This window comes from Symphodus melops (assembly GCF_947650265.1).
Source record: "Symphodus melops genome assembly, chromosome: 21".
NCBI classification, from domain to species: domain Eukaryota; kingdom Metazoa; phylum Chordata; class Actinopteri; order Labriformes; family Labridae; genus Symphodus; species Symphodus melops.
This window is the reverse complement of record NC_136711.1, coordinates 11204170-11346367: the sequence shown is the minus strand read 5'-3', so window position 1 is coordinate 11346367 and position 142198 is coordinate 11204170. Positions and strand designations below refer to the sequence as shown.

The following is a 142198-nucleotide window of genomic DNA, read 5'->3' as shown; positions in this document are numbered from 1 at the left end:
CGTGTCGGGATGCTGTCAACGACTGTGACATTTCTGAGACCTGCACAGGAGACTCCAGCCAGGTAAGAAAGAGGCCTCACACCTCTGTGCTCGTCCAGATGCTTGAAAACAGACGAGACATCAGAAATCCAACCCACACAAAATGACACATAATTACCTCTCTTTCAGTGTCCTCATAATGTGCACAAACTGGACGGCTACATGTGTGACGCTGGACAGGTGAGGTATCTTATTTGTTACATGTTTGTGACTGCTTTGCGTTGACCATGAATATTTTTATTTTTGATTGTCCCCTCTTCATCACTTCATCCCTCATCTTCTTCTTCCTCTTCCTCAGGGTCGCTGTTATGGAGGTCGCTGTAAGACCAGAGACAGTCAGTGCAGGACTCTGTGGGGCTACAGTAGGTTTATTTTTCACTGCAGCAGTCCATTTTATTGTCAACATAATCATGTAATGTCACTTTTCTGAAAAGAGCTTTGTAATATCTGGCAACGTGAAGTGAAATCAAACTTTGTTTTCAGACTCGGCTGACAGGTTTTGCTATGAGAAGCTGAACTCTGAGGGCACAGAAAAAGGAAACTGTGGTCCAGACTCCAGTGGTCAGGGATGGGTTCAGTGCAATAAGCAGTAAGTTGCATTTCTAATTAATCAATTAATTAATCTGTGTTTTTTAAATACAATCTCTTCTGCAGATTTTAACTTTCTTTTTTTTCCATTTTAATAATATTCCTCCTTTCTCCCTGGTCTACATCAGAGATGTTCTTTGTGGATTGCTGCTGTGCACCAACCTGACAGAGAGGCCGCGCTTCGGCGAACTGCAGGGGAAGCTCACCAGTCTGACCATCCACCACCAAAACAGATACATGGACTGCAGGTGAGGGAGCCTGCTGGGTATATACAACAGCCTGATATTTCACATGTCATTGCTATTTAGAAAGAAAAAGTGAATAGAACGTGCATGGAAGGGCGGTATAAAAGGAAAGGGTATGACATGCAGTAAGAGGTCACAGGCTGGGGTTGAGCCGGGGTAACTTCTTCAGATGGGACACAATCGTCTACACCAGCAGGGGACAGAAACAAACCAAGCAAGTTAAACAAAGATGAATTTAAAGCTCCTGTGAGGAGTTTTTAGCTTGTTAGGAAACAGACTGAAAACAATACTCATCTCTTTACATTGCCACCAACAAAAGCAAAAGAGGCCATCAGAAACCAGATTGAGTATTTTATTTTGTTATAAATACCTGGATGCTGCTGTGGGGTAGTTCTCAGGTAAAGTGATTAATCGCACACTGTTGAAATAGTTTTTCTTTCCCTTTTCCACAGCAAATATTCCTGATAAATGATTTGACTGTTAGTGGGATATTCATTGTATCATACTACTCAGTATGTACACATGCATCCAAATGCAAACAAAGCTCTGGCTTTGGAATATGCAAAATAAGGTGCATTTTGCATATTATTTTTTTATTTTTGTCCGGCATGCAAAAACATCCAACCAATCCTCAGTCCTTCCTGGATAGATCTGATCTTACCCGACTGATACCCGTCTTTCTTTCTTTTTTTTGCCACACGACCTCTTCTGTCGTTTATGATAAGAGGGACATAAAGTCATCATGACATTATTAAAGCTCCTGTGAGGAACTTTCAGTCTGAGTTAATTTTGATGCTCCCTGGACAAAGTGTTTGTCTCATCTCTCACTGCTTGAACTTCTTTTTACATGTATCATGCACGTTGAATCGTAGGTCTGCTTCTTCAGCGTGCTGAGAATCTTCTTCACCGACATCCAGCCCGCAGCAATGATTACTGACTATTAAAAATGACCATTTACAGATAATCAGTTTTCGTCTTGTTTACTTTTATCGCTCTTGAAGTGACATCAGTATTAATTAATCAGTATTAATTTTTTGTCTGTTGTGCAATCAGATAAAAAAGGAAATTATCTTTATTTGTGATCTGATGAAATAAGCAGGAAAAAAGTTAATAAGGTGTTCCAGTTATTTAAATAAAAAAAATAAAATATATACATATACATATAGGCCTCTCAACACATTCAACCTATATATATAGTGTGTGTGTTTATGTATATCAGATGTATGTTAGCTCATTGTGACTGTCTGACCTGCAGGGGTGGTCATGCTGTACTGGATGACGGCTTGGATCTGGGGTATGTGGAGGACGGGACGCCATGCGGGCCGAACATGATGTGTTTGGAGCGTCGCTGCCTCCCTCTCAACACATTCAACCTCAGCACCTGCCCGGGCTCGTCCACCTCACGCATCTGCTCCCACCATGGGGTGAGTGTGTCACGGCAGCCCGGTCCGACTTCATGATTTCAGTGTTGAGTAGTTTTTAAAAGATTAACGTTTGAGTTTCAGGAAGTTAACAAGATTTTCAAAAGTCGAGTAAGGTTCCTCATTTGTGTCTCTCAGACATGCAGTAATGAGGTGAAGTGTATCTGTGATCCAGACTACACCGGGAAGGACTGCAGCGTGTTCGACCCGATCCCTATCCCCACCCCACCAGAGGGTCCAGAGAAACACAAAGGTAACACACTGGGTTTGTCGCAACATACAGTACAAACACCCACAGAGCAGTTAAAGAGGCTTTTCCACTTCAGACAAGTGCTCGTTGTTTCAGAAACTAGGAACAAAAGTAAGTTATCTACAAACACTTCATATGCACACGCAGCTTCAAAGGCAGATGCAGAACTTCCTTATTATAATGACAAAATAAAGCAATCTCACAAAAGAGAGAGCGAACTGTAAATTTCATTTCATTACTCCTAAAAGATGACAAAAAAGAAGTAAATATACTGCTTTATGTTTCCCCCTCACTGCCTGACTCCTTGACTCCCACAGGTCCCAGTGGTACCAATATCATAATAGGTTCGGTTGCTGGTGCTATTCTGGTGGCAGCGATAGTCCTGGGGGGAACTGGCTGGGGATTTAAGTAAGAGCTGTGGCATGCCTCCATCTGTGTGTGCCTGCTGTGTCCCTCTGTCAGCTAACACACGCTTGTGGCTGCTCTGCTTGCTGTCTGATCCATTCTCACAACCGGAGACCGCGTGTGTTAATCAATAACACTGCTGGATCTGAAATAGATTTACAATGACCTGCTGGTCTGGCTAGAGAAAGAAAGCATGAGAAACTTCCATGATGGTATGAGAACTTTTAGTTTGAGTCAAATTGGCGCCCGCTGCAGTCGAAGCGGTACCTTGTCTATCTTAACCATTTTTTTTCTTATAAATTTATAACTTGCATCATTTTATTACGGTAGTTTGTCTAACACGTAGCCCACGGCAGCAGTTTTATGCTTAAAATGTACAATTTAGAAATGATTTCATCTTTATGCTGGTGGCCTTGTTTGCTTTTGTAGCACATTATGATCCATCAGTATAAATGTTAACTTTTAACTTAATTTTTTTTTACTTGAAATAATAATCACTCCATTGACAATAATGGATCAATTCAGACTGAAAAAATGCAACCGTATGTACCCTAATGTAAAGTGAGGCATCCTAATGAAGTCGGTACATAGATTTCGGTCGCACCCTCAAGATAAACAGATTAAGAAAACAAGGATGAATCTGAGTCCAGGTTTTCTTTGTTTAGTTTGTTGAACTCCCTCTACACTGCTGTCTCCACTCTCACTTGATTTGCTGTGGCATGCCTGCTGGATGTAGATGATCAAGAAACCTTGAACTTGAATATGCTTGCCTTAATCTCATGACTGCAGCTTGTTTGATTTGGTTTAACACTACAGATGCAAGCTCACTGCTAGCTCACTGCTATAAAGAAGATGCATCTGCAAGTTTTCAAGGCCTGTTTGCTGCATTGCATATGCTTTGGAAGCCTTGGATTTATTGCACGTTTCTTTTTTTCTTTTTTCTTTTTTGAAACAACAGTTCACAGAGTCAAAATATTTCTTCTACAGTTGTCTTCTTTCTCTCTCTTTCTTTGTATCTGCCTCCTTTGCCATGCTCCTGCGTCTACTCCCGATCCAGAAACATCCGAAGGGGAAGGTACGATCCAGCTTTTCAATCCTGATCCTGACATGAAGGCATAAACCAAGTCTTGAATCCCCATATATGATATCCCATAATGCCATGTGTTTTATAAAAAAAGAAGCTTCCTAACCCCCTAGTTAAGAGAAATTTGTCATCTCACACACATCTTCTACCTGTGACCAGTTTCATTACCCTTTTCGTCTTCGTAACGTGAACGTTTATTTACAGAGAGACTAATATTAAAGCATGAACCAACACCACATAACACAACATTTATACAAAGTATAGTTGTTTGTCGTGGCCTCGCATAGATGGGCCTAAGTACATTTTTGTTTTTGCATGTGCAACAGATCATAAACAATGTTTGAAAACCATTGATATTCTAGTTTGCCTCATCATTATTTGTACTGCATGTCCCTTCAATAACTTCCATTTCTACAACATAGCTGCAATTTCGACTTTGTTCTCTTCATTTCAAAAACTTCCACAATAAAAGCAGAACTACACTTTGGTCGTTTTGCAATTAATTTCTTTTTTGTTTAAGCACGATCATCGCATAGTTGATTTAAAGCTTTTTAATTACTGATTAACTGTCAGGAAAAACGTTAAGTTAAAAAGGGAACCACACACTACACTTGCTTAGTGTCACCATTTACGAGGAACACAACTTTTCTTCTACCCATTACTTCATGACATAATTGGATGAGCGAGTGCCACCGTTAAGAAGAAGTCCTTTCAAAATAATTAAAAAATATCAAAACAACATAAGAATTTTGAAAATGTCTCGTTTGGGTTTTAGGAAACGGTGACAGCCATGTTAACATCCTAAATTTTTAACTTGCATGTTTTATTTCGTCTGAGCTGCCCTGTTGCTTCTCTCAGATTCCTCATTTCTTTTTCTCTTCTCTTCTTATCCCCTCTTTATCATCTCCTCTCCTTTTTCTGCTTTCTTTCTCTTCCCTTTCCAGATCGGGGGGCTGAGTCGTATCTCTTTGCTGTCTTGTCTACCGTAATCTGTGTCCAGCCTGCTCTGAGGAGACAAAAAACAAGATGTCTTCCATTTATGAGTCCTCCTCAGACCTCTCCGCTCTTTTTCCCTCCTTTAACTTCATCTGTGCTCTCCTCCCTGATGGTCAAAGAATCTTTTTAACTGTGGAACTTAGAATACCAGATCTTACCCGCTGTCAGGGATCATCTGGACACAAATATCTAAGTCTTTGTTGGCGGTATTACTTTGTTGTTTTTTCCAGCTGTTCATCTGCCATATTGATTGCTGTTTGTGAACTTTGTACCCCTTAAAGTGATTTCCTAAAAGAAAAATAAGGGATGGAGCCTTCTGTCCGTACACAGTTAAAATATTTTACCTCATGAAGAACTCTTAACCTCTTTCAGTAGTATGACTTTAACTGCAATATCAGCCAGTAGGGATATATTGCAATGTTTGCACTCTGCGTAGATGAGGGTTATTTTTGTGTGCGATTACATTCCGCTGTTACCTCCATACTTCCTCTGTCAACGCTGCCTTCATTAAAAAACACTAGTCCATGTAAATCAATGCTTCCACATAATCTGCATTAATGTACATATAGTCCAAACCACTGACTGTTAATAAAGATGGACGATGCATCTGTACCTCCTCCCGTTGTACAAAGATGAAGCCAAAACACCCCTGTGACAGGCGCTAACATGTTAGTCTATCAAGTATCGTCTAGTCGCACAGGGTGTGTGCAAGTAGATGATGTCCCACTGCTTCTGCTGACAATTACACACTTATCAAAACTATAGATCCCTCGGGACACAGCAGAACAGATTTTTGTTGAGGCAGACGTTCACGGTTATGGAAAGTTTAGTGACTTATGAGTAAGCACTGGTTAAATTTTCCCTTTCTCTTCTAGTCGCCTAATACAATAGACATAGCGATGCATTTGTTAACAGAGCTGTCAATCATGCCATTATATCTTTTATAGCATCAAAGAAATTATAAAGAAACTTCTTGGAGGGAAAAAAGAGGACATGAAAACAAATCAATTTTGTAAAAAGAGCTATCATATCAAAAACTGTTTGAGGAAAATTTAATTTGACAAGAATTGTGATTTTGTGAATTTTCCTTCAATGGAGGGGGAAGAGTTTATGACCTATACTGCAGCCAGTCCGTAGAGGGAGCTGTAAATCTTTTGGCTTCACTTTGTGGGAGGTGTTGAGTTGTCCATCTTTTTATATTGCCTGGTTCAAACCTGCATGGAGGCTCGTCGTGTCTCTGTGCTGATGTACAGTTAGCAAAGCTGGATAGTGAGTTGCATACACACCAAATATTTCCCCCTGTAATATATTTAATCCATCCACTGCATCCACAGGACCAATATGCATACAGGTATGCTGAACACTGGTGCTGATGTACATATTGTAATATAAGGTTGAGTCATTTAGACCGTTAAGACTCACTGACGCTCTAAATGGAAGCACAAACTGCTCATGTTGAAGAAGCAAGACAGGATTTGAATCTTTGCTTGTTCAGGGAATTCTGAGATGCTACATGCCTGATCACTCGAGCCGCAGAGAAAACATGCTCCTATGTTAACCCTCAGAAAGGACATCTAGCTGCACAATTATTACAGATTATGAACATTGATAATCATATTTAACAGGATCTCCCTCAAATTCTGCGATTTGGCTTCTGAGTACTCAGACATGTTGATAAAGTAGCTGGAAAATGACTTGTAAGATTTGCTTAATCTCTTAATGGCTAAAAGTAGTTACATTCTGATGTAACACAGCAATAACATGTACATTTAAAACAGTTATTGATTGAGAATATGATTATGGTGCAAAAAAATATTTAAAAAAAGAATATATATAAATGCAGTTCTCCCAAAAAAAAGAAGATAAAAATAGAGAAATATCTGCAACTTTGATTTATCTTACATGTTTTATTCATAGGGATTTACAGGAACTTTAATCAGGTTATGAAGATGTTCTTCTGTGGATATGATAATATACAACAAATGCTTACGAAGATTTGTTTCAGTAGAAGCATGAACAACAGCGTAATAGCTCAGACTGTGCCAGAAGAGAAGATCCAAGATACACTGCCAGTCAACCTACAGAAGTGAAAGTCAGCATCAGGTTAATCATTGAAACATTCCTGAATAAAAGTTGCAAGTAATGTTAGAATAGTCTCAACATTTATTCAACACAGACTACAGTAAAATGTCAATGTAGATAACTAATATTGTATAATTTTCTAATATTTAAGGTTCCACTGTGAGAACCACTCTTGTCCACACTCACACATTGTAGTTGGACTTTGACATCATTGACACATGAAGGTTAACAAAAATCTTATGTTACAGGAAGGTTACCAATATTAGCTCTTTGTGTTATACTCGTATGGCTGTACATTTAAATAAATATTAAACATATCTGAATGACAGTGACTGTGTGTTTCATTCATCTACTTTTAAAAACTGAAGTGATGCAGATTGCTGTCTTATCTCTGACAGATAGTCACTTATAGTTTAGCTGTATTCACAGATGCACAAAAGTCCTTAATATTTCCCAGCATTTTCAGGATGAGCTGCATTTTTAGCCTGTAAAATTTTAACGGTAAGCTAGGGATGAGATAACATGTGAAAGCAGCAATTAGTCATCAAAATAAAAGTCATCAAAGTGTCAGACCAGACATCTTGTATATTTTGAAGCCAGATTTAAATATCTAAAAAAAACTAAACGTGACTCTTGTCTAAGGAAACATCCCACTGACCTAATGACTGGTCCATTGACTATTCTCAGTGCCAACACAGGTCAAAGATCTCCCTTTTGTCTTTAAGTATCTCAACATTTGGAAATAAAAAGGCAGACCGAGGCTAAACTCTGAACTTATTGGCTAATAACAAGGTTGTATAATTAACTCTTTTTCAACTACTTTATTGGAAATATTCCAACTAGCAACGTCTCCCCCCCCTCCTTATTTACATGAATGACTTGTCTGATTTACTTTAATGCAATCCTCAGTTTCTGTTCAGATATATGAATCCCCTGTGTCTCCTTTGCCCTTTGGTTGTTTCCAGTCAGCGTAGATGGACTCCTCGTAATCTCCCATCCCTTCAAACTCAAGGTCAGGAGACTCCGAGCTCAGAAGAGCAGCTTCTTCTGGTCCAAAAAACTCCTGAGAAAATCAACTTTATTAACAAAGATAACTTTTAACCATGTTGGATAACAGTCCTCCAATCAGGTGTTATTCAGGTTCCAAAAATTGACTGTATAAAATTACATCACTGGCAAAATATGTCAGCGATAGTCGCAGGGGTATTTTGGCTTCAATTTTGTACAACAAGGAGTTGAAGATGTATAGTTCATCTTTATATACATTCAATGAGTCCAAACTAAATTTGCAGTGTTAAAGATTATTTTTTCTAAAGTGTAAATCAGACATATACATTATTAAAATAACCATCATTCAAAATGTTTGTGGTCAAAATCTCACCTCATCGTCCATCTCTAAGTATGTCTGTGCAGATGTCAGCATCTGCTTTAGAGTGACAGTGTGGTTGTACAGTTTGACAGCCTCCTGTTCAAAGAGAGTTAAACTCATGAAGACATGGACAAAGTGTCAATCTAAAGACAGTCTGTTTAAAGAATATCTGTTTAAAGAATATCTTTACTTAATTCTGCTTAAATAATCCAAGTAGCCTGTCTAATTGGTGTTTTTCAGCAGCCATGCAATGATAGTAGCCATGTGAAATGAAAAATGAACAATTAGGATGAACAGCACATTTTCCTTGTAATTCAATACTTAGTAGCATGTTCATTCTTTAGCAGCATTACTTTCGTTGAGCCAATAAAACTCATTCTTAGCTTGTTTTTCTGGGGGATTGGTGTCAAATTGATGGAATATGAGCCAGTAATTTTCTCACCGTCCTGGGTAAGAAGTGTTCAGGCTGTAGGCCCCACTGTTCACTGTAGGCTTTATAATACTGCAGATTCTGCTTCATGACCTGCTCTTCAGGCTCGAACAAGATGTAGCTGTACGCACAGGGCACCGCACTGCTAGCATCGTTCACTGGTGAAGAAAACAATAAAGCACATCAGTGTTTCTGAGGAATAAAGACTAGAAATGCAAAGCTCTGTTTCTGCCGAGATGGCAGTAAACATACTTTTATAATAGGCGTATTGGAGGTAGTGGTAAATTGTGGCAACAAATTTCTCCACAAAGAAACCTCCGACGTTAGGCTTCAAGTTTCCTTCACACTTCAGCTGACACTGTAACACCTCAACAAAGACTTCTGTGGGAAACAAAGCAGAGCAAAGATAATTCCGTATCTCAAGGGGGAACATGTTTGGACTTCTTTATACAGTTTAATTGTTAGGTGAAGTCAGAATCAGAACCTGAGATATTTTATTAATCCTCAAGGCCAGGGGTTGTTGCTCTTAGCTAAGAAACTAGAGAGAAATGAAAATGTAACAGAAATAGGAATACAGGTAAATTAAGACCATATGAATGGATCATTAGATGAATATGAGACATGAAAAAGCAAAATTCTTTTTCACAGATTTAGGTGTAAAACTTAGCAATAGAAAAAAAGGTTTATAAGAATGTGGCTTTGAGTGGATCTACTAGGTTCAGAACCAAGGGTTGAATCTGTAATTAAATATTTTATGTCTATGAATATAAACCTAAAAGGATTTACAGTTCTGATTCAAATGTACATACTTACCTGCTATGACTATGTAGAGGTCACTGTCTGTGGAAAGTTGACGGATGCCTTCACACTCTGCCTGACAGAGTTGGAACTCTCGGAGGTAGAGCCGGAGAGCTTCCTCCATGTGTCCGACGCTGTTACTGTAGTCGCCTGAATTCACAAGTTTGACTCCTTTCAGAAAGGAGGCCTGGACAGAAAGTTATTGATGCTTAAAGTGGTATTATTTGAAATGACAGAAACATCTGACAATGAAAAAGTTGTGGTTTTGTATTTCCATTTGGTCTTCTCGAAGTTGGTTTAAAGGGCCATGTCTTTATGTTTTGTGTTTCTGCTTTTGAAGATGAAATCAAAATCTTTTTTTCTGTACTCATGTAAAAAAACGTAATTTAGTGAGCAGTTGGATGTGTTTTCATCAGACGGTGCAGCTGTAACACCATCATTAATTCATTAAAAAAAACAACAACACTTTGTTCGCTTTAAAAAACACACAACTAAAGGGAGGGGACACATTTTTAACTAAACTAAAAGAAGATAGACACATTTTAATCATGTGAATCAAGTGAACCATAAAAGCTGCCAAACTCAAGAAAGCTGCTTCAAAAACAATTAATAGCTTTCCTCAGATGGCAGCTTCTACAGTTCACTTGATTGACAGGATTCAAATGTGTCTATTTTCTTTAAATATTGTTAAAATGTGTCTTTGATTAGTATGGAAGCCCTAAGAGAACATACTGTATATCTGTATATGTGTTTTTTTTTATTGAATTAATGATAGTGTTACAGCTGCACCATCTGATGAAAAAAAACACATCTAACTCCTCACTAGGAAAGATGCTTTAAAAACATTTAATAGGAAATGCACTTTTCTTAAAATTCAACACCTTCAACGTATCTACATTAAGTGTTTAGTACTGATTGGCTGTCTATGTTAAGGGGTTTTCTACCCCGAGGCAGTTTGGTTCAATAGCTTTTCAAATGTTGTAACAAAAATACAGAATTGGACCCCTTGATATCCTTACCTCATATGGTTGTTCTTCGAGGTCTTTGAGGTATCCGCTCAGGTCATACTGGCTCTTGTACTCTTCCATCAGTCGATGCATCTCCTGGTCCCCTGGGTTCCTCTGGAGGTAGGTGTAGGCGCATGGCACAGCGCTCTGTAAGTCATCCAGCTGCATGGGGTAAAAAAAAGGAAAGAATTACCTTTTAATTGGAAACTCCTATTTTTTATTTAATGTCTGTTTTCTAATCCTTTCTGTAATGACCCAATGTCATTGTAAATAATGGTTGCCCCTCAATGGTCCAGTATAAATAAAAGTGGAATTAACATTTATCTTGTAACTTTCTTGGAGGTTTCAAGAATTAAGAATGATAAATGCTTTTTCCACCTTGGCGTGTGCAAAGTGCATGTATCTGTACGGAGATCTTCTGCTGAAATCCTGCAGGACTTCTCTGTCAGGAGGAGGCAGCTGTAACACGGGGAACTTAGCCCTGCACTTTTTCTGACACGTCGCTTTCATCAAAACATGCCAGTAAACGTTTAGATCCTTGTTCTGCGTAAAACCGGACTCTTCATGTTTGCTGCTGTTACAGTGCAGCATGCAGTACCTCGCGCTGTCTTTCAGAAGCCGGTGTAAACGCAAACTTAGCTCCAAATATTTGATAGATTCTGTCCAGTTCTCTGCTGCAAAATAATCCAAAGCCAATCCGTACGCAGTGGTGAGGGGCATAAGCTCCTCTTTGGGGAAGTTTGTCAAAGTGTAGGTTTCATACTGCTCGGCTGTCATACAAACAAAATGCAAAAAAAGCAAGGTCACCGACGTATCCCCTTTAGTGCCAAATGTAAACATGATAGGATCATATCCCACATATATACGTCTGCCTCTTCTGTTGCTATCTGTTCCAGTGTCTCTCTGTTTGGTGGTCTGCTGAAGTACTTAAGGGTCTAAGGGAATTCCGTGATTGGGCCTTTCAGAGGTTGCTGGCTCAGGTTTCTTAGTGCAGGCCGAGCACAGAACAGCTGTCACTTACTGCTGTCTTTCTTTATTTGGCACAAGAATAAGCTTAGATGTTAAAATGCCCACTTATAGCTCCTGTTGTGGTTTTCATTGTTTGCAAGTTTTTAGTAAATACATCTCACCTGTGTGTGCTGAGATGTATGGATTTGTGTCCCATAGTTTAAAAAAAAAAAAAAAGTTTTCTATTAGAGTGTGGGGTGGGGAAATATTTATTGATATATTTTATGACATACAGTATGAGTTAGTTGCTTCTAAATATTCAGCAATACCTCTTTTATCCACTAGATTGTGCTGAATGTTTCTTTGAGGAGGTCACCATAGGTCAGCGATACTTTGTACAAAGATGGAAACATAATTATGTTCTTTCTATTGTTATAGGGGCTACATATCTTTAATGTAGATATCATTCAATATACTTGTAATTGTTAACTTCTAGTTTACTAAATAACAGGTTAAGTTTAACAAGCCTTTGCTGCATGTAATGAGATAGACAGTTTAGGATTGTTTTTTTGGGGGGGTTTTGGGGGGTGGGGAGGGGGGGGTCACAAAAAGTCTCAGCATTTTGTCTTTTAACGATCAAATTGTATCACTCACCAAATCTTTGCTGTTGAACATGTAGGCTGTTTATGCAGTGCTCAGTGACTTTGTCTGATGTTTAACCTGCAGCAGCAGTTTTAGGCTGGAGATCTTTGGGTCCTGTTGAGTTAGAGGGCAGTTTGACCCATGTGCAGGGGCTGAGAGGTTTTTATCAGGTTTTATTGTGATTTTTTTTTAGAACAACTTAGTCTATTAGTTGCTACTTAAGAGCTTAACTCAAACATTTCACAGCATTAATGAAAAAGATGAACGTTTGGGGCTTCTATGCTACTTTACGGCTCTGAGGGGCAGAGGCGGGTCTTTGAAAAATACTCTGAAGTTGTCTACTTAACAGCGGAGTTAGAGTCAAGTTACTACACCACAGGCGGTTTACCTTTCAAAATAAAAGTAGAAATTGACCGATTATATTTAGGACAAAAATAGCTTACTCTCTTATTTCGTTTTTGTCTTTCCATAATTAAAATTTTCCTTAACCCAAATCCCATGTACTGGCTGCAGTCACTATAGTGTAAGAAGTTGCACGAAGAAATTTTCTCCAAATTCTCTGACTTGATTCTTTAATTCAGGCCGCCACAACTTCCGCTCTCCTAGTATTTCCTCTTATTTTTGTAAAGGAACTAATGGGCTTTTCGTCTCGTTGTTTCCTTAACCGCGGCGCTTTTCTCTCCCAGCTCAGACATCCTTCTGGTTAAAAGTCCTCACTGCAACCTGGAGATTGTCCACGTTTACAACCTTGAGACAAAACTCTCCTGCTCCACATCAGCAGCCTGGACCGTCTGCGTAAGGCACGCAGGACTCTGCAGGACGCTTCATTTATTTATGTGCTGTCTATAGCTTTTAGTAGTCTTATTATTTTTTATCCCTAAAATCTATTTGACGTGTCACTGCAAATATGTTTGCCCGTTGCATTCTCCTTTTCCTCTTCTTTTCGTGCTCTTCTGTGGAGTCTAATCCCAGCCCTGTGCTTGGAGATGTCGTCGTGGACAGATACTTCATACCCAAAGTCTGCGCGAGAGAATCCAAAAATGGAGATTATGTCCGCTATCACTACAACGCGTCGCTTGTGGACGGGAAAACATTTGATTCGAGGTAAAGTTGGTCCCAAATTCTTATTGCATTCATTGATCGACTTGCAGGATGTAACGGTGACGCAGAGGCCATAAAGTGCAAACTTTGAGTGGACTTTCAGTGTTTCGTTTTAGGAAGCCCCCTGAAATCCAACAATCGCATTAAACAGAGGATGCACGTCAGATTTTATCCGCCTTCCTTTCAGCTGACCCACTTCTATTATTTTCTTCGTCCCTGTAAACGTTTTGGTTTCCCTTCACAGCCATCAGAAAGGAGAGGCCAAGGTGGGCCTCATCGGGGAGGGTCGGCTCCTCGCGGGTGTGGATAAAGGTCTGCAAGGTATGTGTGTGAACGAGCGCAGGACCATCACCGTCCCTCCTCACCTGGCGTATGGCAGCACCGGTGCAGGTAAATTCTACAAGTGTCACACAGTGAGATGTTGTGATTTCACGTTGTTTATTCAGTGGTAATTAACTTATTATTATTATTGTAGGAGTTAATTTTTTATCCAAAACCCAAACAAAAAACACACTCATAACTCTACATTTCAGTAGAATTCACTGAATATTATCAAAGTTATTAAACGTACATATGGACGTATTAACATATAAGTTGTGGATGTAGATCTTTGGGGCTACAAATAAGCCAAAACATGTTTTTATATCATTTTATGCGGAGGCGCTCTTTGTCAACAGGCAAGGCAGGCAGACAAACTTTAAACCAAAGCATTGTCTCAAAATGTGCACATTTTGCAACAACAATCGGAAACCTGCCTAATCTGCCCTGTTAAGCATTGCAGCATTGTTCCTGTGAAAACCAAAATGTATCAATGAATGAAAATTAAGAGGAGTTATCCGTCTGGGAAACAATAATAAAAAACGCTAGTTGTGAGTTTTTGCCCAGGGTGCTGGCAGACCTCTAGAATCGCCCCTGCCCCCAAGCTCCTTTAGTTTTAGAGTTTAAATTGTCGTAAAATTCAATGTGGCAATAAATTCCGGCGGCGGTAGCTCAGTCCGTAGGGGGTCGGGTTGGGATCTGGAAGGTCCCAATGCAGACCAAAATATGGAAGTTGGTCCGGTAGCCGGAGAAGCGCCAGATCACTTCTCGAGCACTGCCGAGGTGCCCTTGAGCAAGGCACCAAACCCCCATCTAGCTCAGGGGGGGGGGGCGCTTCCAGCGTCTACAGCTTTAAACAAAAGTGAGCTGTGTTTAAACACGCCTCTCTCTAGAAGGGAATGTGGCTTGGGCTTTCTCCCACATGTCCTATTGCTTACAGTGCGTACTCAGATGGTAGTAAGCTACAAACACCTAGATGTGAGAGTGCCACCCATCTGGGGGAGGGTTATCTTTTGTAATTTTCTAAGAAAAAAACCCCATCTCCAAACGGCCTGTTTGAGCACAGAATGAAAGGACTTTCCTTGTGATTGCTCTTGTAGTGATACTAAACTCAAACCTTCTCATAATGGGAGGGGTTTATAGAGACACAAATTAGTCTTAAAAAGACATGGTTAAGTGTATTTTGCATAAGATGTGACTTATAAGGTAACCCTCTTTAGAAAATGTAATGGAATGAGGGATATTTATAGCAAATCATTTCATAGTAGAAAAAATGTCAGTTCCAACGCGTCAATTAGAGAGTGGAAAAACAGTTAGAGAAATCTCAAAATAAAAAAGGGTTACCAGTAGCTCAGTGGTTAGAGTGTGCACCCATGTGCCAATCCTCCAGGTGGGATACCCAGGTTCAAATCCTCCTTCATTTTCCAGCTGTGGTGGTCATTTCAAGAAAGTCAATAATTCGATGTGTTACTCATGAATGATGGTGTTTTTGTTTACTATGAAAGTTCCTTTGACCCTTTATTCAACGTTGTTTCCAGGCGAGGTGGTTCCTCCAGATGCCACCTTGGTGTTTGACATCCATCTGCTGGATGTGTGGAACAAAGCCGACCTGGTGGTGACAAAGACCATCACCACTCCCAAAGACTGCAAGCGCTCTGTGATGCGCACCGACTTTGTTCGTTACCACTTTAACGGCACTCTGCTCGATGGCACCGTCTTTGACTCCAGGTGAATTCTTGCTTGGACAAGAGTAGTTTGTGGGATTTCATCAAATTGACGAGCTTTAATGTGTTAATAAAGAAAGCTATACAATGATAAAACCAGAAGTCATAGCTAAATCACATTCTTGTCTGGAATTGAAGCCCCCTGTGTGACAGCTCTGTGTGTTTACACTGTGTTATCCAGGTTTGTTGTGTGTTTGACTTTGCGCTTGTATGAGCCCTACGTAGCTACACAAGGAAACAGACCCACGACTCCTTAGTGGGGGAGGGCTGGCTGGTCAAGGGCTTGGATGAAGGGCTGCTGGGCATGTGTGTGGGAGAGATCAGAAATATCGTCATCCCACCCTTCAAAGCCTACGGGGAGAAAGGATCAGGTCAGTACAAACTAACTGCAGCCTTTCAAATGTACCTTTTAAATTAAAGTAAAGTAGCTCTTTCTAAATGTTTCCTTCCAAGACCACATTTGGTGACTTGAAAATCATTATCAAGTGAATGGATCAAATACTCAAAATAATTGTTGAACTCTTCAACCAGGCACAGAGATCCCCGCTCAGGCCACCCTGGTGTTTGATGTCTTGTTGGTGGACGTTCATAACCCGAAGGACGGTCTGACCATTGAGAACCAGGTGGTGCCCGAGTCATGCACACGCAAGTCTGTGGTTGGTGATTATGTCCGTTACCACTACAACGGTACTTTCCTAAACGGGGTCACCTTCGACACAAGGTGCGAAACTGCTGATGATATTTGATTTCTTCACACAACCTTTTTTAAACTCAAGATTTGATATTAAAATCAAATCTAACCTTTTTTTTTTTTTTTATTAAAAATTTGTCTGCCAACAGCTACCAGAGGAATAGCACATACAACACATACATCGGGTTGGGATATGTGATTGCAGGCATGGACCAGGCTCTGATTGGAGTCTGTACTGGAGAGAGGAGGAGGGTCATCATCCCTCCACACCTGGCGTATGGAGAGCAGGGAGCGGGTACGTTACTGAGGCTTTTTCCTGCAGCCTGTTTAGATCGATTGTCAACCAATTTCACTTGAATAAATAAGTTTGTGATATTTAAAGTGTAGGTTCCTGAATGAACTGTCAGTCAAGATTTATCTAATTGAAAGAAGAATATTTGAATGAAATGAAATATGAATCCCTCCGTTTAGGTAACGTCATCCCCCCTTCTACCGTTCTGGTGTTTGACATTCACGTCATCGACTTCCACAACCCAAACGACACTGTGAACATCCAGATCACCTACAAACCCGAGTTGTGTAACGAGACGACGGGAGTGAACGACCACGTCCGCTACCACTACAACTGCACGCTGGTGGACGGCACGCCGCTCTTCTCCTCGTGAGTCATCCACACATATTCCTAACGTTGGTATTTCGGGGACATTTTTAGAGCAGTGCTAAACATGTGAGACACCTCCATCCTCAGACACGACTATGAGAACCTTCAGGATACGGTGTTGGGTGCAGACAAGGTTATTGACGGGCTGGATGAGGGCTTGAGAGGCATGTGTGTGGGAGAGAGGAGGCTGATAACGGTGCCGCCTCATCTCGGCCACGGAGAAAAAGGAGGTAAGAAATTTTAGCTTAGCTTCATAGAAACTTAGAGCTGGAGACACTGCCACAACATATCATGAAGAAACTGACAAGAGAATGCACAACCTGATTATGATACTCTTGCAGGGCAAACAATGTACACTTGTTAAACTGCTGAAGGGAACAGAAATGAATAATAAATATCAAAATATATTTCTGTTTCTAATATAATATTTTAATATAATATTTATTTTTTTAAAGCTACACTTTTGCATTGTATTTAAAAATTGTCCTTATTTATCTACTTCTTTGAGTCACTAGATCGATGGATAGATGGATAGATGGATAGATAGATAGATACTTTATTGATCCCGAGGGAAATTCAAGTTTTGCATGCGACTGAAATATTTGTTTTAATCCCTTATTAGCTGCCATATAGTAAAATAAATACATTAATTAAGAAGCAACACAGTATTCTTTATCATTTTCAGATGAACAAGCGTTTTATAACTGGTCTGTGAGAGCAAAGTAAAGTTTCTTATAAAATCTACACTTTTTTCAAAAACACTAGACACCATCTGACATTTCTAAAGAAAGTAATGAAGATACTGTCACAGGTACTAAAGGGTTAACCTTTTAATTTATTTATTTTTTGCTTCTTGTCCACCAGCCAGTGGCGTGCCAAGCAGTGCTGTGCTGATCTTCGACGTTGAAATGGTGAGCTTTGACAAGGGTGTGCCGCCAGGTTACCTGTTTGTGTGGCTCCAGGACAGCCCTGCTGATCTGTTCGAAGCTCTCGACAACAACAAGAACGAAGAGGTGGCCCAAGAAGAGGTTTGTCGATCTTAATTAATAAAGAAACTTACAATGAAGGATGTGTCCCATTTTTCTCAGATTTGCATGAATGAGTGCCTTCCCACTCTTTACTTTGATGTTTATCTTTTAACCTTAACCCTTTTTTTTTAGTTTGGAGAATTCATCAAGCTGCAGGTGGCAGAGGGCAAAGGTCGTATCAGGCCTGGGCTGATCATGGATCAAGTTATCACCGACATGTTCCAAAACCAGGATAGAAATAAAGACGGCGTGATCACAGCTGAAGAACTCAAACTGAAAGTCGACGAGGACAGGGAAAGGGAAGAAGGAAAGCATGACGAGCTGTGATGATGATGATGATGATGATGATAAATGCTTTCGTTCTCTCTCAGGAAAAATCCAAACAGCTTTAAAACAAGCAACTTTCCCACACAGTATCATTTTTAATACTTTCTGCACCACATTGAAATGTCTTTCGAATTTTTGTCGTATGTATTACCAAGAAAATAATGCAAAGAATTATTTTTATTGAGTTTTATATGGTATGTTTGTTTTTGATTGTTGTATTTTAGAAAACGAAACAAGCACCTTAATTTTTCCCTGAAAGATTGATTGATTAAAATGTTTGTTAGAAAAAAAGTCTTTTATTATTTTTTGTCTCGTAATTTTGGAAAGAAATTCCCCACGTTGTGTGATCATATTTAGTGAACATGCCAAAAATACATTTTCTAGTGACCATAACTGAACTCTTATAGAAACGTATCCCCACATTTTGAATATTTCCTGAAATTTAAGTTTGTGAAAAAAACTTCCTGGTGGTAAAAACCAATGTTGAAAATTATTGAAAGTCTTTAAAAAAAAGGTGTTGTGGTTAGCAGCAGTAAGCTTTGACTGGCAAACCTCATCCAAGTGTTACCTTACCTTGACATTTCAAACGAAAGTTCGATGACAATGTAAACGTTTGTCAGTGGAAGGCGGCTTACAAAAAAAGTAAATCAATACATTTCTATATGTATAAAAAAGTGTGCAGAACTTCCTGAAAGTTTCTTCAAATGTCCAACAAAAGTTTAAATTTCAAAAGAACAATTCCCAAACAACTTCAAACTCCGAAAAGTTTCAGGAAAGTCTGGACCATCTTAGTGAAAATACACGAGTCCCTACAATTTTCCACAAAATGTATTTCGTGTTGTGTACATTTTGTACATTGAATGTATTTTCAACCAACAAGGGTAAAATAAATTATTATACTAAACTCTACATTTCTCGTATTCAAAGTACCCTAAACTTTTTTCAGATGGACTATTGTACTTGAGTGAAAGTGCAGGTACTTATAATAAATAATCAACAGTGGCATCTTGTTGCACAAAACAAGAATATTTAAAAACCATCGGTGAGCCTCTTCTCATTTTCACAGCTCTTTTTTTCAATGGAGAAAACATTTGTTAACACTGACTGACACCACCACAGGTTTCACATCGTTGAACTGTGTATGGATGTAGTTTACAGAACATCACCTGGTTCTCATCCCAACATTTAGTTACAAGGGTCTGCTGCCAGAAGAGGGCGCTGTTACATTGACATTATAAATCAGTTAAATAACTTGCCACGCATGTTGCACCATAAGTCATCTTAAACTCCTTTGTATTGCCTAAATACTTTTTATAGTTACCTACATTTGACGAAGGGAGCAGACTGTGCTCTGCCTTTACTTTTGATATTGAGTCGTTATTGCATCCTGACCCAGACATAACGGTAAATCTAAAACAGCCCATTACCCAAAATAAATGTGTTACAAATATTGTTATCTCAACTGATGGTTTCCTGTAATTGCTTTAATTGTATGAGACATCCTTAGTTAATCAACAACAAAATATAAACTTAAAGGGAAAAAGAAACCAAGGAATTAGCAACCTAAATGTGTGTCGTGTTCATTAGTGTGCCCTTAATGTGAAACATGCTGTACCAGGGTGTCAGCAGGCCTCAGCTTGACTCGACTGACTTGTTCAGTCAAGCTGCAACTTTGTGGTTGGACCTCTCGCTCAGTTTATTCCAGCAGACTTTCAGATATTTCCTCTAAACAAGGGAGGACTAAAGCTAATCTATTTATCTATTTTTTTTTATCACTTGGGATCCAAATGAGAAGATTTTCGTCTGTGCACATTTATATATCTTGCTTAATGATGTTGGTTATTAAGAATATTAATAATACAAAACATAACATCAAAATAGATTGTGTTGTGTTATAGATTAAGATAATCCAGAAATAAAAGACATTTACTGTAAAGATAGCGTTTTTTTTACAGGTGATACAATGTAGCCATTTTGTTTTTTAGATGGTGATGTAACAGACTGAAACTAATACTGAGGCCTTTTTTAAAAAAAAAAAATTTTTATTTGTTTATTTGAGCAGTTGTAATTCTGCTCAAAAGGAGTGGGCCAAAGCAGAAGCTTATAAGTGCCCACCCCCAAAATCATTACAAAAAGAGTTTACATCAAAACGGTATAAAAGAACAAGGTTACAAAGTGCGACACACAGGAACACAGAGTGGGGAATAGAAAAAAATAAATAATAATAATAATAATAATAATACAAAATAATAAATAGAGCAGCATGCACACTTAAACAAAACGTACCTAATAATGATCATTTAAAGCAAACAAGATAATCACCAACATTATTGATTTGTTTCCAAAGTGTTTCGTTTTAAATGTGCTGCACACTGGTTAGTTAGTGATGCTGTCAAAACAAGCAGAGGTTCTTGACGGTCTCTAAAGGAAGCCCTGAGTCGAGGGTCCTGAGGGGGATGTGTGGCACTGCCAGCTTTACTCAGCTGGCGCAGTTTCAGCTAGCACAGTCTCCCTCCCTGGACACCCTGTCCTTCCTTTAATTACAGGCGTCATTGTCGGGAACAGCAGGTTGGGTGCGGTTATGGAAGGCCACATATGAGTGACTTTGGACTTACAGTACTGTAAGCAGGAGAACATAGAGGCAATTATTGTGCTGTGTTGCACCTCTGTTGACTCTCTTTACAGAAACATGTCCATAAAATCTGCTGCTGAAAAATGCACTACCATGTCAATGTCTTAACAAATGGGAATAAAGTGTTATATTATAAGCTGCACCCCGAGTCACAAGTCAAACATTAACTTTTGGTGAAGTTCATATTCGTGTAACGATTTTGTTGCGGAGTAGTCAAGCCAACAGTAAGCAGTGTGAAATGTTGATATTGATTTTCTGTAGCGTCTATATTTTAATCTAAGAGGACATTTTAACTTATTAGAGTGCACAGGTGAGATTCTCAACATGTCATTGACACCTGTTGTTTAACTTTTGGGACATGTTCTAATGTCTTGAATTAAAGAGACCTTACACATTTACCACCACTTTTACACCATGTACCAGTTTGGTATGATTAATCAAACCAGGATTATTCTTAACAAAGTTCTTACTTGTATACCATAAACACAAGGGAATCTGAGGAAGACAAGCAACAGATGTTGTGAACAGTAAAGCAATGGGTATCATGTAATTGGTGGTCTTAAATTAAATTGATGTCAAGGCATTGTTCATGTTGAGTAAGGATGTTTTTACTGCATATTGCTAACAACGATGTCTGGTATGATTATAATATGTTTTGAAATGTCAATGTATATAGTAATAGCAGCATAATTTTTTCCCTCATCCTTTTTTGAATAGGAAATAAACACATCTGCTAAATCAAACCTGGCCCTCATTGTTTGGGAAAATGTTAGCTTCAGCCAAATGAAGGGAGAGCAAGCAAATTTTAATTAGAAAATATGCAAAATAAGCACCATGTCTTCTTAAAGTCATAATTTAAGGGGGAAAAAAAGTTGAAACATTTACTGTAATCACTGCAGAGTCAATATCTTTAAAAAGATAATGGTATCCAAATTAAAATTCCATTGAAGAGAACTTGTTAAAATGTGCTATTTGATATGATCAAGAGCAAAACAATTTGATTTACACAACAAAACTTAAATCCCTAATAAAATACAAGTTTAAGAGTCTGACCTTAAAGCCTGGTGGGCCTTAAGCTTCTTCTAGAATGACAGTCAAACGAAACAAATTGTATTGTTAGTTTTTCATCTACAGTATACATGGCTTAGCACCTCTACACATTTCTGACCTCTTACAAGTTGACACCCCCTTGAGGTCTTTGAGGCCGGCTCATCAATCAAGGAGAGAGACAGAGTGGGGAATGACATGCGGGAAAGGAGCCACAGGTCGGATTCGGACCCAGGCCTCCTGCTATGAGGACTGCAGCCGCCTTACTTTGAGCACTAAACAACTATGCTACCTGCGCCCCACCATTACTGACTTTTAAATCCTTTCTTAAAAAGTATTATTATCCTTTGGCTTTTGACCTAGGCATGTCAGTTTTTCGGTCTTTTGTTTTCTTAATGCGTAACTGACTTTTGTTTATTTTGTGTTTTAAGTGTTTCACATTCTTTGCGTGCTTTTTTTTTTACACTACCGTTCAAAAGTTTGGGGTCACCCAGACAATTTTGTGTTTTTCATGAAAAGTCACACTTTTTTATCCAATGAGTTGCAAAATGAATACAAAATATAGTCAAGACATTGGCAATGCTAGAAATAATGATTATTATTTGAAATAATATTTTTTTCCCTCAAACTTTGCTTTCGTTGAAGAATGCTCCATTTGCAGCAATTACAGCATTGCCGACCTTTGGCATTCCGACTGTTAATTTGAGATGATCTGGAGAAATTTCACCCCATGCTTCCAGAAGCCCCTCCCACAAGTTGGATTGGCTTGTTGGGAACTTCTTGTGTAACATACGGTCAAGCAGCTCCCACAACAGCTCAATAGGATGGAGATCTGATGACTGCGCTGGGAACTCCATAATAAACAGAATATCAGCTGCCTGCTTCTTCCCTAAATAGTTCTTACATAATTTGAAGGTGTGCTTTGGGTCATTGTCATGTTGTAGGATGAAATTGGCTCCAATCAAGCTCTGTCCACTGGGTGTGGCATGGCGTTGTAAAATAGAGTGATAGCCTTCCTTATTGAAAATCCCTTTTACCTTGTACAAATCTCCCACTTCACCAGCACCAAAGCAACCCCAGACCATCACATGACCTCCACCATGCTTAACAGATGACGTCAGGGGCTCTTCCAGCATCTTTTCAGTTGTTCTGCGTCTCAATGTTCTTCTGTATGATCCAAACACCTCAAACTTAGATTCGTCTGTCACTTCTTTCAGATCTTCCTCTATCCAATGTCTGTGTGCTTTCGCCCATATTAATCATTTCCTTTCATCGGCCAGTCTCAGATATGGCTTTTTCTTTGCCACTCGGCCCTGAAGGCCAGCATCCCGGAGTCGCCGCTTCACTGTAAACATTGACACTGGTGTTTTGCGGGTACTATAATGAAGCCGCCAATTGAGGACCTGTGAGGTGTCTATTTCTCAAACTAGAGACTCTTATGTACTTGTCTTCTTGCTCAGTAGTGCAGTTGGGCCTCCCCCTTCTCTTTCTACTCTGCTTAGAGCCTGTTTGTGCTGTTCTCTGAAGGGAGTAGTACACGCCGTTGTACAAAATTTTCAGTTTCTCTGCAATTTCTTGCATGGAATAGCCTTTCATTTCTAAGAACAAGAATAGACTGTCGAGTTTCACATGAAAGTTCTCTTTTTCTGGCCATTTTGAGAGTTTAATCGAACCCATAAATGTGATGCTCCAGATACTCAACTAGCTCAAAGGAAGATCAGTTTTATTGCTTCTCTGACCAGCTAAACTGTTTTCAGCTGTGCTAACATAATTGCACAAGGATTTTCTAATAATCTATTAGCCTTCTAACGCAATTAGCAAACACAATGCACCATTAGATCACCAGAATGATGGTTGCTGGAAATGGGCCTCTATACATCTATGTAGATATTTCATTAAAAACCAGACATTTGCAGCCAGAATAGTCATTTAGCACATTAACAATGTATAGAGTGTATTTTTGATTAGTTTAATGTTATCTCCATTGAAAAAAACAGTGCTTTTCTTTCAAAAATAAGAACATTTCTCAGTGACCCCAAACTTTTGAACGGTAGTGTAGATAAGTATTCAAGTTAAAAAAAATGTATATATAATATATAATATGTATATATAAATGAAGTGGAATGGATTGGCTTTTAACTTACGTGGAAACAAGTGCTTATTTCTCAATACGGTGAAACGCCCTGTTTTTATCTATGAACCACTCTGTCATTTTTCCGCTGTTGCCCATGATGACGTTTTAAACACAAAACTGGGATCAAAGTCAACCTGGAAACTTGAAGATAAAATCCTTTTATAGCTGGTGATAGGACAATAGCGTCATTCTTGTTAAAATGGGAAAGAACTTTAATACATGACAACAGACCACATTTCTTGTGAGCAAAGTGTTCAACAGACTTCAATATATTTCACATTTTAACTTATCAAAGTCTTGTTAACTTCTTTTCCCCACATCTTTAACTTTTTGTTCTGAGATCCTTTTATCTAAAATATTGTGACATCTTGAATCAAAGGTCAGGCTGTCCTTGGCCCCAGTCAGTTTTTATTGGCCCCCTCATTTCCTGATAACATTTGTTGTTGAATGTAGGTGAAGTGAGGTGTTGCTGAATTTCCGAGACAATATTTTTACATCTTTCGGATCTATCGACTTTCAACTTCATGCATACAGCTTCTTCTGGGGTGTTGTGGGGGCCTGTTTTGATCTGTAAGGAAATCAGAGTATATAAGTTATCTGAAGGTTTGTGTCTTGTGTTGGAAGATGCAATAAATTCATAAACTGCAGGAAGAATGTTATCTCTGACCCTCCTGTTCCTCATTGTCCATATTAGTAACTTATGCAGCCTCATGCAGAGATGTACATTATAATCAGTGATTTTTATTCGAAAAAAAAACTGAACATTGGATGTGACACACATTTTTTCAACAACTTTTAAAGCTGCAGTTATTGTTTTTGTTTTGTTTTGGTACTTGTAGACTTCAGCAAACTGTAAAAAAAAAAAAATGTTTCCAGCTGTGGAGATAAAGTTCAACCAGGAAACATATTCGTGCCACTTGGTGCTTGTGTTTAGTGTGTTATATCACAATATGATGCCTCTGTCTGTTAATGATCTCCTTTGATTTGATGGAATATTTCCAACTTTTCAGGACACGAATCTCCACTTGAAGTGACGTTTGCTCTAAATGTGGTTTGATCCAGGCACATTGCAGATACAGGACATGACATATCGTGCCTACGTATTTACAGTATATACTCCTACCATTGTTTACTGGCAGAGGCCAAAGTTTCTTGTGATGTTTTTCATCACCTCGTGTGCTGTATAAATCAGAATATTCATGTAATTTTGTTAAGGCGTTGTGGTTTTCAAGTATCAGTAAGAATGGGGTCACAAGGAAACATTTTGCTCTTACATTGGTCCGACTAGTGCTCTAACTGGTTTCATAAGTATTAGCAATAACTGTGAACAATTATGACATAAATTAACAGCATAGTGCTGAACTATGTGTAAAATGACCTCAAGATGTATCATGTGAAAGAATAATTTGAATCTGCACATGTTTTGGTATACCTGCAATTGCAGGCATTGGAAATAACATTTAAGACACAGTCATCAATGTTTGCTTTTCTTGGTCATAAAGAGGTTTCATAACCTGTTTAAAAACATCTCATAGGAGCATTATGAGTCCTTTGTCAACATTATCTCGACACATATTTCATGGTCATATGTGTTTATGGTTATTTATTAAACAGACAGTGATTTTTACTGAAAATGCAAAAGATCCTCTTTAAATAAAAAGCCTGGTCATGGTCTCATTTTTTTCCGAGAAATATTCTTTGTTGAGATTGTCTGAGCATGTCTATATGAAATCTTGTTATCTGTGACAAGCTTTCCTGACATTAACACAAACAAAGTGATTTTACCATGTCTATGTCATGGAAGACTACTAAACCTATTCTTCTTTTCTGGGCCGGGATGTGTACTTTAGCACAGTGCCGCCCTCTGAGGAGTGGCTAATGATTAAAACATCCAGATGAGGACATCTCAGCTCTAAACAGCCAAGGTTTCAGCACGATTGCTGACACTCACTCTCCTGGCTTATTTTTTTTTTTTTACCCTTGTTTTGAGATTTCATCCTTAAATTTTATTCCAATGGCTCCAAACTTCAAACTCTTGGCACTCATTTGGCTAGTGGCAGCCTGTCTTGGTAAGTAAGCCCTTCAGATTTTAACTTTAAATTCTAAACTATTTCAAGTCTTTGTCAGATGCAATCTCTGAAAAGGATTGTACAGGTGATCAGAAGTTGGGGGGTTGTGTGACTTTTAAAATGAAATCTTTAAATCAAGATAACAAATAATTCTTGGAGTTAATTCCTGACAACTATTTTTACCTCACGGTTTTGTTTGGTGCATACATAACGTGACACATAATGTGAATATTTACCTTATTGCTGCAGATAATCTAAATTATCTTATGACCATTTTTGCTAACCTACCTATCTTTCTAAATCTATTGCAGTCAAGGAAGTCTCCCTCTCTTCCCCTGAACACTTCTTGTGTGGTTAATGCTTTACATGGCTAAAGTCCTAAATGAGCTCAGGGAGACTGTTAGGAAGGGACCTGTTTTTTGTTTCCAGGCTCATATGAGTATAGGCAAAAATCATGTAGTCTAGATACTTACAAAAGACATACAAATAGAAGTGTATTTTAGATTGATGAATTATTGGACAATTTTCTCAAACAATAATTCAACCTTAGTTTAGAAATGATTCATCTCCAACCCGTTTTGGCATGCACTATGAAACTGGATTGAGACTTGAACTTCAATGTCTCCCAAATCTTAATTTTTACCTCAGTACAAATATGTTTGGCTGTTATTGGGTTCAAAAAAAAAAAGATGTGTTAATTCTTTTAATTGTTTTAATTCATAGTCTCAACATTAATGAATGCAACACTGGATGGTCCCATTATCTCCTGTTGGTGCTAGAGGGCTGCAATGTATTAAAGGAGAAACTAGTGGATCTTTTATTCGGGCTATATGTACGAGTAAAACTTAAAATACCACAGCTTTAAACACAGAGAAGACTCTAGTTTTTGTCACATTTTTAATGTAAAATATGGTGGGATTTAGCCCCCCCTTGATCTGCTCTTTGTTGGGCTGTACAAATTAAACTGTAGCATAGCTTCTGTCAATAATTTGGGATGAGGCTAAGGGTTCTTTGTTTGTTTTCAAACTGATACATTTATATATATATATATATATATATATATATATATATATATATATGTATATATATATACATATATTTCTAATTATTACGAAAAAACAAACAAACATTTAAATATGTTATTTTAGTGGAGAAGTTTTTACCTTTCTGTTTAATTTTTCAGTATGTCAAATTCAGCAATGGATATAAAAATTATTGGCAGGTTATCTTTCCAGTGCTACAATGTGTTGCTATAACCAGCCTAACCTGATGTGTGTCCATCCACAGCACTTCAAGGAACAACAGCAGATACAACCACACCACCCACAGCCACGACACCAGCAGTTCCAACCACACCACCCAACGCCACGACACCAGCAGTTCCAACCACACCACCCAAAGCCACGACACTAGCAGTTCCAACCACACCACCCAACGCCACGACACCAGCAGTTCCAACCACACCACCCAAAGTCACGACACCAGCAGGTCCAACCACACCACCCAAAGTCACGACACCAGCAGGTCCAACCACACCACCCAAAGTCACGACAACAGCAGGTCCAACCACAACACCCAAAGTCACGACAACAGCAGGTCCAACCACGACACCCAAAGTCACGACAACAGCTCCACCAAAACCAGGTACTGAACATGTCTGTTTCCAACGTGTCATTATTTATGTTTTCATAGAATGGAGCAGACACTTATTGTTATCTGAATTTTTCCCCTTTCCCTTCAAGGCCCTTGTGACTCAAAGCCATGCGGCGGTGGCAGCACCTGTGCACCTCGTTTTGACACATTTCTATGCCTGTGTTTGCCTGGTAATTTCTACAATTATAACAGCAGCTTTTGTGAGGGTGGTAAGTTTTTCTGTTTTCTGCATAACATTTTTATAAGGTTGTTACGCTATGTAAAAGTTTTTAAAGAACACTAAATAGAAAACCAAAGTGTATTTATCTTTGGTATATTCCACATGTGGAGTAACAGGAGAAGTTATTTCTAATAGGTCCACTGTATTCAGTATTTGTAGGAAGCTTATTTATGTGAGCCTAGTAGTATCGGGGTGTTGAAGCAACTTCAGAGGTCTCATCAATATATGTAATACTGATGGTTGAGAAACAGTTTTGGCAGTATCAAAATGATAAATAAGGAAGATGTTAGTCACACATTTTCTAGTTAATCCCCCCAAAACCCAAGCTAAAAGACAGTTATCTTAGATTGGCTTTATTGTGACAGTTTAGGTGTGCTTAAAACTGTTCAGTAAGGAGAGACTTAATTTTCAGTGGACAATTATTAGTATGAGTTTTCGAGGCTGAGAGCTCGATAGGTTACTCCCTTGTTTGAGTCTAGATACTGGTGTTGGTGCTGGTGTTTTAAGACAGGAAAGGAAATCCATTAGCCTGCCTTCACTTAGAAAATTCCACATAATGCTAGGGTATCTTGTCATATATTAATTTTATAGACAATAAAATCAACCCTGATCAATTGTATTTACAAGTTATTGTACATCCTTTGAAAAATGAATTTGACTCTAATGTATATTGTTCTTCTGACTATATTTCCTTGTTTTAGCCAAAGTTTTTCCTGGACAACTGACCCTGGAAAAAGAGTACATTGATAAATATAACGATCCCACATCAGAAGAATTTAAGGATCTGTCTGGATTCATTGTTGAAGAGGTTAGCAATTATTTCACTCTTTTAATCCACTTTGTGTTTGCAAGTGCAACTACAATAACAGTGTTGTTTCATCTTACTTGTCTGTGCTATACATAGGTAGTAAACCTGATAATAAAATTATGCTGCATAACATCAATGAGAGCAAATTCTTTCAAGTGAACCTGAAGAAAATTGTTTTCTTTCCAAAACACAGCTGGCAATTGCTTTTAAGGATACTGTTGGCTACTCTTCGTCTACAGTGCTAAAACTGAAGTAAGTGTTTTTTTTAAATGATTATGGGTTTTTTTTTACCATCTGACTGTCTCTCCATCTAGAACCATACTTTCTGCAATGACATCAAACTTGACTGAATAATTACAGAATATGGTAATCATAACGTGTATTTTTCCATAAAGGTCCAGTAATACTGTCAGAGTTTGGTCCAGGGTGACAAACAAGGTCTTGGCCGAAGTAGAGAACATCTTTAAGAATGACGCTGTCATTGAAGCAACAAGCGTTACAGACGTATTAGAAAAAGCAATTCAAAACTCAGAAACTGGCTCTGTCCTAGATGGTGCCGATTTTAAAGGTAGGTTGTTGTTTTTTTTTTACTCATATCCAGTTAGTTAGTCGGAGTCTTTTGATTGATGTTAGGAGTTATCTATGAAAAATTCAAGGACATATATGCATATTGTTTGTTTTAACATTGTCAAGATATTTCCTCTGATCATAAAGCCATGTAAATGCATCAACATGTTTGTTTTTTGCCAATTGTATCTCTTATTCGTTTTAGATACTGTATGTTGAACTGCTTGTTTTTGTGTATTTACAGAGGAAAGCCTGTGTAGTAAAAATGCTTGTGATGTGAGCACCACTGACTGCAAGGATAACAAGGATGGAACTTTTGAATGTTCATGTAAGGAAGGCTACATAAAAACGGACTACAGCAACAGAATATGCACTGGTAAGGGCAATTGTGAGTGGAAGTGAGACAGAGAGAGAAATGATGTGTGTGTCAGTGAGGGTGTTTCGCAGACTGTAACAACATTTCTTGCACTAAACTACAAACTATCTCCACTTTTGTCTACTTTAACAGCTTGTCCCGGTGGGCAAAAACCTGGGCCCAGTGGTTGTGTCAAGTAAGTGCTTCAATGTCATAGCTTCTGTTCAAAATGTTACAGTTGTCGAGTAAGATTTTCACAAGTCTGATGCCAAGCATTGTAAGGAGGGAAAAGCCAAGAGTTATGTAAATGTGTTCTGTGGTTATAGAGAGTAAAATGGTCAAATGTCTTTTTTCCCCAGTTGTCCATTTGGTTATTCTGGCTTTAACTGCAGTGAATGTGAGTATACAGTACAGTATGTGTTTGAATATAAATGAAAGAAAATACAAAACACAAATGATATTAGAGCGAATCAGTTATGCGTTTTTAAAGGGACTAAATAACTAAATAAAACTATGTTTCTGTGAGAAACTTTTATTTTATATTGATTTTGGCGCCCCTTGTGGACAAAGTAGTACGTCTTATCTCTTTGTTGATATTGCCCTGTAAAATTGAGTGTGTCTATGGTATTCCAAAAAAAATAATTCTGGTTTCTTTCAACAGTCTGATGTCTCACTCATTGTGTATATTTGCTATAGATAATATAAAACAATACTGTTTCTTCAGCTGGCTATCAATTTCCCTGTCTGACTTACCCTGTGGCAGCATTTTCAGGCATTAAAAGTTTCAATATAACAAAAAATAAAACCTGCTACTCATTGTCTTGTTTGTTTTTGGAGCACATAAAGTGACATCAGTATTAATTTCAGTCTGTCTATACAAACCAGCTTTGCAATTACCTAAATGTTTCTTTCTCCTTTCTCATTCCCTCAAAAAAAATCATGCTCATAAGCAAAACCTGGCAAATGCAATATATGATCCAGCTGAAACATTTTAACAAATAGAATTTTAAAATGTAGAATTTTAATTGTAAAATTTTAACACATTAGAAGTGAAGATGAGATTTAAATAGCTGTTAAATACTTAACTTGAGGTCCTTTAGTATGACGATTCTGAACTGAATCTTTGAATAATGTATAGTGCATGTGAACTGTGTTTTAGTTTATGATCAGTATTTAAATGTGTGTTAGATGGTTTCTATGCGATGATGATTTAACTGAATAAATGGAATCATGGTAATTTATCTTCAAGTCATCTGTGTCATTTGAAGTGAACTCTCTTGAACTCTTTTGAGACCACTACAAATATTGAATGTGTAAAATCAGCAAAGCAGAATGTCATATAAAACTTGGATCTGCTTTTTTATTGGTTATTTTTTAAACAGGTAACTGACTATGATTCATTTTTTAATTTATTTTTTACCTACAGGAGCAAACCAGACCAATTTCTTGTTTAATGACTTTTGATGCTTGAAACCTGTGATGCCAGTCAGACAAAGTCATAACTACCAAAACAACCTTCATTTACATTTTACATAGCAAACTCTTGATGAGTGATACATTTGACTGTTTAAAGAGAGCAGGATGAGATTGTTAATGATCTCCTTGTTATTGTGTTATTTTAGCATGGAAACTTGTGCTGGTAATCGTCGGGTCTGTTATGGGAGCACTGCTGCTCAGCTCAGTCATTGTTATCGGTGTATTGGCATGCAGGTACGTTTTTCATCTACTCATTTATCCATTTCTCATTACTTTTTAGTCTCTGCAATATTCTCTCTTCTGTTAGTCATTAGCCGTTTAAATCTTGACAAGATGGCATTTATAACTAACTTGATGGAGAAATTTGAAAAGTAGAAAATGTAAACAATTGTATGCTATATTTTCTGAACTGAATATAGACGTTTCTGAAAGAATAAAATAGGTTTTGAACATATACCACAGAATCTGTACATTTCTCCAGCTTTCACATTTCTCTACCAAGACTACATGATGCACATTTGAACACAAACACATCTTGCAAATATTTCAACCAAATAAAAATGTATTTACAAATGAATCAGCTATCTAATAAACTTTTTTTATGTTAGACCTGCCAAGAAGAGTTCCAAGAAAAAAAAAGATGAAGAAACTGCCAAACCTTATCCAAGCAACTTTTCTACAAAAGCACAATTGGTCAACAAGAGTGCAGGAAACGGCCGAGCACCCTTGGTGAATGGATCAGACAATGGCCGACCACTCTCAGGTGGTCTGAATGGTGGCGCCGGGGTGCCTAGAATTCCCCGGGCCATGACCACAAGCAGCATGGACCACAGGACTAACTTGGAGATGACTCCAAGCAACAGTCGGCAAAATCTGGTCCCTACTGGGAGGAACGCGGTTAGTAAAACCTTTTTCACAACTTCACAAAACTCCTAAAAATGTCAAGGAAGTTTTTGGAGTGCGATGCGTTTGCGGATTTCAACAAAAGACCTCAGATTTGAAAACAACAGAATTCCACTTTAAATATAAGGAGGACTAAAAACCACTGCCTTTGAACAGCCATGTAAACGACCAAACCTTTCACCCTAACAGCATGTACATTTTTTTGCAAGGAGTTGGGGTGAAGTGCAAATAAATTCAGAGCATGTGAGAGATGACGTTTACATCATGTGGCCCTAGGCCGTTAAGTACATCTCAGCAATCCCCGCAGCCCAATGGGCTTTTAATAACTCTGTTTCCATGTTGGTATTTGACCCCATTACTTATCATCTTACAGTGCAGATTTCTACTCTCAGTTTCTGTTAAAAATTAAAATGATACTGAAGGTTTAATGAAATCCTGCACTGTGAAACCATGCACTGCAGGGAACAATAAGTAATGAGGAGTCAGAGTACCATGGACAGCACCTTGACCAAAATGTGACTTAATAGTTTGTACAGTGAACTCCACAAAATACTGTTGTGTACTATGTGTGAAAAGTTATTTTGCCTCTGTTTGTGTTGGATATTGGTTAGTTAATATTTGTTTTGCAATTTACTAATCAAAACACACTGTACTCCTTTCATTGTAGCGCCTCTATGACGACCCTGACGACATAAACCCATACACACAGGCTCGACCCCAGAGCAACCCGTACGCCCAGAATCGACCCCAGAACAACCCGTACTCCGCCAAGGAGGGCTACAGCAACCCTTACTACAGCAATGACAATGGAAGAAGGTTATATTAATAAGGAACAAAAAATGGACATTTACATTGTTCAAAAGCGAGACCTTTTGTTCAATCATCCTACATAACAAAAACTCTTTGATTCCACATTATGGCAAGAGTTATGTATTCAGAAGCATGAGTTATATGTAATCTTATCACCACCGCAAAAAAAAAAAGAATTGTGACCAATCATAAGCTTCCAACAGTAATTTCTGTTGTTTCCTTGACATGTACTGAACTTCTGAAACTTGGGGAGACTCAGGGACCAGTATATTTAAGATATAACTATTTTGTCCAGTTAAAGTCTAGCTCGTCAGTGAATTTAATAGTCATCACTTTATACGTCAAATGTTTACGCTGTGTCATTATGTGTCACTCATTAACTTATCTATCATTTGTGTAGAAAATTATAAAAAAAATAATAAAAATGTTTGTTGTTCTTTTTCGTATTAATGGGATATATTTGACAATTTTCATTGAATTGATGCTTAAGTATTATTCAACACTAATTAAATAAAGTTATAAGAAATATTTGACAACTTTCTGTGATGTCTACATGTTATACACTTCTTAAGGCACGTGATCACAAGATTTCAATTTAATGTATTTCATTAATAACTATTTCTTGTTTTATTAATGTGAAAGGACAAGTGAATATTTGAATAAATTACTATTCCCATTATTTAGCACCTTGTCTATCTCTCTCTCTCTTTCAATATGTATTATCTTTACTACTACGATTATTATTTTGTGTTGTAGTGTTTCTTAGGATTTTTTTTTTTTTTAAATGTTTAAATATGTTACCCTTCCCCATCTGTCTATTTGATTAAGAGTAAAAGGTGTCTTCTTTGTTGCTACCACTGGAGGGCGCTAACGTTTAACCCTGACAAACTGTAAATCAGTCTACAGGAATGAAAACAGCGTGACTTTATAAGTTTATAAGTCTACATAATGTAAGAGTCTGCAAACCCGATCCCTGTCATTTTATGAAAATATAAAAAAAGTGTTTTTAAATTCATAAATCATTATTTGTGTTTCTTTTTTAGACCACTGTACTTTTGAAAACAACAACAACAACAATCTCTTTCTATCAGTTTACATTCACAGTGTTCCAGTGAAAACGTGAAAATGAGTCCCATTGAGGTGATGGGTGACTTAATGCCTTTGAAGCTGCAGAGTAATACAGCAACCAACAACATGCTATAGTTTGAATGTAACATCTGAAATGCTCAACTTGTTGAATGTCTAACATTTTGTTTTAGGGATGAGGATAAAAATTACTGCAAACTATTTCCATCATGCCTTTTACTCTTTAAGCATTTGCCATGAACGAGCAAAGCAGTTTTCCTTTGGCATGGTCACACATGGTCTTAAATTCCATGAAGAGCTAAATAGAAACTACTTATAAGGATTCTCAATAAAATATCTCAGATACATGCTGGTTTGATACTAGCATACAGTATACTTTAAATTTATAAGAGCATTGATGTCCACTTTAAACACATATGTGTAGCAGTTGTGGATGACCTTTAAAACTAAAACAATGCATGTTGAGGCAAACCAAAGATGAATCCATGCGCTTCTTAAAATGCTTAAAGTGCAGTAATATTGTATTTGGTTGCAATTAATTTACTGTCAATTCAAGCTAAATGTTTGTAAAGCTTAAAACAATAACACATTTGGGTCGTAGGGTATCTAAATAGTCTTTAAAGGGCAGACTGGTGGAACATTTGCATGATTGCATTTCAGTGTAAGTATAAATATACTGTATATTCTCAGTGTAGTTTCTCTTCAGCTTATCAAACAAAAAATGCAGGATAGTTTTGTTGTAATGTGTCTGGAATCCAGACAAATAAAGAAAACAATATTGTCTTTGTAATTTCCGGTTTCAGAGAAAAGCAGTTTGATCTTCCAACACTGTTACACAGAAATGAGGAGTTACTTTTTCTTGCTGATGTGGACAACATAGCAAAAGGTGAAAGTTAATCTTAGATGAGTTTTATGTAAAGGAGCGAGCCATAAAAAGCTGTAATACTCTCTGTCACATTGTTGGTCTGCTGGTTTCTTAATGGTCATACATCTCAATCCCAAAGTCAGTGTGTGTCTGTCCGAGAGCTCATTTGGATTTGAAGCAGGCTCAGATTTAGCATGAGCGTACAAAATTTGTCAAACTAACACCCAAATTAATTATGGGCCTTAACGGTCTTCACCTTCTATGTCTTCTACTGCTATCTCACGGGATTCAACTTACTCAAGGTATGTGCTTTTTCTTTATTTTACATCAAAACATGATTTTTCCTTTACTTTAAACTTTATCGAACTACATATTGAGAGTGGAATAAAAGTAAAAAGACAAAAATAATGTGTTTTTGAGCCCTCATAGTGCTATTTCAAACTCTATATGGACTTTAAAGGTTTAAATAACAACCATATATATCTTATACAGAGATATAAAATAAGGGTTCATGCAAATGTGGCAATTAGTTTGACACTCTTTCTAAATAAATAATTCCAATGGTGTACATTTTAAAAGAATTAAGCAATCCCTGAAAATGGATCTATTTGATTTAAAAAAAAGTGTGCACAGCATGAAATGTAAATATTTATTGTGCCAAAAGTAAGTGCTTATTACCACTGTTTTAGAAACATTACATTTACAATACCTTCACTCAGTTTTTGAACATGTTAAGTCATAGTCTAAATGTAGTTATGGATGCAGAAAGATGATCCATAACTACAACGCAGATCCCTGTCTGCTGATTCAGGCATACATTGCCAGTGAAGGGTTGTATCCTCGAAGGTCATAAGAATGACTGTAATTTCAAGGTGAAGAAGACGTTTAATGGCCAAATCACATGTCTTAGGGGTCAAATGTTACGCAGAGAGTGTCACTCAGGTGTCATAAACAAAGTAACTCATTTGTCAAGGAAACCGTAAAATACACTTTATTTTCAATTACATGGACATCTAACATGTTTAAGTGCCCTCACCCCCACCTGGGAGTAATTTAAACCACTTTGGCCTCTTGGACTAAAACAATACATTTTGAACCAAATCAAAGTCCCTAAAAGATTAATGCTGATATAAATTATAATCTATCATTCCGTCTTTTGTTTTTGTTTTTGGCAGGAAGTTGTGGTAGTACAGAGTTTCAGTGCACAAGCGGACAATGCATCGACATAGCTTGGAGATGTGATGGGACTAAAGACTGCACAGATGACTCAGATGAGCTGAACTGTCGTGAGTATTACAACCAATCACAGGGCAGTCACCACAGTAGTTACATGGGGTTTGTGTAAGTCCGAAAATAGAGCCAAAAGCACTTTTGTAATGTGGAAACTCAATGTGTTTCTCTTTGTGGCAGCACCTCAACAATGCACCTCGCAAGAATTTAAGTGCGTGACGAGCGGTGAATGCATCTCTTCGGGATTTGTCTGCGATGGAGAGAACGACTGCGAAGATGGCTCAGATGAACAAAGAACCTGTGGTACGCAGACTAAAACATATGAAACAATTGTCTTCAGGGAAATGTTATACACTCAAACATCTTGACCTGTCCGTGAATAATTCAGATGATTTGTAAAATCTCAATTAATTTATCATGGAAATTCACTCAAAGTGTTTGGCATTTCATTATTTGTTTATCAGCTGCTCATTATTTATATTCAGAAAGAGAGTTAAACCACAAGATGGCCCCATAATCATTGTATAAAACGCATCATTTTTAAACGGAACAAGAAACTTGTTCCATTTAAAAATGCATCGCATTATCTATTCGAAATCATTAAAACCATTACACCAAACGTTAAGAAATTAATCTTTTCTTTTTTCTTTTCTGCAGAAAACAGATGAATTTTAATCCTATAGTTATAGTGTTATTTACAATTTCTTTCTGAATGTAAATGGGGGAAAAAAAATAAATGTAAAAGTCTAACACAGTATGATCAAAACATAACAAGAAGTCACTTAATCCTTTGCTGGTTTAAAATGATGCCCTTCTGGCACATTTCATATTACAAGGGGTATGCCCAATAAAGCCATATCACATTGAAACAAATCCCTCTAAAATGGCTCTTGGTTCAGGTGGACGGACCTGCAGCCCAGACCAGTTCACTTGTCAGGAGGGTCAGTGTATCACCGGCAAATACAGATGTGACCATGTGAAAGACTGCGTGGACAACTCTGATGAGAACAACTGCAGTAAGAGTTTTTCATTTACAAAGATTTGAAAGATTACTTAAAGATGTCAGTCTAATATATAAATCTGTACTTTACTTCTATTTTCTGTAATAATAGCAGGGTTTGATGATGATCATTTTATTTGCTTTGTCATCTGAAAATGTATTATAGGCCTACTTCTACTTGACAAAGTGAGCTTTGAATTTTTTGCAGATTATCCACAGTGCACTGAGAAGACGTGTGCCAATGGGGCCTGTTACAACAATTCCCAGCACTGTAATGGGCTACAGAACTGCAGAGATGGCTCTGATGAATTTAATTGCAGTAAGTTGACATGACCAGTATTTAATTTGAAAAACTGAAACCTGGTGTTTGGTTTGTCATTATAATTTCCTATGCAAAATAGTATTTTTTATATAGTGGGATCAGTAGTAAATGTTTGATTTTTTTGACTGATAGACCATTATATATAAAATTATGGTGAGATGCGCTCCATCAAATCCTTTGCTGCAACCTATATTACCATTTTAATCATCATAAACATATATATATGGATTATAATTATTTTTAGTGATTATGAATTATATTATTATAATTACTATCATTATTATACAATTGGTAGTAGTAGTATCAGCATTATTAGTATTACTGTAGGCCTATGATACTTAATGAGGCTTGACGATACTTATGACACTCTGCTCGCCATCTTTATGTGGTTTTATCTCAGCTAACGTCATAAAAAGCAGTTTTTGAGCAGTAGAATAAACATTTACGTTTTAAAAGAGACATTCACTAACATGTTAGACCTGTGATAGCGGAGCTGTTAGTAATATTAAGTGATATCCGCGGTGTATCCACGTCATTTGCTAAAGTTGGCCTTGTTTTAGCCTCAATGCTAGAGGCTAACACTGAAGTTGAACATATTTTACTCAATACGGCCCTGTTTTCTTTCCTGGCATTTGCAAACAAACTGCAAATTATGAATAGCCTACTGTCTTCAACTCAGCAATAGTATCGTTACGAATATAAAGTCTATTATAAACTATTTCCTGTTTTGCTACGTAAAATTTTAACTTATAATACTTGCTTTGTTCTGAGTCTAGGCTACCTAGAAACTGTTTTTGAACCAGTTGTTTTAAACACCAGTTACTTGTGTTGTATTTTCAGCCACACAGCATTGTCCCATTCACCAGTTTGAGTGCACCAATGGTTACTGTGTTCCACACTCCTTTGTGTGTGACCACTACGATGACTGTGGGGACAGCAGTGATGAACAAGGCTGTGGTAAGGAAGGCAACACTGACACGTTCATCCATGAGGCTGATTTATCTTGTGATTTTAGTACTTATATGTCCACCCTCTAACACATTAGGCTGACAGTGTTATCTTGTAAATAGAATTTCAGTATCACTAATGCAAAATGTATTTAATTGTTGATATTCAGTATTCACACTGTTTATTTTAAAGCCAGATAACAGTCTTTAAACTTTGGCAGTAGACTAGCATAAAAATAAACATAAACAATACATTTGCGTTTTCAGTAACAGTGGGTGGTTATTTCTGTTGAGTAGGATTAAGTTTAGATTTTGGTAATCTGGCAATGAACCAAAAACCATTAAATACTTTACATGTCAAATGTTGGGAATGTTGGAAGTGCAGTCATTCTTGTAGTCACATTTTGTAAAGGATCATTATTCTTGTTATACCTTATTTACCTGTGTTATCTTTTTAAATGATGTACGTTCTGCCATATGCTTTATTGTCATAAAACAATCATAGAGGATTGTCAAATTGTGTGCAGAAACCAAGATAAACATTGTTGTATGTTTGCATTTGTTAGTTTACCAAAGCTGCAGCGGCAGTGAGTTCACATGCTCCAGTGGTCGTTGTATTCCTCAGCGCTGGGTGTGCGACCAGTTTAATGACTGTGGGGACTACAGCGATGAGAGGGGATGTGGTAAGACAATCTATTTGTTGAAGAAGTAGAGAATAAACATATATTTATAAGATTTGACAACGGTTTTAGTTTTATATACTATCCATACAGTAGAGGGTTGTCATTCTAATATGTTAACATGAAGATATATATGGATTGGCTTGGGCACGATTTCGATGCAATGTCAAGGTGACATTTTTCACTGGGTTTTAAAATCCACTCCTCAGTAGTTCAGGTTAAAGTTCATTCTTTGTTTTTTAGATAGTGACTCACGAGGCTGTTACCCTGGGGAGTGGGGATGCCCTGGCTCCACATTATGTATACCCGTCAACAAAGTGTGCGATGGAAAACCTGACTGCCCCGGAGGAACAGATGAGACCAACTCCACTGCACAGCAAACATGCAGTAAGTGACAAATACGTTACCTGTAATTATCTACATTTTCAAGAGAAACCTATGCATATGAGCCCCAAATGAACCACTCAATACTAACAACGGTGGGTTCTTTTTTCTCGTTGTTACATTTATATTCAAAGCAGTTCAGCTTTCTCACAGGGAAATGCTGAACTTAATTCAAGTATAATGGATTGAATGTTTCCTCTGTGAGAGGGATCAGGTCACATGCAGAACACGGCTATAAATGTAGTTGCTAGAGTTTTATATTTTATAGTGTGTAAATGTTTCTCAGAAATCAGCTGTTGGGACAGATACGATCCTGTTAACCTTTTTTTTTTATCACTGCCTTCACACAAACCTAGTTTAAGATTAAGCTTGTTAAGGAGTTTCTGAGCACTGATGGCCTCCAGAAGGACTGAATCATTGCTGTAAAGCTTCTTAATTACTCGCATAGAGGATTTATCAGAAAACACTGTGAAGATGACAAAACCCAAATGTACCCTGCATGTTGATTTATATGTTTGTTTGTTTTTTACTCACAGGCCTGGATCGGTGCTCCAGCTTGAGCTGTGAGTACCTCTGCCATTCTTCCCCTCAGGGAGGTGCTTGCTACTGCCCAGATGGTTTCATCATAGCCAATGATAGTCGTACCTGTGTAGGTGAGTGACAATACATATTTGTTTCTGTAAAAATCCAACCTTACGTGTGGCAATGCTTTAAAAAAAAAAAAAAAAAAACAGCTGTTGAAAGCATAGAAAGTCCCTGATTGCTCCTTTAAATACAAACTGTAGAAAGCGATTTATCAGAAAGCAACTTTGTAAGAAAACTACTTGTTTTTCCAATGTTTCGGAAAGTCTTCAATCGCGAGTTATAGTTCATGGCACTCTGATTGAAAATTAAAACAATCGTACAGCCCCTTCGTTATTTGCTCTTAAATATAAACAGTGACTTCCTTTTCATCATCCAGACTTCGATGACTGTCAGATTTGGGGGATCTGTGACCAACTGTGTGAAGATCGTCCCGGGACACATCACTGTAGCTGTACTAATGGATACTTCCTGGAGCAGGGTCATGTCTGCAAAGCCAATGTGTCAGGTATAAAGAGTCACACAGTAGCTTCATGCAATATGGACATTATGCCCCATAATCTAAAAGGGTTATTCAAAGATGCCTATGACATAAATAAAGACTCACAACATTAAACTGAGTGTGAAGATTCTGGTATGTTGCTCTAAGGAAGAGATTATTAACCAAATTTATCAGAGAAACATTTTATAAATATTTATTTATTTTCACAATCACTTTTACACTGCATGGCACATTCACCTATTTACTCCACATTCATACACTGATAGTAGAGACTGCTACGTAAAGTCCCCATCAGTAAAACTAAACCATTAGCACATATTTCATACAACGCTGAAGTAGCTGTGGGAGTAATTCGGGGGTCAGTGTCTTGCCCAAGGAGAGTTCAACATGTGACTGTCCAATCCGGGATCTTCCGGTTGAGAGAAGACCGACTCTACTACTGAGCCACAGTGTTCTTTTTTTTTTTTTTTTCAAAGATTCATACTTTAGTCGTGCCACACTTTGAATTTTTACCATGTCATGTTACAGCTGCAAATTAGAACAAACTGGGCCAACACAACACACTCGTAGTCCAGTATTTGTGTTTTTTAATTAGAAGAAGAAAAAAGAAGCTTAGATTGAGAGCAAAGATCAGGTGCAACAGGTGTATGGTTTTAAGTCCCCTCGTGTTTGTTTTTCAGTGGTAAAGGGACTAAATGAGTCTTTATGGGTTTGAGTCTATAACACTGTAAAATACTAAAAACTCAAAGGGGGGAATATTCAATCAAGTTAATGTAACTTGAACTCTATGAAATTCAGCGTTCTGCTTTGTGTGTTTTTTTTCCAGGTGGATTGCCTCAGCTCATTTTCACAAATGGTGGAGATGTGATGATTGGTGACATTCACGGGCGTTTTGTCAGAACTCTAGTGCCGTCGCAGGGAAGAGGTTATTCTGTCGGGGTTGCGTACCTCCTGCACAGCGATATAGTCTTCTGGAGTGACACATATACAAAAAAGGTTAGTCAGGATCATTGATCATTGGACGATTGGAGTCATTTATGGGGACGGTTTGTTTCACTTTACCACCTAGAAGAAAAGCAAAGGTGTCTAATGTGCTTTTTTTCCCCAAAGATTTAAAAGTGTCAATTTAATCAGGAAGGAAGTCCGTTTTAAAACTCATTCTTTTTCCAGGTTTACTCTGCAAACTTCAACGGGGATAACATTAAGGAGGTACTGACTACTGCGGTGCACAATGTCCAGAACCTGGCAGTGGACTGGATAAACTTCAAACTGTATGTCCTCGAAGCCATGGTGGAGCGCATTGACATGTGCGATTTAGATGGAGGCAATCGGGTCACACTGGTGGCTGAAAACCTGCAGACTCCTCATGGGCTGGTCCTGGATCCAACAGTGGGGTGGGTTTGACTGTTTAAACGATGTGAACAGTTGTAAAGAATTAGCCATCCCTGTGTGGGACGCAGTTGATATTATCTGATTGAGATGACAACTGTCTGCATGTAACTTTGTCTGTATAAAGTATGTAAGAATATGTGCAGTTTCAACCAAATTCTGTAATATTTCAGATCTTAAAAATGGTAAAAACAAAAACTATGCGATATGTTGGCAGATGGAAATCTGGCCTAAAGTTAGATTTCATTTATGGTAACAAATAGTTAATTGGGATATTCACAGCAGCCCTGAAAGTCTAAGACAATTAAAATGGTAATCAAAAAATCAGAAGCAATGCATGCGAGAAGAATAACTAATTAACAACAGCTATGATAATAACAAACTCAGAGATTATATATAAACATAAACATTATGTAACTTTTACTTAAAAAAAAAATTATATTTTTATCTTTTCTGAAGATCAATTCTACCAAAAGTGTCGACCTGACCCAGCATCTTTTGACTTATTGTTTCTGTCTGTCTGTTTGCAGCTACATGTTTTTCACCGACATGGGCGTTGGGAGTGAGCAGATGAAGCTTGAACGGGCCTTCATGGACGGCAGCAATCGTCATGAGCTGGTAAAGAGCAGACTTGGCATTCCGACAGGAATCACTCTTGATATCGTCACACAGAGGGTCTACTGGTCTGACAGCCACTTCGACACAGTGGAGACTGTCACCTACAATGGTTTAGACAGGTAAGATGAAGATGTGGTCAGGCTTTGAATATTTCTTATTCATTATTATTCATTAAAACAACGATTGCAATCATATTACATCCTAACAGAGTGAGTAGCATACAGCTGTTTAATAAAAGTACATTTTTTAATGTATCAGACGGGAACTTGCTAAAGTGTATCAAAACATCTCCAAATCCTATCAGAAAACACAAGGCTTCCATGTTGTGCTGTTCTTGATACCTTTACTGAAGTGTTGATAATAAACAGGAAAATAGTTCTTAATGGTGGGACCCAGGCGCCACATCCTTTCGGAATTGCTGTGTTCGAAAACCATGTATTCTTCACTGACTGGACCAAGATGGGTGTGATTAGAGCCAACCGCTTTAATGGCAGCAACCCGGCGCTCCTCTATCGTACAGCCAAGCGACCGGGCCATGTTGTCATCTCACATCCAGTCCTACAACCTGTCGGTAAGGAGACTTCCAGAGGCGCCCGCTCAGAAAGATCATTTTTATTTTTTACAAGAAAGTGCAACAGTCTTGTCTTTTCTGTATCTCCTCTATCATGTCCCGTCAGTGATGAACCCTTGCGGCAGACACAACGGAGGTTGTCATCAGATTTGTGTCTTGACTCACCGCTCAGAAAACGATGGTTTGGGCTACCGATGCAAGTGTCGTCATGGTTACGACTTGCATTCTGATGATCGTAGCTGCTTTAGTGAGTTTTCATCGTTTGAGGGCTCACCTCATTTTCTTTATTTATATATTTATGTAACATTTTATTCATACAGTTTATTCCTTGATAATGTTGTATTTGACCCTATTTGGTTGTTTGACACATTAGTGATGGAGGGATTATGTGTTACCTTTCTGTCGGCTCATTTTCACATAAAATATTCAGTTAGGATATAAAACCTTCAGTTTGCATTGAGAGGAGTCTTTTTAGCGCACAGCACTGAACACCTTCCCCTGTGGTCACGGGGGGAGGGTGTTCAGGAAGTATTTTAACCACTACTGTTTGAACAGAGCTGAAGGACTACCTGCTGCTGGCGACCTCTCTGGGGGTTCGAGGAATTCCACTGAATATATCCTTCCAGGAGGACGTCACTCTGCCTCTCTCAGGGCTCGCGACGTCTTTCTCCGGCTCTGCTGTGGAGTTTGATGGCAACGAGGAAGCAATTTTCTACAACGACAGGTCCAGAGGCCTACTCTACAAGTCCAACCTCAACGGCACTGGTGAGTCTTCATCACGTTAGTAGTATAGCGCGATCATGTGCAGACGAAAAGATGCTGAAAAAATACATGTTTTTAGTACGTTTGTTGGTAAAAATGTTGAACTGAATGAAGTTGGCATGGCTTTATCTCTGTGTTACAAACCTTTCTATGCACTCTCAGTCCAACAGATTTTGTCAGGCTACAGAGTGGGAACGGTTGACGCCATGGCTTATGACTGGACCTCCAAAGTCTTGTTCTGGACCACAAGCACCTACAAGTCGGTGGTGGCCTTCCGAGTCACAGACAAGTCCAGACGGGACATAGTGACAGGACTGAGAAACCCGAAAGGAATTGCAGTGAGCCCCGGTGCTGGGTGAGTGCTCAGATTGAGCAGATTTAAATACCAGAGAGTAAAAACAGCAAATTCAACGGTTTCACAGTCCTATAATGTCCGTGCAGATGTGACATAAATTGATAGTTTTTAGTAATAGTTTTCAAACTGGTCTTAATAACTGGTATGTACAGACTGATACATTTGACCTACACTGAACAGATCTGTGCTTCTGTGTGTTTCATTCATTGTTGATCCACAGTTACTTGTTTTGGTCTGACTGGTACCGGCCTGCGGTCATCATGAGAGGATTCACCGATGGCAGCAATGCTGTTCCTCTGGTCAACACAACACTGGGGTGGCCTTATGGACTTGCTGTTGATTATGTGTAAGAACAAGAAGCAACAAACGTTGACAACTTCAACGTCATAAAAAAGACTAGAAACACGTATGTTCTTTCTTATCTTTGTCATTGGTCCTTATCAGGATGGACCGGCTGTACTGGGTAGACTCCCAGTTGGACCAGATTGGTCACATTGACTTTGAAGGATATGACAGAAAGACATTTTCTAACATTGGCCAGATCACCCAACCATACTCTCTGACAGTGTATTCAGGTGGGTTTCATGCTCTCTCATTTCACCTCTCATCTATACAATCACACTGTGCACTATTTACGTTCATGATCACCTTGAACACAATCACAAACACAGTTTCATATGAACCAAAGTGAGTGAAATAAAAGCTCTATGTAATAGACAGTGCTTTACAGTACAACAGGTCATTAAAGGGAGACCTGACCAAGTTAGTACACATTTACAAAGACAATTACTACACGACTTGTGGACTGCGATATTTCAAAAACAGGCAAGGTACCTGCCTTTGCATCCTCCAGTTTGTAATAACCCTGCTCGTGGTTCATGGCAAACGACTGAAGGAGTCAGAAGTTTACCAAAGAAAATAATTACATTTCCTTTAAACCGAGTTAACTAAATTGATGCACTTTCCTACATTATTTTTTTTTTGCTAAAAGAATCCAGCTGTGTGTAGTACCTTTGTTTCTTTGTTCTTGTTAACTCATGAAGAATATTTTAAAAGCCTGTGCACTTGAATTCCTTTACCTTGCATAGATTTTCTCACGTTTCTTTTTCTTGACCTTTTTTTCCTTGCGCACATTTAACTGTTGCACACCATACACATTGATCAGCTCCTTTTTCTGTTTTTCGGTCTAATATTGAGGCTGAACTGTCTCTGTCATGTTTTTAGACTTTCTGTATGTGGCTGACACAAGGATCAGAGGCATATTTGAGATGAGGAAGAGGGACGGAGGAGGAAACATCATGATCAGAAAAGGAATCAACGGCATTATGAATCTCAAGGCCTACACAGCTGACCTCCACAGCAGTAAGTCTACTCACAGGGAGGCTGCAAATAGATGTCGCCTATTACAACTTGCAGTGTCGGAGTGATAGCTAAGCATTTTTTAAACCAATAAATAACTCAGAAACACACTAACTGCTTCTTTTCTATCCTCCTGATAGCATTTACTAGCCGATGCAATGCTGTGCCCAATGGCCACTGCAGCCACTTCTGTTTTCCCACTCCATCTTTCAATCGAGTGTGTGGCTGTCCGTACGGCATGAAACTCGATTCCAATAACATGGACTGCATCAAAGATGACTCGGTTACCCCTCCACCTGGCAACATCTGTGGAGACTTTTCCTTCGAGTGTGACGAAGGCCGCTGCAGACCAAACTCCTACCGCTGTGATGGGATTGTTGATTGCGTGGATCAGACTGATGAGTCCAACTGCACCGATACAGGTGAACATGTGAACGAAATGTGTGTTTGACACGAGGTGGAAGGTGACTTTGTTGAGCAAATCCTTTTATTCCTCCCTCTCCCTTCCTCGTGTGCATTAACTAGGAGCGACCTGCTCTCCTCGGGCGTTCACCTGCGACAACAAACGCTGCATCCTGACCAGTTGGCGCTGCGACGGCATGGACGACTGCGGCGACGGGTCCGACGAAGTGAACTGCCCCACACGCCGCCCGCCTAACACCTGTGCCGCAAATTACTTCACCTGCGACAACTCCAGGTGCATCTCTACCACATGGCTGTGTGACGGGGACAACGACTGCGGCGACGGCTCTGACGAACACAACTGCAGTAAGTATGACGTGTGCGTCCCCTTTCAGCTCAGTCACCTCACTTAGATATACTCCAAAAATTCATGTTTTTTTTAAAAATGTGATTTACTGTCACTAATAAAAAGGGCTGGATCTGTGATTGACAGATTCAACCATCACTACGTGCCCTCCAAACTACTACCTGTGTCCCAACCACCGCTGCATCCACAGCTCCTACATCTGTGATGGAGACCAGGACTGCCTGGATGGATCAGATGAGGCAAACTGTGGTAGGAATCACTGGAACTTCACACTGAAATAACTAAAGAACAAAACTAGCCTATTTCTGTAATTTTTTATCCTTCATAAGACCTGTTTTTTCCCTGTTGTAATACAATACAGAGCTCATTTAATTTCTTGACATAAGAGATTGATCTTTTTTGCCTGCTGTATGGGCAGCTATTTAAAAAATTACAAACAGTTAAGACATCATTATTTGCTTGGTAATCTTGAGGTGAATATGGCTTACAATAAAACAATTACAATAATATTTTTTTTCTTTGCTAGAAATTGCACTAATAGCAAAGACTGTATATAAACGAATGTTGTCTCATGACTTCACCTGCTGATTTCTGAAGCAGACTTAGAGCCCATCCATAGCGGTCGACTTACTGTAAATGCTTTCTCAAGCTAACTTTAAGTCAGCCTAAAGTTACAGAGAGAAGGAACCTTGAGCCTTCTGCCATAGAGCTTTTTTTTCCCTCCATTTTTGAATAGACGTATCTTTGTATTTATTTTCAGGTTACCACTTCAAAGTTGACAAATTTCTGTTTAATATTAATTAAGATGAGAAAACCTCCTTATTGAGTCAAAAAGACAATTTTTGTACATGAAATACCTTAGTTGCAGTAGCATGCCGTTTCATTTGTTTCTGCGTGCATGTATTTTACCTCTAACTGATATTTTTTTCTTTTTTTTTTGCCACAAGAGTTTCACTGCGCCTCTTATGAGTTTGCCTGTGCCAGTGGCGACCAGTGTGTCAGTACTAGATACCAGTGTGACGGCGTGTTTGACTGCAGGGACCATTCTGATGAACGAGACTGTCGTAAGCACCAAACACAGCGTTCAAAAAAACATATATCATCTAATCATTATTTTATAGTCATCAATTAAAGATACAATGTCAATTTTGTCCGTACTGATGTAAAAATTCTATCCATCCATTCATCCATCCATCCATCCATCATGTCTGTGGCCCCTCCAGCCACTCGAGGTCCAGGCCTCTGCCACGACGACGAGTTCCAGTGCCAGACCGACGGCTTCTGCATACCAGACGAGTGGGAGTGTGACGGACATCCAGACTGTGAGGACGGGTCCGATGAACACAACTCCTGCGCTCCTGTAACCTGCAGGTCGAACTACTTCCAGTGCACCAACAAGATGTGCATCCCCACGAGCTGGGTATGTGACGGCGACAACGATTGCAGGGACAATAGTGATGAGCAGGACTGTCCCACCCCTCCATTCAGTTGTCCGTCTGGACAGTGGCTCTGCCCCACTGACCAGGTGTGCATCGACCTTGACAAAGTGTGTAACGGCCAGAGGGACTGCCCCAATGGAGCGGATGAGTCACCTCTCTGCAGTGAGTTTTAAAAATGTCCTGTATGTTTTATTGAAAAGGTTGAACCTAAAAAGCAAATCAAATGGAGTAAACTTACTGCAACACAATACACATAACAAGCACTCTTTCATTGTTGTAAAAGTCTCAAAAACCCCATAAAGGACTGCAGAAAGTATGCTGTAAGAGAATAATGACAAACTAAAAAGTTGAGTGCGATACAGCATGACAATATGAACAAGCTGTCATTAAATATCTTATAGACCAGGATGACTGTGTGCTGAACAACGGAGGCTGCAGTTTCGCCTGCATCCAAGGACCGTTCGGCGCTCAGTGCATCTGTCCGGCCGGATATCAGCTCCTCAACGACTCGAAGACCTGTGAAGACATCAACGAGTGTCTGATCCCGGGATTCTGCAGCCAGCAGTGCTTCAACGAGAGGGGAACCTTCCGGTGTTACTGCACGCATGGTTATGTCCTGGAGCCTGACAGGCGCACGTGCAAAGCTACAGGTAAGAATATGAATATGTAGAAATAGCTTTTTCCAAAATATTCTTGGTGTTCTTTATTGGATGTATGTAGTCATTTTACTTTGTGATACAAAAAGAAAGAAGAAAAGAATGACTTCTGTAGACAGATTTTGTAAGATTAAGTGTGATCACTCATTTTTATGGGGATGTAAGCCGGAAACAAGGTGTTTGTTTTTTTTTCTGCCCGTAGACCAACTAGCAGCTGTGCTCCTGGTTTCCAAGCGTAGCCAGATCATGGCCAACCGCATCAACACAAAACCACCACAAATTCGTCCGGTGATCAGCGGTTCAAGTATCGTGACCGTAGACTTTGATCGCATAACTTCCAGAATCTACTGGGCTGATTCGTCGCAGAAGAAGATATGGAGCTCCTTTCAGAATGGCACTGACAGACGAGAAGTAAGAGAACGACCGCGGATGCATTATAGCAAAAATATTTCAACCACTGTTCATAGAATGTGAAAGGTTACATTTGTAAAGGCTGTTCAGGTACACAAACAACAACATGAAGTAAACTGAGCTGTGTCTCCAGGTGTTCTCCTCTGGACTGATGGTACCAGAGAGTATAGCTGTGGACTGGGTGGGGCGGAACCTTTACTGGACCGACTCTGTCATGGAGAACATCGAGGTCTCAACGCTGGATGGTCGCTTTCGGAAAGTTCTCCTCTCCAAGAACGTAACCAGCCCACGTGGACTGGTGTTGGACCCTCGTAACTAGTGAGTTGAGATATTGATTAGGGTCTTCAAATCAGATATTACAATGGGTTTATTTGTTACGTCTTGCAACATTCTCTTTAAAACAAACCTGTTGACGATCTTCTCGTTCTTCCTCCAAGCACCAACCTGATGTTTTGGTCCGACTGGGGTCAGAACCCCCGGATTGAACGGGCAGACATGGACGGCAAAGTGAGAAAAGTCATCGTCAGCACTAAGGTCTACTGGCCAAACGGCCTGGCCCTGGACTACGCCACGCGCAGGGTCTACTTTGCTGATGCCTACCTCAAATATATAGACTACTGTGACTATGAGGGCAACAACCGCCATCAGGTCATGGCAAGTGACATGGTAGGTTTGGTTTGATGATTCGGTTATTTTTTTCAAAACAAAGAGGCGGTGATGAACACAAACTGGAAATGAAGAATACAGCAAAGGCTGATAGAAGTGTCACAGGATGTATCAGAATCATTACTCACATTTGCAGATTAAGGGAATTTTAACTCCTGTCCAAAGTCTTGTTTATGCTAAATTAGTTTCCCTGTCATGGATCTTAATGAAAAATACAAGATTTGAGAGATTGTTTAACTCCCCCTGCCTTGTAACAGGGATACTTGGTGAGTTAGAGGGAGTATATTGATAGCAATGGGTGTAAGTGTGTATATATAAGACATGAAAATGGACCTAAAATACACATCTTAGCTTAAGATATAACCTTTCTTTGGATTTTAAATTATAAAAAACCTAAACACGCTCACTTGAAAACCCCAGGTTCTCCAGCACCCACACGGTATGACCATCTTCGAGGACAGCATCTACTGGTCGGAGCGCTACACCAGCAAGGTGATGAAGACCAACAAGTTCCACGGAGGCAACATCACCACTCTGATGAACAATGTGTACCAGCCCATGGGCATCGTGATGGACCATCCCATCAAACAGCCAGCAGGTCCTTTCACGGCAAATGTTACTTGTACATGTGTGGTTTTCTGAAGATATCAGTGTTGTACGCTGATGGAATTTTAGTCAAGCAAATGCATGCATTGTGTGTAATCAGTGACAGTTTAAACTGAACATTTTAGAATTCACCATATGAATGACAAATGTTGTCTGAGATATTATAAAAAGATGGCTGCAGAAAATGGTCGCTATGCTAACACATTGTTTCATATCAAGTGTGATGAGGGTAACAAAACTGCACTTTGGTTTTGTGTTTAGCTATAAACCCCTGCAGGGAGCACCTGTGCACTCAGCTGTGCCTGCTGGCAGGTCTGAGGCCTCGGTATTACACCTGCCACTGTCAGTCTGGCTGGAAGCTGGATGCCGACAAGCGCACATGTATCAAAGGTCTGAATCTATTCTACACACCTGTATTCACAGAAGTCAAACATGTTAAAAGCTCGAGCACATAAAACTCAATGGAATTCTGGCAAATAAGTCAGTAACCTGTTTATGATCCTGTGAACCTTTATTCTAGATGAGACTCCTTTCATGATGGTGGTAAGGAACTCAGTGATTTTTGGCATTCCTCTGGACCCTGCTGACCCTTCCAACAATGCAATGGCCCCTGTGTCTGGCATCAGCCAGGGGAGGGATATTGACTTCGATGACCAAGAGCAGCTGGTGTATTGGGTGCAAAGCAGTGTGAGTGGAGGCCTGAAGTTAAACCTTCGAAGCAGTGTTTTATGATCATGTTCATTACGTTCATTGACGCTCGTTGTGACGCATGGTCTCTAATTTTGCTTGAACATCAGGGGTCTATATGGCAAGTGAAAACGAGTGGTACCAACAGGTCTGAGTTTGCTCCAGCTGCTTTCATGGGCTCCCCGTCTGGTCTGGCTTTTGATTGGATTAGCCGGATAATGTACTACACCAATCCAACTGGTAAATCCATAGAGGTAAGCACAGCTAAGGCTAGCCTCAGATGAATAGACTAAATACATACATAAAACTGAAGGTAAACTTTTGTGAATCTGAGTTCATATGAATTTTCTTTAAGTGTTAAATGTTGTTTTCTTTGTTTGTAATTCTTATTTCATCATAGATGTTCTTAAACTTTACCTGCATGTTTTTGTCAGTGCATTTTGTCAAATATATCATGTATTTTCTTTGGTTGTGTTGTCATCACGCATCTTCACTTAATCAAACATTACACTGGACCTAGGTTATCCGTGTGGACGGAAACCAGCACTACAGAAAGACCCTCATCACCTCCAACGGTAAACCAGAGGGGGCCGGAGAGCCTTTTGGAATAACTGTGGATCCCGCTCGAGGGTAAAGCATTTTCTCTTGGCTGAAAGAAAAAAAACAATGAAGTTTTATTGTTGTGCTACTTAAAATGAGTCACATGGGAAACCAATAAATAGCCTATTTCTGTGTACTGCTGTAAATATTGATCGAACGCTCATCCCGATCTCTGTTTTTAATTAGCAAACAGATATAAGTTGGTTGACAAAAACACCGTTGTTTAACTGTTTAAAGAACTACCATGTAATTGCAAATTATATAAGAACCCTACTAAAACTAATGAACAGTTTAATGCTACACAGGAAGATTTGTGTGCTCATAAATGATCCTTGTTTGGACAGAAGCATTTTTACCAATAAACAGTTTTACACCAATACAATTCATTTATGCAAATGATTCACTGTCCTTTCACAGCAAACTGTTTTGGACAGACAAGGGGTCCGACAATGGAGTTCCTCCGAAGGTTGGCAGCGCTGACATGGATGGAGGAAACCTGAGGAACCTGTACACCGGCAACCTGGCTAACATAGGCTACATCACTGCTGACATTTCTACCAGGAAACTGTACTGGGGCGTGGCGGGCTCAGGGCTGGTACGTACTGGATAAATATCAATAATCAATATATATTTGTTTGTCTTTGTCCTTTAAATACTTATCAAAGTAAAATAAACAATACGTTAAATCCACCTAAATAACTTTCTGATAGTTTTTTTTCTTCCAGGTTCTGATTGAACTCTTCCTCTCTCTTATTCCCCCAGATTGAAAGTGGCACCATGGATGGAGTAAGCCGGGTGACAGTTGTGAGTGGCCTGTCCCACCCATGGGGGCTGACAATCCACCAGAACCACCTCTACTATACTGATGTGGACTACGAGGTCATTGAGAGGGTGGACAAGGAAAACGGTGCCAATATGGTCTTGATGAGGAGCAGCATGTCTGGGCTGCGTGCCCTCAAAGTGCACGCCAGAGACAGTATGTGGAGTCTTTTTTCAGAGATTTTCTGTCCTTGAGCTTTGTTTTGTTTTCACTCAGACTTTTACATTATGCAGCAGGTAATTACTGCCAGTGAGTAAGCGAGTAGGTGTTCAAGGACAGCAAACGGCAGGACTAAGCACCACTTGTTTTTCATTATTTGAATTAAGCTTTTGTGGTGAATAGGCTGTCTTCCCTCCTTTTATCCTTTTTCAGAAAAGAAAAAAAAAATCATCTGCAACTTTTTGAAAATGTTCCCATGGTTACATCTCATCGATGCTAAAAAGCTAATTTCAACCATTGTTATGAAAAGAGGAATTAAAACCTTTGAATGCTCAGTGATGAACATCTTTGCATAACAGTGCAATTTTAAATATATAAAAAAAAGCATCCCAATGATAAAAATCTTGACATAAAACAAGAGAAATTAAGACAGAAATGTAGGTAATTTAAACGTTTTTTGTGTAGGTTTTCTAATGGTTCAGGAGATAAGACAAAAATGAAAGCTCTTGCCTCCTGGCATTGCTTCACTATTTCTTCCTAATTAAAGCAGACATTTTTTCCATTTAACATGCACAACAATAACACAAAGATCTTTTTCTTCAACCCTCAGAGAGTCAGTTAAAAATCTGAGGAAAAACTTTCCCACAGTCGGGACTGCATAACAAAAAATGTTTATCTGAGGCGCTAAGTGACAAGATTCAGCTAGAAAAATGTTGAGAAAAATGCTGCTACTTGTACATGTTAGTGGCTCAATAGGCTGGCACAGGATCTATTGAAAATGTATCATCATGGTGTGATGAGTCCTCGTGAAAAGAAAAGTTTTGCATTCATGCACCACAGAGATCAGCTGTACAACTATAAAGACAATTCAGTCTTTTAAAATACATTTATATAACATTACACAGAGACGGATCATAAAGTGTTGATATTTCAGTGTGTGTGCTTCCTTTGATTCACTCAGTCCAGTGTGATTTCAGGGAGAGCGAGGCTCATATCATCCAGTCTTGATCACCTCCATAACTCTGTTTCTGTCTTTCGTCAGACTCAGCAGGGACCACCAATGCCTGCAGCTCCAACAACGGGGGCTGTCCCCACCTCTGCCTGCCCAAACCCGACAATCAGAAGACGTGTGCTTGCACCACAGGTTTTCAACCTTCTCAAGACGGCACCCGCTGTGAACAGTTTGAGTCCTATGCAATCATCTCCACTCCCAAGTACATCCGCGGCTTCCACATAAACAGCTCAGACCACTCCGAGGCTATGGTGCCTGTCGGGGGATGTATGTAGGCTCCATACTATTCATGATCGTAATGTGAATGTTGAGCAGCCTTTCTCCACATTATTTACTGAAAATATCAACTTCTTCTTTGATCTCTTCCAGCTTCCACTTATAAGGGAAAATTGGACCTCCATATCCCATCAGGCTTTGTGTACTGGACTGACAACAGCACCTCCTCCTCGTACAAGGGCATCTTCAGGGCCAAAACAGATGGAGGGTACTACAGCCGTATCATCAACACAGGTGTTGGGAGAAGAGGCATTCAGGGCTTCGCTGTAGACTGGATTGCAGGTGTGGAGTCAATCTGTCAATCATTTTTTATCAGCATTGATTCAACATCTTACCTAAAAATGAGATCACAGGATAATGGCTTCCCTGAAATAATTAAAGATCCGCTTTCTTGTCTTTCACATCCTTTTATTCACTCCTTAGGTAACTTATACTTCACTAATGCCTTTGAGAGTGAGACCTTCCTGGAGGTTCTTGCCATCAACACCACCTACAGAATGATTCTCCTCAAGTCCACTGAGGACCAGCCCCGTGACGTGGCCGTCAGCCCCAAGCTTCGATATCTCTTCTGGACTGATGGTGGCCAAACGCCCAAGATTGAACGTGCCCTGCTGGATGGCACCAACCGCACTGTGTTGGCATCAGGAAGCCTTGCATCCCCTCGTGGCCTCACTATCGATTATACCAACGATTTTCTCTACTGGACCGATGATGTGCTGGATATGATCTCCAGGATGGCTCCAGACGGCACACAGAGGCAGATCATCCGGTATGGGAGCCGGTATCCGTCTCCTATGGGCATGGCTATATTTGGAAGATACATGCTGTGGGTGGATAACAAGCTCGGGAAGCTCTTCCAGGCCAGCAAGGACCCAAACAATTCTGACCAGCCTGAGGTGAGAGTCCTTTTCACAGTTGGAGCTCTCATGTGACACATCCATATAAATACAGGACTAAATGATTTCTGCAGGGTTTGTTACAAAGATTACAGGGTTTACATACATTTCATCGAACATGGTTCAACGACCTGTAAACAGTCATAGTTCCACAGTGTCTGTATTCAGAACATGTTGTAAATGATAAATATGCTGCCCAAATCCCACAAATATTTAATAAGCAAAGATATAAAACCCAGAAAAAAAACACAAAATACTCCCATTTATGAAGCTACACAAAAACAACGTTTGCCACTTTTGAAAGAAATATGCCTTCAATTAGTAATTGAGTAATGGCTTCAGCTTCACTGTCTCATCTGACCTTGGTTTAGTGCAATGACTCACTGACAATAAGCTTTTCAGTCCAATGAGAAAGTAATCTTTCTTTGGTCGAGAGTAGAGATGAAACATAAAGCCTCCATTAGAGAATGGAGAGAAACAGATGGCTGGAGGACGGTCACGAGCACTAAGCATCAATGCAATTTAGCAGGTGCAACATCAGTTAACAGTGGAAAATGGCAAATTATATTTAGGTGGAGAATTGCAGGCAGGGTTGGATTTTTTTTTCACATATTACCCCGATCAGATTTGTAGACTGCTGCTCAAAAAGAAAATAAATAATACAGATCATAAAATGGATACTTTTTGGAAATTTGATAAAACAGAAAACCCTAATTAGCTTTTTATTTGATAAAGGAAATAGGCCTTTTGTTGTAGCCTCAGTTTCTTGTACATTTCAGCTTGAAATCCATGATCCACTGGACACTCGAGCGAAGCGAACACAAACACAGCTCATGATGCGATATTTATGCCCCTGAAAATTCACGCTTTCAATATAAATGTGATGAAGATGTGATGATGAGACCAACCTGTCCCACCTCTGCGTCAACATGGTAGGTAGTAACATAGACCTGGTTGTAGTGAGTGCGTGTGTGTGTGTGTGTGTGTGTTTGTGTGTGTAAATATGGGAAGCCCCTGCTGTTTTGTACTCATCTTGTTATGCAGTGCCATAATGCAATGTGAAATCACAGACTGGGACGCCAATAAAATGAATATGAAGACACAAAAGTGTAATGATGCTGCTGTGGACTCCCTGCAGGGGCCCTGGTATTGTCGGGTCCAGACAAAAAGTATGTAAAAAGATTCACAAAGGAAAATACTCAATGAGTGATCCTGTTCTGTATGTGCTTCTTTTCTTTTCTTTGGTACCAGGTCATTCGAGACAATCTTGACGGGCTGATGGATGTCACAGTCTTTGACGCTCATGTCCAGCCTACGTCAGCCAATCAGGTGGGCTTTAACCCTTGTCAGGAGGATAACGGGCGCTGCCAGCAGTTCTGCTTCGCCATCGCAGGCCAGGAGCAACCAAAATGTGGCTGTGCGCACGGCTCTCTCCTCAGCAACGGGGTAACTTGTGGTTACGGCCAGGATGAGTTCCTCATTTTCACCACGGACTACCAGCTGGTCAGCATGAGACTCGACCCCACAGATCACAGCACCCCGCTGCCAGCTGTGACACTCGGCTACAACGTGGTGGCTTTGGATTACGACTTCAAAGACAGACGGATTTTCTTCACCCAGTACATGGGGATTGGTCGGAGCAAAATTGGCTACGTCAGCACGACATCCATCACAAGCCCGCCTGTCGTGATTGCCGCAAGTGAGATTAACCTCAATTGTTTCTTTTTGTTCTTTTGGCCCTCTTTCTTTTGTTATTTCTGCTCCTGTTTCCCCCTCTCCTCTTATTTAGGTGTATTTTTCTCATGTCCTTCCACTTCCCCCCCCTCCCTGTATTTATTTGATACCCTCTCTTCTCTATTACTCCACCCAGATTTGGATGACCCAGAGGGGTTGGCCTATGACTGGATCCACAAGCGTCTGTACTTCACTGACTACTATAAGCGCAATGTTCAGGCCATGGGAGTGAATGGGCAGAACCGCTCCATCATCGCCCATGCAAACCGTCCCAGAGGCATCATCGTTGACCCCTGCTATGGGTAAAAACAACAGAGCAAGCCTTCTCTCACCTATTATTTTCATCTAATGATATTAAATACAGAGAGATCATTACCTTACTACTCTATTTTCCCAGTTACCTGTACTGGACTGACTGGGGCTATCCAGCAAAGATCGAGAGGGCAACACTTGGTGGAAACTTCCGGACCCCCATCATTAACACCAGCCTCACGACGCCCAATGGCCTGTCTCTGGATTACCAAGAAAGGATGCTCTACTGGGCTGATGCCTCATTGTATGTTCATTTGTTTGTTGAAATGTTTCTGTATTGCAGCTGATTCCATCGCTCAAATGTTTTTATCCTTGTTTTCTGCAGAGATAAGATCGAGCGATCCACTCTGACCGGAGCGAACAGACAAGTCCTCGTGCAGGGGGTCATTTACCCGTACGCCCTCACCGTCTTCCAGCAGGACATCTTCTGGACAGACTGGACGGAGAGAGGCGTCTTTAGAGCCGGGAAGGACGACGGCTCGGGCTTCACAGTGCTGGCTCAAGACCTGCAGTATCGACCTAACGACATCCACGTTTATACGGCTTCCAAACAGGAGAGCTGCTCCAGCTCCTGTCAGCAGTTTAATGGAGGGTGCAGTCATATCTGTGTTTCCGGTAAGACGAGATTTGTCTTTATTGGTACCACTAATAAAGACACTAAATGGCCTCTCTACATCAACACAAAAAGCTAGCTTATACTGCAGACCTTGCCATCTAACACTGTGAATATCCCGACCTGTGGACAGACCACTCAGTAAATTTGGTGCCTGGAATTATTTACAGTGAATACAACAAAATAAAACATAAAACACTATAAGGCTGAGTGTTTTAGTCACTTGGACTTTCCCTCAGACTTCAGTGTAGAGGCATTACTAAAACACAAAAAGAAACCTAGCACTTCTTATTAAAATGGCAGGTTATCTCTGTGTTCCTCTTCATTCTTTAATGACCATCACCTCCCATAATCCTTTCTGCAGGGCCGTTGGGTCCTGAATGCCAGTGCCCTCATCAGGGAAGTTGGTACCTGGCTAACAATGGCAAGGACTGCATTCAAGACAAGGGGAAACGCTGCGAGCCCGAGCAGTTCACCTGTCTCAACGGGAACTGCATCTCAGCGCGCTGGAAGTGTGACGGCTACAACGACTGCCACGACAACTCTGACGAGCTGGAGAGAGTGTGCGGTGAGGCAGGACATTTGTGGTTTTGAGCCTTTTCATTGAGCAGGGGAAAAGAAAAGAAAGAAAGGAGGCGCGTTAAGAAATGTGTTGAAGGACAAGCAAAGAATGCTACTTGAAACTGAACTCTTCTACTCCCCTCCCGCAGCCTTCCACACCTGCGCGGCCATCGATTTCACCTGCGACAACGGGCGCTGCGTTCAAATCGGCTACACCTGCGACTACACAGACGACTGCGGGGACAACAGCGATGAGAGAGACTGCCCCTTTCCAACGTGTAACCCCGCAACAGAGTTCACCTGCGGAAACGGACGCTGCATCAACGCAGGCTTCGTTTGTGACGGCCACAATGACTGCCGGGACAACGCCACCTCTGACGAAATCAACTGCCGTGAGTGATGACTCTGCCGATCAAGGACCGTTTATTTTTTTTTCTTAACTTCCTCGATGAGGAAATCCCAGCTGTAATATCCATCTCCCAGTTACTATTCTGTGTTTTTACATGAAAAGGAATTCATGTGTGATTCTGTTCTTTATGTTTAATCTTTGCCCCCCCCCCCCCCCCCCCCCCTTCCTTCCCTCCAGCTGACCGGACGTGTCCTACAGGCCAGGTCAAGTGTGATAACACCAACATCTGCATCTACCCTGAAAGCCTCTGTGATGGATACAACAACTGTGGAGACAACAGTGATGAGAATCCTCTGTTCTGCGGTGAGATACACATTGAGCGTTTCAAAAATACTGTATCACCCAGAAAGGTTTTTTTTTTTAAATTTTTTTTAAATCTGCTAGTAGATCTTTAGCTGTATATACATCTGATCAAATGCAGATTGTCTTTCTTTTCTACAGCGGGTCGTACGTGCTCTTCGGATGAGTTCCGCTGTGATTCAGGGAAGTGTATCCCTGACTCTTGGGTGTGTGATGAAATCGTGGACTGTACTGATCGCACAGACGAGCCGCCCTCCTGCGGTGAGCACGTTTAACATGCTGCCTGTCGAGACAGCTGAAATTTCTATTCTATTCTAAACTGAACTGCTTGAGATAGATTGAGATCAGACTTACTATATTGTGTTTAGCAGCTACTTTTGTGTCCCTTGTATGCTTCTTAATGTATTGTGAGTTTAGCCTTTGCATTGAGATACGACATTTTAATATGGCTTCTTAGAATTTGTGTTGTAATTTTGTTGCTGAAATCTCACAGCAAGGGTGAGGAAAATATGTCAATTTAATTGTGCTGTTAAAACCAAGCTACCTCTATGTTTTACACTTGCTCAAACAAAGTTTATCATTTCAAATTTAGAATCTGCTCATTCTTAAAATCTTCCATTTAAAGTGTTACGATGTGACTTTTCGAAGGACAAACACAAATGCTCTCTTTGGACACACCTCCTCAATCCCTCATCTCTCCCTCGCTCTCTTGCTTCCTTATTTAGTCCCGCCCTTCCCGTCCCGTAGTGTCTGTAGCCCCTTTTTAAAGTGCAACTATTCTTTTTTTTTTTTTAACCCCCTGACACAGCATCCCTGGGTAGGCACGGCCTTTTCTCTTCTCTCATGTGGCAACAGGGCTAGAGAGGATAAAGGTTCATGGAAAAAAAGAAAATCATGTCTGAAACATTTTTGAGCCTCTGAAGGACACAAACAAACTGAAGGAAGTGTCATCCCATCATTGTGAACACAGAGCTGAAAACAACAACCCAAGAGTCTGACTTCCCTCTCTTTTTAGGATTACTCCACTATCTGTATTTACACAGGGTATATTTGATTTACTCTCTTGAGATTCTGTCTCACGTTAAGCTCTCAAATTTTACAATTGGATTCCAAGGTTTTATCAGCACAAAGCCAGATAGCCATTATGTACAGTTGTTGTTGTTATTTTAGTCTAAAGATGGAGCAGATGTCTTAATATCTCTTTTTTTTCCTGTATAGAGGATCAAATCAGAACATGCAATCCCAGCCAGTTTACTTGTACCAATGGAAACTGCGTCCCCCAGTCAATGGTCTGCGATGGCAACAATGACTGCTGGGACAACAGTGACGAGGCTCCCGAGCTGCAGTGTGGTGAGACATCAGCTCACATTTATAAACACACCGTGGGTCATAATAGGTCACAAACTTATCTTTTTTTTTGCTCATCTGATTTTTTTCGTCTCCTGCAGGTGAGCGTACCTGCAGCTCCAACCAGTTCACCTGCCCGACCTGGCACCCTGGTCATCCTCGCTGCGTGCCGTTGAGCTTCGTGTGTGACGGCGAGAAAGACTGTGTCAACGCCGCAGATGAGCTTAATAATTGTCCCAACCGTACCTGCCACATGAACGAGTTTGCCTGCTCCAACGGACTCTGCATCTTCATCCCATACCAGTAAGTAAGACAGGTGAGAAGTGTGTTTACTGTTTGGAAACTATGGAAACCGTCATCTGCTCCTCCGCAGCTGTGACCGCGTGAACGACTGCGGGGATGGCAGCGATGAGTTGGGTTGCACCTACGACACGTGCAGCAGCAGCCAGTTCACCTGCAGCAACGGAGCCTGCATCCACTCCTCCTTCACCTGCGACGGAGAGAGCGACTGTTTGGACGGCTCCGACGAGGCAGACAGCTTGTGCATCAAGCCGCAGCCCACCTGTTCTCCTCAGCATTACCTGTGCAAGTCGGGCGAGTGCATAGACTCTAATAAAGTGTGCAACGGACAGAAAGACTGCCAGGACAACAGCGACGAGAAAGGCTGCGGTAAGAGAGGATACAGTCAAGTTACATAATGTGACAATTAGAGCTCAGCCGATTAATCGGCCAGCTGATAATATCGCCAGCTATTAGCTTATCCAGTGACTTTCAGTATCAGCTCATTTGATCACAGATGTGCGCTAAATTACTCAGATTTATTTCATTATTCCTGCTCCTAACTCAAGTCTGAATTTGTGTTCATTCTGAAAAACTGAAAAACTAAAAAATTAATTATTTCTTTTACAACTCTCTGTATTTTAATGAGAGTTGCTTATTCTTATTATTTCCTTGTAAAAGTTTAAATTAAGTTCAAGTGGCAGCGCACGCGTCACCATGCTTAGCTCAATTCCGGCCTGTGGCCAATCTCCCGCATGTCCATCCCCTCTCTCTCCCCGACCATCCACCTTCCCTCCCTAGATCCAAACAAAGGCATAAAAGCCTAAAATATCTAATAACATATTAGATTAATCTATTGATTCTGATTGTTATATTCTGGGTTCAGTTAATTGACGTTTGTTCAGGGTCATCTTTATCTCTGACTTTGGTTTTCTCTCTTGAGAACCCTCTGGACTTTTGTATGTCCCTGTTCTTATGAGTCATTCTGAATCTCTTTTTCTTTTTTCTTAGGAGTCAACGAGTGCCGCAGTCCTTCAGTCCACAAGTGTGCCCAGCTCTGCACTGACACCCTCACTGGTTACTTCTGCTCTTGCTACCCCGGCTACAAACTCATGCCAGACGGCAAAGCCTGCGAGGACCTCAACGAGTGCACCAGCACGCCGTCTGTCTGCAGCCAGATCTGCGAGAACACCGTGGGCTCCTTCCACTGCAAATGTGCGCCCGGATACATACGAGAACCAGACGGACGCACCTGTCGTCAGAACAGCGGCATCGCGCCGTACCTGTTGTACACCAACCGCTACTACATCCGCAATTTGACCACTGACGGAACACAGCTGAGTATAGTCTTGCAGGGTTTGTCCAACGTGGTGGCGTTGGACTATGACCACTCAGAGAAGAGGCTGTACTGGCTGGACGCAGGAGCAGGAAAGATCGAGAGGATGCGTTTCGACGGGAGCGACAGGGAGACGCTGGCAGATGAAGATGTGAGAGGAGCTGAAGGTCTGGCGCTGGACTGGGTGGGCAGGTATGTGAAGAGGAAGGGTTTTGACACTGTGTGTTCAATCTGTCTGGCTAACCCAAAACAAATACAACTTTGTGTGTCTCCTGCAGGAAGTTGTACTGGGTCGATGGTTATTACGGCTCGGTTCATGTCATGGAGCTGGATGGACGTTTCCAAAAACAGCTGATTTCAGGAGATTTCACAGATGGAAATAAGACATACCTCATCAGCAGACCTCGCGCTGTGGCCGTTAACCCTAAATACGGGTACTTAGACACACACACTTATCTGTTGTATAAAATTTAAAAAAGCAAACACAATGATAGTACCCTAATTAAAGGTTTTAAAATAGGCTAGAGGTATGCTATGTTATCAGACTGTACAGTCTGCATCTCATCATCTCAGATTCCCATCTTTATGTATCCGCTGTGATGGATTCTGTGTTGCTTTGTCCGGAACTTCCCATGCATTTTTCTCTTCCTCCTCCCTGTCCTCTTTTTACCTCCCAGTTGGCTGTACTGGACCGACTGGGGTGATGAAGCATATATTGGCAGAGCTGGCATGGATGGAACCAACGTCAGTGCCATCATCTCAACCAAGCTGGAGTGGCCTAACGCTCTGACCATAGACTACACCACCAACAAGATCTTCTTTTCAGATTCCCACCTTAACTTTCTGGAGTGAGTTTTAAAGTCCTGAGTGTTTATTTTGTTTATTATAATGGCTGTAAAATCCTAACAAGGTGAATTGATCCCTCCATGTAAAAAAAACCAAAAAACTTCAGCTTTGCAGACATGGACGGCAAGAACCGCCACCGGGCCATTTCCGGTTCTCTTCCCCATGTCTTTGCTGTTTCCCTGTTTGAGGACTGGGTCTACTGGACTGACTGGAACACGCACACAGTGGAGAAGGCCCACAAGTACACCGGCGAACAGCGCACAGTCATGGGCAACAACACACATCGACCCTATGACATTCACGTCTACCATCCCTACAGACAACCTCGCAGTGCGTACATTGGAACTTTTAGCCGTTTGAACTTTGGCTCCGCGTCTCAAAATACCGTAGCTCAGACTTACCCATTTTCTTCCCAGGTGAAAACCCCTGCTCCACCCACCACCTGACATGCAGTCATTTGTGTCTGATTGGTCCTGGTGGGCAGAGCGCCTCCTGCGAGTGTCCAGATCAATTCATTGGCCTCATGGTGGGCTTCAAAGTCCAGTGTGTCGCCGACTGCTCCAGCACACAGTTTCGCTGTGGAGACAATGAGAGGTTGGAATGAGAACGTCAGACTGTTTATGTTTCACCTCACAGTCCTTATACATTCACGTCTTTAAGTCTAGAGCTTTACATATCAGGTGATACACATAAAAACCTGTGAATCTACAGACACACTACTTTATGCTATCACAAGCAAGAACTCATAATGCTTTTTTTTTTTTTAAATTGCCACAATAACTAGAAAACCAATCATGAAAATGAATCGTACTGACTAACTTGAAAATAAAAAACAGATGGGAAGATGTTTCACTACAAAACGACTCTGAAACAACAAGGCGCAGATAATCATGAAGAAGGCTATTGAGAAACATCCTGGAGATTTATCTTATATTTGTTTGCTCTGACTAAGACTTACCCGTTGGTCCTGTTTCTTTTAAAGGTGCGTCCCCATCTGGTGGAAGTGTGACGGACAGTCGGACTGCGGCGACGGCTCAGATGAACCTCAGACCTGTCCACCACGTTATTGCCCCGTTGGCCAGTTTCAGTGTCAGGACGGTAACTGCACTTACCCCGGCTTCCTCTGTGACGGACATGCCGACTGCCCTGACAGATCAGACGAAGACGCCGCTCTCTGCAGTAAGTAAAAATAATAAAACCTGACAAGAGTGAAACAAGTTCCATTTGTTTGGATCTTGCACAGAAAGTCTTTAAAATTCCAAAGTATCTGGTTACAAATCTGGCTTTTTATCAGCAAGACCCTCCCTGAAAAATCAGACATTCTGAATACATATCACATTTTTTTTAAGACAAGTTAACCCTTTGGTCCGTCCCTGTAGGTGACCACCGATGCCAGGAAAACCAGTTCCAGTGTAAAAACAAGCTGTGCATCCCCGTATCCTGGCACTGCGACGGAGTAAGTGACTGCTCAGATGGGAGCGATGAAGACGCAGAGACCTGTTCTCAGAGGACCTGCAAACCAGGAGAGTTCCAGTGTGCTAACGGACGCTGCCTGCCGTCAAGCTACGTGTGCGACGCCCAGGACGACTGTGGGGACGGATCTGACGAGCCATTCGAGATCTGCAGTAAGTGCGACACCATCTGATTGTATTTGAAGTGAATCAACTCCAGGAAGAAACAGGAGGAAGACTAAATGTACCACTTAGAGAGAAAATAGAACCATATGGAGCATTGTTCAGGTTCTGTGTAATAAACCGTCTGTGTCAGTTAGGATTTAGAAATTGGGTCGACTAAGTTTAATGTTAGTAAAACAAAGTCAGAGCTGACAGCTTAAACAAGCATGGAGATTTTTATTAACATATGATTAATGTTGAATTATTTAATTAAAGTTGACTGACTCATGTCCAAAGAGTAATCAGACTAAATGAATTAACCTGCTCTTACTCACCGACTCATTTCTCAACTCGTACCATTTCATTCCTCATTTTCTGCCTATAATCACTTTCCAATGTCTCTCTTTCTCCCTTCTTTTCTCCCTCCAGTGGGTCCAGACTACAAGTGTGATGAAGAGACCGAGTTCTCTTGCAAGACAAACTACCGCTGTATTCCTCAGTGGGCGCGCTGTGACGGCTCCAACGACTGCATCGACAACAGCGATGAGCAGGGCTGCGGTGAGAGCTCGTGTCAGCAGATTTAATCTGTGAAGGCCGCGTGTTCTTGTTGAGGAAAAAAAATCAAGCTTTTAGAGCCATTTTATTGTGTTCAATTGTGTGTATTACTGAAAGCTTCTCTCCAAATGCTGAGAGATCTTTTAGATAAAAGTTGCAGCATTTCTAAACTTGCTCCTCTTTCGCTTTGACCACATCTTGAGTCACCTTTATATTTCGTCCAGTGTCGATGTTTAGGACTTTGTTTTTTTTCCCACAGAGGAGTTGACCTGCGATCCACTCGGAGACTTCCGATGTGACAACCACCGCTGCGTCCCCATCCGCTGGCAGTGTGACGGCACCAACGACTGCGGCGACGGCTCAGATGAGAGGAACTGCGGTGAGTGTCGCACCCCATATTTCTCACCTCAGTCCAAAACAAAAACAGCAACAGCTTTATGTCAGCCAAGGTAACAGAAGTGTTTTTTATTTAGTATCCCTTTTTTTAGGTTATCATTTTATTGTAGAGCAGCAGAAGCTTCACATTTACTGATTTCAATTTTCTAAATGCTGACCTATGGTTGCTGTTTGCTCAAACTAAATACTGAAACAAAAATCCCACATTAGATATCATCTGTGTATAAGACTGGTAGATTTAGCCTGTGTGGTTGTGTATTAGCAGTAAGACCTCATTCTGGTGTCATACTGAAGGTATTGTGTGTCTTTTTTTGGGATGATTCCCGCGAGCAGAGCCGAGGCCTTGCTCTGAAAGTGAGTTTCGATGTGACGACGCACAGTGCATCCCTGGAAGCTGGGTGTGTGACCATGACAACGACTGCGGGGACAACTCAGACGAGCGCGACTGTGGTGAGTAGAGGCCACACATAAACAAAGCATACCGCCCCCTCCCCCCATAAACAACACTTACACACACATTACCATCCTGCCTCTCTCCTCCAGAGTTAAAGACGTGTCGTCCAGATTCTTTCCAGTGCGACTCGGGTCATTGTATCAATGCTGGTCTGCAGTGTGACGGCCGAGCTGATTGTCAGGATCTGTCAGACGAGACCAAATGTCGTAAGTGAACAACATGAAAACTAACCGCAGGGTTTTTAATTTTTTATCTACTTAATCGTAAATTTTTAAATCGTCAAATAAAAATAAAAAAGCTTTATAATTTCTTAAACACACTACGGTCAGAAAATTAGCATTGGCTGTTTAAATCACTCATCTTTACAATCTATTTTGACATAAAATCAAAAGTACAAAAACACTCAAGTATTCTTTCAAATTGTCGTTCGAACCTAAAAACACGGACTTTTAGAATGAGACACAACTATTTTGTTTAAACAGTTGACAACGTTTTTCCCCATCCCGACAGCTACTCGTTTCCCAGGGGGCCGTTGGTGCCCTCAGAGCCAGTTCGAGTGTGCGAACCATCTGTGTGTGAGCCAGAACTGGGTGTGTGACGGCACCGATGACTGCGGGGATCGCTCAGACGAACAGCTCACTTTATGCCGTGAGAATCATTTGACTATTACACATTTTGTTTAAAATCCCAGACGATGTAGAGAGACTTTGATGTGATGGGCTGACATGATACACAACAGCAGTATCAGTCTGAACTGTGTGTGTGTGCATGTGTGTGTGTGTGTGTGTGTTTGTGCAGTGAACATCACCTGTGAGATGCCGTCTAAGTTCCGCTGTGCAAACGGATACTGTGTCTACTCCGGCCTGCTGTGCAACCAGAAGGACGACTGTGGTGACGGCAGTGACGAGAAGGAGGAACTCTGTATGAGTCACACACAGAAAACACAATCTTTATACTGTAGTTCTTTGAACCTCTTACTCTGTAAAAACCCAAACACAATTCATTCCTTGAATCTTCCTCTGTGGAACAAATGTAAAAGTCAAGCTGCTTTACGATGACTGTTTTCTTCAGTCGGGTAACCTAATAAAGAAGGCTTCGACCACAGCTCGCACTTTGAAAGAGGACCTGTAAAGTACAAACAAGGATTACTCAGTGATAAATCAGATTTACGTTTATTGTCCAGTGTACAAATACTAGGGCTTCAAAGCCTTAAAACATCTACTGTTGCCAAGGTAACCGATGTCAGAACCAGTATTGACTGCGCTGCCTTGCACACAGGTAATGGGCTCGTTGTGCATCTCTGCCTCAGGGCTCATATTTTTCGTTCTATAGCTACGTTCAACACATAACGAAGGCAGACTTCAACAAGCAGATGGATGAGATAATGAGGCAGATAATGTTGTGGTATAGTTTGTGTATCATGGGAAATGTAACATTGAGAGACTGCAGTAGGCGATGTAAAACAAGCTTGTACTGGCAACATCAATGCTTATTTTATACAACCTTTAAAAATCCAACTGTCAAGCTGGCACATTTTCTGAAGTTAATTGATATAGAATAGAATAGTCAGTGGCAACAAGTTTGCAGAAAGTATGATTAGAATAATGTCTGTATGACTCAGCAACAAGTTAACACATTCTGAAAGCCTAAACATAAATATCAAGTTTACAAGTGCAATCATTCATCACACTGTTGTTTATAAGCAAGAGCTGAACTAATTACTTCATATTCTGAGGATCCTCATTTTCAACTTTTACCCACTAAGAGAAAACAGACAGATATTGTGAGTAGGCGCAATGTTCCTTTATATACAGCACATTAGAATTGTACTCAGTATATTACAGTTGTTTCTTTAGATTAAACATGTTGTCTTCTTATCCTCTTTTTAAACATAAAAAATGTTCCTTTGTAATAACTTCAAGTTCAGTAAATGAACCCCTAGTCATCAGTTTCTGATTCACGTAGGATTAATCTGAACATCACTAATGCCTCGTGAACTATCCCCTCGCAAGGCCTGCGAAATGAGAAATTCCAAAATCACATCAGTAGATCTGCTCAGCACACAAAGCCTGAAACACACAAGGGATAAGGAAATAGTCTGTATTATGGAATTGTTACACAATCAGCTTACACATCAATCAGAGCAAATTATTTTGAGAGGAGATTAAATAGATGCTGGACATTGCCTGGCTCATCTAAATCCATTTGTTGTCAGGGAGGAGAGAGCCAAAGAAAACTCAGAGGAGGCTGTGAAGAAGCCTTCCATTAAAGTAAAGCTTTAGTAGATACAGTCACCCTCGTTGTTTAACTTCACTGTGTGGGATGCTTGGGGTTTATTTTATCTGCCAGTGTGGGCAGTCCCTTCATTTTCACATATGCCCTCCTTTCCTTTATTTAAAAAGTTGTCTGAGCTCTAGAATGTAGAACAGAAGTGGAGGCGGACATGTTCCCACAGACCAAACCCATCCACCTTTCCCTGTGTGTTTGTACTGATGACTCACTCTGACTGTGTCCTTCTCAGGCCGTGAGCCCACGCTGCCCCCCTGCACACTGGACCAGTTCAAATGCACGAACGGACACTGCGTGGCCCTGCCGTACGTCTGTGACCACAACGACAACTGTGGGGACCGCACGGACGAGTTAGGCTGCAGTGAGTAGCAGGACACAACTCAGCACATCCTGACGGTGCTCTGTGTTAATCAGACAATGTCACATGATGTACTTTATATCAGCACGACTGGGGAAGCTCCAAAAATAAAGTCAATGGAGAATTACAAAGAAGTGCAATTCCTTAAGTGTCCACTAGAGGCTGGATAAAAAAAATCAAGGAATGCTCATTTGCCTCATATTAAATATATCACATCATGCCCATTTAACTGCAGAAATAAACAGCCTGTTTGAAAAAAGGCTTTGGTCTCTAAATCTGATTTCTTTAGTGGTCAAACTTGTATTTGAGGTGAATTATTTCATTACTCATCATCAGTTTTTGTTATATTGAGGCTTGAAGTTTTGTATGATTAGACATAAAGAGGGGCATTTCTGATTTGACTGAATGATAACTCATCTGACTCTCACAGTGTCTGATATTTATGAGAAAAGACCTTCTTGATCTTACAACGGTGAGAGTGGTGATGAAAAGAAAACTTTAAATGACTAGAAGACACAGTTATACATTTGGAGATATGTTTGTAAGGCTAAGGATGGATGGATATGGCTGTACAAATATACATGAAACCCCTCTATGTGCACACCAAGGTTCAGTCAAGGAGAATCATTTTTTTATCAAACGCCTCAAGTATTGTCAATAGCTTAATCATTCTGCCAATGTAAACAAAGTCTCTCTAATTAAGTCTGCTGTAAGCCGCTGTTTGGAACTTGTAGATAATTTGCTCTGTGTTGTCTGGCAACAGATTTTGGCCAAGATCGAAACTGTGACGAGAAGCTGTGTCAGCACGAGTGCACCAACCTGAACGGCACTGGCTTCATCTGCTCCTGTAAACCGGGATACAAAGTGAACCCAGAGAGCACCTACAACTGCCTGGGTACACACACACACACACACACACACACATGCACACGCACACACAAAGCAGTAATTATGGTTTCTTATGGTTCATGCTAAATCTCAAACTTCAACTGAAGTGAACCTCTCCCTCTCTTTAAACCCTTTCTCACAAATCTCTCGTCACTCTTTCAGACATCAACGAGTGTGAGGTGTTCGGCACCTGTCCTCAGGTGTGTAAGAACACCAAGGGCGGCTACGACTGTGAATGTGCGCCTGGTTACAGGAGAGTTGGCGACGGCAACATGTGCGAGGCTCAGGGTGAGACATCTTTTTATGTAGACACGAGCAACACAGAACAGATGATAGTGGTTTTGTAAATGAAGTATGAAGCTTGGTCTACTTTCATTCTCCTGTTGTAAAGTTCTGTATCAAATATAACGACAAATAAAGATCTTTTAAGTTGAGGAACTTGGCTTAAATATGTAACTTTTGATCCAACTGTCTTAGTTAGATATTTAATATTTACATATAAGAACGTGTAAATGTGTGTCTCCCTCAGGAGCAACTCCCATGCTGCTTCTACCTGAAAACATTCGTATCCGGAGGTTCAACCTGCAGGCAGAGACTTACCACGACTTTCTCCGAGAAGAGGAGCACATCATGGCGCTGGACTACGACTGGGACCACAACAGCACTGGATACAGTGAGTCACACAGATGACGAAAGATAGGAGGCAATTTTCCTCACGAAACACAGAAATGACCATTCTTTGGAACTGTCCGTGTTTGTCAGGTATGGTGTACTTCACTGTAGCCGGTAAGGCCTCTGTGCCAGGTGCCATCAAGAGAGCGTACATACCGTCCGTGGACGACGGCAGCAACAACATCGGAGCTGCTGTCGACCTCGGCATCAAATACATCACCGCTCCAGACGGCATTGCGGTGGACTGGGTGGGCAGGTGTGTTTGAACTGTCAAATCTAAACCATAAGAGCTCTGCATTCAGAAAGAAAAATACAGGATCTTTATATCGGGTTTTTGTTTATCAGAGTGGAGCATGTGAATATTTTTGCATTTCTTTTGCCTGTAGGAACCTTTACTGGGCCGACTCCAGAGTGAAGAGGTTGGAGGTGGCCATGTTGGACGGACGCTACAGAAAGCACCTGGTCAAGACTGAGCTGGGACATCCCTCCGCTGTGGCTGTTAACCCACGACTGGGGTGAGACGGACGGACAGACAGACAGGGATTAAAATTCTTCACTCAAGCGACGACAATTTGAACACTTGGTGGTGAAAGCTTCTCATATCAGAGCTTAGACCCCTGAACTCTGCTTTTCTTCTGCAGGATGTTGTACTGGGCAGACCGAGGACAAGCGGCCAAGATCGAGTGTTCTTGGATGGACGGTCAGGAGAGGAAAGTTCTGGTAGCTGATGGCCTTGGTTGGCCCACTGGCCTGTCAATCGACTTCACAAACGGGGACAGAATTTACTGGTCTGACTCCAAAGAGAGCCGCATAGAGTCTGTCCAGCCTTCAGGAGAGGATCGCAGAACTGCTGTCTACATAGGTTAGGAATTCTTTCTCAGATAACTTTTTTCTTTTATTCACAGAGGGTCTGATTGTTTTTTTAATCTTGCGTCTGGGTTAAACTTTTTTGCATTTCGTTGCCTAGACGTGAGAAATCCGTTCAGTGTGAGCGTGTTCGAGGACCACGTTTACTGGAGCACCGAGGAGAAAGGCGAGGTATTCCGCCAGGACAAGTTCGGCCGCGGGGCCAAGACCAAGCTGCTGACTGCCGGGCCTTGGCTGAGCCAGGTGACTGTGTACCAGCAGCAGAGATACAACTCCATCGGCAGTAAGCTGTCCACTCAAACACGTAAACACACACAGGGCTGCTTCAAGCGTGCAGAGTGATATTAAACTTTTTGTCCGCAGTGAAGAATCCGTGCAAGGGAACCTGCAGTCACCTGTGTTTGCTACGGCCGGGAGGTTACACCTGCAGCTGTCCCGAGGGCACCAGCTTCATAACCGGCAGCGACACTGAATGTGATGCAGGTTGGAAAATTCAAACAGATTAAAGCCTCTATGAGACCCCCATGACTGAAACATGTGACTGTTAAATGAAGGAAGAGCAGGATGATTGTTTCTTGTCAAAAGGGATGAGATTGAAAGTTCCTCACTGGAGCTTTAATTTAAAACACAGAGTAAGTGCTAGAATTAGAGAAGAGGGAGGAAAAATGGAGTAAAGACGTTTTAAACTAACACATCTGTACACCCTGCCTGTCTTATGGCTCTTATTCCTGTTATTTACATTTATATTATTTTTTATCTTTCCTGTTTGGCCTGTCTGTTCTGTTGCTGCATTTGCTTTTTCTGTCAAATCCCTTTGTAAACATTTGTTTTTGAAGGTGCTATATACAGTCAATAAAAGTTATTATAGTTCACCTCTAAATGTCCCAGTGACTCTAAAAATGTTCCTGCTTGAAACATGTTTTTATTTTGTCTTATATCTTGTATTTCTTTCAGGATTTGATCCTCCACCCACCATGCCTCCACCATGTCTGTGTCTGAATGGAGGCACATGCTACTTTGATGACAACAAGGCGCTCTGCAAGTAAGACTTTGTCTGTGTTCATAGACTGGCATAGACTGAATGTAAAAAACTCTACCGCTGCAGTAAAAATGTAACTTGTTGAAAGTGATCTAAGAGAGATGCATCACTCCTCGATAGATGATTGAATAAGCACAGGCTTTTGAAATATGTCATCTTGTATATTTGTGGTTTGTCTCACAGATGTCCTCCTGAGTGGCAGGGAGATAATTGCCAAACAAGCGTGGCCAGCCTGGTGGCTTCCTCAAGTATATCTCCCTTTACAGCTAAAAATACATTAAAACATTTTAAAGGCACTATTTGAACTTTTTTATTCATGAGCTGCATTTCTTCCTTCTCTGCTTCTCATTGGTTGCAGTTGGAATAGCAATTGGGGTGACAATAGTGATCGTGGCTCTGCTGGCTGCTCTGGTTTATGCTGCCAGAAAGAAGTCCAACGTGCTGGAAACGATACGAGACAAATTACCCAGCATGCCCAGTATGCCATCAATGCCCTCAATGCCCTCAATGCCGACCTTTAGGTGAGAGAAGAGACACTCAGTTTAAATGAACAAACTTTTTTCTATTAAGTCCTAACTTCTGTGAAATAAGGCTTTATTTAAAGAAAGTGACATTACACGCTTCAGACTCTGAGCTCCATGTGTTACTCTCTATAAGTCCATGTATGTTTGTGCATCTTATGTGTGCCTTCGTGATTTTCAGAAATGCAGTGTCTCCAGATGGTGCGAGTGCCGAAGGGACTGAAACTATCCTGAACTCTGAAGCAGTCAGTATCAAATCACTCATCGATGACTTAACAAAATATGATGCTCCAATCGATACTGTGTCAATACTCCTCTTTAGTCAGATCTTATCAAAGTGTTGAGTTAAAAAGAATGCTTTCAGAACAGAACAGTATTTCACATGTTTCCAAAGTGGCAGCAGCAGAAGCATCACTATTTCAGCATGAGCTGGTTACACACATGCACTTCTAAAGATTCCTCGAAATTTCATTGCAGCCCGACCTCGTTCACATGTCTCCTCACATTATTTCTCCCTGTCGGGGGTGGGCGCGACTTCACGTGGACATTTTTATAGGAGGCTGGCAGGAAATTTTGGGGTTAAATTAGGGTGAAAAGTGTGGCAGTATGTCGGGGAACTTTCAGGAGCTTTGTGCATGTGTGAAAACACAGAAACAGTAGAGAAATGTCTCCTGGATTTCATTCAAATGAAGCTAATTGGATGAAGGAATACTAGGAGCACATTTATAACCACACATTCATCCTGACCTCTGATGTCTTTTCTAATAAAGAAAACCTGCTTTGCAAATCGATGAGCGTTATTATAATCTGCTGTCTGAGTCATAGACCTTAAGGAAATTGCTTCATTTTTCGATGTATGACAAGATACAGCTCTACCAGTGATAGATGAGATACTACTACCTTATTAACACACAAATGGAAAATATATCTTTTTAGCATGTTTAACATGTTTTGATACATTTTGGCTTTTTAATTGCAGATAAAAACCACCAAACATTAAACACGTCATTCTGACAACCAAAGAGCTGTTTTGAACATTTGATCATCTGTCTTCAGGTTCCCTGTACCTCCGTGTCCATGGTGGACTCAAATAGGAAGAACTTTGAGAACCCGGCGTATGACGCTGGAGAAAATCCTGCAGCTGAAAGCGCTGTGACATACACATCTGCACCGAATGGAACAAACAAGGTCCATACACAAAAATCACTGCTCGCCTGTACACTTCATTGATCTCCTTTACCTCCTGTTGTCGGCTGGCTGTATATACACGACAGGTTTCATGGCAACAGTTTCAGAATATATGCCTGAAGGTCCATTTGTGAAGACAAAATAAACTTGGTGTTATTGTTGTTTGGTACCTATAAACCCATAGTTTAGTACCAAGAGGTACAAATATGAGTCAGATTACAATAGTTTGTGAATAAACACTTCAGTATGTTGAAGAATAGATAACAAGTAAACTCAAAAATAATTGACTAGAAACACTGGGGACATCTGTGACTCTTTGCTTGTAATTTATCACTGCCTGTGATAAATAAAGGTTTATTTATTTATATAGAGATGAAATCATTCTGATGATCCTGTGTTTCCCTCCTCAGGAGATCGTTGACAGTGTGGAAGGAGAAGTTCAAGTTGTGGATACTCCCACAAGAAATGCAGCCAAACCTGCTGCAGTGAACAAGGTCAGATTCAGGTTCATCAACTATTCACATTTATATATAAATATATATATATATATATATATAGTCTGGACGTGTACTTTTTCTTTTTTTACAATGAATTCTTTCATATGAAATGGCAGTGGTTGAAAGATGTTATCACATGACGATTGTTATTTGCTGTCAAATTCTTTCGCAGCTCTGACCTTTTTCTTGATGAGCTAGTCAACAGTGAGTTTATTTTCATTGAAGCTTTGTTTCTTTGTTCTGCCTGGTTGCTTTCATTTGAAGGCTTTTGACAACCCAGTATACATCTCAGAGTCAGACGGCGCTGCTGCACAACCTGCTGCTTCAAGCACACAGGTAACCATGACGACACATGTCACAGTTGTACAACCCATTGTTATCCGTTGGTTCTCCAAAAACATCACTGATTGCTTGCTCTGATTGTATGAACAATTCTCATTTGTCCTTTTTCCGCTCAGCTGTTTGAGCCTATTGTGGATGACAGTTCGGCGTCTTTCAAAAACCCAACATACACGGTGAGTCAATCATGACAACAAACTCAGGCTGGTTATGTTTGGAGGATAAACAGGCCTCAAACAATCTGTCAATTATTCTGGATTGAATTCTATGAGCTTTTTTCCCACACAGAGCTATACCACTTTTAAAAGTTTCTGTATGCGTTTTATGTATGAATGTGTGATATGCACCTGTGTCTGCAATCAGGCTTTTTATTATTATTATTATTATTGTATATTACATTTAAATCCATTTTTACAAACTTGGAGCAAATATACGTTGCTATGGTAACCTTTATTTGTAAATTATGAAACATGAGTCTATTGATTGCAGTGCTATATATTCAGGTTCTACAGCTGTGTCTCTAAAGAATGCATATTCAGCTTGTGCTCATGTTATAAACAAGCTTGGAAACGTTACATCTCATTGCTGCCATTTCAAAGTAAACCTTTTCCAACAGGAGAACACGTTCGAAACAGCTCCGCACTCCGAGGCTTGATGTGGACTCCTCAACAAGGACTTTAAACTCATCTTTCATTTGAGGATGCTTTAGAGAATTCAGCAAATACCACCCAAACTGTTTGTGAAAGAAGAACAATATTTGTGCTACTAAATGCTAAACTTTAATTTCTCTGTGGTTTAATGTCTTTTTTTCTGACTTGATTTTTTGTAACTGATATGCAACTGAATCAATAACAATGAAGTGAATAGAAACTTGTAAATGCTGTTTATGATTCCATTTTTTTAAATTATGTACATTTTGATTGTAAGAAAGTTGAATATTAAAAGTGCTATTGTCATAATTTTTGTGCAGTAAAAATGTAATGATTTGACTTCAAATAGGACAAAATGTGGCAGATAAATTCAGACCTAGGTCCTTAACTACTCAACATAATCCCTTTCTTATCTTTTTCTTGTGCAACAAATCACAGAGGGATCTGTTGTTACAGCAAGACTCCCACTGCTTTTATCCACTCTTTTCATCACAGACAGCAACCCTGATCCCACAGCTCGTGTATCTGACCCAGTGAGCTGAAATGAAATGCTTTGTCACCATCCATTGAATCACACAGACACAATTTAAGACCATGATCAACCGCTCCTCTTCTCTCCTCCCTTCGTAAACGTCTGAATGCATCAAGGTCTCTTTTTGAGCAAGAAACAACCAGATGAACAAGATGAGCAAAGGGACAGAAGAAGAGGGGGGAAATACAGTTTAAAGGAGTAAAAATAAGTGGAAACACAACAGGGTGGAATGCAAAGGGAGTTCCATCTTTTCTCTGTTCAGGTCAAGGATGATTCATAGTCCATGTTTTCAAAGCTTCAGTCCCCCACACATCACATCATTGAGCATCAGCCAAAACATGTATTAAACCAGCTCGCTGGAGAGACATAGACATGGAGGGAGGGGATGAATAGAAATGCTCAGTATTGAGAGGGGCGGGCCCGAGGAGGCGTGCAGTTTGTAGCATGTGTGCACATTAGGCTGCCTTCAAGAGCTGTCGGGATTTATAGAAACTGTCTTCAACGAACATCGAAGAATGGGAGTACATACTAATGAATGACCTGCAAAGTTTTTGTTTTTTTTCTTCCTGTTGTGCGAGTATTATTTGAAAGGGTAAGGATTATACTTAAGCTTGAAAATGAGCTCATAGGAAGGTTATTTCTTGCATATTTTAAACAAATATATTAAAATAGTATTTGGAAAAAAATGAAGGTGAGTCCAGCAGTCCAGTAGAGACGAGATCATTACTCTTTGAAGCAGATTACAGTTTGTATGGACACTTTATTTTTTCCAGGTACAAACAAATATGAAATACGAGTATCATACTCCCACTCGTATTTCACAATAAAACTTTGGATTTTGACTTGACATAAAATCTAAACTATGAGATACGAATTGCTTGCTGTAAAGGAAGACATTTTATCCAAGAGAAAATTATGAATACATTTATATATGTTGTGCTTTACACTCTTTGGTTTCTACTCAATTCAAACATTTTACTGACAGTGACAAGTAGCATAATAATAATAATGATAATAATAATAATAAAAGGCTATGCAATTGTTTTCGTGTGATTCTTTGATAGTAAAAATTACATGGTGCATTTGAAAGCAGCACTGAGAGAGAGAGAGAGAGAGAGCGAGCACGGGAGCAACCTGGCTGATTGACTGACTGACAGACAGACAGAGGGGGGAAGGGGCGGCTCTCAAAGCGACCAACTGGACGCAGAGAAGGTAAATTAACAGCCCAAAGTGTGCACGTCAGCTGAGGGCTGAAGAGAAATACAAAGAGGAGGAAGGGGGGAGAGGAAACACAAAGGGGGAGGAAGAGTCGTGTTGAGACAGAAGCGGTGTCGAGGGGACAGAAAACTGAGAGAAACAGGCACGCGCGCGGAGGCTGAGGGTAGCCCCAAAAAGGTGAGGATGCTTTTTTCCCACGTGCACTGACTGACCTGTGTTTAGCTCCACACCCATGTTCATTTCTGTTTCTTTTCCACTATGAAATGATGCCTTCAGGAACACTCTGAATTAATGTTCAATTACATATTTGCTGACTGAGAAAACGGTAAACCTTACTATGTTTGTGTTGACTATACAGCAACGAAATACATGTAATGTTTTGAGGTTTTATTTAATCAGAGCTTTGAGTTCAATATGAATGTGTCTGCAACATGTAATTTTCTGCCAACTCCTGCAGGACAATAAGCATGAGGTCATACATCTTCATACACTCGTAGGCTGCATTTCAAAAGGACCTGTGGGAAATAAATAGGAATCTTTTGAGGTTGACAGCTATGGATAAGTGAGTGTGCTGCAGGGCAGGGCTGAGGGGGGTTTCTAATGTATGGCGTCTTCTTTGGCTTTTAGAAGAAGCAGGGCAGCCAGAGGGAAGGTCACTTTTTGTTGTTGTTGCAAGAATGGCTTAAAACCCAATAACAAGTTTAAACGGAAGATCAGTCTTTCATATTTTGGCTCAAACTGTAGTGTTGTAAATGTAAATGAAACAAGGTAATTGATTCTTCAGAGGACATGTTTACAGTCCAGCTTTATTTTTGTGTTGAGATTAAAAAAAAAAAAAAAAAAAAAGATGTTAAGTTTGAAGTATGTTGGCTGATGAGATTCTGAAATTGTGACCACAAAAAGAACAAAGCTGACGTGGAGACAGAAGTGAATTCAATCTCCCAACACAAGAAGTGATTCTCTCCCTCCAGCTGCTGTGTCTCCGAGTGGGCGTGTTGAAGGTGTTCAGAAGTGATGTTCGTCTTATAAGCCTCTTAAAATCTGTCTGGCTGCTGACCTCATCTGCACTACTTTTTTTTTTTTTTTTTTATATATTTCAAGCATTTTTATACTTGGAAAATTAAAAATCTGGACAAAATTTGAAAGTAGCTATATTTGAATACAGGGGAACTTTGAATATTTGAAAGAAAACTATTTCGCATAAACATATTAAAGTCCATTCTTTGATCTGGATCATACACATAGGACAAGGCAAGAAGGTCCCTTTATTTATTGTGTGTGTGTGTGTGTGTGTGTGTGTGTGTGTGTGTGTGTGTGTGTGTGTGTGTGTGTGTGTGTGTGTGTGTGTGTGTGTGTGTGTGTGTGTGTGTGTGTGTGTAGTGGGTCCTTTTCAAGCAGAAACTGTAAATATTTGTTGTTTCAGCTTCTCAATGAAGATTTTCAGTTTTTCTTTTTCATATTTTTTTTCACGTCACATCTTTGCATATTGGACTATGGAATTTGACATTTAAATCGTTAAAAGTCATCGCCAAAGTATTTTGAGAGTCTTTTCCTGCTTACTGACTGAATGAATGAATGATAGCATTAATGATAGTACTCGGGATGCAGGCCTGTATTAGCTCATCTTTCTGTCGTGGTAGAGAGCGGAGAGCATCTAATTTTTCAAATGAGCAACAGAACAAATAAAGCCTTCGTGGAGTTGTAATAGATTATCTTAATACCCTTGTAAAATATACAGTGGGGATGTCTTTTTTTTCCCCCCGAACAGATATTGGACTGAAATCTGTCATATGCAGATATGTCAGAGCGGCCATGTGGGGGGTGGTGTCATAGGTGGAGGATGGACCACACACGCACACACACACACAGTGGCGGGCAGATGGCATAAACAGTGTGTTGGCGACCTCGCCCCTCTCTGTCTTCCCCTCGGGACCCGTCCAACAGCAAATGAGTTTGGAAAAACAGGTGGCGTTAGAGCGTGATGGAGCGCGTTAGTGTGAGCAGAGAGGACAGAGACATAAGGTTAAGCTCCACGAACACAATGTGAGCATGATAAGTCCTACGCCGAGTTGACTCGTCGTGATTGTTTTGTTAAGATAAACGACAAAGAGAACAGAGGGACGCAATAAACCACAAATCGGTCAAGTTTTAGACAAACATCAACATTTGTTTATCCCTTAAAGGTTCTCAGAATAACTCCAGTCCTCCTCGGCTGAGGATTCGGTGGGAGGATTGTAACGCTCAGTGATTCACAGCACCTGAGACCAGAAGAAGAGGCCATGTTGTGAATATACAACGAGGCCACACAAAACGGCCCACATGGCACTAAAGGAAGAGCCTGCGTCCTTTTACACACACACACACACACACACACACACACACACAGAATCATCAGATACATGTCAACGCTGGAGAGCCTCCAGCAGGTGTAGTAGTAAATAAGATCAAGAGATTAGCGGACACTCGGCTTGTTAAGTCTCTTACACCAACTCCCCGGACCTCTGTGGACCGCCACAGTTGATGCTACAGTGCTACTTTTCAGTCGATGAATCAGTAAATGTATAACACAAAGAAATAGAATCGCAAGTTTTTTTTTCCGAGCCCTTGATTCAGGGCTGGTCTGAATATTTGATGCAACGAAAAGTGTCCATCCACGCTACATGCTAACATCAACAGGATCTTGATCAGCAGATCATTATTTATCCATCGAAGCTTCAATCAAGTATGAGAGAAGACCTCTGTGCTTTCACTCTTCCATATTCCCTGTCATTGTGTGGGAGCTACATGGACTGATATAAAGTCTATATATATATATATATATATATATATATATATATATATATATATATACTGTATGAACTGGTTTGCAGAGTAATAAAGGGGCTGATTCTGCATCAACAGTGTTTGATTTTAAACTCAAGTGTCAGGCGATCTTTAGGATTATCATGATGTAATCTGAGGGTGACGTGTCTGAACCAAATGTTATGTCAATCCATACAATATCTTTTTTTTTTTTTCCTACAACTAATGCCGTCCCACAGCAAACCCCCCCAAAGAGATTCACTTTTTAATTAAATGAGATGCAGAGGCTTCAAATCCTCTCTCTAGTAATCAGTTAGTTAGTAATACGTTAGTTAAAGCGACGCGTACTCTCAGTCGGTTCATTTGGCGCGCTGCAGAGTTCTTCTTCATGTTGAAAAAGAGAAACGACAAGGCTTCGCTGCGTTCGAGCTGCTTCAGTTTCTCTTTATAATCTGCCAGTCTTTTTTTCTAATCTGCTTCATTGTATTCAATGAAATCCTCAGTGATGCACAGAGCCGCGAGCGACGCTGTCTCAAATCAAGGAGGCTAGATAATACCACCATATGGCCAAGGGGAACCTTAAGTATTTACACAACAGACTCAGTGAGTGAGTGAGTGGAGGGAAAAAAAACAGAGAGATGTCAGCTGTAAGCTCTTCGCTGCCTCTTGCAATTAGAGTCCGAGATGAGAAAGAAGGTCAGGAACTTGAGCCAAGTGTGCAGGGCGGAGGGGCTGAATGAAAGCAGGGAAACACAGAGGAGGAGGAGGGAGAGGATTTTCCTCCCCAGAGCTGTCTGCTTAGTTGTTAGAGACTGAGTTTTCTCAATGGAGGGGGGATTGAGTGACGGCCAACAGAAGGAATCAAACAACAACTGCAGGACAGAGAAAGTACTTTCAAAATCTGAATTTACGTTTGCTCCATCTTGCAATCATAATCGGCGTTAAACTCTCCATCCCTTTTTAGAGCCTTTTTTTTCTCCATCACAGCTCGAGAGTGGAGTTCCATTACATTTTAAACCTGTCTCAGATCTGGGCGTCAGCAGCACGTTGGCATGACGCCATCCTGCCGTCAGTCATTTTCTTCCCATCCAGAAATGTCGTATTTTCACAAGCCAGAGTCAAAAGTGAAGATCCTGGAAGAGGCATCGAACTAGTGTGAGACTTTACTGAAGAAGAAGTTTGACGTACAGCATGACATCACCTTGGCTAGAAAAGAGAGAAAAAGTCAGATTGTTGCTTTCAAAGTCAGAATGATTAGTTTCCCTGTAAAATCGACGTTTTGTACCAAGCCCTTGATTTCTTAGAAATGTATGGTAATTTGGATTCTTTCTGTTTTCATTCCCAGCCGTTTCTGGTACTTCACCTCGGCCCCGGACTCCAGTGGAGGAAAACTCACCGACTTTGTTCCCCTCCCTCCCTGTTCTCTCCCTTCTCTGCACCTTCCTGCCTCGGTGAATGATTGAAGCCATGCCCATCGTGTCAGCAAGCACAGGTACCGCCCTGCTCCTCCTTCACTGCCTGCCTGCACTGATATACCTGCTTATGAATAATACCAACGTATAATAACAAGCTGGAGCTTCCGCCATGCTTTATTAGTACCTGCAAAAAAAGAATATTAGACTGAAGAGAGAAACTTTGAAACATCCATGAAGCCTGATTTTGGTTGATGTTTTTGTAACAGTGTTTAAGCAATTATAATTAGTTTAACTTTAAGGAGGCAGGTCAAAAGGTTACAATGGTTTATATACATGTATGATGTATAAAAAAAAAACTGTACAGCTTTACCAGTTAGAAGGAAATAAAACGTAACAAAGTTATTGAACTCTATTGTTATGATCCATAATCAATCAATCTTTATTTGTATAGCGTCAGTGTTATCTCAAGACATTTTGCAATAAGCAGGTAGAGGACCTTACTATCATAAGCGGTTTCATATATATTTATTTATTTATTGTCAGGATGGAGGATTAATGTTTTGTTTCTTGGATGATTCAGGGCTGCATGAGACTCTGGCCCTGCTCACCTCTCAGCTCCACCCCGACGCAAACCACAAGGAGGACTTGGTATTCCTCAAAGATGTGTTCAGTGAGAAAAGCCTGGGTTACCTCATGAAGGTACTGCAGAAACAACGACACAGCTGTGCATCCTCTGAAATGTTAATCATTCAGATTAAATGCACTTACAGTTCAGGGGGAAAAAAAAAAGAAACCACTTCAAAATGTCCTTGACTCAGCTGATCTGCATGCGCAAAGAACAGCTCGTTCTTCTTTAGTGTTTTGGAAGATGGATGGCTACTCAGCGATGAAACTGGTGGAGAGCATGCCAGGACACATGAGAATCTTAATACATGATCAGGGTGATTTGACCAAATACTGATTTCTCAACTTTTCCAAAGTTTAAACAACAACAACAAAAAAACCTGTTTTATTTGAGAATGATTCTGAACTAGTTTTCTTTGTATAATCTGAAAAAACACTCTGGCTGTGTCTGAAGCCCGATACTGTCATACTCAATGTGACGTCATATTCATTATGCAGAATTACCCAGATGATCTATACCGTATCAGCCCCACGAAGCACTGTGCCCCTCAGACTGTCTGAGCAAATAAAAGTGAGAATATTTCATTTGGAAGTTGGGATAAATGTTGAACACAACCATTTAGAAAAGAACACATTTCTGCAGTGGTCCTTTTTCTCTAAAACTTGAAATGCAATAGTCTTATCAGACTGTCCCTCCGACCTTGCATACAGTATTTCTTTTTTTAAATATCCCATGTTAGAACTCCCATCATTTTTATTTTTTTTAACTTAATTTGATGATTGGAAAAACACATTTAATCCAGAAAAGGATGTGCAAATAAGTTGCTTTGACTGAGTGATTATCTGTGTTTGTGTTTGATGTCCAGATCCATGACAAACTGAGGCAGTATGAGAAATATAGCCCGACCCCTGTCCTACACAGCGCCTCCTGTCTGGCAGAGGATGTAGGTGCATCCATTCCTTTATATTTCAAAACTAAATATTATGTATCTTTGTAATTACAAATATATTGGTGTCAAGCATCTGTGGACGTTTTTTCATTTTGTGATGAGATGTGGTAAACATGTTGAGATGGTTAACTTGGTCAAATCTTCAGCTGGCAGAAGAGCTTCAGAATGGACCTCTGGAGGACGACGAGAGAGAGCTTCTTCTCCTGCTGAGCACTCCACACCTCAAGGTACACACGCATACATACATACATGCACACACTCATATACACACACATACATTCATACATGCATACATGCACACACTCATATACACACATACATATATGCACACAGTCATATACATACATATATACATACGTGCACACACTCATATACACATACATACGTACATGCATGCATGCATGCATATATACATGCACACACACACACACACTCTTATACACACACATACATACATGCATGTATACATACATGCACACACTCTTATACACACACACACACGTACATACATGCACAGTTGCACATACACATACATGCATGCATGCACACTCATATAAACGTACATACATAAATACATGCACACACTAATATATACACACATACATACATGCACACGCTCATACACATACATGCATACATACATACATGCACACACTCATATACACACAAATACACACATACATACATACATACATACATACATACATGCACACACTCATATACACACACACATACATACATACATACATACACTCATATACACACATACAGTACATGCATACATGCAGGCATACATACACACACACACACTCATAAACACACACATACATACATGCACACACTCATATACACATACATGCATTCATACATACATACACTCATTTACACACACATACATGCATACATACATGCACACACTCATATACACACATACATACATGCATACATACATACACATACATACATGCACACACTCATATACACACATACATATACTCAACAAAAATATAAACGCAACACTTTTGTTTTTGCTCCCATTTGTCATGAGATGGACTCAAAGATCTAAAATTCATTCCAGATACACAATATTACCATTTCTCTCAAACATTGTTCACAAATCTGTCTAAATGTGTGATAGTGAGCACTTTTGCTTTGCTGAGACAATCCATCCCACCTCACAGGTGTGCCACATCAAGATGCTCATCAGACACCATGATTAGTGCACAGGTGTACCTTATACTGCCCACAATAAAAGGCCACTCTGAAATGTGCAGTTTTTGCTTTATTGAGGGTCTGGGGACTCAGAACCAGTCAGTATCTGGTGTGACCACCATTTGCCTCATGCAGTGCAACACATCTTCTTCGCATAGAGTTTATCAGATTGTCAATTGTGGCCTGTGGAATGTTGGTCCACTCCTCTTCAATGGCTGTGCGAAGTTGCTGGATATTAGTGGGAACTGGTACGCGCTGTCGTATACGCCGGTCAAGCACATCCCAAACATGCTCAATGGGTGACATGTCCGGTGAGTATGCTGGCCATGCAAGAACTGGGACATTTTCAGCTTCCAAGAATTGTGTACAGATCCTTGCAACATGGGGCCGTGCATTATCTTGCTGAAACATGAGGTGATGTTCATGGATGTATGGCACAACAATGGGCCTCAGGATCTCATCACGGTATCTCTGTGCATTCAAAATGCCATCAATAAAATGCACCTGTGTTCTTCGTCCATAACAGATGCCTGCCCATACCATAACCCCACCACCACCATGGGCCACTCGATCCACAACATTGACATCAGCAAAGCGCTCACCCACACGACGCCACACACGCTGTCTGCCATCTGCCCTGAACAATGTAAACCGAGATTCATCCGTGAAGAGAACACCTCTCCAACGTGCCAGACGCCATCGAATGTGAGCATTTGCCCACTCAAGTCTGTTACGGCGACGATCTGGAGTCAGGTTAAGACCCCGATGAGGACGACGAGCATGCAGTTGAGCTTCCCTGAGACGGTTTCTGACAGTTTGTGCAGAAATTCTTTGGTTATGCAAACCAATTGTTTCAGCAGCTGTCTGAGTAGCTGGTCTCAGACGATCTTGGAGGTGAACCTGCTGGATGTGGAGGTCCTGGGCTGGTGTGGTTACACGTGGTCTGCGGTTGTGAGGCCGGTTGGATGTACTGCCATATTCTCTGAAACGCCTTTGGAGACGGCTTATGGTGGAGAAATGAACATTCAATGCCCGAGCAACAGATCTGGTTGACATTCCTGCTGTCAGCATGCCAATTGCACGCTCCCTCAATGCTTGCGCCATCTGTGGCATTTTGCTGTGAGACAAAACTGCACATTTCAGAGTGGCCTTTTATTGTGGGCAGTATAAGGTACACCTGTGCACTAATCATGGTGTCTGATGAGCATCTTGATGTGGCACACCTGTGAGGTGGGATGGATTATCTCAGCAAAGCAAAAGTGCTCACTATCACACATTTAGACAGATTTGTGAACAATGTTTGAGAGAAATGGTAATATTGTGTATCTGGAATGAATTTTAGATCTTTGAGTCCATCTCATGACAAATGGGAGCAAAAACAAAAGTGTTGCGTTTATATTTTTGTTGAGTGTACATACATGCACAAACTCATATATACATACATGCACACCTCATATACACATACATGCATGCATACATACATGCAGGCATACATACATGCCCAGACTCATATACACATACATACATGCATGCACACACTCATACACACACACATACATACATGCATATACACATACATGCATGCACACACTCATGCACATGCATGCAAGCATACATACAAGCACACACTCATACACACATACATGCATGCACACACTCGTATACACATGCATGCAAGCATACATACAAGCACACACTCATACACACATACATGCATGCACACACTCATACACATGCATGCAAGCATACATACAAGCACACTCTCTTCTACACACATACATACATACATGCACACACTCACATACACACATATTTACATGCATGCATACATGCATGCACACACTCATGTACACATACATTTACGCATGCATGCATACATGCACACACTCTTATGTACATACATACATACATACAGGAACACACTTATATACATGCACACACTCATATACACACATACATACATGCATGCACACACTCATATACACACACATACATACATGCACACACTCACATGCACACTCTCACATACATACATACACTCATATACACATACATGCATTCATACATACATGCACACATTCATATACACACACACACATACATACATACATGCACACACACACTCTTATACACACATACATGCACACACTCACTCATACAAACACATACATACATGCACACACACACACACACACACACTCTTATACACACACACACACATACATACATGCATGTATACATACATGCACACACTCATATATACACAAATACATACATGCACACCTCATATACACATACATGCATGCATACATACATGCAGGCATACATACATGCACAGACTCATATACACATACATACATGCATGCACACACTCATACACACACACATACATACATACACATACATACATACATGCACACACCCATACACATACATATGCACACACTCATACACACATACATGCATGCACACACTCATATACACATGCATGCAAGCATACATACAAGCACACACTCATACACACATACATGCATGCACACACTCGTATACACATGCATGCAAGCATACATACAAGCACACACTCATACACACATACATACATGCACACACTCATATACACACATATTTACATGCATGCATACATGCATGCACACACTCATATACACATACATTCACGCATGCATACATACATGCACACTCTTATATACATACATACATACATACAGGAACACACTTATATACATGCACACACTCATATACACATACATACATGCATACACACATACATACATACATACATGCACACTATTATACACACACACACACATACATCCATGCACACACTCATATACACACACATACATACATGCACACACTCACATGCACACACTCACATACATACACACATACATACATACACTCATATACACATACATGCATTCATACATACATGCACACATTCATATACACACACATACATACATACATACATACATGCACACACTCTTATACACACATACATGCACACACTCACTCATACAAACACATACATACATGCACACACACACACACACACTCTCTTATACACACACATACATGCATGTATACATACATGCACACACTCATACACACACATACATGCATACATACATACATGCACATTCGTATAAACATACATACATAAATACATGCACACACTAATATATACACACATACATACACATACTTACATGCACACACTCATACACACATGCATGCATACATACATGCACACATTCATATACACACAAATACATACATACATGCACACACTCATATACATACACACATACATACATACACTCATATACACATACATGCATTCATACATACATGCACACATTCATATACACACACATACATACATACATACATGCACACACACTCTTATACACACATACATGCACACACTCACTCATACAAACATACATACATGCATTCATACATACATACACACACTCACTCATATACACACACACATACATGCATGCATGCATACATGCATGCACACATTCATATATACACATCCACACACAGCCATACATAGGCACATACATACAAGCATACATACATGCACACACTCTTCTACACACACACATACATACATACATACATGCGCACACACACTCTCATACACACACATACATGCATGCATACATGCATGCACACACTCATATACACACACATACATACATGCATGCATACATACACACTCTTATACACATACATACATACATGCACACACCCATACACATACATACATGCACACACTCATACACGTACATACATGCACACACTCATATATACACAAATACATACATGCACACCTCATATAAACATACATACATAAATACATGCACACACTAATATATACACACATACATACACATACTTACATGCACACATTCATATACACACAAATACATACATACATGCACACACTCATATACATACATACATACATACATACATACATACATACATGCATGCATGCATGCATGCATACATGCACACACTCATACACACACACATACGTACATGCATGCATGCACGCACACACTCATATACATACATACTGATACATACATGCACACACTCCTATACAAACATACATACATGCATTCATACATACATACACACACTCACTCATATACACACGCACGCATGCATGCATACATACATGCACACATTCATATACACATCCACACACAGACATACATACGCACATACATACGCACATACATACATGCACACACTCTTCTATACACACACATACATACATACATACATACATACATGCGCACACACACACTCTCATACACACACATACATGCATGCATACATACATGCACACATTCATATACACACACATACATACATACATGCACACACTCTTATACACATACATTCACGCATGCATACATACATGCACACTCTTATATACATACATACATACATACAGGAACACACTTATATACATGCACACACTCATATACACACATACATACATGCATGCACACACTCGTATACACACACATACATACATGCACACACTCACATGCACACACTCACATACATACACACATACATACATACACTCATATACACATACATGCATTCATACATACATGCACACACTCTTATACACACATACATGCACACACTCACTCATACAAACACATACATACATGCACACACACACACACACACTCTCTTATACACACACACATACATACATGCATGTATACATACATGCACACACTCATACACACACATACATGCATACATACATACATGCACATTCGTATAAACACACACACACACACACACACACACATACATGCACACACTCATTTACACACACACATACATACATACATGCATGCACACACTCATATACATACATACACACACACACATGCATACATACACTCATACACACACACACACACGCACACACACACACACACACACACACACGCAAACACTCATACACGCACTTTGTTGTCTTTATGCATGACAGTGTCTTCTTCCTTTTATCAGCCTCTGTGTCAAGTGTCGTTGCTTCCCCCATCGCTGCTCTGAGTTTCCTTTTAATGTGATCTTTTTATTACATAACACCAACGTCAGAGCTGTACAGTACTTCCCCCTGCACCCGTCATGCAGACGAGGCTGCCTAATTACTCTTATCAAGTGATCGCGTTTAATTTATTGGCTTTCTTGGGAGCAGGAAGAGATTGAGGCTGTGAACCTGGAACACTCATTAATTTATAAAAACGCAGCAAAGGAGAGAAATTATTGTTTATTGATCTAATGAAGCCCATCTCCAGATGTATCATGTTTTTAAAACTATTGATTGGCTTTTCTTTGGTTTCTTATTCTCTTGAATGTTCTCCTTGTTGTTGTTTTCGTTGTTGTTGTTGATGTCATTGTTCGGACTCTTAAATGTTTCCAGTGTTTCTGCTCATTTGTCTGTGGGTCTTTTTTGAAGGCGGTGCTGTCCGCCCACGATACGGTGGCTCAAAAGAACTTTGACCCGAAGCTGCCGCCACTTCCGGATGACCTGGATGACGACTTGGAGGAAGAGTCGGTTAAGATTGTGCGCCTTGTGAAGAACAAGGAGCCTCTGGTGAGTCTCCCCCTCACACACCTGAGGATATCACAAAATAATGCCTCATATTTCATTTCTTTAAACTACAATGTTTATTAGTCCCAAAGGAAAATGTACTGCAAGAGTATAGACATAGAGAGAGAAAGAAAGAAATATGTATACATGTCATCTATTTGATTGTACTGTATTGATCCCCGAGGGGAAATATAGGTATTACACTGGTGAACATGCAACACACACATAGGCTCATGCACAAACAGGATCCTATGAGCTTCCCCCGGCAGGCGCTCCAGAGCTGGTTGGGGGGGTTGATGCCTTGCTCAAGGACACCCCGGAAGTGGCACCTCTCCAGCTACTAGACAAATTTCTATATTTGGTCCGCACCATGACTCGAACCGGCAACCCCTCTGGTTCCCAACCCAAGTCTGGCTTCATCCTATCATGGTGGCTTGATACTTGTCATACAGGCATTACATTTGTATTTTAAATCTAAAGATCAAATATATTTACTCTCCAAATGATGAATAAAGTCTATCATGGAGTATCTCTTGATGGATGAAGCTGAGAGCTCGTGTGACAGACGATTTCAGAATGAGGTTTGAATACATTCACAAAATTAGAAATACAACAACAAATAAGAGAAATAAAGCAAAAGGGACTTTAAAGTTTAGCAACTCGGCTCATATTTGAATCCAACAAAATCCACAAACCTAAAAATGAAGAGTAGCTTTAATGAGCATCAGAATGTTGTTTCAGCTCAGCAACAGATACGATGTGTGTCTCAAAATCTGATCCATTGTTGCTTCTTCTCTTCTCAGGGAGCGACTATACGCCGAGATGAGTCGACGGGAGCTGTAATAGTGGCCAGAATCATGAGAGGAGGAGCAGCCGACCGCAGTGGTGAGACAAACATGTTTATCACAACAGAATGTAAAAGTCATCCTTCGTTTAAAGAAGAGTCTGGAAATGGACACAGGTTATCTGTTTCTGTCCTCTGACCTTCCCACCAAACACGACTTTCTTGTCTTTCCTGTGATACCGACAGAGAAGTGAGGGGGATTACGTTGTGTAACCTCGTGAACCGGGGGATCAAATCCTTGAGATTAGTGCCACGAGATTGCATATTTTGAGATTACAAATGAGGGATGCTCCTGGCTGTTGCCATAGAGATGTTGTTGACTTCCCTCCAAATCAGAGCCACAAACTTTGGAAAGCATCCTTGTGGTTCCACATGTTTGGGAAATTTGTCTAGGATTTGTGGACAGTTGACTCATTTTGTTGGGGGGCGGGGTGTTGTGTTCGTGTTTGCAGGTCTGGTTCATGTAGGGGACGAGCTTCGAGAGGTCAATGGAAACCTGATAACCCACAAAAGGCCAGAAGAAATTAGTCAGATTCTGGTAAAAAAATACACCACACAGCATCATGCTAGTCCCTGTGAAATACTTTGGACAGAGAGTGACTCTGTTGATCTCATGTGTTTGACCAGTCCCAGTCACAGGGCTCAATCACACTGAAAATCATTCCAGCTGTTGCAGAAGAAGACAGACTGAAGGAGAGCAGGGTGAGCACATTTTACCCTCTTACGCAATCAATGAAGTTCTGAAAGAGACGACAGCTTCCCAATCATTCACCAGGAAGTGTTCAAATTGAACTGAGAGATTAACATTTGGAATATATTTTTCAAATGAAAACATTTCTGTCGTCATTATTTTGGACCTATGGCCCCATCCTATGTATGAACTTTTAGATGTGTTACTATCATGTCCATTTATTTAATACCAGGTCAAAGTCAGCTGTGAGTTTGCTTGGCTCAGTATTAGGATGGAGGAGACAGCTGGTGTGAGTCTGTCTGAAAGTACAACAACCCACCTGCCCGCTCAGAGGTCTGAATTCACTTCAAATCAAAGAGTAAAATCTGTTCCAAAGGACTTCTCTTAAAAACCATCACAGTGAGTGTCAGGACCAGAAGAAGTTGTATCAAATCCTTTTGTCATTATTTAATCTGGCAATGACGCCATGTAGGGATTGTGAGTGAGTAGTTGGATAAAGCCTTCACTACTCGACCATTGAAGAGCACTTCTGGGGAATCCTGGCACTTAGTTTTCAAATGATGTCACATTAGAAGAGTTCATCAACTATTAAATATTAATGAATATGTAGTGATGTCAAGGAGTTGGGGCTTGATTTCTTGAAATGCCATACAAGCTGTTTTCCTCCTATTCCTAAAACTCCTGGCTCTTGCTTTTTACCCAATAAGCAGACATAACCGTGGAAATCTTCACATGGTGCTCTCATCAAGAAAAGCTTTTCCTAAAGTGATCATTGCTAACAGAAGATTCCTGCTCTCTAAAGGTTTATCTTCGAGCTTTGTTTGACTACACGCCCTATGAGGACAAGGCTACGCCCTGCCAGGAGGCGGGACTTCCTTTTAAGAGAGGGGATGTTCTTCAGGTGGTGAGCCAGGAGGATGCCACCTGGTGGCAGGCCAAGAGGGTGGGCGACTGCAACCTTCGAGCTGCTCTCATCCCCTCCATACAATTCCAGGAGAGGTGCAGTACTCAGCAGTCAGCTGTCTAAGTATTAACTGAGTTTGAAGGATCGAAAACTGCCTCATAAAGTTAATTTAGATAAATATTCTCTCGTCTGTTACTTCTTTCTTTGCAGACGGCTGAGATACAGGATGAAAATGGCTTCTTTCCCCGCCCCTATTTCTCCAAAAGCCACTACATGTAAGCCCATTTCTGCTCGGCAATCAAAAATGGTCTCCTATGACCTACAGAATGCCACACATGTACAAAAAGCTCAGATCTGTTGTTTCTGGCTGAATCCAATCCAGCCAAGAAGATGCAGATAGTCAGATTATGAACACAGAACAGGGAACCTAAGGTTAATCCCTGAAAAGAAAACATAAACCATTTTATTTATTTATATTTATTTTATTATTATAAGTAATACAAAACAAAGTATTCCGGGAAACAAAGAGAGGAGGTCAAGCCAGTTATTTAATGTATCCACTTTAACTACATTAAGCTCCAGTTAGGACTTTAAGATGGTTATAAAATACCTTTAAAATAATATTGATGCCTCTTTATCAGCTAGAAAATCAAATTAACACATCAACATAAAACCTGACTTAGATATTTGTTTATTTGTTTTAAACCTGAAACATCTGTTGGTGGGGTAGGTGCCAAAAGAAGTGATTAGCAGCATGCTGCAGAAACAAGCTGTGTTTACATTTTCCACAGCAGATGTTAAAAGACAGCAGGTTGAGATCTTTTGAGAACAAACACTACTTATACATATACAGAAAACAGCAGCGATAAAATCTATTGCTTTGTGCACATGGGGGCGCCAAAATCAACACTAACCCAAAGTTAAATAAAAAACTAGAACGCTCAACAGGCTGAAAACTGTAGTCCTAGAAACAATATATACATAAATTATTATTATAAAAAACATTTGAGTTAAATGTAAAAACTAAGGAGTTCTTTAAGGATCAGATAAAAAAAAATTTTTAAAGGACACTCGGAGAATTTCCATGGAATTTAGTTTTGATTTAGGAACCACTTGAGAGTCCTGTTATTGTGAATTTGAGAAAGTTGACCTTATAAGAAGGACCACTGTGAGTGTACACTGTAGTAACCTGATAATGCAGCAGCTGTAATATTTTATCCATGGTGATGCTTTGTGTTATTCTTTGCATTGCTAACCTCAGATGATCGCGCTGAGAGAGGTATGTGCATAAACCCTCGTATTAAAAAAACCATCCCTGCATTGACCACATCGTATCATTGACAGAATTTCTTCATGAAATTCTACCAGTCATTAAAAACTACAACAAAAAAAACCCAACAACTTATGGCACATTTTCTTTCCTCTGTTTTTTTTGCCCATTTTTTCCTTTATGGACATATTTTTACCCCACAAGTTTGTTTTTTTTTGTTTGTGGTTTCTGCACATAACTTGCTGTGTTCCGACATTAAGGTATCCCCAACATCATCCTCTCCTCCTCTTACCCTGTTTTCTCTTCCTGCATGTCACCCTACAGAGGACTGTGACAGTGAGGGTGCTCTGAATGGAAAGGAAGTAGGTGAGGAGGCATGATCCATTTATGGGAATCACATTTTTGCTCATCTGTGTGCTAATCCATCTGTTCTTTCAGAAAAGATTCTCAAGGTGTTATCATAGTTGTTCTTCTTTGGATGTACAGTATACGACTGGTCAGGACGGCTGTCAGCTTGTGTATTCTGTTTTAACTAAAGTAAACCACTTTACTGGAAAGAAAGTTTTCTTTCCTTCCACCTGACCAGATCCTGACGTGTCCTAAGTAAGCGATCTCATCTATTTGTTCGTCGGGCTTCTTGGCTGCTCTTATTTGCTTCTTGTATGCTGCTTCTGTTTAGACCTGAACCTATTCTTCACATCTTTTTCTAAAGCAATCAAAGAAGAAAAACCTTTGTACACAAATTTTAAACAATTAGCTTTATAACTTTCTTCATGGCAATTTTACTCTGGTGTTTGGTTGACAACTTATACTAATAATGGAACAGGCATTCATGGTTTTCAGAGGAGGATCCCCGGTCTCTGAAGCATTATATGAAATGACCAAAGTTTCTGTTATGGCGAGAAATCATTCAGTCTTCTCAATAGACTACAAACCAAATGATTCAGACATTCAACATTTCTGATACATCATTTAAGACCTTCCCTATCTCTCTGCCCCCCAAAAAGAAGTTCAAGTCAAAGTTATAGTTCAAAGTCTCATCAGTTATAAAACAGATTACCATTAAATGTGGGGCAAATGTTCATGTCCCACTCAGGATCAATAGTTATGAATATTTTTTTTAGTTCTATTATGAGTTGAAAATGTTGTACTTGTTAGCATGCTAACATGCTAAACTCAGAGGATGCACATGGTAACATCGGAGTAAACCTCACGATGCTAACAATGCTACAATGAACATACGAATGCGAGCATTCAGCTCCACTTTGCTGCGTTTAGTTGAAGCAGATGCAAAGCTTTCCTCCCCCAAAGTATCCTTTAACCCGGCGTGTAAAGACTACAGGAATATTGTACTCAAGTAAAATATAATATAAAGTTTTACCTAAGTACAATTCAACAGCAAATGATGGCTATAAGGTGGAATCAATGATCTGGCTCTAATAGTTAAACTTGTCCAGCTTTTGACTACTCTTTGGTTTGACTCATCCGTCCCCATCTTTAAGGGTTCTTCTTCATAATAGATCTATACTCCTGACCATCATGTGGTTTGTGTAAGCCAATCAACTGGCCAGGTTCACAGTAGGACCAAAAGCTTGGGTCTTTTTCTTAAGTCATTTGTTCGTAGTTTTTATAATCAGTAATGCACTAATCAGACAAGCACACTTAAAATGTGACTCAATGACAATAGTTGAGTTAATGTAACTTCTGCTTTCCGTCCCTGCTGCTTACAAAATAAAACCACAATCACTGATTTAGTTAAATAACTCTCATGTTTAAGAAAACATGCACTGTCAGCAGAATAAAGCAAAGTTTGTGCACCGTGAAACCCAGGTGATAATTTCCTTGAATTGACTCAGTTTGATGGAAACTGTCATGAAAACCTTTTTTTATCAATTGTTAGGATTGATAATTGGCAGAATATTTGTTTGTGGACGTTTCTTGATGCCTTTGCTTTGTGTCAAAAAGCTTTTCACTTTGTGTGTTTGGGGTAAGGCAGACTACAGCCCCAGAACTTCTCACAGGCTTCTTTGTGGCACTTCATTCATCACGTGCTTTATGCTACATGCTAAAGGTGGTAGACACAACATGCATGGCTGCCAAGCTTCTATTCTGTTGATAAGATTCAACTGGTTAAATAACTGATCTAATACGAGCTGCAGTCTCTCCCAAGAGTAAGGCCGCCCCTGTCTTCTGTGGCCAAGCTTTCTCATGGGATTTTTACTCAGGTACTCTCACTGATTTCTACTGGTGTTGTTCAGTGTGTCTGTGTTGTGTGGGCTTGATTTTTAGTCGGGGAGAGAGCGAGAAATCCTCTGTGAGCTAGACTTGAAGAGAGTGTTTTAACGTGCATATCTCAAAACATGTTTGTGTTTTTAAACCCAGCAGGCCTGCGCAGAAGTTCTCGTGGCAGGAAGGATCACCAGGGTTCACCAGGAGAACCTCACACTCCAGATGCCATTCACACCGACTTCCTGATTTATGAAGAAGTAACACATTATCTGCCCCGCCCTGGAGAGAGGCCTCGCCTTATAGTTCTGATAGGTAGGGTCACTGCTGGGGTTTGGTGACGTGAAGCAATGAAGGGATGCTCGAAATTTAGAGAGGTAGTCAAGCTTTGTGACAACAAAACAAAACATTTGACTTGGCTAATGAAAATGAAATGTCTGCAGGTTGAAGCTTTGAGTCTGGTTGAGAAGAGTCAGATGTCAATATTTAATTCTGTTAATAATTATTTCTCATCTCATAACTCTTTCATCAGTTTTTATTCTCTTATGATTTGACCACAGGTTCCCTGGGCGCTCGGCTCACTGAGCTCAAACAGAAGGTGATTGCTGAAAGTCCTCGACGGTATGGTCTCGCTGTGCCTCGTGAGTCTTTTTTAAATTATTATTATTTCTGTGGTACCTGATAGTAATCTAAAATTTAAGATCATCTGGATATTTCTATGTCAAGCTACACCAAAACAATTTACTCCCATATGCCTCTTGCTCCTTCTTGCGATGAAAGGGGGTTAGTAACATATATGAATTTGAAATGAGGATACAAAACACAAACTGCTGGTAACTGCTGGATAGAATATAAATTATTAAAAAATGACTAAGTTGTTAATAAACACTAATAATATTCACCTTAAACTTTACTGTTGATGCACGCAGCAGCCATGTTGGATTTTAGCTCAGCTTACTGAATTTCCCCTGGTTAAGTAAAATAAAACAAATAAGTTTCCTCGTCAGAATACGACTTTAGGAGCGTTCGTGATAATGTAAACAACTAGCAAATCAAAAATTACTTTAAAAATCAAATAGAATATCCTTATGTGCCGTCAATAAAGCTCGGCACAGAGAACTATATGAAGGATGATTTTAAACAAAAGCTTGGTAACGGTTGAATGTCTCTTTTTTATGTGTAACACTGAAAAGAAAACAAGTGATTGACACAAACAACACAAAACTAAACACACGTGGGTGTCAGAGTGTTGGAGGACAATAAAGACAGTTTTAAAGTCAGACACCAGATGTGATGTAGGCGGGAGTTTAACAAACCAACAAGACAAACGGAGAGACAGAAGTTTGCTTGGCTGTCTTTGAGAGAGTTGATTTGTAAAGCGCATCGTCTAAAAAAGAACACACATCGTTCTGCAGCAAGAGAGGCTGATCAGAAGCATGTAAGAAATCCTCATGACTCACGCATTAGTGAAGCATATCACCTTGTTATATAAAGTGTGGCCAGAAAAAAATCCACAAAACACCCAGCGATGATCTTTTCTTGCATTCTGTGATCGACAATGTGACCTGAAAGACACCACTCGAGCGAGGAAAAGTCACGAGCGAGAGGGAGTGGAGTACCACTTCATCTCCAAAGCCGCCTTTGAGGCCGACATCCTGAGCGGCAAGTGAGTACTGGACACTCATCAACATCACGTAACACCAAATGTATAAAAAGCAACAAATGATTCACTTTTTATTTGAGAAGAAATGGAGTCACTTTTCAAAATGTCTTAGTTCCTGTTCTTCCCTCATGTGTTTGAGTAATCATGATGGTGCTGAACCTCTGCAGATTCATTGAATACGGAGAGTACAAAGAGAATCTGTACGGCACCCGTTTGGAGTCCATTCACAAAATTCTGGATCAACAGAAGGTCTGCCTGGTGGATGTGCAACCAGAGGTTTGTATCTAAGCGTTCATTCAGCACCGACAAACAAACATTTTTTAACAATTTCTGTGTTACATTTCACGTACCTGTACTTCATTTAAAACATGGAGACTTGTGCAGACATGAACAGGGATTTAGGCTGCTCACTGATTGGATGTCTGCCACAATAATCAGGATCAGTAATGTCTCGTTTTTTTAACTGCACTATATTTAGAAAAAAAAAAAAAAAAAGTTGCAACAATCTTTGTTTGAAAGATAAGACTCTGGTAGTTTGAAGATACTCTGCCTGAACAGAAGCCATAGGATTCCACAGTTTAACAACACTGATACTGTTAGTAAGTTATAAAGAATTAAACAGCTGGCTTGACTTCCTGTTTGTCTTTTGTGAAATACCATAAATGTTGTTCCGTCTTCTCCACGTTTAGGCACTGAAGACTCTACGCACAGCTGAGTTCAAACCGTACGTCATCTTTGTAAGGCTTCGAATCCTTGACAGTAAAAAGAAACTGCTGGGCTCGTCCTCCTCACTCAGCTCAGGGATCACGGTGAGTCACTAAGAACACAGCTCAGACGAGAACACGGACGTTTAATTTCTGCTTTTGGAGTCAGCACCTCATTCTGAGCAGGCTGTTTGACTGGTGACTGGAGACAAATCATGAGGGCTGACACACAGTGAGCAGTCTGAGTTTAACGATGTCTATGGCCACTAAGACGTTCAGTAGTTAAAATGTTTCCACGTCTATGAGAAGCGGGTGAGTAAATGTTTAGACCAAATTAAACCTGAGGTCTGGACTAAGAACAGAGTATCTACGGTTTATCTGGCTTTACTAATCCAAACAGAAGAGACTGTGATTATTAGACATACAAAGCTGGTGAGCAACCGGACTAAACCCAGAGTTCACATGTAGGGGCGGAGTTAGCTTCATTTAACCAATCACAATCCTGACTGCGTCTGCTGTCAGCAGATGGTCATATCTAACTCTGAACAAACTAGATTAAGAATATAAAGACGTTTAAAATGAGACTGCAGGCTCCCAGAGACACACTAACAGGGACAACTAGCAGATAAAATAAAGTGGTTAGTAATAATGTGCAAACGATGTCTTATTACTGTCCTTAGTTCTCCTTTGTTTCAATTACATAATTTACATATTAAACAATACTACAGTTCTGCTGGGCAGAGGGCCAATCAGAGAATAAACCTTCATAGAGGCAAATAAGGTGGTGACCAAACATCTGGAATGACCTACACAAACAATAGGTATAATAGTTCGAGAAGTTATATTTTAGCTGCACTGCTAACACACAGAGCGTTACCGAGACACTAAGCATGTCTGTTATCTGATTGGACAGTGGATAAAGTAGGACATCAGGATGAGAGAGAGCGGGAGATGACTTGCATGAAGCCACAGGTCACACTCTAACCCAGGCCGCCTGCGTGGAGGACTAAAGCCGCACATGAGGCGAACCTTAACTGCTAGGACAGATCACTGCTGTGCTCATATTCAGTGTCAGTCTCTCCTGCAGTAGTGCTTAAATAAATACTTTTCCCCCCTCTGTGCTGACCAGGAGGACGACCTTCAAGAAATGAAAATGTCAGCTGATCGGATAGACGAGTGCTACGGACATTTAGTGGATTACGTGCTGGTGAAGGAGGACCCGGTCAGTGCCTTAGCTGAGCTCCAGGTGGTGCTGGAGAGGGTGCAGGTGGAGCCTCAGTGGGTGCCTCTGTCCTGGGTGAGGAGCTAGCCTGCTTAAACGCGCGTCTGGTTGAAGTTGGACGAGTGGACGTACACGTGGAGGACGGATCAATCTGCTGGTGTTGGAGTAATCCAGTGTTTGTTAACACACTTATGAGGTTTGTGGTAGTCTGCTGAATCAAATCAGTGTCATACAAGAACACCTGCAGCGAGCTCAAGCTGTTCGTCCATCAGCGTGAACATCAAACAAGCCTGTGTGTTGGATTCTTCAATGTATAGTGAGTATTTGTAAGTGTACATCGGCAGTATCAAAGCATGTTGTACATGCATGTAGGACAAAGTTCCTGAAGCAAGCCGTAGTCCAAGATCTGCACTTGGTAAGATCAGTAATGTAAGACGACCTCTGTGATAGCAGCTATAATGTCAAGTGCCATATGGAGCATTGTAAAATGACTAAACCTCGTGCTGGACACTGTACCTCTGTTTCTGTTACGTGACAGTCTGAAAGTTCTTTAATGTATCTGATGAACTACTGAGAAATAAAACTCAAAGCCATCAAGTCATTTTGTGGGGAAAAGCTTTACTTTAGAATGACTTATGCAACAATTAGAAATCAAATCATAAACAAAGAAGGAAAATATACATGTGTTTGCATTGTGTGCACAAGGCCTTTTACTTCCACAGCTTCTTGATGGACATGTTCTTCTCGCTGTCTTTCTGCATCACCTGGTGAGGAGAGCGACAACGGTCTTACTCAGATTGAACGTAAAGTGATCCAAGTTTAGTCCTAGACTTGTTTCATTAAGACGATAGAAGTGCAGAGTTACACAAACCTTTGCCACAGCCATTTCAAAGTCCTCCTGGTTGACGTGAACTCTCCTTTCTCTCAGAGCGTACATCCCTGCCTCGGTGCAAACACCCTGAAAATACACGCAGGAGAATAAAAGAAAGGAACGTCTTTTACTGCCGGCTAACAGCTACGATCTAGCCGACGCTCACCTTGACTTCAGCGCCAGAAGCTCCGGGCATCAGCTCGGCAATCTTCCTCAGATTAATGCCACGTGTCAGGTTCATCTTCCTCGAGTGGATCTTCAGGATGTCCAGACGAGCCTGTGTGTGCGGAATGAAGGAGCTGCTCGGTCATGCGGCCCTTAAATCACATCAGTGCATGTTGAAGCTGTACGAGTGACGTACCTCTTCATTTGGAGGGGGAAACTCAATCTTCCTGTCGATCCTGCCGGGCCTGAGCAGAGCTGAGTCGAGGATGTCGATTCGGTTTGTAGCCATGATGACCTGAGAGACAAAGTCGTTTTATGTTCAGGGTGCAGATTTAAGAAGCAGCAGTTATTCCCTTTTAAAAAGCGCGTCCGTCGAACAAAAAGTTATTTCCTGGTGTGTGTGTTATACCTTGATATTCTTGGTGGCCTCGAAGCCGTCCAGCTGATTGAGCAGCTCCAGCATCGTCCTCTGCACCTCACTGTCACCACCCGAGCCTCCCTCCAGACGAGACGACCCGATGGAGTCGATCTCGTCCATGAAGATGATGGAGGGAGCGTGTTCTCTGGCCATAACGAACAGCTCCCGCACCATACGGGCACCTAGCATAGGAGAGAAAGACAAAGGTCATCCAAGGAAATAGATATTAAATAATAAATAAACAAATGTCAAGAATAGAACACAGTGTGCTGAACTAAGAGAGTTCACCTTCCCCGATGAACTTCTGGACCAGCTCAGAGCCTGACACCCTGATGAACGTGCAGTCAGTGTGGTGGGCCACAGCTCGGGCCAGAAGGGTTTTCCCTGTTCCTGGGGGGCCATACAGCAGCACACCCTGCACACGTTCAAAGAAACACTCAAATCACAACCATCTCTAAACCGACTTCATGAAAACATGCTTCATTGTTGATGTACCAAAGTTTGAAGGGGTTATATCTTGATTTTGGACTTTATAAAAGACAAAGCTCGACATTTGACGACTAAAGTGTCAAACTTTAGTCGTTACTTGATTTGCTCCGGTCATTTTTCAGTTTCTTTACATAGAGGTTAGAAGCAAATCAACAGCTAACTGCTGTTAAATAAAACCTGGGCCATGCACAGCTCTCAGTGATCCGATCATAGTTGTATTGATTTGTTATTAACTAAAAGCTAAGCTCTCACCGTCCATGAGACACGGCCAGTTCTCTTGTCAATCACCCACCTTGGGCTGTGCGATGCCTAAGGCCTCAAACAGCTCGGGATGCTTCACAGGCAGCTCGATCACTTCCTTGATCTCCTTGATCTGTTTATCCAGGCCACCGATCATCTCGTAGGTGGAGTCCGGCACCTTCTCCACCATCATGAGGGACACCAGAGGGTCCACCTTGTTGGGCAGGATCTTGTGCAAGGTGTAGCTGTCGTTACGCAGAGCGACGCGGCAGTTTGGAGTCACCTGTCGAAAGGTTACAGCGGGACGACAAATATAACTCACCTCCAGTAGTGATAAGACAAATTGAAGTGAATATTTGTTTGTAAGAGATGTGTGGGGTTTTTTATGATAGCAATAATAATATATATATATATTTATTTTTTTAATAACATGAAATACTAACATCATTGATGTCAATGTTCTTGTCCACATCCACAACAAATTTTCCTTCTGGATGCACCTACAGAAAAGATGATATGAAGTGTTTATTTAATCCACCAACCAACAGTTCAAATAATATGTGCTTCAAAGAACAGCTCATTTTACCTTGACCAGCACTTTCTTTTTGTCCATGACCCGAACCACTTCTCCTACGTAGGAGCCCTGCTCCTGTAGTAACTGCAGCTCCTCACGAAGAAGACGCACTGAAAGAGAACACACAACACATTTAGTGTTTTTTTTTTGGTGCTGCGTTAAATTAAAACAAGAGCAGGCTTATCAAACTAAAGAGTGTATGTACCTTTGGCATTGAGCTCATTCCTCTGTGCCTGCAGACGCCTGAGATTCTGACTCTTATCATTTACTGTCAGCTGTCAAGAAAAAATAAAGGCTCAGAGTGAACAGGCGAGCAAAACGTTGTCAAACACAAGGCCCATTAATGCGAGAAAGACGCAATACTTTACCTGTAACTCTTCAATCTTTGACAAGTAGTACTGTCGGAGTCCTGAGCCACCTTTACTCTCACCCATCTCCATCTGTCAAAGGAGAAACACATTCACTCACAGAGCGGTCCGACTCTTATTCCTCATCCTTCAAACAGAGCTTCAGTCAGTGTTTATCTTTTATGATGAAGTTCACACCTGTCTGACTGTTACTGTGTGTGAAAAAGCATGCTATCTTCTCATATTTTAAGAGTGTAGTAAAATAAAAATAAAAAGGTTGGAAATGTTAAATAAATCACAGTTTAAACAAGAATATGTGAACTGCTGTTGATTGCCAACAGTCAGTTAAAGGAGTGAAAGTTTACTTGATAATCTTTTTAGAGAGTAAGTTTAACTCTTCGGTAGGGATGTAAAGATTAATCATGAGGCGACTTAAAAATACATTCCGACGGTGTCGAGGTTCAAATCGGTTCTCTGAAAAACGAATCGCAGTAACACGGTGAGCATCAGCAGCTGTAGAGCAGAGGCTGGTTGTATTGTAGCAGGGGAAACGTTGCAAGTGTCCCAAGAGAGAAAATTAAAGACAAAAACTGAGTGAAAATATTTCAACAAAAAAGAAGTAAACAGACAGCACAACCAACATGATGCAACATTTAAATCAACAGCACAATGAGAAGCTCCGATCACCTCCAGATCTGATAACAAATCGTATCGTGAACTCAGTTTTATATGTATTGTATTGTGAGTTGAGTGAATCGTTCCCTTCTCTTCAGGTGTCAAAATCAAATTTAAAAAATTTATAACACTGACAGGAAACTCCCACAGTGTGTTAACCTGTAGGTAAAACTATTATCCAGAGCCTGTTTGAAGCAACAACAGAGATAAAAGTCTTTATGTGTTATATCACATTTACACTCAGCTGAAGCTAACAAGCACTAACGTGGAAACACCTGATGTCTTTTATGAATTAGTATTAGCCCTTTTTAGTTTCAATTAACCACCGTGTACTCTTAAAATATATTAGGAAATAATTACACGTCGTGTTAGATGATGTGAAAGCTAAAACAAGCTGCAGTAAGTCCGAGCTAGCCCGGTTCATTAGCTAGGTTAGCTACAATGAGACAGCATAGTTTTCTTTTCATGTACGTTTTTAATGATGTGACGACTCGATAGTTACGACCCATTCACACATATTTGTAATCTAACAACTCGTTTAAAGGAACCATTCGACTATCACCACATTTGTTCCGTTTCTTTCGCAATATTAGGAAAAAATCGACAAAACGGCAGAAAAATACACCTACATGATCGATCCCGTCCACCTCCATCTTGAAATTTTCTACATCCGCTTGGAAACCGGTGTTTTCCGGCTGACTTCTTATTCGTGGTTTGTTGACAGCATTAGATACACACATCGCCACCTAGCGTCATTTATTGATTTTTTAACAAGTTTAAACTTGTTTTGAAATCGGTTTATAGTTTCACATTTTCTCCCAAAAATGGCTCGGTAATTTGCTGCTAACATCATTTTAGATTTTAAAAATAATTCATCAAACTTATCCTACACAAACCTTTTGGAGAATTAACATCTGAATGAACTTTAGTCATACTTGTAATTGACATGTCATATGCTGAGACAGGTTTGTGGATATATTTGCTTGGTCTTTAACTGTTAAGCAATAAACATCATGTGTGAGTTGATACCAGGCGTAGGCTACCTGTTGAAACTGCTGCGCTCCTCGACCAGCCCTGACATGCACGCCTGTGGGACTCGTGTTTGATTTCACTGCTGAGGTCTGCTTATAGAATGAGGAAAAAGCCCAAACTATTAATAATGATAAATAGTTCATATAAAATTATTAAATTTTTTTGTAACTGTGAAAAACTACAGTTATACAAGCATTTGTGAGATGTTTATTGCAAAAAGAAATACTTAAAATGTATAAAAGATAAAGGCTTTCGATGAATGCGCAACATGCAAACATTTTACAAAGAGGCAGTACATTTGTACATATATTTCTCAAACTGCAGGTGGCCTCTTCAAAAGACACATTTGGCACAGAGATGTTTCATAACATGGAATGTTTAAACCAAATAGGACATCCCCTCAAACATATGCTTGACAAAACAGCATTTCAATGATATAATAAACTGTACACAACAATTTGGTGCATTGTAAAGTTGATACACAACTTATTCATTCCTATTTTCGAAATACCAGTTAACCATGTCAAGAGGTAAGGAACTTATGAAAAAAAACCTTGAATTCAAAGAGTGCCACGATTCACCTCCCAGGCATAAGAACGAAAAAAAGTAAACCCCCATAATAAAATATGAAATACACCATGTAAACATTAGAGAAGTTTTAAAAGCTGCTGACTTTTGTGTGAATACAACCATAAAAAAGGAGGCTCAATATTTTCCCAAAGAAGAACATTTCCTGGAACAATTTCCTTACACAAAGAAACGTTTCATATCCAATAAGACATAAATCCATATTTAAAATATGGATTTTTAAAAAATGGATTTTAGATCATTTTTTTCTAAATACATTTTTGATCAAACATTTTTTTTTTATTAGTATGGCTTTTGTTTTTGGAACAAAACTCTTTGTTCTACCTCTGCCAAACTGTTACCAAACTTAACATATTATTTGTCTTTCCAGAGAGTATGGCTTTTAAGCATGAAACGTAAACAAGATACAACAAACGGTAAAACAATCTCCTGAACAGCACCAACAACTACAATATTTTATGCATTTTGTACCACAAGCAGAACATGTTGAACAACAAGGCCACAGGCTCAAAAAAAGGGAAAACAACAACATTGAAAGGCAGACATATTATTAAATGTATATTTATGTCATATGTAAATCACCACTTTGGTCCCATATACTCAGCTGTATTCAGAAAGATTATCTAAAGGACAAAACAAGACATGTATGATATCCCATTTAGAAACTACTTTTTCAACAACTTCAACAACAACAACAACATAAGGATGGCTTCATGAACATCTAAGCTCAAGCAATCATTAACATTTGATGTTTCAACTTGAGCTGGGACTCCTCTGGATGGCGTCTTTAGGTGAGTCGGATACCCAGCACCTGCTCCAGCTCTTGTCTTCTCTGCTGCACCTGAAAACAAAAACGATGTTGTATTTATAAAAAAAAAGACCTCAAGATTAGTACCTGATTAGAACCAGTGTTTATGGAAGCAGTGCTGTGCATTCGCTTTCTTTTCCCCTCACCTTTGAGTAAACATATCGGCCCACTGCCTCAGGTACCCAGGGTGCCTGGTAGAAGTCGGTCCTCCGCTCCTCCTCTGGGTTTCCCGTCACATCGGTCATCAACTGAGCACACGCAAGAAATAAATCTCCAATTATTCGGGTAATCACAATTCTATGAACGTCGGGAACTGCTGCATTCCCAAATGACAAAAGAAGGCTCGAAATAGTGGATTATTAAATGTCAATTTACTTTGCCAGTGCTTAGAGAGGGAAGATTGATAATTCATTCAATGAAGGAAACATCAACGTCTTCCCAGTTCATTTGAGCTCAAATATCCTCTTAATGTTTCAACACAACGTGTGTCGAAGCTCTGTTTTTAACATCAGTGCAGAGGATGATGGTGTTTGCCTATTATAACTCGGTTGCTACGTGTGCACAGAAGCTGTAGGAAGGAAACAAACCTTCAGATCTCTGCTCTGAGACTTGAGCCAGTCCTGGATGAAGTCCTGTGGAGTATTGCTGAAGCTCAGCATGAAGTCTCTCTCTATCTTCAGCTGGTTGATGTATTCGATGGTCTCATGAATCTATCAAGAACACAACCAGTACAGAGAGAGTACAGGGAGTTATTTTTTTCTTAACAAACTCGCTCTTTGTTTTTCACCTCCTTTGATCACCACTAGGAGAAAAAGCCTGCGAGGTGCAAGCCTTGCCTTCATCTCCAGAGCAGCGATCTCCTGCTGGTTGGTTGTAGAGGACAGGAAACTGTTCATTTGGCCCTTCAGAGGGTCATCCACCTCCACATCGATGTCATAGCACGCCGTCTTCTTCTGGTCTGTGGGGTCCACACTGCTCAAAGAGGACATACACAAAGGATGAACGTTAGCGAGCAGCCCAGGAATAATTCATGATGTCCAAAAACCTTTCAGAGGATAAACCAGCGTTTCATACAAAGAGAGACAGAAAGAAAAGAAAGACATAATAATATGAATAATTAGAAAATAACAACATTTAAAGCAGTTATTAAGATATTACATAATGAAAATTAGCTCAAATATTCTGTAAATATAATAAATAATGAGATCCTGTAACATACTGGTATATTTCCATTTCCAAAACAGAGCTGACACTCCTTTACCTAATCATGTGATTGATGATGATGGGGTCAGGGTGCTGCAGCAGGCCCGCCAGTTTCATGGGAATCTCAGAGAATCTCATGCGGGGACAGCCAAAGATCTGAACAGCATTAAGTGAGAAAACAGAGAAAGTTTTACAGGCAACAAGTTATCAAGATAACATCTCAACATTTGATATAACACATAAAAAAAGTATCTCTTCGCAGCGTTTTTGCCAAAGCACAGATTGTACTGCTCGGTATATTTTCAAGCTCTCCCACTACCTGTCTGAAGTAGCGGTTGCAGTTGATGAACTCCTTCTCGTGACTATCCTGCAGCTTGTTGTTCTTGATGTAGAGCCACAGCGCTTGCATGATGCTCGCCCGTGTCTGCGTGCAGTGCACGCCCAGCAGACGAGCAAGCCGCGGGTCCCAGTTTGTACTGAGGTGGCTGGTGGGAAAAAAACAAAACATAAATGTAAGCGCAGATAAGCAATGGCCTTCTCGCCGGACAGGCAGATGGAAAGGGGGGGGGCTACTGTACCTGGTGGTCCAGCATGAGCAGGAGGGGTGCATTTGACATTGACATCACCGGGACGTTTGACCTGGAAACCATCGGTCTCCTGAGTGGTGGGCATTCTGTGCCACTGAAAAAAGTCCAGACATCAGACTCTGTCTTTAAAAAGTAGCTAACGTGAAATCTAAAACCATTCTCCCTATAAGCAAACCCTTGACTTCATAAAAAGCTTCACACTGGATCACTGGTACAGATCTTTTAATAATCCCTCCCTGCTCTTGTCAGAACGCTTCCAACAGTTTGAACGATTCCAGCTGAAACGTCCGCCGTGTGAAACACTCTGGTCTCCGTGTGCCCTTAAAAAAAAAAAAAAAATGTTGCATCAAATGCCTTTTGTGTTACATCATACCTCTACTAAGTGGTTGTCAGGTCCATAGAGCTCCTTATCGAGCTCGATCACCAGACTTTTGAAGAAAGACGAAAACTTCTTCTTCTGCTTTCCAGGCTGAGAGAGAGAGAGAGAGAGAGAGAGAGGGAGAGAGAGAGAGAGAGAGAGAGAGAGAGAGAGAGAGAGAGAGAGAGAGAGAGAGAGAAAGAGAGGGAGAGAGAGAGAGAGAGAGAGAGAGACAGGGAGAGAGAGAGAGAGAGAGAAAGAGAGGGAGAGAGAGAGAGAGAGAGAGAGAGAGGGAGGGAGAGAGAGAGAGAGAGAGAGAGAGAAAACAGACGTTATGAAGCGTGTGAAAAGACAGAGATACAGGAATGCTTTCTATCTCTGTCTTCTTGTTTCGCTGTGTCAGTGTGTGTGCGGCTGCATTGTTGAGCTCTGACCACATTGGGGGGGGGGCATATAAGTGTAGACAACTAGAAAAAGCTGTTTCACCCCCGCCCTGACAACGTCTGTTTGCACAACATGACCCCATTCACTCCTTCCCTCGTTTTTTTTTGTTTTTGCCAGTGACTCTATGAAAAACTCCTACATGTTCCTCGACCAAGGGAGAGAAATCATCAGTCCAAAAAAAAAAAAACCCTCCTTCATGTGGCCTCAGATGACACAATGAGTGGAGCTGGAAGTGATAGATGGAGGGAGGGAGGGGATGGTATGTAACGGCCAGTGGTTTCAATTCCTGGTTTCCAAAGAGAACATGAGCTTGTGTATGTGTGTGTGTGTGTGTGTGTGTGTGTGTGTGTGTGTGTGGAGCTGTGGGGTGGAGTGGGGAGAGCTGTAAACATCTGGCTGCGTGGTCTGAGCCAAAGACTCGGGCCAGCCAGAGCTGAGAGACTTTCAGAAACATAATAAGACTCGGCAGTCTGACCACAGGAGAGATGATGAGGAAACAGAGCAGGACCATTTCTCTTCTCCACTTACTTCCTCCAGAAGTTTTCCCTCCACTCTCAGCTCCCAGGAGGACACCTTCTCCGCCTCCTCGCCCTCCGGCTTGCTGGGGGTGTACGTGTTGGAAATGTAGATCCTGAGCTTTCGTTTTTGCTGCGTGAGACAGGAAGTGTCAGGAAGTGATTGAAAAGTAGAACTGGAACACAAAAGGTAGAATGTCGTAATCGCGTTCATCTGACAAGAGAGACCTTTTCATTTTATTTTTTATTTTAACTGACGGGTGGAGGCAGCTGTTTGAGAATGGAAAAACCTCCCGGAAAATTCAAACATGAGAAAAAACGAAGGGAAGAGATGACTTCAAAGTGTTTTATCATAATGTTACAGTTAGAACGATCATTGACTTTCAAGATTACCATGATGTCATCGAGGTTTTGTTTGATAGTTTCAGGTCTATCTTTGGCTTTCAATGTGAGCATGTCAGTCAACTCGATTCATTTCCTCACTGTGGTTAGTGCAGCGAGCTAACACCTCCGTAAGCTAACCCGCTCCTCTTACAGCCCCTGCTGTCACGTGCAAAGAACTACCTTACCTCTCCGCTGCAACAACTGGAGCTCATTTGTCTGCAGGGTAAACAGAGAGTTGCTCTTTTGTTGTATTCCTGGAAAAGTAGCTGCTCAAAAGGTTTTGCTTTTGAATTTAGCGGCGCCTTTGCTTTTACCGCCAGCGAACAAAAACGCAGCGTGACTGAAACCATACAGCTTTAAGACAGAGAGCTATCTGACGGGATCATTCCTCCGTCATAAAATCGTGACAGTGCGTTATCACGAAGAGGTACCATGATGGGCTTCTTGATGGCTTCCTGAATCTCCATACGCTTTCGGGCGATGGTCTGATCCAGTTTCCTCTCGAAGGCGAGGAGATCCATGTAGGCCTGAGACTCGGGGACCAGGTCTCGGATCTGGAGAGGCGAACACAGGATGGGACACGTTGAAGGAACGCACCTGACTTAATTCAGAAAAAAGGATGCTTGAGAGAGGAGGGAGACTTTCTTACCCTCTGTGGGAGAACCTTGTCGGCCATCTTGCGTCTTTTTGGACTAGATGACACAGAACACACTCAGCTAGATCCTTCAGAACACTCCCCATGTGAATTTAAACCCCACCAAAACATTATGTGAAGAAACAACAACGTCCTGCATTATGTCGCCCTTCCTGCCCTTCAACACAGAGAGCTCATTGACCTTGATCTTCAGTCGTTTGTGAAAATCGTGGGCCTTTGCGATGTCTTCGTTGACTCGTCGTGCGATCACCTCAGGCTGACAATTATCCTCGCCACGGACTTGACAAGAGCCGCTCTGTGTCTTTAATCATGTTACACAGTTCCTCCTCATTATGACTTGATTTAATTCACATGCTCCATAATGAGAGAATTTAGGAAGCTGCTTCAGGCCCCGTGGCTTGCTAATCCTCGCTTCACTGGGACTTTTTGTAATGAGATAAAAACGTTTAAAAAAAAAGGCACAAGAGGTTCATTGTGGAGGCGAGTGTAAACGCTGCCTCACGTCACGGTTCGCCACTTTTACAGCAGCGCGGTATCACCGTAAGCAGCTTGAAGTCAAAAAATAAGCGCTGGCGTTCGCCGCTTTGAAAGCAAAGAGGCCGGTCATGAGACGCTTTGACCCCTCGTGTCTGTGCGCGCTTTCTAACAAACGCTTGCTTCACAAACACAGAGCTGAGGAAAAGAAAGAAAAAAACACCAGCCCGAGGGGAAGCAGGATGTTGTGAGGTCAAAAGAAAAAAAGATTAAAGATTAAAAAAAAAAAACATCTTCTAATGGACGAAGTTACATTTACACAGCATCCATCAGATTCAGGACTTCCGTCTTCTTTTTGAATTGTTCCTGTCTGTCACTTCAATAAGTCAAGTCTCGTCTTTGAGTCAATAGTTCCTGATTCTTAAGAACACCAGTGTGTGTCCTCATAACATTAACAGGAACAACAGATAAAAATCACGATGAAGAAATCTTAATGTTTGAGCCTGGACCTGAACAGAGAATAAGTGACGGTGAAGTGTTTAATGAGGAGCATCATTGCTTATTCATTCTTAATAACTAAGTAGTACTTGAACTAAATTTGGTAGAGTTTCTTCTTTCTCTGCTGTCAAACGTCACCTTAGGCTCTTGAAAGATGCACTGAGGTCCCTGTTTTCTTTTTCCACTACGTTTTGCATTGACAAAAGAATCCACACATTAGTAAACAATGAGAAAACCTGTCAGTTGAAAGCCCTTTCCCCCTCGCCACACCCAAGGCTGTCCTTGTCAATCAGGCTTCCCCCCCCCCAACACACACACACTCTCACTTTACCCTCGTCTGAGGCCTCCCAGCCCCTCTGGCTGCTGCTGCTGCTGCTGTTGATGCTGATGATGGAAGCGCTTCCTTGAGGGGTCCATGCTCATGGGCCCCATGCCTGGCCGCATGGACATGTTCCCACCGCCGTAAGAAGGACCAGGCAGCTGACCCCCCAACGACCCCAAGGGGCCCCCTACTCTGCCAGGTGGCATCCCCGAGCGCTGGAGACAAGAGTGGAAGCTGAAGCTTTGATTTCAGGTTCATCGGAGCTTAACATCAATAACATAGATGTGCAGCAGTGGTCTGTGTTTGACAAGTTAATCCTTTATATTTGAAGCGTATTGGGATTCCCAACTGATTCTAGTATTCAAATCAGATAAAGCACAATTTTATCCTGATTGCCTTTGTTTAAGGACATCAGAAAAAAGGTGAAAAAATATGGCTGCAATAAGGAAAACAATTACTAAAGCAACTAAACAGTGTGCTCTTTTCAGAGCTGGCTTCTTCCACAGAAAATGAGTCTCTTGTTTTTTGTTTTTTGTAATACAGCTTTAGTCTGTAATAAATTAAGTTTTATGTGACTTTGAATTGTCCATCTTGGTGTGGTCTGTCCTGTAACAACAAACAAAGTAAATGCAATAGTGCATATAATGAAGTGAAGAGGACATAAAGGTGCAGCTGGAGGGGGGTTAAAGTGTGAGATAATACTGTCTATGCAGGTTGATCTCTGACAGATGAGGGATCATGATAAAACTAACTGACAAGAGGGCTGAGGGAGACCACGTGACTCAGCATTTTACACATGCAAAACAGCATTTTTCTATCAAACTATCTGAATTCAACGAAGAATAAAGATAAACCTCGTTAAGTCACGGAAAACACCACAATAAAAAAAAAACGTTTAACTCTATTTATTGGTGTTATTATTGTGTAACTACAGATACCACTTTCTAATGCGGAAGTAGTTTCCGCACGTTTAGGTTTAAAAAAATAATGACTAAAGAGGGATTACTTTATTTAATACTCATCAGATTCTCTTTTGACTTATTTTTTCAAATAATTTAATAACAGCTTCTTTTTTTAAACTTTTCATCAATCAGCTTCAGAGAGATATCGATATTCAACCCTTAATTTAAGTCAGACAAACTTCTCATGCTTTGCCACATTTTTCAACTTTAGCAAAGACTAATAAATCAGTAAAATAATTTTAATTAAAATTAAGTAAATAAATGGGTCACCTGTGGATACTGGGGAGCGGTGTTCATGCTGCGGGGATATCCCGCCTGAGCTTGCGGGATGCCTGTCATCCTCACGCCCGCAGCATGGCCAACATTGACGGGGTGCAGATTCGGATTCATTGGAGGGACCGAAAAACCTCCTCTGGATGCCATCTTCAATATCCACAAGTGGTCAAAAAGTGTCGGAAACTTCAATGAAACGTCTGTCCAAATACAAGTCTAGCAAGCCACTAAAAGAAAAGTCTAAAAATGGATCGAGCTGAACACACCTCTTCTAACTGAGGACTGCTTCTTCTGGTTTGACAGCGAGCACTACTGTCAACAAAAAGCTAGCTATTGTTAGCTCGCCTCAAGTTCCGGGGTTTGCGTCTCGCTTTTTTTTTTTTTTTTTTTTGGGAGTCCAAATATTGGCGGCTGGAGATTGTCATCCCCTCCCCGTGTCTTTGTGTCACAGTTGCACCGTGAGGCTGATGACAAACATGATAACTTCTGACTTTACGTGTATTTATTTAAGTTACTGCCTACACATACACATAATGCATCGTGATGCCTTCAGGGAGCTCGGAAATCACGGTGTTGAAAGTTAATGGTTTCTTTAACTTGGAAAAATCATCGGCAGCATGGCATATCATGATTGAGCTACTTGTCAGAGCTCAGTTGTCAGACTTTAGCAGGCACACATGAAGGCACCATAACCGTCTCCCCTGGCAGTTATTTTTTTACTGCGAGAAAGTTAATGTATGCCAAGAGAACATTACTTTGAGTTGGTTTTAACCTCTACTCATTCTACTCAGGTTAAGATCTAAGACACTATTGTATTGGGGGAAAAAACTGTAACATTTAATAATTGTTAAAATATATAGGTTAAAATAATCCTAACAAGTGAAACATCTGTAGTTTATGGATCAACAGCCTCCCCTGTTGGTCATTTCATCTGTATCTGTTGGCTATGAACCTCATCACGGTTACTCGGTTTATTCTCATCAAATCCCTTTTCAGTGCCTGTGTTAAAAGTTAAGACAACACATATTGACAGGTAACAAATCATTTATTATGCTAGACAGAAACAAACTGAGCCATGATAGCAGCAATTCAACTATTGGAATATTTACACTATCACTTCACACTAAGGATATATGTAACCCTTTACAATGTAAACACATGATACAAAGACATTTTGAATGCTAGAAAACAAGCTGATCTATTCATCAAAAAAATGAAACAAAATATACCTGCTGTCTGCAGAAAATACCTGCTTGAACAGTTACGGGTTCATAGACTGAACATTTATAAAAAAAAGAAAAAAAAAGAAAAAAAAAGAAATCAAGGTTCCACAGTTGAATGACAGGGAGAGCTGCTTCTCTCTCGCACTCTGTGGAACTAAAGCCTGATAGTGAGTGTAAAATAAAAGACAAACCATTAGTAATGATTGTCTTTGACGTTACTATTTTCAAAAGGTGAGGAATTATATGTACACCTACTGGCTAATCATTTCAGTCCTTAAAAGAAATAACATAGTGTATGTGCACACGTCACTCTTCACACAGCTGCCTCTGCTCGGCCTCTGAATCATTTCACAAGACTATCTCTGTGCAGTGCCATTATAAACGGTGATATTCATTATTTTGGACTCCAGCATAAAAAAACAAAAAACAAACGATAAAATGTTGGTATGAAGATATTGTGGAAAAAAACAACAACTGTCAAGTATACAGTGGGAGGTCTAGACTGCTTCTGCAGAGCAGCAAACGCCAAAAATGTCACCTTAACATTGACGTCCATTGATTTCACGACATAGAGAACCAAAAGAGAAGTGTTATTGGTCTTCCCATGTGTGCGTGTGCGTGTCTGTGTGCCGACACACGTCACAATGAGAATGTGTGTTTGGTGGCTGAGTGCGTTATTGAGGGAATGCCTCATCTTTCATCAGCATGCGCGGGCTCTCCTGGTTGTCGATGCGACGTCTAGGACCCATCATGCCTATGGGAGTAAACAGGAGGCTGGATGTCACAAGACAGTCACAGTAAGAGATAGTTAAAAATATATAGGAATAAACTTAACAGTACATAACTTCTGTTGTGAGGGGGTCTGTCAAAGGAAACAACAAAGACAAAGTTTGATAAAGTCATAAAGTAGCATGGGATCATGGGAGTTGTTTTCATTGTTAGAGAATCATCAATGTTGATAAATGTTATGGACTCAAGTTTAGGTTAATCTCATTTGAGCACCCCGATGTCATGAGCACCCTTAAAATCAGCTCATGTGAGCAGGTCTCTAATGCAACCAGCTCTGTTATTTAAAACATCTGAATTCATTCTGCAAACATGCTCGTATAAACATGGATAACATTATATACATGCTTTACTTTGTTCCCTGCATTTATCACTGACTCATACCTGCTGTACATAAGTAGCAGATAAAGTAAACCAATGTTCTCTGCAATTTGAGACCACAAACATGCTAATGAGTTCTACAGAAAATTCAAATTGTTTTCTACTTCAGGATAATTTCTACTTATTAAACAGTTAGTGTTTTAATGATAAGTAAATTAACTTAAAGTATTCAGTGTTTATGTGCTTCACAGGTTAGATGAACATTTAGGAAGAATATATGAACTAACACTTGTTTCTGATTTTCTAGAATTCCAAGTATGTCCACCCTTCTTGTGCAAAAACCAACAGGGTGAGCTTCCTTAAAACTTTGGGTATCTTATGACAAAAGTGCGCCAGATACACCTTTAAGAAAACAAATGTTCACTTACTGTTCTTATGTTTGAACGATTTGGATCTTCTGGGTGAGTTTGGATTCTGGGTTGAAAAAGAGAACATCTTCTGTCAGGATTTTCACTTGTATTACTCCATGTGTTCATAGTAATTATTACTATATATACATGTATAATTAACAGTTTTATGCTGGCCCAAGATGGTGTATTCTTCATTAGGGTCTAACAAGACAAAAAAAGATACCTTATCAGATTTCCTTTTCTTGGCTGTGAAATAAAAACAGATGTGTTTAGAATAAAGAGATTCTAGTTTCATGTAATTATTGTCCAACTTCTGTGGATGTCTGGATGATTACATGAAAGATACCGAGCAGTGGAACATCACCTTTCTTTTCTGCCCCGTAGGACCAGTCATTATCGTTGACGTCGTCGTTATCCTCTTGGTCACTTTCTGACTTGTTGTTAGTGTTGTTTCCAGTGACTATTCTGTAAAAAGGGAAGAAGAAAGCCTGACACACACTTACTGACTCAGCATTACTCACTGCAAATAACCGTGGGATTAGAAAACAAACACTCTCTGACCTGAAGCTGTTTTTATCTCTCTATTTGGCTAAACCGATGGAAAAGGAAAAGCATTTCTGTGGTATTTCTAGCCAGGAAGAGTGATTACATATACTCACGCTCAGGGAATTCATTTTTATCACAAACAAAATTAGAAAGTGATATATTTTCATTGAACACCCTGTCAGGGATTATTCTTTGATACCTTCTGTTGGCTATGCGGCTGCTGTTGCGACCCATTCCCAGACATTTCTCCAGGTGTGGGGCAAAGCGTGAAGCAGCGATGCTTCGGCTACAGTTGGGGCATACGCACTCCTTGTTTTTCCACTGGTTGTACACCTGTCCGAATACATCCAGTCCTGGCTGGTCCACAATTTCTGCAAATATAAGACAGATACATGCACTTCTAATCATGTTTTCTTCGGCCCCTCCTTTATGATCTAGTGTCTTTTTTTTATTATTATTATTATTATTTGACTCGGCAGACAGAACGACTCAATGCTCACCAAAGTCCCTCATGCTTTCTTGGTCCGTGTCATCAAGGAAAAAATAGCCCTGCTTGACGGCCCGGTGGACCTCAAAGCAAAGACCCAGGCATGCATCCTCCACCAGGTCAGACATGATGTCCTGAGCAAGGCCCTGGAAGGGGAGGTACACCACATCCACTTGTCAGACCATGTGTGTTTGTATCCTACATATATATGTAAATACCATATACTGCTATGCGTCTCTGTCTCTGTACCTCCAGCTTGCTATTGTCCAGGCTGGACATTGAAACCTCCTCCATTTTCATTTGCCAGAACTACCAGATGAGCCGACAGTGCTGTGTTCATGCTGCATTGGCCAAACCAGGGCTGCAGCAGAGAGGGGGGGGGGGGGACACAGTTAGGAATGCAGCGGTCTTTGATGAATGAGTGTAAATCAGCTATGGCTCGACATTCAACGCATTGCATTTTGATGTAGATACTTACAACTGCACGGTGAAAACTGCCAGGGGAGACACTTCCCACGTTTATAACCTGTTAATCACAGAAAACAACTGGTTCAGCAAGGAGGCTACACCATCTCCATACAAACTGCACACAACACAATGTTTTATTTTCTTTTTTTAAAAACAGCACCCTTTTAGGTCGAGCACTGGTGTTTGAAGAAAGTAGCTCAAACCTGGGTGAAGAAAACAAAGAGCCGTGTATTGAAAAGGGCTGCTGGACCTCCGCACAAAGCCTCCAGGTCAACAGTGGCTACAGCTATCAGCTAACAATAATACATGCGTAAAGCTTGACTAAGTATATAGAAACTGTGTCACACATTTTGCGGGTGACTGAACGGTTTTTGTTGTTCAAGAAATTACATTTGAATCCAGCCGAGGCTTGTCCCCGAACCCAACACCGCTGCTGCACTGCGGCTTTTACTCTCTAAAATCCATCCTTCAAACATCGACTGAGAAAAACCAAAAACCCTTATGTCCAGATATAACTTCTGTCGTTGATACAAAACAGAAATCACAGCCAAGCAAACGAGCTAATTGTGTTTATTTACCTATTTCGGCAGGCATCCATCTTTACATCACAGGGATCAGACAGTAGCAATCGATCGCTGCACGAGTTTCCACTGAAGGTTTCTTCTGCTGCTGGGTCTCTTCCACCTCACCAGGCGCGTGAATGATGCGGCTTCACCGAAGAAACCAGGGTTAAATCCACCTTTTCGTCGGCTTTGCAGTTGTCTTAAATTGTCACCCAACTCTTTCTTTAAAATTGCCAATTGATCAGTGTTTCCCCAAAGTAAATCCAAAGATGTCAAAGTTTTATTCATAACATTTAGGAGTGAAAAAAAAAACGAGATAGAATTCAAGAAGTTTTTCAAATTCTCTGCGGTTAATTTAAAGATTGGTCGATGATCCCTTGCAGATGAAGCTACTGCTATTACCCTGATCTGTTAGGAAGTTAGACTGTAACTAAATAGTTGGCAATCCCATAAAGTATTTTTAAAAAGAGCCTGCCTGAATGGCGATTAAAATGTATTTTTCATCATTTTTTCCTTTAACTTTATACTTCCACTCTCTTTAACAGAAGTGTAATGGTAGAGTGAAGAGTGTATGTTGATGACTGGATACACTCAGACGGATTATGTTGTAAAAGTCAGATTAAAATGAATTTCTTGGCCCTAATTCTCCCCTCCCATCATTCTCTCATGTGTTAAAGGTGCAATATGTTGATTTGGTGAAATTTGAAAATTGGAGAAGTAAAACAATTGCACGCTTTATTTTTTATTTTTTTTAACTAAATACACAAAACGGGATAAGACCATTTTAGGACATGCATGTTGAAACTACCAAGTTAAATTATTTGTAGCCAATGTGTAAATAAACTACAATAAAAATATTCTGATTATAAAACAAAGCCCTATATAAAGATATTAGCAAAAATTTATAATCTCTACAGTCTTTTAAAATCTCTCTTGATGAGTTTCTTATGATGTAACCACAAACACAATTTTCTGCCAGAATAAAAACAGTTTTGGTTATTTTCAGAAAGACTTTATAGAAAGTTAAATGTGAAAATCCTGTGATAAAAAATGAAAACCATGTGTTCCAGGGTTTTAAGGTCACATCAGTTGACAATGGTTGATATTGCCAGATGAATTCCCACAAATTGGGAAACCTAAAGCACATGCTGTCCTTGGCACTCTGTGAAATTCTAATTTGCATGTTGCATGGGAGGAATAATGGTGGCATCCTTGCTGCCATAGCGCTGTCATTGAAGCATTAGAATCGTAGCAGCCGTCCATTATCCTGTACAACCAGAATCCAGCTCTGAGGTTGCTGTGTGAATGTCACCTGCTGTCCATCCTTTCAACTTCTAAAATAACTCAAACGGGATGTCATCTCCGCCTCCTTCCAACTCCTCACCCTGTGGACCAGAAGATGATGATGAAAACTCCTGAATGCAGAGTTGTAAATTAAATGAGAAAACAAAACAAAAAACATGGCATTCAAACCTCCAGAATGATCTCGTCCTCATCACTGCTGCTGATTTCGATTTGTTCATCTTCTGAATCCTGTGACAAACAATAACCATGAACTGAAAATTCATCTTTAACCTCAGACAAGTACAGACAAAAAAAAAATTAAATAAGTGTCATAATAAAGACAACCATTACAATTATGGTAAATATAGTTTTATATACGGTAGTACAAAAGGGTACGATACATAATATATCAATATATCACATAATACCCAATAGATTATTATTTTATTATTTTTTGAGTTAAGCAAAATTATCCACATTTGTATTCACGTTTGACCCCATTAGGGCTGTAGTCACACTGTAACCAGTCAAGTCAAATGGACTACAAACACACAAGCAGAAATTAAAGAAGCACTCACTGAGGGTTTGCAGGAGGGGTCTTCTTGGCAAGGAACTGGTTTGACACCTTCAAGGGGTTTTTTTTTCTGCAAAAAGGTAGGAAGTTCATGATGAAGCTTGGAAAACAAACTGAAAAAAAGACACTTTAAGAAGTATATATCTAAAACAAACAAAAAAAACGTACACTGGGTTTATGCAACAGATAGTCTTTCTGCTCCGCTGGTGTCAATTTCTGAAAAATGTAAAAGGTGGATAAAGTTAAAGGAGCTCCCAGTTTTGAGGGAAAAAATTTCAATAAATGAGCAAGAGCTTCACATTACCTGGAACCACTTCTTCAGCTCCTTTTGATAACTTCTCATATTGTCAGCCGCCTTCCCTTTGTAGCGATTCTTCTCCTGCGTCGGGAGCTCCTTCCACATCTGGTGAACTCTTTTGAGGCTCATCTTTGAATGTGAGGATTCCTCCTTAAGAAGTACCATTTGATCTTGGAGGAAATAGGTATTACCAGCTCTGTAATACAAGAAATCCCCCCCCCCCACGTCAAAGAAGTTAAGGGAAAAGAGATGTGTTAAAATGCATTTATGCATGAAGTCTTGTGAAGGTGCTGAGGTTATTTGCTCACGGAGGCGGCATCTTGGGTTCGCCTGTAAATGTCCTCACACGCTTGTTCACTGTGTTAATCTCCTGCAAAAATGATACAAATTATTTTCAAAGACAAGATCCATCCAATATACTTCTTTGATGCAATAAGTACATAAACAAAGCCAACATTGAACACCAACTGTTGTTGTATGTTGTTGAATGTATGAAGCACGGTGAAACACAAAAAGACAGAAGAGAGTTCAATAATGCGGGTACTTCTAACCTTCGGTCTTTTGATGCAGTGCTTTTCAAGGATCTGTTTCTGCGTTTTTGCGTCAAAAGCCTGACAAACATAAACACTGTCGTTACAAGAAGTCTGTCAGTGTCGGGTCAATGCTGAACCTGTGGCCTTATGGACAACTTACCTTTAGATATTCATCCAGCTTGACTGAGAACTCATTCCTCAGCTGAAAGAAAAATCAAAGCTTTTCATTCTGACTCGACATCAGTTCCCTTTTTGACTGCAGGTAATGAAGGGTGTGTTTTGTTTTTTTTCCTACACTAGCAAAGTGCATCTGTGTTCATACCTTTCTGCAGCGTTCTCTGTAATTGTCCCTCTGGTTCTCAGTCAAATCTCGCCACCGCTGAGCCCACAGAGTAATGTTGTTTTTTCCAGTGTCACACTCGATAGATCCTGCTTGGTCTTTGCAAAACAGATTGTAGCCGTTTCTAAAGATACAAACACAAACACAGCAAACGCTCACTCACTGCCCGGGAAGTTACTGTTGGCTTAAGGGGGGTAAGTTAGGGCACCGGTTCGGTCCAGCGGTTAAATAGTGCGTATTACCACGTACAAAGGCTACAGCCCTCAAGGCAGCCCCCGGTTTAAATCCCACCCTCATTTACCAAATCAACACCCACTCTCTCATCCCTGTGTCCAACCCTATTCACTGTCCTGCCTTATCAATAAAGGCAAGAAAACCCCAAATCATAATCTTCTAAAAAAGAAGGACCATTTAAATAATATATAAAAAGTGATAAAAACGTTGCAAACTCTAAATCGAAACGAGGTAATCCTCCAGACTTTTGTGTTCCTCCTGGGGGCTTTCAAATATGTAATCACGAACAGAAATAAAGGCCTAGTGGATGAAGCTGGAAATGTAAAAAAGGGTAAAACATTTTATGCACCTTTTCAGTAACAGCCCCTCTCATTGGCTGGATCTAAAGATGTATTCCCAAACCTTTCAACAATATGCAGGTGTGTTGTATTCTAAATCTGTTTTTATGAATTAACTACATACATTACGTGTGTGTGTGTGTGGGGGGGGGGGGGGGGGGCTTACACAGGAGGCTTGGGAGGAAAACCAGCTTTATTTTCAAAATCCTCTCCATCCTGTTTTTGAAAGAGATGTCACATATTGAAAGTTAGGTTCAGATTTAAAACCAAACAAACACTTCTCTATGATATATACTTTTGTAATTCATCGTAATATTGTGTTCAGGATGTATCCAGGGGAAACAACACACACGGTAACTCTCTGATATGTCCATCACATACGTGTGTGTTGTCTTCAGACATCTTCTTCCTCTTGCAGCGTCTTTGTGGCATGGGAGGTAAGTGATGCTTTTTCCTGAAAGACAGAAACTTTGGCTTGACACTTGAAGATGCACAGACAGAAGAGGCCAAATAACACTGAATGTGATACACATTGTTATTTACTACCTGAACTCCTGCATCTTTGTCGTGTGTTCTTCAGTTGCAAGCTCGTGTTTCTCCACATACAGAGACTGAAAAATATGTTGGTAAGTCAACATTATTTCTAAATGACGTTTGGCAAGAGGGGCTTTTTTGTCAGCAGCAGCAGCAGCATCTCCATTACTGTACCTTCTCTTCAGCTGAGAGCTTTTTGAACTTCTTGTTTAGGACCCTCAATATCTTCTGGCTTGACATCTTTGGGTGCTTCTCTTGATACTTGGCACGGTTCTCTTCATAAAAGAGAGCATTTGGAGGGCTCGGTCTTTTAGGGAGATCTGGGTAGATCTGCGGAAAATAATGTCACATGGCATCAAACTGTTTCAAGCTTTTGGTAGAAACTCTTGGGTCTGCAGAATATCTGTCCAACTGCATTTGTTAAGCACTTTAAAACAACCACAGATGACCAGAGTGTTGTACAGAAGAATACATAAAATACACACCAGCTCACATCGAGATTAGTGTCTTTATCAGGGGAGCTGGTGAATGCGTACCTTTGTGATGTTTGAATCGCTGACAGGATGAGAAAGTGCGTCTTCAGCTTCATCCACGAGCTCCGTCAGGGTTCGCATCTTTCGCATCTAAGCAAATGCAACAAGGACGTTTGACTTAACCTGCTAACAAATATTCTGACAATCTAAATTGTTGCATTCATAATATGTAATATAAATGTGAACAGCCTGGAGTTAACATTTGTAATGAATTGGCACAATAGCAATAAAAATTGGTTGATAAAGCATAAATCTTCAGTATTCCTTAAATGTTAGATGCAGTACCAGTCAGCACTGTTAGTAGCACAAACACCTTCCTTTCAATAAACAGAATATATTACTGTTAAATACTGTAAATCAATCCTTGTGTTCATGCAAACCCTGAGACTACTTTCCTATTGATATATGATCATCAGCATAACTCTCTTAATTAAGATGCGTTTTGGGGGTTAGGAAGGCCCTCTCACATCTAAATCTAAACCCAAACTGTAAGGACAAATATGGACAGCATTAAGATCTAAATTCCTGCATCCCAGGGAGCTTTGGGCAGGTTTATGTTGCGTGTTAAAAGCAGTGACTGTGAAGTGAAATGCTTCTTAACTTACCCTCTGCAAAATCTCCGTCCACTTTTCGAGGCATGCCTCGGGAGAGAAAGGATGGAAAGCCACCATGTTCCAGTCCACAGCTTTCAGGCCTTTGGTGTATATGCTACATCTTTCTTTTTCTGGGATGCTGGTCTTCAGTGAAACACAAAGCTTGTGGAGGTTTTCTCGGGTCCACTCTGTAGTCAGAACACAGTCAGGCTGACACACTCAGTGTCTTCACATATGTTAGTTAATAAAGTTTAATATCAGATTAGATATACGTTAGCGGTACTTACCCGATTCATCAACATCACTCATGTTTAAAGTAGAAGGCACGTTAACTGGGCAGAACCACGTGAATGCACACTGCTGAGCCTAAATCACTGACAGATTATCAAAGAGCTCCTGATATTTAACCGAACCGCCCTATTCAATAACTACAGTCCGTCTCTAAAGTTATTTCCACCGAAGGAACGAAAAATACAGAGGACTGTAACTGAGACACGTTTATTTGTTGTGTTTTTAGCATACAGCAGGAAGACCAACACGTTGTATGGAAGGCGGCACAGCAACCAATCAGAAGGTGGCATAGACATCGTCACTCAAAAACAGCCAATGAGCCTTCCTCTCTGACTTCTTCTGAAGGATCCCCGGCAGACTGTAAACTGGAGAGTGCAATGCTGCCCTCTATAGACAAGGTGAAAAGATGGCACTGCGTTTCAAACGCTTTCAGAGAATTTAATCGACATTAATATCAGTAAGAGAGCCTTGATCTGATTACACGGATTTCCTAAATTAGTCCAATCCAAGAATTAACAGTCTAAAAATCAGACTAAAAAGTATGAAAATCAATCAGATCCGAAAATAGAACCATCTATTCATGTTGTTCTATATATATTTTGCACACTCTACTTTACACTCTATTTTGTACATTTATTTCCCCCTGTCTGGAATTTAGTCCCTTGAATCTTAATTAATCACTTACTGTCATTAAAATTATTGCTCGAATTGATTGTATTTCAATTCTGCAATTTTTTCATTTTATTTTTTAATAGAGAATTGTTTCGAGAGTTTCTGGTGTCACATGCATATTGTTCATAAATGTAAGCACTAAAGCTGATTGTCCTCAATGAATAACACCTTGCAAAAATAAAAAAGGATAATAAAAGCATTTTAGTGATCTCTGCTTTCATTAACTGTAGTTTTAAGATCACCCAATGTAAGTAAGGCAAGGGTTAATTTGGCAAGTACTTTTTGTTTTCAAAGGGAGAAAACAAAGAGATGGCAAAAGAAAAACACAAAGTGCACATTTTGCAACAAATCAACATTTTATCTCCCTGTATTAATAGTGTTGTGCTTTGGCTTTCTAGTGTTATCAGGTTGATTTTCCTCTCTCTCATTCAGGGAATACAGCAATAAGTTAAGTGGCACATTTTAGATAATAACATTTAATATTTCACTGAAAACGACAACAAGAGTGTACACTGACAAATCAATCTTTCCTTTTTTATTTTGTATTCATTTTTCTTGATTGGACTGCTTAAAAAACATTTGCATAGTCATTTTCCAGAAAACCCGTCAGTATCATATTCATGTTTATAGCTTCAGTAGTATGTAAGGCACAAGAGTTGTGAAAGAAAAACCAATGAAACAAAGCAATGCAAATCATTTACCTGAACAATTGATTGATTCTCTTAAGGACTGTTCAACCAAACAATTGTTATAAGATATTTATTTGATCCATTTTGATAGAATAAAGATGTTTGCATTTGGAACTAGAAACTTTCCCAAGGGCACCAAATTTGCGACAAGGGAGTTTATTTGAGCCACATGTGAAATAAATATCTTCTTGATCAATTAAATTCTGCCGTAAAATGCATCTACAAGGGCATCTGGGATTCACAGTATACATCCTGCCCTGGCTCCTCCTCAAATGTCACTTTGGCATCATCAGCATCCAGCTAAAGAAAAAAAAATAGACACAAACAGACACAAAGCATAAATGTTTTATACCATCACACACATTTAACATCAGCTCAGCATTTGAGAAATGCCTCATTTAATTATGTACAACTGCATTTACTTAATACATGACGAGAGGTACCAACTTACACATTTCATTTCAAGTTCTGTGAAGAGATGCCCAGTCATACACATGCGTAGAGGAATGGTGAGGATGAGTATGAAAGGAAGGGCGAGGGATACTGGACTGGATTTAACAATCCACAATACTGCGAGGCATACAACCTGGATGGCTGTGAACAAGTGCATCCGGCCTGTGCTCACCTGGGGCAGACGTGAAGAAGTGTTAGACATCAACAAATATACTAATTAAAACATGTAGGCCTTTTATGTTGGCAGATCGAGGTATGATATTCACAACCCTGTAACATCTTGCCTTCAATCTGAATCTCAAAGAGGCGAGATGGTGGTACCAAGTCGTCCAACCTCTATGTCGGTATAAGAGGTAGTAACAGAGGAGTTAAAGGGCGAGATGGGAGCTGGCTTAGCCAGAGGGAGAGAACCGCGCTGTGTGTGTGTGTGTGTGTGTGTGTGTGTGTGTTCATGTCAGACTCTGTGTATGTAGAGCTATTTTTGTGACACTTTGAGACACCAAAATTAGTGTTATTGCGCAATCAATAAAGAATAATGCATAATAATGCAGAACTTCAGTACTGTTACAGAATCACAGTCTGAAAAGGCTCTAGGTTTGTTTTTGGCTATAATAATATCATGACACAGATGTGACACAATATGAAGAGCTCAGTAAGATGGGGATCCAATTTTGATTAAGAGAAATGTGCTAATTCACGCTATCCATGGCTTGAAATGTGTGGCTCGTGTGTTTTAATCTGAGGTCTCCTTGGAGTCTGATATATTTGAGAAGACAGACTGGTCCCTGATCAAAGCCCCACAGGCCCCACAGGCTGAAAATCTTCTGACTCCATTTACACCATCCATTCAATCGGAGCGCCTCTATTTTTCATCTGTTTTGATTTTTTTCTCTTTCTGAAGGCTCTTACCCCTATAATGCATTCCCTCCAGTATTTTAAGTTGGCTTACTGTTTTAGGCAATTGTGATTTTCACTTAAACTGAAGTGGCATCAAGCCTGAACTCATAATATAACTAATAATAAATAATAATATTATTTCAAACAAAAAACATCACATTTCTTTATCAGTCTCCATGGCAGCTCTTACTCTGGTGGCGTAGGGCTCATTAGGATGGTATTTCTTGGGGATAAACAGGAGCAGTATTCGATCCCACAGCTGGATACCATTGAGTGATGTTACTCCCATGTAGAGAAAAATCCCAAACAAGGCGGACATCGGAATCATCTTTAAAATCGGCTCCATAAGAATGGACAGACCTTGACACAAAAACTCAGTCAGATAAAGGAAAGCTATCTTTTTCTAAAGATAACACTGTAGAGATTAAGATTAAGATTATAAAATGGGACAGCACTCACCAACCAGCAATGCAACCACAATGCCACTGATTCGCTGCTCCATCACCTTCTCAATCACAGGTTTTGGTCCTTTGCTCATGACAGTGAGGGCGTTAGCATGAGTGACGGATCGCACCGTGGCAGCACTGAGCCACGGTACCCCAAATATTGCACTCAGCCCTCCCATGCCAACTAAAACCAGCAGGTCAAAGTGGAACCCAGAGCCTTTAACCATCTTCCTCTCAGGTTTACTAACAATGAGACTGTTAAGAAATCCAACATATGAACAAGTTTAGCTAAATAGCAAAGGAATCATTTGTAGTTTCCATGGTTGTTAGTTTTGACTAAAAGACTTACGTGGTGATTTGAGACTCCAGAAAGATCAGAATGAAGACGAGCACGGCCGGGACACAGCATGCAAACATCAACCACACAGGAAAAGTTTGGTGTTCTCCAAAGGGGTTGATCATCCAGCCTCTTTTGGCTGGGTTAGACACCATCAGACCTTTGGGAACCACCAATTTCTGCAAAAACAAAGCTATGTTTAGCATAGAATAAGGACAATAACTTTGGTACTTGGGGTTCTTGGGCAGTAAGTAAATGGGGTGTGATTACAAGTCAGGAAAATTGCATTTCAATGTGTGTATAGGCATCTGACTTTTTGAAGAATTTCATTAACAAATGGGAATGTGCCAACCTGGGTATAAGTGTCCTCAATGTTGTAATCCAACACAACCATGAGGAAAATAGAAATAGGCACACCGAAGTCACCAATCAAACGTCTGATCTAGTAAAAAAAAAATGCAACAAATATACAGTTTGAATGTGAAAAATTCAATCATAGAGTTTATAATATGACATATGTGCCCTTTAATAATTGGCAGGAACTGAAACAATCTGTGTACGGCCTTTGGACTCACCTTACCAGGAAGGAAAGTGCCGTTCTTGAACTGTCGCAGGAAGAAAGCAATGAAGAAGCAGCCTAACATAAGGCACATGGAGAGCAGGGCTGTGTTTGGGTAAGGTGGCTTAATAGTGTTGACAATAATGGTTGTGTTGCCAGTAGTATTGTCATAAATCACTGTCTCTTCCACCCTTGGGTGCCATGGATTTTCTATAGTTGAATTCAGATGATCGTAATTTAGCATCAGCGGATGGGCCTGGAAGATCTAATGAGAAGTCAGTAGAGAGCAGTTAAAGAGGTTCTGATCTGGTCTCTCGCTTCATTTGGATACATGATGATTGATAAATTGACGTGGAGGATTTTACCCTGCCGAGCTTGGCAAAGGTTTCATAGATGAAGATGAGGGATATGAGGATGGAGAAGATTTCCTGGGTGAAGCGGGAGATGAATCGCACCAGGAAGCTGCCCTCGAAGGCCACGATGATGACCACAATAATGACCAGCCACACTCCAACCCATACTCTGCCCACAATATATTCAATGCCCTGGGACTTGCAGAACTTAATGAAGGAAACTGAGAATAAGTTGAACTCTGACAAACAAATGTTGGATAGAATGCATGATGACAGAAATCAAGAAGAAGAGACTACAAAAACTCTACACTGAAACTATGAGGGATTTAGTATTTTAACTCACAGCAAAGAAGGCCTCCTCAAACACTAACAGAGGACCAGAGAAGCCAATGACCAGGACAGGCTGAGCAGCAACAAAGCAGAAGATAACACCCTGAATGCTGGTGGATATGAGGAGCTCTGGAACACCCATCATGTTGTCAACCTTATCAGCTGCAACGTAAAGGATCATCACAAAGTGTTAAAGGATCACTCTAATAACAAAACCATGTTTCCTTCAAAGACTGCATTTATATTAATTTGACATATCCCGAAAGATATTACCCATTGTTTTGTGGACTAATGTTCTTATGCCTTATTTGTATCATTTTGGCCATGGCTGTCTTTCTCTAAGGAGCCAGGAGTGGCCACATTGGAGACACATTTCTACGGCTCTATCCTGATTGACAAGGTAACCATGACCGTGACTTTTCACTTACAAGTGGCCACACCCTGCATCTCCTAGTTTATTATATTATATACTAACTGGGACCATTCTTTAAAAAAAAAAAAAAAAACATGATGATGATGATATTGAAATCATATACTCATTCAGAACGTGTGAAATGTTACTAAAGTAATAAGTCAATGGAAAAGTAATCGTTTCGTTGTAGACTGTTGTTTGAATATCTGCATCGACTTCATGTTTCAAACCTGCAGGCTGCACCCAGCACCCAGCTGCACCAAATATTGTTAACAGTATATGGGCTCGAGTCGTACATATATAGTCTCATACCGAGTAGTCCTCCGAAGGTGACGGCAGGAGACAAGGCTGCAAAGTAGATGAAAATGATGGCAGCAAGGACCTGTGCATTGAGAGCATCTGTAATGTCACTCTTGTAATACTGGTAACGCCTCTTTATGTCTTTAATCATTCCCCCAAATGGTCGCCCTGTGCGGGACAGGGGGTCTTCAGGAGGACTCCCTGAGGAAAAGGAAACTGAAAGAAACATGGCATTATCAGTACATAAACTATTTAAGAAAATCATTCTCTACAACATATTGGTGTGATTATGCATGTGCTGTATAACATTCTAAGTTTTCACCCTTGCGTGACTTGGAGTCCAGATGGACAGATGACTCAGAGGACCGAAATCTTTCCTGAAGCAGTTTCTTCTGAAAGCTGATAAGCGATGAAAGCATGGCTTCATTCTGGATCTCAGTAGGTGGGATTACGATGCTGCAGTCCATGAAGTCCGCCACAGCATCCGTGAGCTCACGGGTGCTCTTTGCCTGTAATGCTGCTTGGTTAAACACCTGGGAGAGAATAAAAGAGTTAAAATATCAGCAGAGAACTCTGACAAGGCCTGTATTGGCATTTACAGAATCATTTAGTTTTGTGCCGAGGCCTTAGAGTACACATCCACGTTTGAACGTTGTGAACAGTAAATCTGCCAAATTTTGAGTCAACTGTGAATTAAATTATAAAGACATAAAGCACACACACACACACACACACACACACACACACCTACCTACCCACACACACACCTACATACCTACCAACCTATCTACCAACCTACCTACCTACCTACCTACCTACACACACCTACACACACACACACACACACACAGTCATTTTAGTTTTGAATTACAACTAAACTGGACAATCATGGATTTTACATTGAAAATATGTTGTAACCATTTGATCCACTATTACATCACTTACAGATTGCATTATTTATCTGTGTCATCTGTTTCTTTATCAGTTAGACCAACAGAAAGGATCGTTCCATGTATCTGTATTCAAATACCACACCAAGAGTGGATGGGGTGTAGGTTATATTTTCAACCTAGTATTTAATTTGTAATGTAATTGTGTCTTCAATGGATCAAAAGAAAACTATTTTGGATTTTGAAAAAGTGAATATGATAGCATGTTCTTTTCCATTACAACTGTCTCTACTATTAAGGCTTTACTCAAAATCTATGTATCTGCCAGGCATATGAATAGTTACTCTACATGTGTGGTTATTATATTTGCAGAATTTTGATTTGATTTTGCCTTTAGTGTTTGATGATTGATGTGGTGTGAATGACTCGATGGATTTCATCTCTATAACTTATTCATTCGCTGTGGAAACAATTTCAAATCATAGTAAATATATAAATATGTTTAACCTTAGTTTAAAACACATTTAGTTTACGTATCATGGCATGGGCATTATAAATTAAATTGCTCTTGCTATTTTCAAAAAAATCATGTTGGATTTGGAATTATTTCTTCATTTTACTCACTTTGTCAGCCATTAGTGCTGCCATAGCACGGCCGGTCTCATGGTAGTCCATGTCAGACTTGCTAGGGCCAACCAGGACAAACACAAAGCGTACAGGAACTGGGGCCTCCAATGCAGAGTCAAGCACCGTCGCCTCCTTCAGACGCACAAACACAACTGTGGGCCTTTCAAGAAAGTCCAACGCTCCTGATACAAAGAGAAATGCAACATTATCAAGTTCAAATCCAACTAAGAGTGATACACACACACACACACACACACACACACACACACACACACACACACACACACACACACACACACACACACACAAGCTATATCTCAGTTTCCTTGACAGCATCGTTGCATATCTTCGATGGATGGGGTGAGAGGAAATAGTTCCTTGCAGGAAAATTGGAGATACTGTAGGTTCAACTCAGCTGAATTTAATTACAATAGTGAGTTTTTCCAGTGGTATAGAGTCACAAAAGAATCTGTCATATACCTTAATGAGAAGGTCAGACCAGCTAAGTAGCATGGAAGTGAGAGGAACTTTGCTGTGCCATCTCTTCTGCAGCTTGTAACAGGCTGTTTTCAGATGGTTGACAGAGATTGTTTTGGAGTTTATAAGTCCACAGTCTACAGAATTGTCAGCAGACTTTCGAAGGCAAATACAAGTTTAAAGGGTCAGTATATACATTTTAAATAATGGAGAGAATAGCTTGATTCAGGAGAGCAAGTTTTCCAAGAGCAAACAGAAAATCTACCCGCATTTGGCGCTTGGCGGGTGTTAATTTTGGACCCTGCACACACACACACACACACACACACACACACACACACACACACACACACACACACACACACACACACACACACACACACACACACACACACACACACACACACACACACAATGAAAACACACATACCTACGAGCACCATGGAAGCCTCAACTCTGTCAGATTCTTCCCCCTGAAGGAAACACAGGATGAGATGACCAAATTAGTTAAACCCAATTTCCTGTTTATATCATTATCACCATTTAAAATATAACATTGTAAAAATTAAGCTTAATTTGAAAATCTGCTCAACAGAGAGTTGAAATAATCTACTCTAATTAAACATAAATCAAATATTCATTTCTGTTTTTGCTAATGTAAATGACAGTTTTGGGCATCAGAGTAGTTTGCATAATTTTTACTTTTACATGACCTTAGCAATAGCATTTAATATGTAAATACTTGTGTTATTGCCCTTCAACTTTAATAAGATCCACCAAAGACTTTCACAACCTATGTGAAGGACTGTAAAGGTAATTAAAAAAAAATAATAATAATAAGGCATCTCACAGAAATCCATGAAATCCAAAACCCACAATCCTTTGTGACCTCTACTCTTGTAAAAGACTACCAAAGTGGTTTAAGATGACAGTCACCGTCCAGCCTTTGAGAAGATATCAGATCATGTTATCGTCCACGATACATATATTGATTTAATCATTGGAAGATCTTACCCTTTCCTTGACTGAGAACTTTTGCAGTTCCAGCCTGTCAGATAGCGCTTGTCTTTCTGGGTCTGATTGGCTGGATAGAGAGTAAGTGAAAGAAAAGCAGAGTAGATTATTCATTTAATTAGCCTAATAGTTAGATTTTATGTGAAATGTGTCATTACAATTCAACAAAAAAAATATTTTGAGACTGCAAGAAATTAAAACAAATTCTTATTTGTAAAAATGTGGACAAGCTCGAGAAAATAGCTACAGAAAAGCCCTAAAAAATGCTAGCTAATCATGTTGCCTTTTTTCTATTGGAAATTGCAACATCAAAAATGAATAATTAATATCCATAGTACATAGTGTTGTTTTTATTGGTCTTTGCACCAACAATAAAGCTGCAACCAGCAGACATGTTAGCTTTGTTAAGCACAGTTAGCCTAGCATTTTAAAAGGTCACAAAGAAAGTCCATTAGGTTCACTGAAGCTCACAGAACAACACATTAAATCATGTTTATTTACATATTGTGGAAAAGGCTAAAACACAAGCTACGATGAGTTTTAGGCAGTTTAAACAGGTTGGGACCATCTTCAGCTTTACAGGAGGCACCTCTGAAGTAACCAACAGATTTAATATATTCTCTCTTCATAGGGTACACACTCTAACAACTAAACTAAACCAGCATCCCTTCATATATATATATACCTAACTCTTCACAATAAAGGAAATTATATTTCCCATAATATGCATCTTTTTGTTATATATGGGTAGAAATCAGGTTTGAGTCTTTTTGTGTAATGACTTGAAGGATACCTTTGGCTTGGAAGGAAAGAGTTCAGCAGTCCTTCACGGTCTCCAGGTCTGATCTCCTTTTTGTTCACCATCTCATTAACCATCTTCTCAGCTATGCTGGCCAGAGTCCGCTCTTCACAGTTGAAAATCGTCACACCTTAGAAAAGAACAAATTCTGATTTGACATGCACCACCAGGTTTTATTTTTGCACCCGGTAGTGTGATGTACTGTACTGTATGAAAACAACTAGGGAAGCGAAAAATTACCTCTTTATTTTTTTTAATCCAACCCAATTTATTGAAAAATAATTTAGAGTCGAACAATTCTTATTTAGATAAACAATACCATGCAGAAATACTTTTTTAAGTAAACTTCCCTCATCAAGGAATGGATTACTTTAGTATACATACAAATATTGGATATAATTATTGCTCTTGTGCATCACGTAATGCAGGTGCAGATCTTAAAGTCTGACTATACCCTAGACCCTATACCCGAAACACTTATTATATAACTATGCATTTGTTATTAACAGGTTCTAAGTTTTATTTTATAAGAACCTGTACTTAAAAAATCTATTTGGGTAAGGTACTTTTCATGCTCCTGTTTTCATTTGTCCTCCTCTGACCTGTGTTCAAAGTGCGTCGGAGCTGGATGAGGCTCTTGAAGGTGAGGTAGGAGATGTTTGAGGATGCCCACACTCCAGCCTGAGGGTCATAGCTCTCCTCGTAGCCTCCCCATCGACCTGTCTCCTGCCAGTAGGGCTCCTGCTTCTGGTCCTTCATTCCTCCCTGAGCCTTTGAGAGCACGGAGAGCAAACAGAGAGACTTACATCATTAATAATTTATATGATAGACATTATCAGGTTAAAAGAGATAAAGATAAGAGATAAAAGATTTCCATCCATAAACACAAAAACATTTTTGTACACTTGTTTAATATCTGTGATGTGTCTTCTGTTTCTTTTGTGTACTATTTTCCATGTTTTTCTCTACTAAACCTCTATTGAAGCTCATCAGTATCTATGTAAACCAAATGGGGAATTTAATGCTGCAAAGATGAGTGTAATTATTAAAAAACCTCCCCAAAAAAGAGCCACATGATTTTGGTCGTCTATATTAACAAAGTCACAATTATTTCAATTTATATTCAGTAGCTGATTTCTAGGTGGTGAGCCAAACTAAATCTGTGTCCAAGGTTATATTAGTCTTGAATGTTTATTAGTTTTAGTTTATTTTCAATTTTCAATTTCAGTTCAATTTTCATTTTGTAAAAATGCTGAGTTTTAGTTTCTTGTAAGTTATAGTGTCAGTTTCAGTCTTATGTTCTTATTGTTTATGGTTTAGAGAAAGATATCAAGCAACAGCTTTGAAGATAGACAATATTGTTTATGTAAGGGAAAAACTCATTTTTGTCTGCCATCAGCAAGCCAATCCAAACTTGGAACAGTGTGTGTCTTTCATCTCGTGGAAGAGAACCCTCTGTTTTAATGGATGTAAAGAACTCCTTCTAAGGGATGAAAAACACGATTTTAATCTTTAATGTAATCATTGAAGTATTATTCTCCATTTTCCTTTGCCATTGCATCATTCATTTTATTAGAAAACTATTTCACAACAGAGTGATCCATTTAATGTTGCAATTTCATTTTTGTTGAACCTCTTATCCAAACTCTTTACTGAGCACAATACAAGACAAGGCTAATCCTCCTTTTCTGAACTTTACTGTGTAATTTCCCAAAAGATCTTTGAACAAACTGTATTGAATATTCCTTGACTTGAAACGATCACAGGCTGAGAGAGCGATAGAAATCTGGTTTACATGAGTAAAAGCTCCTGAGAGATAAAGCCTATAGTATCTTCAGATAAGATCACATTCATGGTTCACTGCGTTACAAAAACACTGATGATCTTTGATGTGTTGTTTCCCACTGCAGCAGCCTGACATTAGGCCCCTGTTGTTACTGTCTTGTACTTGGCAGCTCAGGTGTGGACAGGGATCAAGCTACTGTGGAAATCTGACGTTCGTGTGTGACTTTGTGTCTATAAGGTAAACATGATGGCCGTCCCCCCGATCTGGGCCACTGCTAGTTTCCGGTGAGGAGTGATGGCTCCCCCTTGACATGTTTGGACTGACAATACATTTCGTGTGCCTGGAGTGTGCCTGTGTGTGTGTGTGTGTGTGTGTGTGTGTGTGTGTGTGTATGTATGTCTGTGCAGCCCTTACCTGCACTCTGCACTGGAGTTGATGACTGTGTTAATGTTCCAGTCAGCTGTAAAAGACATAATGAACCCTCTTACAAAGACTATAGGTTGTTCCCGAAAAACAATGAAAATAGAATAAACCTTTAAAAAGTCATAGGTTTCATATTTAATTTTTTTTCCAGCAAAATGTGAAGTTAGATGAAAACTCTATGTTTAGCTTTATTTATCTATTATTAAATTTAACTCTAACTTGTGAAGAATAACTGAATACATCATTTACATTTTAAATAAGCTATTTAAATGTTAACTGTATTGGAAATGTAGGACATGTCCAGGGTCCATTTTTTTTAAATCTAGTTTAGACCTGAGCTGAAGTTTTCTGTCACAACAGAATGATTTATTTCCAAAACAGAGCTCAGTAATGGGGCAGAAGATTCGGATTAGACTGACTAGACAGTCTGTCTGTGGCCCTTCCTTGTGTTTGCACAATCTTAGATCTCTGATTGATAAATATACATTTAGTTAATTGCAGTTTGCATAGACTGGTGCATGTGTTGTATATCTTTGCAGACTCTGCAAAGTGTCATGCTTTTTAAGAATAGAGTTGGCTGAATGGATCCGTCGCCTCCTGTGTAGCTTTTGTAAAGATTATAATGCATTTTGCTCAATTTAGGAAAAAATATAGTGACTGGTGATTAAAATATTACGTGTACCGCATTTGCAAAAAATAATAATAATAATAATTAAAAAAAAATTATAAAAAAATATTGCTGATGAAGGTACATTTTTTAAAGTATAACACAATGTGGGTAAGAAAATAATACCACTTTTCATTACTTTGCATATTTTTTGTGAACAAACAATTCTGGTTTTCAAATCTGAGTACAGCGTTCAAAATGAGCAATAAAATGACTCAACTGTCTTCTTAAGGTAAACTGATTGTGTCCTACTGTTTAGCTTTGAAGATGTTTTGTCTTGGGCTTGATCACTTTTGCTGACTGATGTTTCTCCCTATGATTTGGATTGCTCACAGCACGCAATTTCGAATGCAGTTAGAAATCCCTCTCGGTCTTTGCACACAATTAAGTCATGAAATCTGCAGGATTCTTTTTTAAAAATTAAACTAACACTTTTGCAATTCTGCACAAATCTTAAGATATCAATTTGCTGCAACACTGACCGACAGCAGTATGTTATGTTATTATTATTTTTAAATATTTTCATTCCACAAAGTTACAGCTTTGTTTGGAAAAGGAAAATGTGTGAAAAGCAAGCAGAAAAAGTGACACTTACCTCCTGACAGCAGTGACAAGTGACTGATCCCAGAGTGGCATAAAAAGCATGACTTTATAAACACCAGCCCTTTAAAGCAGTGTGTGTGTGTGTGTGTGTGTGTGTGTGTGTGTGTGTGTGTGTGTATACGTGTGCGTGTGTGCGTGCTTGTGTGTGTGTGTATGTGTGTGTGTGTGCGTGCCCTGAAAATGGGTGGGACTTTATGCACACTGTAATTCTCTGTCAAACACACATCCAAAAGAAGGGTGCATTCTGGTCTCACCCATAATATTGATAGTAAATACAGTGGCATGGTATGTGCAGAAAACCATCGCACTGTGTCATTATCCAACCAGCATCTTATCGCATTGAATGTCTGTGTGAGCACAACAAAGGCTTGGATAGTAGCGCTGGGCCTGCACGCTCACCTTCAACACAACCACGGGAGAGAGAGTGAAACTTTGCCTTTCATCTTCTCTGCTTCCTCCGTCTTAAACATTGATAACATCCGAATCTGTCCGCTGCCATGAGGCCTGACATATGATGATCAATACAGCATTGGATTGAGAAAGAGAGAGAAATGAAAGAATGACACATGGATTACAGCAGGGGTGTCCAAAGTGCGGCCCGGGGGCCATTTGTGGCCCTTAAGTGGATTTTTTGTGGCCCTTGACTTCAAATCGAAGAATCAGAAGATTTTGGCCCCAGATGGCATATTTCGTTCTTTTTTTTCTTTTTCATATTAGCGAGGGAGACCTATAAAAGCCTGACTATTCTTTCCAAAAAATTATGTATATTATTGAATAATTTTGAAGAGGTCAAAATACAAAAAGTTCCTTCCAATATTTAAAAAAAAACCTAAAAAAAAAAACCTGTGGCCCGTGAGCGATTCTAACGCGACAATTTTGGCCCGCAAGAAAAAAAGTTTGGACACCACTGGATTACAGGATAAAAGTGTCTGTAAACAAGGAGCACACTGATCTTGTTTGTTAAAGGTTAGATGATATTCAGTACATACAACTATCTATCGTCTACAGGTCTAAGACACTAAGTGACTAAATAATAAACTTAATATAAGTATTAGAAACTCATAGATTAAACTGACAAATACTCATACAGATATTTGTTTATACGATCCCATTTACCATCTTTGTCAGTGTAAAATGTAATTAACCTATATTCAATTACATAATACTACAGATGAAAAGGATTTTTTTTTAGCTTCTGTTTGTCACTGAACTAACCCAGCAGTCGTTGCATTGTTTAGTACACATGTGCATGTATTTGAACTGTATAAACAGTAAATAGAGGACACCAGCACCAGATAATCATTTCTGATACAGTCTAAGTCCAAGAACAGAATTTGATCACAACTACTTTTCAGTTTTTAGACTTTGATCTCGCGCATATAGGGAGGTCTTGATCAAAGATCTTTTTGGTTCTTTTCATAAATAGTCATTGACTTTAGTGGCCAAATTAGACCAGGGCCTGATATGGCATGTAAAACAAGAATGAAGCAGAAATCTGTCCAAGAATTCCAGCAATCGTGATGTTTTTACATCCCTGCAACCAGCGGAGTTGTAAGAAACAACCAAAGAAACTAGCAAAGCCAAAGGATATTTGTAATTGTAAAGACATGTTTGTTTTATAACAAAAACACTGAAACAAAAAAAGAGGAGGATTGGACAAGGTGGTTGTGCCAAATAAACTCATCAAAAAACAAGACCTTACAAGTCTCAAATCTGATGAAAAGAAACCCAAACAAAAACGAAACTTACTTCTGTAAAAACTCTGGAGAGAAAAATAGACAAGTGACATAAACCACACTTGTTGTTTCTAACACAGTCTTTTATGTGCATACATGTCAGGGTACCCCAGCTTACCTGTACAACCTCACCACACCCACCCAGATCACCTGGTGATTGACCTATAGGAACAAATGAAACATGAGTGAGGTCTCAGGCATCTAGCTCATGTAACAGTGTTATAAAAAAAAGCTTTAACAAATCAACCCACAAAACATGGAGTTCCCCTTGTTCAGGCATTCGTCCAGATTTCTTTTGAAAGACATACAGACATTGTGATTTTATACAAATACAGACATTATGCAGCAAATGGGACATAATAGACATTTTGGAGTGGCATGGAAAGAGGAACATGACGCGAAGGCAAAAATGATGATGTACTTTTTCAAACCTGGCGACCACATTGACAAGTAAACATCCTGCACACTGCTCTTGCTCCCCACTGCTGATTGTTATTAAAAAAAAATCTATTGCTTTCTAATAACTTGGAAAAATTATTTCTAAAAATTGGTAGTGTGGTGTCCTATATGTATCTACTTCATGAGATTGTTAGAAATACGTGAAACCTGCCAACCTGAAAGGACGGATTTGCTACTGTGATGACCCCTGACTGTCAGTGCTGCTCCTGCTGCCTTGTATTTAATCCAACTGAGGTTTCCTTCAAGTAGAGAAGGGCGGAGCCATTTAATTTGATGTTGGGCACCTGGAGTGTCAAAGCTTGCATGGCTTTAAGATTTTTAAAATTAAATAAAAGTAAAACTGAAATTGTTGTGCGAATACAACATGCTGCATGAATACAACATGAGCTGTACACAAATGTGTGAATGGAGCCATTATATTTTTAGTCCCAGATTGCAAAACTGTGCACACAGTTTACAAATCCAAGGGCACTGATTGTAAACCTTTGCAATGGATTTGAGATTGATTTTATTTTATTTTTTTTTAAAACTGAGCCTAACAGGGCTCTGTAGTAAACAGATACTCATGTTTGGACTGATACTGTATCTTTTTATGATTTAAAATCTTAATCTCCTATAAGTACAGTTGTGAAATTATTAAAGGACCGTTAAGGTGAAACATTTCACTCTGAAAGTTGAAATATGAAGTTGCACAAAAGTAAAGTACTCCAAGTAAAAAACTTAAATTTCTACTTTAGAAATGACCTCAAACGGCTCTCTCCAAAATGTTGTTTCGGGGTAAGACTGGCAGATGCTCACAAACACACAGGTGTGTTTCCAGAGTTCCAGAAATCAAAAGCTCATGAATCTTCTGTACCATTTCTTCTTCTGTTTCTCTTTAGTGATCTGGCTCTCCAGTTCTTCCAGCTGTGCCCTCAAAAAAACAATCAGTTCACAAGTATGGTTGGAAATGTTAATGATGGCAGTAGGCTTATAGAACCTGCAGTGGTTTAATAACGTACCTTTAGTCAAACATACTTTAAAGTTGACTTTTGAAGAAATTATAAATTGTGTGACTTTTTGCTTTTTAATAGACTTTATTGATTTTTATCAAAATAAAAAATAATTATGTTTGACTATTTTAATGTATGCTGCTGTACACCTGGGGGCAGCATTGTTCAACCTACAGCTGCAACAACTCTGATCAGTGAGAGCAGAAACTGACATCTCAGGGACAAACTGGAAGTTCTCTTTTCTCCTGTTCTTGATAACATCCAAAGCTAGTCCTCCAAAGGATATGCGTACTGCAAATGTCTTTTTACAGACACCGGACACTTTATAACTTAGGCTGTTTTACTGTTGATTCTGATGATACGTTTTACACCTGGACATTAAATGTATAAAAAGTTGACCCATGTTCACTAAAGCTGCATACAGAACTTACTTAGTTTTGTCTCTTGTGAAAGAAATCATTCTTTTGGATCTTCTCCATCCCTTTCCCCACTAATGTTTAATATACTTTTTTTTGTTTTGTTTTATTAACAAAATCAATAAGTTACAAATTTGTGTCCTTATGCATTTATGTGACTTTTACCGACTCAAGTTTGCATGTTTCACAGTTTAAGAATTCCTAACAGATTCTTAGTTTCACTGAGTCAACTTTTCCAGGGATACAACTCAAACCATCCTGTACCTGTGTGATTTATATGTGAAATGAGAACGCTTCTGTAGTTACTGTCAGTTAATGTACTTGCTTCATATCAGCCAGATCTGTGTCTCTGAATGCATAATGGGCTGCATTGACTGTGAATAGCCTCAGGCTCATTTTTACTCCAACGTGTTAAACTGAACTGTCTGTGCCAAAAATCTGATCAATACAAAGGCCCGTTCAAAACTCATCCCGTTAAAAAGGTCCCTGAAATGTTTGCTTTCTTCATAGAATAAACAGAACAACTAAAAAGTTTCAAATCAATACTTTTAATTATTGAAAGGCATAGCATGGCAGAGCATAGACTTTAAATTATGTTGGACTAAGCCGGAGGGATGTCATCCATCTGTTACTGCAGGGGTTTTTGGAAGTATGTCGATGGTGGCTGCCATTATGGAAAATGCTGTCTCAACCCAACTTTCAGTAAGAGGCGAGTTTTTAAGCCTCCTGACAAACTGCTACATCACGCCTGCCCATCAATCAGGTCAGCCACACGCCTAATTATGCACAACTCGCACTATGTGACGATGACGTAACAAATCAAGTCAAATCAAACTTCTTTTTTTTTCACACTAGGCTGTATACATGTTCATTTCTGCAATTAAAATGGCAACTCTGAATGGGGTGTCTATGTGACTTACGGGTCTCTTGGAGCCAGCCTCAAGTGAACACTCGGGGAACTGCAGCTTTCGGCACTTCCCCACCGGCTTCATTTTTCAACACTGGAGGTTGCTGCTGTGGGTGGAGGAGCAGAAGTCCATGCATTTTACATACACACATTTAACATCATTCTGGGTGAGTGCAGACATTACTGTATATACAATTTGATTTGAAATAATGTCATATCATATTACATTATTCAATACGTCCAAAATAACATTATATTACACCATAAGAAACCAGGACACAATTTGCAGTATAATTAAGATACAATATGAACAGATTAAAGCAGTTCCATTCAATATGATAATGTAAAATGTAAAGAGTATAACATAATATACTATAAATAATGAAACAGTTTGGTACAATATGACACCCAGTAATATGAAACACACAGGTAGAAAAAAGATATAATACTATGTAATACCATATACCACAACATAACCTATAAAACAGTGCAATACTATTTGATCATGATTCAAGATAATAACCTTCAACATTAAACAACACAATATGATACTATCAGATATAAAACAAAACCATATGTTACAATACATTTAAAACTATGGCACAATATGATACGAAACCATAGAATAAAAATTATTTTAGATAGAAACCAATGTGGTACAACATGATACAATATTAAACAACATAAAACTGAATGATACAATGGACTGAGTATAGATTCTTTATATGTCAATGTGAGATACCACACAGATTGAAATATAATGATGCCACCATTTAGTGTACGTTTTTGTCTGCATGCATCTGTCAGAGTGTGTTTATTCAAACAACTTTTCTATACGATATGGAGGCGAGTGAGCCGAGGATAGAGAGGAGGCTGTACAGTAAAGGCAGAGAACAGAGGATAGACAGATTAGATCAATAAAGCGCAGATGAGGGAGTCCCGGGGGAAGAAGTGGGGACTGTTGCCATCTGGCGGGTCCAATGTTAAAAAAGAGCCTGAATCTGATCGTTTAATCCCTGCAGGAGAAGCACAACAACAAAAAGGAAACCTGCACCATCTCACATGGCCTCAGACTTAATAGCACATAATGATGCTGTTTCTAAGTTGTTTACCAAATACAGAAATGCACCATTGGCACTGCACTGCTCAAATGATAGCACTCTGATGCCAGTTATTGGTGTGAGTGCTCTCAGAGTAATTTAAGGGCTTCCTCAGCTCGTCATATGATGCCTCTTCATCTATTACAGTACATTAGAAGGAGAGCTCGCAATGAGGCTGCAGATCACATTGCCCGGGTTGTTATCCTCTGATGCTGATGTTGTTTTACTTGTGACAGGTGGTCTCCTTCTGCTCTGTGGGTCAGAGCTGGGCGAAGAGAAAGAACACATTTTTACATCTTAAAAAATCTATAATACACATACTTATCTATAACACGCAGTTGCTGCAAAAAACACACCAGTCACATGTTGATTAGTGATTCAGCTCTTACCACAGTTATGAGAGGACTAACTGTAATCATATCAATCTGCAGAAGAAGTCTGGTTATTTTAATATTCTAGTCTGTTCTTCTTTTTAAGGGGATGAAAAAACAAAGACGCAAACAGAAGAAAGAAAAAATAGAAAAGGAAAAAAGGTCATTTAATGACAAAAGTGTGGGCTACTACAGAGAAATCAACAGAATTAAAGATGGCAAAAAGATGACTACCGTATAGCATGGGGCATGACGTTAGAGTTTGAGAATGTAGAAAAGGAAGGAAAAGAAATGTCAACAGACTGATCGTTCAAAACCTCATCTAAAAACAGAGTTTTAATCAAGAACTCAGTGCTCAATTCCATCAGTTCTCTTCCAAGAGAAGACTAAAGGTTAGGGGTTAGGGGTTCAAAGCCTACCAAACCTGAGGTGAAATGGAACGGCTGGGGCTTTAGATTTGATAACTGCTAGGTGGCGCTATTGAGCCTATTTTAAAAAATATAATCAAGTAATATAAATATGACATCTACACAACTACAGGCTTACAAGGACTTAGACGAATGTGGTTTAAGACAGACACACAAATGCTGACACACAATTTATTCTGCAGGACCGGCCACCTGGAACTGAATCCTTCTTCTCGCAACCAGAGAAGGGACAGTGAACGCCTCGTGGACCACCCATCCTCTGTCCACTCACTGGTAACAGATGGTCATTTATATGTGTGTGTGTGTGTGTGTGTGTCTGTGTCTGTCTTTGTGGCCATGTGCTTACATCTGTGTGGGGGAAGAAAAAACATTTTGATTAATTTCGTTTTCTTCTTCCAGGTATCAGGGAAGTGCAGTGATTAGTACACAACAGCTTTTAGCTTTTTGGAGAATTTCTTTGGAGTGCTCGTTTGGCTGATTTAGTTCCTTAAACATTTTATAATACTTATCTTTAAATAGTTGTAAAATGCAGTTAAAGTGAAAGAATTATAATACACAACACCACTTTAGCCTGTTCATAACTTTTACTTCCACTTTGCTATCCGCAAGAGGAAATTTGATTCATTACGACACAGACTCAAAGTCAGATCTAAGAACTATGAATACAATCACATCTTTTGTTGGCTACTTATTTTCTTTATTGACATTTTTTTCACAAAATAATTTCTATTGCACTTACATTTTACAAAATCAAGGAGATATTGTAAGTCTTGCATAGCAGTTACACATTTAAATTACCCTTTACCCCTAAAAAAGAATAGAAGATTCTTCAAGAGTAACCTGTTAAGTCTTATGCAATATTTTGTTATCGGCTTAAACCACCTTTTCATAGCCAGCAGAGGAGAACTATCAGTCTTTGAGTATTTGTTGTTTAAGTTAATGTTATTCGGATGTTCTGTTAATGTAAGTCTTCTCAGCAATAAGCATTTATATGGAACAATTAAAGGTGAATTAAGGAATTAATCTTTTTTTTTTAAGTTTTAGAAAAAAGAAATTTACTGAAAACACAATTCAACCACTCAACTCAATTGTGTTATCAAAGTGCTAATTTAATTTAAAAAAGGTAATGTTACTTCACATTTGAAAAGTTGCTGTCACAATGTACCACAGAATTTAATGTCACACCAGAATTTGTCATTTAAGTTGCAAGCTTGTGAAAAAAAATCAGTGTTCATACAAAAAAAGCACTGAATCTTTTTATCTACAAAAGAAGACATGCTAAGATTAGTCTTTCAGCGCCATCAGTAAGTGACTGTGCAATAGATTGTATCATCC

At 40.0% G+C, this 142198-nt stretch overlaps 11 protein-coding genes across 20 annotated transcripts in view; 5 read left to right on the top strand and 6 right to left on the bottom strand.

Moving 5' to 3' along the window:
- The window catches only part of LOC306817556 (disintegrin and metalloproteinase domain-containing protein 11-like), a gene marked incomplete at its 3' end in the record, with an annotated part of 31956 nt that extends 18853 nt beyond the window's left edge, over positions 1-13103 (top strand). For 2 of the 5 annotated variants that reach the window (XM_079334534.1, XM_079334533.1), the window contains exons 18-26: positions 1-62; positions 169-219; positions 338-401; positions 523-628; positions 756-875; positions 2128-2296; positions 2432-2546; positions 4006-4023; positions 4977-5858. The exon at positions 1-62 is cut by the window's left edge and continues 19 nt beyond it. In XM_079334534.1, the coding sequence (XP_079190660.1) occupies positions 1-62; positions 169-219; positions 338-401; positions 523-628; positions 756-875; positions 2128-2296; positions 2432-2546; positions 4006-4023; positions 4977-5158 (887 nt within the window). Of the gene's footprint in view, positions 63-168; positions 220-337; positions 402-522; positions 629-755; positions 876-2127; positions 2297-2431; positions 2547-2860; positions 2952-4005; positions 4532-4976; positions 5859-12990 lie in introns of those variants that run through there. The other 3 variants (XM_079334536.1, XM_079334535.1, XM_079334537.1) reach the window with 3 other exon arrangements.
- On the bottom strand, positions 6127-11614 carry LOC306817558 (endoplasmic reticulum protein SC65-like). Its single transcript, XM_079334539.1, has 8 exons — positions 11093-11614; positions 10727-10876; positions 9723-9894; positions 9162-9290; positions 8922-9067; positions 8492-8575; positions 8003-8173; positions 6127-7106 (listed from the first exon to the last, which is right to left on the bottom strand). Exons 1-7 carry the CDS (start codon positions 11552-11554, stop codon positions 8027-8029), a joined length of 1290 nt encoding a protein of 429 aa, XP_079190665.1. The 5' UTR covers positions 11555-11614; the 3' UTR covers positions 6127-7106; positions 8003-8026.
- Positions 13104-13211: 108 nt separating the features above from the next.
- fkbp10b (FKBP prolyl isomerase 10b) lies at positions 13212-19063 on the top strand (the record flags this gene model as incomplete). The annotated part of the gene is made up of 10 exons (XM_079334538.1): positions 13212-13408; positions 13650-13795; positions 15262-15451; positions 15673-15818; positions 15979-16168; positions 16288-16433; positions 16610-16799; positions 16887-17029; positions 17664-17827; positions 17960-19063. The coding sequence occupies 10 exons, from the start codon at positions 13212-13214 to the stop codon at positions 18152-18154; spliced, it is 1707 nt and encodes a 568-aa protein (XP_079190664.1). The 3' UTR covers positions 18155-19063.
- An 8708-nt stretch (positions 19064-27771) lies between these two features.
- On the top strand, positions 27772-33511 carry muc13b (mucin 13b, cell surface associated; the record flags this gene model as incomplete). The annotated part of the gene is made up of 10 exons (XM_079372374.1): positions 27772-27898; positions 28611-28717; positions 28911-28969; positions 29113-29285; positions 29529-29660; positions 29793-29835; positions 29999-30036; positions 31262-31349; positions 31724-32012; positions 32686-33511. Coding segments are annotated over 10 exons (1215 nt in total), but the record flags the coding sequence as incomplete, so codon positions are not given.
- Positions 33512-35013: 1502 nt separating this feature from the next.
- On the top strand, positions 35014-74849 carry lrp2b (low density lipoprotein receptor-related protein 2b). Its single transcript, XM_079372583.1, has 81 exons — positions 35014-35081; positions 35955-36065; positions 36190-36312; positions 36909-37025; positions 37218-37328; positions 38172-38288; positions 38845-38961; positions 39202-39345; positions 39879-39995; positions 40304-40432; positions 41253-41422; positions 41597-41820; positions 42346-42552; positions 42802-43004; positions 43111-43251; positions 43560-43769; positions 43929-44121; positions 44342-44467; positions 44566-44696; positions 45346-45483; positions 45621-45902; positions 46006-46248; positions 46376-46498; positions 47197-47313; positions 47473-47850; positions 48090-48338; positions 48547-48755; positions 48889-49073; positions 49193-49421; positions 49842-50019; positions 50289-50417; positions 50548-50714; positions 50825-50968; positions 51235-51344; positions 51732-51909; positions 52077-52290; positions 53336-53572; positions 53675-53863; positions 54005-54477; positions 55729-56176; positions 56348-56513; positions 56609-56767; positions 56849-57138; positions 57501-57704; positions 57847-58089; positions 58284-58409; positions 58548-58667; positions 59625-59756; positions 59855-60056; positions 60127-60422; positions 61044-61560; positions 61647-61802; positions 62046-62216; positions 62321-62544; positions 62631-62808; positions 63197-63393; positions 63594-63839; positions 64257-64385; positions 64642-64761; positions 65112-65228; positions 65322-65438; positions 65743-65880; positions 66031-66153; positions 67754-67882; positions 68643-68774; positions 68930-69055; positions 69297-69440; positions 69530-69695; positions 69826-69954; positions 70081-70301; positions 70407-70589; positions 70670-70789; positions 71261-71348; positions 71529-71593; positions 71704-71866; positions 72048-72111; positions 72923-73054; positions 73465-73548; positions 73816-73887; positions 74010-74066; positions 74507-74849. Exons 1-81 carry the CDS (start codon positions 35015-35017, stop codon positions 74543-74545), a joined length of 13863 nt encoding a protein of 4620 aa, XP_079228709.1. The 5' UTR covers position 35014; the 3' UTR covers positions 74546-74849.
- A 1353-nt stretch (positions 74850-76202) lies between these two features.
- LOC306842186 (MAGUK p55 subfamily member 3-like) lies at positions 76203-99083 on the top strand. Its single transcript, XM_079372303.1, has 20 exons — positions 76203-76467; positions 80438-80584; positions 81088-81206; positions 81998-82075; positions 82228-82308; positions 88824-88961; positions 89762-89843; positions 90255-90340; positions 90430-90504; positions 91296-91492; positions 91608-91672; positions 92659-92676; positions 92992-93033; positions 94827-94892; positions 95050-95208; positions 95454-95534; positions 96466-96559; positions 96724-96832; positions 97246-97365; positions 98390-99083. Exons 2-20 carry the CDS (start codon positions 80548-80550, stop codon positions 98567-98569), a joined length of 1827 nt encoding a protein of 608 aa, XP_079228429.1. The 5' UTR covers positions 76203-76467; positions 80438-80547; the 3' UTR covers positions 98570-99083.
- Positions 99081-102997, bottom strand: psmc5 (proteasome 26S subunit, ATPase 5). The gene is made up of 12 exons (XM_079372291.1): positions 102891-102997; positions 101608-101679; positions 101445-101514; positions 101252-101349; positions 101109-101165; positions 100718-100948; positions 100225-100351; positions 99928-100118; positions 99715-99813; positions 99520-99630; positions 99354-99440; positions 99081-99246 (listed from the first exon to the last, which is right to left on the bottom strand). Exons 1-12 carry the CDS (start codon positions 102912-102914, stop codon positions 99193-99195), a joined length of 1221 nt encoding a protein of 406 aa, XP_079228417.1. The 5' UTR covers positions 102915-102997; the 3' UTR covers positions 99081-99192.
- Positions 102998-103477: 480 nt separating this feature from the next.
- On the bottom strand, positions 103478-111943 carry smarcd2 (SWI/SNF related BAF chromatin remodeling complex subunit D2). Its single transcript, XM_079372285.1, is given in 16 exon segments — positions 103478-104722; positions 104836-104937; positions 105277-105399; positions 105526-105661; positions 105951-106048; positions 106212-106358; positions 106360-106377; positions 106471-106494; positions 106496-106573; positions 106853-106948; positions 107810-107929; positions 108612-108734; positions 108830-108872; positions 110139-110344; positions 111362-111514; positions 111631-111943. Coding segments are annotated over 15 exon segments (1521 nt in total). The 5' UTR covers positions 111631-111943; the 3' UTR covers positions 103478-104668.
- Positions 111944-112390: 447 nt separating this feature from the next.
- Positions 112391-116273, bottom strand: atxn7l3b (ataxin 7 like 3b). 5 transcript variants are annotated; one of them, XM_079372295.1, is made up of 10 exons: positions 116184-116273; positions 115616-115663; positions 115387-115498; positions 115151-115283; positions 114850-115021; positions 114469-114569; positions 114328-114350; positions 114123-114168; positions 113434-113449; positions 112391-113343 (listed from the first exon to the last, which is right to left on the bottom strand). In XM_079372295.1, exons 3-10 carry the CDS (start codon positions 115435-115437, stop codon positions 113262-113264), a joined length of 624 nt encoding a protein of 207 aa, XP_079228421.1. In that variant the 5' UTR covers positions 115438-115498; positions 115616-115663; positions 116184-116273; the 3' UTR covers positions 112391-113261. The 5 variants fall into 5 exon arrangements, with proteins under 5 accessions (XP_079228421.1, XP_079228423.1, XP_079228422.1 ...); XM_079372297.1 differs by lacking the exon at positions 116184-116273 and adding an exon at positions 115996-116164; XM_079372296.1 differs by lacking the exon at positions 116184-116273 and adding an exon at positions 115766-115830.
- A 235-nt stretch (positions 116274-116508) lies between these two features.
- Positions 116509-122041, bottom strand: LOC306842175 (upstream-binding factor 1-like protein 1). 2 transcript variants are annotated; one of them, XM_079372286.1, is made up of 16 exons: positions 121717-122041; positions 121442-121639; positions 120840-120926; positions 120478-120633; positions 120316-120380; positions 120151-120223; positions 119936-119985; positions 119180-119321; positions 119018-119059; positions 118876-118935; positions 118633-118694; positions 118331-118520; positions 118195-118242; positions 118031-118096; positions 117642-117701; positions 116509-117553 (listed from the first exon to the last, which is right to left on the bottom strand). In XM_079372286.1, exons 1-16 carry the CDS (start codon positions 121729-121731, stop codon positions 117503-117505), a joined length of 1365 nt encoding a protein of 454 aa, XP_079228412.1. In that variant the 5' UTR covers positions 121732-122041; the 3' UTR covers positions 116509-117502. The 2 variants fall into 2 exon arrangements, with proteins under 2 accessions (XP_079228412.1, XP_079228413.1); XM_079372287.1 differs by having other exon boundaries at positions 121442-121617; positions 121717-122038.
- A 923-nt stretch (positions 122042-122964) lies between these two features.
- slc4a1b (solute carrier family 4 member 1b (Diego blood group)) lies at positions 122965-133195 on the bottom strand. The gene is made up of 17 exons (XM_079372282.1): positions 133176-133195; positions 131578-131746; positions 130970-131105; positions 130177-130246; positions 129593-129635; positions 128683-128867; positions 127491-127701; positions 127181-127384; positions 126470-126618; positions 126139-126333; positions 125790-126038; positions 125567-125656; positions 125227-125393; positions 124891-125132; positions 124622-124791; positions 123533-123706; positions 122965-123381 (listed from the first exon to the last, which is right to left on the bottom strand). Exons 2-17 carry the CDS (start codon positions 131732-131734, stop codon positions 123301-123303), a joined length of 2523 nt encoding a protein of 840 aa, XP_079228408.1. The 5' UTR covers positions 131735-131746; positions 133176-133195; the 3' UTR covers positions 122965-123300.
- Between the last annotated feature and the right edge of the window lie 9003 nt (positions 133196-142198).

Excerpts from the sequence above, each read along its gene's own strand:
- atxn7l3b (XM_079372295.1), bottom strand. The coding sequence starts at position 115,437 with ATGAAAATGGAGGAGGTTTCAATGTCCAGCCTGGACAATAGCAAGCTG. Across the intron at positions 114,570-114,849 it reads AGCCGCATAGCCAACAGAAG|AATAGTCACTGGAAACAACA; the intron begins GTATCAAAGAAT and ends CCCTTTTTACAG. Across the intron at positions 114,351-114,468 it reads CTACGGGGCAGAAAAGAAAG|CCAAGAAAAGGAAATCTGAT; the intron begins GTGATGTTCCAC and ends TTTATTTCACAG.
- lrp2b (XM_079372583.1), top strand. The coding sequence starts at position 35,015 with ATGGGCCTTAACGGTCTTCACCTTCTATGTCTTCTACTGCTATCTCAC. Across the intron at positions 62,809-63,196 it reads CGCTGTGGAGACAATGAGAG|GTGCGTCCCCATCTGGTGGA; the intron begins GTTGGAATGAGA and ends TTTCTTTTAAAG. Across the intron at positions 67,883-68,642 it reads CACGGACGAGTTAGGCTGCA|ATTTTGGCCAAGATCGAAAC; the intron begins GTGAGTAGCAGG and ends GTCTGGCAACAG.
- slc4a1b (XM_079372282.1), bottom strand. The coding sequence starts at position 131,734 with ATGAAGGACCAGAAGCAGGAGCCCTACTGGCAGGAGACAGGTCGATGG. Across the intron at positions 131,106-131,577 it reads CCGACGCACTTTGAACACAG|GTGTGACGATTTTCAACTGT; the intron begins GTCAGAGGAGGA and ends TTCTTTTCTAAG. Across the intron at positions 125,657-125,789 it reads GCACTTTCCTTCCTGGTAAG|ATCAGACGTTTGATTGGTGA; the intron begins GTGAGTCCAAAG and ends TTTTTTTACTAG.
- LOC306842175 (XM_079372286.1), bottom strand. Across the intron at positions 120,927-121,441 it reads GGACGGAGATTTTGCAGAGG|ATGCGAAAGATGCGAACCCT; the intron begins GTAAGTTAAGAA and ends GCATTTGCTTAG. Across the intron at positions 119,322-119,935 it reads TTTCCTCCCAAGCCTCCTGT|AAACGGCTACAATCTGTTTT; the intron begins GTAAGCCCCCCC and ends TTGTATCTTTAG.
- LOC306817558 (XM_079334539.1), bottom strand. The coding sequence starts at position 11,554 with ATGTTTACATTTGGCACTAAAGGGGATACGTCGGTGACCTTGCTTTTT. Across the intron at positions 10,877-11,092 it reads TGCACTTTGCACACGCCAAG|CTGGATGACTTACAGAGCGC; the intron begins GTGGAAAAAGCA and ends TACCCCATGCAG. Across the intron at positions 8,174-8,491 it reads ACTTAGAGATGGACGATGAG|GAGTTTTTTGGACCAGAAGA; the intron begins GTGAGATTTTGA and ends TGATTTTCTCAG.
- LOC306842186 (XM_079372303.1), top strand. The coding sequence starts at position 80,548 with ATGATTGAAGCCATGCCCATCGTGTCAGCAAGCACAG. Across the intron at positions 88,962-89,761 it reads TGAAGAACAAGGAGCCTCTG|GGAGCGACTATACGCCGAGA; the intron begins GTGAGTCTCCCC and ends TTCTCTTCTCAG. Across the intron at positions 90,341-90,429 it reads AAGAAATTAGTCAGATTCTG|TCCCAGTCACAGGGCTCAAT; the intron begins GTAAAAAAATAC and ends GTGTTTGACCAG.
- psmc5 (XM_079372291.1), bottom strand. The coding sequence starts at position 102,914 with ATGGAGGTGGACGGGATCGATCAT. Across the intron at positions 100,352-100,717 it reads TAGGCATCGCACAGCCCAAG|GGTGTGCTGCTGTATGGCCC; the intron begins GTGGGTGATTGA and ends GAACGTGTGCAG. Across the intron at positions 99,814-99,927 it reads AGGCCACCAAGAATATCAAG|GTCATCATGGCTACAAACCG; the intron begins GTATAACACACA and ends TTTGTCTCTCAG.